The sequence below is a fragment of the Delphinus delphis genome, chromosome 3, assembly GCF_949987515.2.
Source record: "Delphinus delphis chromosome 3, mDelDel1.2, whole genome shotgun sequence".
NCBI classification, from domain to species: Eukaryota; Metazoa; Chordata; class Mammalia; order Artiodactyla; family Delphinidae; genus Delphinus; species Delphinus delphis.
The window spans coordinates 17582953-17713249 of record NC_082685.1 but is presented as its reverse complement, the minus strand read 5'-3'; the positions used below and the strand labels follow the sequence as shown (position 1 = coordinate 17713249).

General features: G+C 44.5%; 2 protein-coding genes across 7 annotated transcripts; one reads left to right on the top strand and one right to left on the bottom strand.

Annotated features, from left to right (window-relative positions):
• Positions 1-14936: 14936 nt before the first annotated feature.
• JMJD4 (jumonji domain containing 4) lies at positions 14937-20391 on the bottom strand. Of its 3 annotated transcripts, none has more exons than XM_060008208.1 (6): positions 19767-20391; positions 19345-19510; positions 17149-17274; positions 16532-16799; positions 15808-15954; positions 14937-15357 (listed from the first exon to the last, which is right to left on the bottom strand). In XM_060008208.1, the coding sequence occupies exons 1-6, from the start codon at positions 20386-20388 to the stop codon at positions 15055-15057; spliced, it is 1632 nt and encodes a 543-aa protein (XP_059864191.1). In that variant the 5' UTR covers positions 20389-20391; the 3' UTR covers positions 14937-15054. The 3 variants fall into 3 exon arrangements, with proteins under 3 accessions (XP_059864191.1, XP_059864192.1, XP_059864193.1); XM_060008209.1 differs by having other exon boundaries at positions 14937-15300; XM_060008210.1 differs by lacking the exon at positions 15808-15954.
• Positions 20392-20526: 135 nt separating this feature from the next.
• SNAP47 (synaptosome associated protein 47) lies at positions 20527-93383 on the top strand. Of its 4 annotated transcripts, none has more exons than XM_060008213.1 (5): positions 20527-20644; positions 31061-31605; positions 55190-55680; positions 63145-63269; positions 80638-85276. In XM_060008213.1, exons 2-5 carry the CDS (start codon positions 31106-31108, stop codon positions 80782-80784), a joined length of 1263 nt encoding a protein of 420 aa, XP_059864196.1. In that variant the 5' UTR covers positions 20527-20644; positions 31061-31105; the 3' UTR covers positions 80785-85276. The 4 variants fall into 4 exon arrangements, with proteins under 4 accessions (XP_059864196.1, XP_059864198.1, XP_059864199.1 ...); XM_060008211.1 differs by lacking the exon at positions 20527-20644 and adding an exon at positions 93159-93383 and having other exon boundaries at positions 80638-80804; XM_060008215.1 differs by lacking the exons at positions 20527-20644; positions 80638-85276 and adding an exon at positions 72533-73577 and having other exon boundaries at positions 30734-31605.
• Positions 93384-130297: the final 36914 nt, after the last annotated feature.

The window sequence follows — 130297 nt, the reverse complement described above, 5'->3', positions numbered from 1 at the left end:
GAAAATTACAGGTCAAACATAAATATAAAAATCCTCGACAAAATATTAACGATCTGAATTCAACAATATATTAAATGGATCTTACATCATGATTAAGTGGGATTTATTTCAGGATGCAAGGAAGGTGCAGTATCCTCAAATCAATCAATGTGATACACCACATTAGCACCCTGAAGCATGAAAATCATATCATCATCTAAATAGAAGCAGAAAACTATTTGATAAAGTTCAATATCCATTTATGGTAAAACCTATCAACAAAATGGGTATAGAGGGAACATAATAAGGGCCATTTGTGGCAAACCCAGAGCCAACATTATACTCAATAGTGAAAATCTGAAAAATATCCTGTAATGTCAGGAACAAGACAAGGATGTCCACTCCTATTTAACATAGTATTGGAAGACCTAGCCACAGCAATTAGACAAGAAAAAGAAATAAAAGGCATCCAAGTAGGAAGGGAAGAAGTAAAAATGTTACTGTTTGCAGATGCATAGGAAAAGAATAAAATGCATAGGAATAAATTTAACCAAGGAGGTGAAAGTACTGTTCTCTGAAAAATATAAGACACTGAAGCAAATTGAAGATGATACAAATAAATGGAAAGATATCTGTGTTCATGGATTGTAGGAATTAACATAGTTAAAATGTCCATACTATCCAAAGCAATCTACAAATTTAATGCATTTCCTATCAAAATACCCATGACATTTTTCTCAGAACTAGAACGAACAATCCAAAAATTTGTACCTAAATACAAAAGACCCCAGATAACCAAAGCAATCTTGAAAAAAGAATGCTCTCTGGCTTCAAACTATACTACAAAGCTAAGTAATCAAAATAGTATGGTACTGGCACACACACACACACACACACACACACACACCACACACAGATCAGTGAAACAAAATAAACAACCTAGAAATAAACCCATGCATATATTGTCAGTTAATCTATGACAAAGGAGGCAAAAATATATAGTGAGGAAGAGACAGCCTCTTCAATAAATGTTGTTGGGAAAACCAGACAGCTACATGTAAAAGAATCAAACTGGACTACTTTCTCACATCATACACAAAAATAAACTCAAAATGAATGGAAGACTTAAATGTATGACCTGAAGCTCCAAGAAAAAAACATGGGCAATAATCTCTTTGACACTGGTCTTAGCAACATTTTTTGGATATGTCTCCTCAGGCTAGGACAACAAAAGCAAAAAAACAGGTGGGACCAAATCTAACTAAAAATGTTTTGCACAGTGAAGAAAACCATCAACAATTTGAAAAGTCAACCTATTGAATGGGAGAAGATATTTGCAAATGATATGTCAGATGAGGAATTAATCCCAAAATATATAAAGAACTCATACAACTCAATATAAAAAAATCTGATTAAAAAATTGGGAAGATGACCTGAATAGGCATATTTTCAAAGAAGACCTACAGATGACCAACAGGCACATGAAAAGATGATCAACATTTTACTGAACTTAGATTGGGTCTGCTCACCAAATGCACAGCAAAGCCAGTCTGCTGACACTGAGTTGTATTAAAGGAAGGTACAGCTTTTATTGTAAGGTGCCAAGCAAGGAGTTCAGGTCTTTTTTGAGCATGAGCTGCTGATTCTCCTTGCTTGGTTCCCTGCAATAAATGCTTTACTTTCCTTAACCACAACCCAGTGTCATAAGACTGACTTTGCTGAGTGTCAGGTGAGTGGACCCAAGTCCAGGTTCAGTAACAAATATCACTACTCATTAGGGAAATGCAAATCAAAACCACGGGATAGCACCTCATACCTGGTAGAATGTTATTGTCAAAAAAACTACAAGGGCTTCCCTGGTGGCGCAGTGGTTGAGAGTCCGCCTGCCGATGCAGGGGACATGGGTTCGTGCCCCGGTCCGGGAGGATCCCACATGCTGCAGAGTGGCTGGACCCGTGAGTCATGGCCGCTGAGCCTGTGCATCCGGAGCCTGTGCTCCACAACGGGAGAGGCCACAACAGTGAGAGGCCCACGTACTGCAAAACAACAACAACAACAACAAAAACAAAACAAAACAAAAACTACAAATAACAAGTGTTGAAGTGGATGTGGAGAAAAGGCACCCTAGTACACTGCGATGGGAATGTAAATTGGTACAGCCAATATGGAAAACTTCATGGCAGTTCCTCAAAAAATTAAAAATAGAACTACCATACAATCCAGCAATTACACTCCTGGGTATTTATTTGAAGAAAATGAAAACACTATTTCAAAAAGATATATGCACCTGAATGTTTACAGCAGTACAATACTCAAGATGTGGAAGCATCCTAAGTGTTCATCAACAGATAAATGGATAAAGAAAATGTGGTATGTATACACAATGGAATATTACTCAGCCTTAAAAAAGAATGAAATCTTGCCGTTTGTGACAACATGGATGAACCTGGAGGGTATAAGTCTTAGCGAAATAAATCAAAGACAAATACTGTATATTTTCACTTATATGTGGAATTTTAAAAAACCAAAGCAAATGAACAAATATAACAAGAGAGAAAATTACTCAGATACAGATAATAAACTACTGGTTGCCAGAGAGGAGGAGTGGGGGAAGAGGTAAAGTAGGTGAAGGGAATTAAGAAGTACAAACTACAAGTTATAAAGTAAATAAGTCAGTGGAATGTAATGTACAGCACAGGGACTATAGTCAATATTTTATAATAATTTTGTATGGTTCATAATCTATAAAAATATTGAATCACTGTGTTGTACACCTGAAACTAATATAATATTTTCGTGAACTACACTTCAATTTTAAAAAATTAAGTGAAATGGTAAGATACTTGTAATAAAAGGTGTTTCTAACAACCTGCTTGCCAGATGCATTCAGTAGAGTATTCTTTCAGTGAATGGAAATGATTCCTGTTCACTAAGGCATGTAGTGATATGGTTAGAATCTTGTAATAAAGGTATTTCTAACAAGCTACTTTGCATTATGCATTAAGTACAGAGTTCTTTCAGTGAAAGAAAGTGAAACCCACTATATAATGACTGTAAAGAATTGTGTCAAAAATTGAACTAAAGATTTTTCTATAGAGGTGTTCACAGGTGTGTTAACCATGGTACTCTTTCAGTATATGCAAGTGAAATCCATTCTTTAATTCATGTAGTATAGTGTTACCAAGACTTGTCATAGTTTCTAACAAGTTAATTGCAAGATGTGTTTGATACAGTGTTCTTTCCGTGATTGGAAGTGATAGTCATTCTGTAACGCATATACTGAATTGTTTACAATACTTGAAGTAAAGATGGTTATAACAAGCCACTTGCAAGCTGCACCACAAGCACAATTTGTTTTTCAGTTCATGGAAGTGATACTCATTCTGTAATGCATATCATGATTATTTAAGAGACATAATAAAAGTGTTCCTAAAAAGGTATTTGCATGCGATATTCAGCACAGTATTCATTCATTGAATAAATTGATATTCTTCCATAATGCATGGAGTGAAGTGTTTAAGAAACTTGTAGTCAAGGAGTTTCTAACAAGCTGCTTGCAAAATGCATTTGCTACGGTGTTTTTTCAGTGAATGAAACTGATACCTGTTGTGTATTGCATTTGAGAACTGTTTAGAGGACGTATAATAAAACTGTTTCTGAAAACACTTGCAAGCTGTGTTCAGTGCAGTTTCTTTCACTGAATGGACGTGATACTTATTCTGTAACGCATGTAGTAATGTGTTTATTTTTAAAAGTAATAAAGATGTTCCTTTCAGCCTACTAGCAAGCTTTGTTCAGCAGTTTCTTTCAGTGAATGGAAGTGATACCCATTCACTAAGGCATGCTGTGTGTGTTTTAAGTTCTTGTAAGAAAGGTGTTTCTAACAAGACACTTGCAAACCATGTTTATCACAGAGTTTATTCATTGGATAGGAGTGATATTTATTCTGTGATGCATTTAGTGAGGTGTTTAAGCGACTAGTAATGAAAGTTTTTCTAACAAACTATTTGCAAGCTGCTTTCAGCATGGTATTCTTTCAGGAATGGAAATAGATCCTGTAGTGCATGTAGTGAAGTATTTATGTGACTTGTAATAAAATTGTTTCTAACAAGGACTTGTAACAACAGTGTTTCTTAAAAGCCACTTGCAGTATGTGTTCTGCATAATGTTCTCTCAATGAATGGAAATGATGTCCTTTCTGTAATGCATGTACTAAAGTGTTTAATAAACCGTAATAAACGTGTTTCTAGCAAACTACTTGCAAGATGTGTTCAGTTTAGTTTTCTTTCAGTGAATGGAAGGGAATCCCATTCTTTACTGCATATTGTAAAGTGTTTAAGAGACTAATAACAGTGTTTCTAATAAGCCACTTGAAAACTGCATTCAGCAAGTGATACTATTCTGTAATGCATGTAGCAAAGTGTTTAAGAAATTTGTGGTTTCTAACAAGCTTCATGCAAGCTATATTTAGCACATTATTCAGTGAATTGATGTGATACCCATTCTGTAATGCATGTAATGAAATGTTTAAAGTCTTGTATAAAGGCATTTTTCTAACAGCAAGATATTTTCAGTAGTGTTCTTCAGTGAATGAAAGTGATACCCCATGTGTAATGCATGTTGTAATATGTATAAGAGACTTGTAAGAAATTATTTTCTAAAACAACACTTACAAGCTGCATACTGCACATTGTTCTTTCAGTGAATAAGACTGATAACCATTCTGTAATACATGTAGTAAAGTTTTTAACTTTACAGGCATGGGCTGTTTGGTTAACCAGCTCTTTGCCCTAGGCATTTGGACTTTCCCTCAGCACTGGACTGGTAAACCAGTTGTCCATCTGAAGCTTCCAGATCACCAAATTATTTGCCTTGAGTGCCAGGCTGCCTGGGTGACCAGCTTTTCTTCCAAGCCATCCCAAAGTTGACCATGGACTCCAGGGTGCCAGATGACCAGCAGTTCTTCCCAAGCATCCCAGACTTAGAGTTGACCAGCTGTCTGTCCCTGGTGTCATGTACTTGGCCTCAGATGCTATGCTTTTGAGTCGACCAATTGTCCATCCCAGTCTTGGCCTTCAATGTGGGATCACCAATTCAACCAGATGTCAATCTTGGGCATCCCTGAGTTGGCCTCAGTTGCCAGGCTGCTGTGTTGACGAGCCTACCATTTGGGGTGTCCTGGATTTGGCCTCAGAGAGTGCTGCTGGATTGACCAAGTGTCCATCCCTAGCATCCTGGACTTGAGCTGTGGCACCACGCTGCCGAGTAGACCACTTGTCCATCTTGGACTTGACCTCCAGTGTTGGGCTGCCAGGTCAACAGGGTGTCCTAGACTTGGCCTCTAGATTCAGGCTAATGAGTTGACCAACTGTCTATCTGAGGCATCCTGAACTTGGCCTCAGAAGCCAGGAAGTCAGGCCAACCAGCTGTCCATCTTAGGTGTCCTGGAATTGGCCTCCAGTGTCAGGCTGCAATGTCAAATAGCTGTCTTTCCCAGGCTTCCCAGGCATCCAACACTTGGTCTTGAGCTCTGGACTTTTGGATCAACCAGCTGTCCATCCTGGAATCCTGGACTTGGTCTTAGGTGCCTGTTTCCAGGTTGACCAGCTGTCATTCTGGTACATCCTAGACTTGGCCTAATGTGCTAGGCTGCTGGATTGTCCATCTTGGATGTCCCAAACTTGGTTTCAGGTGTTGGGCTGGTAAGTCAACCAACTGTCTATCCCAAGTGTCCTGGTTTTGGCCATGTAAGCCAAGCTTCCAGGTCAACCAACTCTTTGTCTGATGCATTCTAATTTGGCCTTGTGCACTGGCTTTCTGGGTTAATGAGCTGTCCTTCCTCTCTGCCCCAGAATTGGCCTTCCTTAAGTGCCAAGCTGCTGGGTTGACCAGCTATCCATCCTGTTTCCTGGTCTTGGCCTCAGGAACCATGCTTCTGGGTTAACAAGCTGTTTGTCCCAGCTGTCAAAATCCTGGCCTCAGACATCATGCTTCCAAGTCAACCAGCTTTTTGTTCATCTCACATCTGGTCTCAGTGTTGGGATGCTGGGTTGACCTGGTGTCAATCTCAGGTGTCCTGGGCATCCCAGACTTGGCCTTGGGTGCCAGGATACTGGGACAACTTTGGGCACCAAGCTGCTGGGTAGTTCAGCTTTTTTTCAGGCATCCTGAACTTGGCCTCAGGCGGCAGGTCTGAGGTTGCCCAGCTTGGGCATTCCATAGTTGACCTCACCACCAGGTTACCAGGTAAACCAACTGTCTGTCCCAGCCTTCCTGGAAGTCTTGGACTTGGTCTATAGTGCCAGGCAGCTAAGCTCTCCAGCTCTGTGTCTCAAACATCCCCGGCTTGGCCTTTGGTGACAAGCTTGGGTTGACCAGCAGTTTGTCTCATGCATTTTGGAAATCCCAAACTTTGCCTAGGCACCAGGCTGCCAGGCCAATGAGCTGTCCATTCTGGTGGTCCTACACTTGGCCTCTGCCTTCAGGCTGCTGGGTTGGACAGCTGTCTATCCTGGGCATCCTGGACAACTCTGAGTGGGCCTTAGGTGCCAGAGTGCCAGCATGACCAGATATCTTTCCTGGGCCTCCGAGACGTGGCCTCTGGCACTGAGCTACTGGGTCAGCAAGCACACAATACTGGGTATCCTGTACGTCTGAGACTTGGCATCAGGTCAGGCTACTGGATTGACCAGCTGTCCTTTCAGGATGTCCTGGACTGTTTGAGAGTCCCAGACTTGGCCTTGAATGCTGAGCTGCCAGGTTGATCATCTGTGCATCCCATGGCATTCCAGACTTGGCCTCAGACCCTGGGCTGCCAAGTTGACCAGCTGTCCCTCAGAAGCATCACAGTCTTGGACTCCTGTATCGAGCTGCATTGACCAGTAGTCTGAGGTGCCCCGGACTGGGCCTCTGGTGCTGTTCTGTGGGGTTGATGAACTGTGAATTCTGTGGCATAGGGAACTTGGTCTCAGACACCCAGCTACCAGGTGAAACCCGTTGTTTGTCCCAAGCATCACACACGTGGTACAGTGTTGGGCTGCTGGGTCAACCCGGTATCTATCTGGGGTGTCTCAGACGTGGCCTCAGATGTTGTGAAGAGTTGACCAGCTGTCAATTTGAAGTATCCCAGACTTGGCCTCCAGTGTTAGGCTGCCAGGTCGACAAGCTGTCCTTCCTGAGCACCCTAGTGTCCTGGATTTGGTTGGCAGTTTCACCAGCTCTTTGACCTGGGCATCCCAAACTTGGCCTCAGGTGCTGGTCTGCCAGGTGACTAGCTGTCCTGTTTGGGCATACTGGATTTGGCTTTAAGTGTCAAGTTTCTGGATCAACCACATGTCAATCCTGGGCATCCCTTGTATCCCTGACTTGGCGTTGGGTGCTAGACTGTCAGGTAAACCAGCTGACAATCCTAGGAGTCCTAGACTTGGCATCAGGCACTGGGCTGCTGGGTTGACTTGGGTGTCCTGTGTGTCTTGGAGGGTCCCAGACTTGGCCTTGGGCACTGAGCTGCCAGATCGAGTTATCACTGGCATCTCAGGCTTCCTGAACTTGGCCTTGGATACTGTACTACTGGGTCAACCAGCCGTCCATCCCAAGTGTCCTGGACTTGGCCTCTAGTGCCTGACTTTAGTTGACCACCTGTATGTCCTGGGCCTCCCAGACTTAATCTTGGGTGCTAGGATACTGAATCATCCAGCTCTTTGTCCCATATGTCCTAGACTTGGCCTTGGCCACTGAGCTGCTGTGTCTACCAGCTGTTTTCCCTAGGCCTCCCAGACTTGGACTTGGGCGTTGGTCTTCTGGGTTGAAGAGCTGTTTGTCCTGGGCATCCCAGACTTGGCCTTGGTCACCACATTGCTGGGTCGGCCAGCTGTCTTTCCAGGGTGTCCCAGACTTGGCCTTTTGTGCCAGGCTGCCATGTCAACCAGCTGTCTGTCCCAGGCATCCTGGACTTGACCTCTAGTGCCAATGTGTGAGGAGACCACTGTCCTTTCTGGGAATCCTGGAGTTGGCCTCAGGCTTTAAGCTGTCGTGTTGACTTGTCTGACCCAATCATCCTAGATTTGGCCTCTAGCACCTGGCTGCCAGGTCAATCACCCATCTTTCCAAGGTGTCCCAGCCTTGGCCTTGGCCCTGGGCTGCCTGCTCAACCAACTTTTTGTCCCAGACTTGCCCTCTGGAATCAGGCTGCTGTTTTGACCAGTAGTTTGTCCCAGGCATCCCATATCTGGCATCAGGTGATGAGCATCCAGGTCAACCAGCTGCCTGGCACCCTGAACTTGCCTTAGGTAACAGGCTGCTGAATCAAACAGCTGTCTGTCCCAGGCATTCTGGATGTCTTGGACTTAGCCTCAGGCATGGGGCTGCCCAGTCAAACAGATATGTATCCTGGTCATTCAAAACTTTCCTTGGGTGACTGTCTGCTGGGTAGACCACCTTTCTGGTCCCAGGAGTCACGAACTGGCCTCAGGCACTGAGATACCAGATGGACCAGCCATTCATTCTGATCTTGGACTTGGCCTCGGGCACTGGGTTGGCCAGTTGCCTGTTCTGAGTGTCCCTGTCTTGGCACTGGCACCAGACTGGGGGGCCAACAGTCATCCTGGAATTGGCCTCACAAGACAGGTTGCTGGTTTAACCAGCTGCTCATCCTGGGCATCCTAAAATTGACCTCAGGTGCTGGACTGCCGGGTTGAACACCTGTCCATTTGGGCATCCTGGACTTGGCCTTGGGCACCAGGATACCGGCCTGTCTAACCATCAATCTTGGGCATCCCAAACTTAGCCTCTGGATTCAGGTTGCCATGTCAACTAGTAGTTTGCTTTAGACATTCCATACTTGGCCTGGGGCTCTAGGTAACCAAGTCAACCAGCTGTCCATCCTGGGCCTTCTGAACTTTATGTCAAGTGCCAGGCTGCCAGGTCTACCAGCTGTTTGTTCTGGGTATCCTGGACTTGGCCAGAGTTTCCAGGCTGCTGAATAGACTGGGCTATTCATTCTGAGCCTCCTGGGTGTCCAAGACTTGGCCTTAGACTTCAGAGTCCTGGGTCAGCCAGCTGTCCACCCAGAGGATCCCACCTAGGGTGCTGGGCTGCTGGGTCAATCAGTTGTTTGTACCAGTTTTCCCAGACTTGGTCTTGGGCACTAGGCTGCTGGGTTGGCGAGTTATCCATCCTGAGCTCGGCCCTGGGTGCCAGGTTCCAAGTGACCAGCAGTCTGACGTGGGCTCCTGAGCATCCAAGACTTGGCCTCAGGCACTGGGCTGCCAGGTCAATCAGCTGTTTGTCTTGGACATCCTGGACTTGGCCTTGGGCACTGGTCTGCTGGGTTGACTAGCTGTATATCAGTCCAATTGCCTTCCAATTCTGATGAAGTCCATTTGTTTTATATTTTGTTGCTTGTACCTTTGGTGTCATGTTTAAGAAACCATTGCTAAATCAAAGGGCATAAAGATTGGCCTCTATGTTTGTTTGTTTGTTTTCTTTCCCCTAAGGGTTTTGGAATTTTAGCTCTTGGATCCATTTTGAGTTAATTTTTGCATATGGTGTGAGATAAGGTTCCAACTCCACTTGTTTGCATGTTGAAAACTGGGATATCCAGTTTTCCCAATGCTATTTGTAGAAAGACTGTTTTTCCTTCATTGGATGGTCTTAATGCCTTTGTTGAAAAATCCACTGGCATGGGTTTAATTTTTAAGTCTCAATTTCTATTCCATTGATCCTGCAGCTTGACTGAATTCATTTGCTAGCTCTAACAGTTGTGTGTATGTGTGTGAATTTTTTAGGATTTTCTACATATAAACTTTTGTCATCTGTAAATAATTTTACCTCCTACTTTCCAATTTGGATGCTTTTTGCTTTGCTTGCCTAATTGCTCTGGCCAGAGCCTCCAATGAAACGAATGTTGAATAGAAGTGGTAAAGGTGGATGTCTTTGTCTTGTTTCTGATTTTAGGAAGAAAGCTTTCAGTCTTCCAAAACTGAACATGATGCTAGTTGTGGGGTTTTATACATGTCCTCTATCATGTTGAGGATGTTCCCTTTTATTTCTACTTATTGAGTTCTCTTATTCTGAAAGCGTGTTGGCTTTTGTCAAATGCCTTTTCTTCATCAGTTGAGATGATCGTGTGGATTTTTCCCCCCTTCATTTTACTAATGTGGTATAGATTGCATTTCATATATCGAGCAGTACTTTAACCCCTGGGATAAATCCCACTTGACCATGATGCATAATCCTTTAATATGCTGCTGGATTCTGTTTGCTAGTATTTATCAAGGATTTTTGCATCTATACTCAAGGGGGATATTGGTCTCTAGATTTTTCTTGTGAGATCTTTGTCTAGCTTTTGTATTAGTGTAATGTTGCTCTCACAGAAATCCTAAGTGTTCCCTCCTCTTTTACTTATTGGAAGAGTTTAAGAATTGGTGTTAGTTTTTAAATGTTTGGTAGGATTCACCGGTTTTGTAATTTGTGTGCTTGTTAGAATTTTCCCATTTCATCTAGAGTATGCAATTTGTAGGTGTATAATTGTTCACAGTTTCTTATAAACCCTTTTATTCCTGTGGGGTTGGTAGTGTTGTCCCAACTTTGTTTCTGACTTTAGTTACTTGAGTCTTCTCTACTTTTTTCTTAATCAATCTAGCTAAAGGTTCATCAATTTTTTCATTTTTTCAGAGAAAAAACTTTTAGTTTGTTGATTTTCTCTATTGCTGTGTTGTTCCCTATTCTATTCATCTCGGCTCTAATATTTATTTTTTAGGTTTACTTTGCTCTTTTTCTGGTTCACAAAGGGCATCTTCTAACTGACTCCTGGCACTAGCTAGCCTCAGGATCACCCTCTCCAGGGTGAGCTAAAAACTTACAGACTGGAGTGGCCCAGGCCAGACAGGCACCGTGTTCCCAACGTGACAGCCCAGGCCACCTCCAGGCTTGTTTCACCACTGAACCTCTTCTGGCTGCGTATGACACCTAACAGTTGACAGGCTGACCTGGACTCCTGTGGACCTTCTTACTGCCTTAGTTGCCTTCTGCTCTCTGGGAACCAGAAGGCTAGTTAAGTTTAGCTGAGGAGCACTACCAATGGGCACAGTGCCCTGCCTGCTGCCAGATATTGCCCTCTGTACACTTCTCTCATTGCTTCACAGGTACCAGTCGTTGTCATCTGTGCCCACAGGCATCCCAGAGCACTCACCCACCCAATGGGTCTGACAACTTCAGTTCTATCTTCATGACTTACAGCACCTGCCTGTTACCCTCCCAGGGGTCCTGGCCCTGCCTCCCACCGCGTTCTCAGGCTAGATTCCATCAAGGCCAACTGAGAGTGATGGACTTACCTACCCCCCTCCCCCAGTAGAGACCCCACTTCACATACCTTGCTCTTCACCAGGTGAGGGGCAGCTGAGTCCCACTGATGTTGTCTGGTGCCACTGCAAGTGCCAGACACCAAGGACTTTATGAGACCACAGGAGATGGGGTCAGTGGGAAGGGAATAGTTCAGAGGAGGTGAGAAGGTGATTGATTTTTTTGTATAAAAGGTAAAAAAAAGGTTTACTATAGTTGTAAATAGCAAAAGCTGTACTGGAATATTATATTAAAATCCCATTTCTACTATAGCCTGGGAGTTGTGGTTTTGTTCTTTCATTTCTTGTGTTTCAAAAGAGATAGATACTCTCACTCTTCATTCAATAAGTCTTTAGGGCCATCAGTTTATTGTATGTGGGAGAAGTAGGAAGGGCCAGCTACCCTTCTCTGAAGGACATGCCCAAGTCCATCTTTCACAGAGATGTTTGTTTCAGTATCATTAAACTGGGCAAGGAGCTGAGAAAGCCCCTCAGAACTCAGGGGGCTTGGAGGGAGGTTGAAGGTACTTTCACAGGCATAGCAACAACCACTGAAAACTGGGCATCTTTAAAAGTAACTCTTGCCAGGACCATTTCCTGTCCCAGGACAATGGCTGCTTTTCTACACTCTGGCGAGAGCTTTTTGCTTCTCTCGCTGAGGTATCTTTTGACCACCAATTAGGAAACTGTAGGTCAAACTCTGGAATTCTATAAGCCCTAAGTGGGGAAAATGGTAAAAAAAAAAAAAAAAAAAATACAACATGGAAAGGAAAAAGCCAGAGGAAGATTATTTGCAAACAGACTGAGGGCAGGCAGGATTTTTCATCATCCCTCCCCACCAAGGTCAGCACTTTACCTAAATTTGAATACTCCTCTGACTTCAGAATTCCTTTTCCTGCTTATTTCTTATCCAGGGGAAAGATTTGTGATGCAGAGTTTAGGCCTATAGCTGGGTGTCATTCTATAAGCATCCCTGCAATGAATGCCCTGTATAATTGTTTTAACCCAGAAATGCCCTAGATGGCCCCCAGTCCACCATCAGGTACACTGATCAGGTACATCAGGTCACTCCTCTCTGGCTGGGGCCTGATGAATGTACTTTGGTTATGTCAAGGGGATGTCAACCTTTCATGTCGGAAGGGCTAAGAAGATGCAGCCTGATAAGCAGGGGAGGAGGTGTACCACCAGGACCAACAATCCATGGGCAGCACAGACACAGCTCTACCAATTAAACACTAGAGTGCTTCCAATCTGGGTGGGAAACACACACTGCCCTGCACTCACCTGAGTGCCCTCCTGGGGCTTCTCCCAGGATTGGAAGCTAAAGGGCTAATGCCAGGCACAGGGAGGGAGCCCCTGAGACCCTATACAGCCTTCAGCCTGCACCCTGTCACCTATTTTCAGTAACATCCCCTAAATATACAGCCTATAAAGGCAAGAGACAGATGAAATGCAGGGCAATTCTGAGTTACCTTTTCCTCCGTGATGGCTCTGTCACTCAGACACAGAGCAGGGCTCACCTCTGCCAGGCCCTAAGTGATTTGTGCAAGTGACTGTTGAATGCAAGTGGGAGTGCAAGAAGTGGACACAGAATAGAGCAAAATGGAGCAAATGGTTGTTGAACTACAGATAGCAATTGCAAAGTTGATTATTGATGGCTTAGTGGAATTAGGATGGCGCAGAATGTGCAAGGAAAGATTGATAAGTTGACAGAAACGTGCAAAAGAGTAGTTGTTTTGCAGTGAGTGCGCAAGCACTGACTTAAATGGCACACAGTGGCTGTATAGGAGGGGAAGCTGGAAGAATAGTGAAGAGTAGTTGATAACATGGCCCCAGGGAGTATTCAGTGACTCTTGCAGTGGGTGCAACAAGACTTTGTTGAATAGCACACAGTGGGTGTGTGAGAATAGAAAATTTGATGGTGAGCATGGGAGGAGCAATTGTTAAATGCTGCAAGAGTGTGCTGGAGTGAAAGTGGGATGCACATGCATAGATTGGCTGTTGAACTGCACATGGTGAGTGTGTAAACACTGAATGGCAGAGGTGTGCAAAGTGTGAAGTCAAATGGAAATGACAGTCATTGGCTTTTGAATTGCACAGTGAGTGAGCAAGGAGACACTGGTCAATATCATAAGAAGTGGGCACTGGATGAAGCAGAGTGACCAGTGAATACGCGGGGAGTGATTACAATGGTGCATTTTATGTGCCAGTGTGGTCAGGTCATGGTGCACAGTTGTTTGGCTAAATGCCAGTGTCTGGATGTTGCTGTGAACTCAACAGACTTTAAGCAGATTACCTTCCATAATGTGGGTGGGCCTCATCGAATCAGTTGAAGATCTTAAGAGCAAAGGACCTAGGTTTCCCAAAGAAGCATTTCTGCCTCTAGACTGCAACACAGAAACCATGCCTGAGTTTCCAGCCTTCAGACTCAAGATCGCAAGGTCAACTCTTCCCTGGGTCTCCAGCCTATCCTGCAGATTTAACAATCAACAGCCCTTAACACCTCTCTTTCTACACATACTCTATTGGTTCCATTTCTCTGGAGAATCCTGAAACTCTGACTATTTGGTGTAATATAGGTGTGCAAGAAGTGGAAACTGGATAGTACATACAAGTGTAAAGAGTCTGCAATGACAAAAAATTCTGGACGGGGCAGAATGAGTGCACAAAGAGTCGTTGTTGAATCAAACACTGTTTGCAAAGTGACTTTAGATGGCGGATAGTGGGTGTTCAATGAGTTGAAGTAGTATGGTGCAGAACAGGTGTATGAAGTGTGGAAGAGGCCCAGGTTCCAGCTGGCCTTTTGGGCCCTACCTGGCCTGCAGGGAGACCTTGGGCAAGGCCCTCTCCCTCACTGGGTATGCAGCTGCTAGGGTTGGCTTAGTCTCTGAAGGGGAAAGGTGGTGCTGTAGCAAGCAGGAGGGGGATGAACTCACTGGTGCTTTGCCTTGCCCTACTGGCAGCACGGCCCAAGCGGCACGTCAATGATGTACCTATGACACTTGCGGGGCTTGCATGAAGGACAGCACACGAGGCCTAGAGCCCTGACCAACAGACATCCTTGGCTTAGGATCCTGCTGGGGAGGAGGTGGGCACAGGTGGTTCTAGTGTGGGATAGAGACACAGGCCTTTGGTCTTGGGGCTGCCTTGGGGCCCAGACCCTCCCACTGATGGTCTTGCTCCAGTGGGAGATGTGTGGACTCATGCAGGGATGTGGTGCTACTGCAGAGGGGGCCCTGCCAGACGAGCCAGCTGCCCTGCACTGCTGAGGATGGGAGGCCTGTCAGCTTGGATGCTGGCCTTTGCTGAGGGAAGGCTGGGGGGTGGGGGAGAAGAAAACCTAGCCACATGCCACCCCCACTCCTGAGTCCCCAGCACATTTCCAGCCTCCTTGCTGTGGGTCCAAATGACCAACACCTCCCCATGCACCCCCCCTCACCGGATCCAGTTCCCAGTCCTGGCTGGGCCTCACGAGGACAAGGAGCCTGGACCCTCTGGACAGGCATCGGGGCCCCAGGGATGCCAAGAGACAGCCAGGACATATCAGACCCCAAAGAGCAGGAATTGTGCCTGGGACGCCGAGGTGACAGTTCAACAGGGAGGTGACACATCCCAGGCCACAAAGGAGGACAGAGCTTTATTTCCAGAAGGGACCCTTGCACAGGGTGACTGCCTTCCACACTGGTGCCTCCAGGGTCCCCCAAGGATGTGCTGCACCCGATCCTTGCAGCATGCACTAAAGGGATGTGGTGGTGGCCACAGCCTCCTCCAGCTGCTGTAGGAGCTCCTCTGGCCGTGGTGAGAATGCACTGGTGTCCACTCTCTGGAAGTCAGGGTGGGCCACGACGGACTCCAGCACCTCAGCTATGCGGCAAATGTCAAAAGCGGCCTGCTGGGGGCCCAGCCTGGTGCCCTTGCCGCCCTCCACCTTGCCAGGACCCATCCCCTTCGCCAGGAGGAGAAGCCTCCTTTCAGCAACGACCTTGAGGAAGTGATAAAATTCCTCGAAATTAATCCCGGAGCAGGACTTCATGATGACCTGGGCCAGAAAGAACAACCAGTGAGCTGCTGCTCACTCACAGCTCTAGGCAAGTTCTGCTGACCCTGCATCGAGTCTAGGCTACAAAGGGCCCTGAGACACAGTCCAGTCCTCGAGGATGGAGACACCTGGGGGCCAACCAGTGATCAAATGGGTCTGAGTCCTGCAGCCTGAAAGCCCCAGAACCCTCACTCAAATAGGTAGGCCTGGTTGCCACCAGGCCCCCAAGACTACAGATCTGACCTTAGAGACCACACCCTCCCTTAAGACTGCAGGCTGTCCTGGGGCTTTTCCATACCCTCCCCACACTGACGCCCTGGGCCAGGTGAGCACCCTCTTGCCCTTGACTGTGGTCCTGGTTCAGGTGAGCCCCCTACCAATCCTCCCACTATAGATAGCCCTGGTGAGCCTCATCCTGTGCCCCCCTCCTGCTCAGACCAGTTGTCCCACCTGGCAGTGGTGGTGCCAGTCGGGCATGCTGTCCCTCCACTCAATGATCTCCTGCTGCACAGCACAGAGCTCCTGCTGCAGGAAGTGCCACATGTTGGCCAGGTTACAGCCGTTGACCCAGTTGTGGTTGATGGAGATGGTGTCCTCCTGGAAGGGGTAGGGCACAGGCTGTCCCCGTGAGCCCACAGGGGGCACCATCCCCTCCCCGTCCTGAGGTCCTCTCAGCTTTCCTCCGCTGGGAGGAGTTGCTTCCATCTCCCAATGGGAGCCAGCAGAGAAGAGGGAGCTGGGATCATTTGAATCCACAATTAGCCCAGAATGGGGCTCCGTAAGGGCTGGGACACCACAGTGTGTGGACCCCTTGCCCACTGTTGCCCAGGAAAGCAACATGGGAGGGAGGGAAAGAGGCTGGGGGCCCTCAGCAGTGCTGCGTGCAGGGAACCAATATAGCCACACGCAGTACCAGCCTTGCCCATGGCCTGCCCCATCCCATACCCAGGCTCTCCCAGAGGGACAGCCTGCCCACTCTATGGGATCAGGGCGGGTGGGCTCAGCCCTCTCTCTGCAGGAACGCATTTAGGAAGGTGCCGAGGGCAAGAAGAGCTGCTGAGCAGGCCAAGGGGCACAGGTGAACGGGGGTAAGAGTCAGCTCAGTGGAGCCCTGTGGCCTGTCTCCCTGACCCATCTGGGCCACAGCACATGGGGTAGGGAGTGCCCAGCATACCAGGTTGTGGACTTGATGGTGCCACCCACTGGGCACAAACACCATCTCGCCTGCCTCCTGTGTGACCTCCAGTGGGGGGCTACAGTGATCTCGCATGGGGTGTAGGCGGCTATCCAGGAGTGTGGGGGAGGTCACGTCGTAGGGCAGGCTACCGTGGCAATCCCGCAGGGCTTCTTCTTGCCCCGGTGGGAAGAAGAACCACTTTTTCCTCCCGCAGATGTTGACGGACCAGCTGAAGGAGCGGAAAATGTCAGCATGGAACGGCGACCTGTGCGAGAGCTTCTGTTGGTGCTGTGTGGCTTGGATGTGGGCTTTGCTTCTTCTGAGTAGACTGGCCAGGCTCAGTGGTCCCCAGCTCTCACACCTGGCCTGTGAGCCAGGTGGGAGGGCCAAGCCTCCCCCACCCCAGCACATCACACAGGAGGTGCACGAGCTCTTTTCACAGAGGAAAGAGGTAAGTGGGCTTAGAAATGCCAGACCTGGCAGCCGACTCCATTACGTGGCTAACAGGAATCTCTGAGAGGCTCTGGGCAAGAGCTGACACACCAGCAGGAAGGTTCAGGAGAGTGACCAGGGACGGGGTGTAGGATGGTGGGTGGGAGCAGACAGGCGGTTACCAGGTGCCGGTGGGCCCCATGTAGATGAAGCGGTAGTCATCCACGTCCAGGGCATCCCAGTACTCGTTGAGCCAGTCAGATGAGAAGTATATGGGCAGGGTAAACACGCCGTCCGCCGAGGAGTCCCTTTAGAAAGTGGCATGAAACTACAGAAGTGGCTACAAGCCAACCTCCCGGCACCCACGTCCTGAGTGCATGAAATATCATGAGAGCTTTGAAATTATGTGAATGACCCCTGACCTGCCTTCTGGAGTCAGCACCAACCACCAGAAGTGAGGCCACCTCAGACCACCCAGCCATAGACCCGCCACCAGATGACCACAGCCCCAAGTAGCCCTAGCTGATCCCTGCCCAAATGACTGAACCAGAGTTGTAAGCAGATGAAATGGTTTTGGAGGTGCTGTGACACAGCCTAGACAACTTGTACAGGCAGTGACCTAGATGTTCCTGGCCACTCCCACACCCATTCCAGGATTTCAGCTTCGGGCTGAGCTGGGGTTTAAATGCATCATCTGCATCATGCTGGTTTCCAGAATTTGGGGGCCTCCTCCACTTTTTTAACCACACCAGTGACCTTGATTCTGCCAAGAAGATTCAAAGCCACAGGCCCAGGCGTGAGGACAGCCCAGGTACACGGAGGTCCTTTTCAACCCCTCACTTCCCTGGATCCATCCCCACAACCCAACCAATGGGGTCCCAAACAGAGGAGCATTCTAAACCAGCCCAAGGGAGAGTGCAGTTCTACCAACAACATGGTCACACAACACTCTCGGTCAGAGCCCATGACAGGGGAGAGCCTTAGTAGTACCAAACCACCAGTAGTTCCCCAGAACACCATGCAGGTCCCTCCGCTGCCATGCCTTTGTACAGTGACAGTCTCCTGCTTATCGTTCAAAACCCTGCTCAGATATCACCTCCCATGTGGCTACCCCTGCGTGCCTGATCCAGGCCTTCCTTTGTTCTTTTTATTTTTGGGTTGCCAAGGAAAACGCAAGACACTTCCTCAAGACTGAATTTCAAATAAACAGTGAACAAGTTTCTAGGATAAGTATGCCCCTTGTAATACCTGGGACATACTTATACCCAAAAAACTACTCGTTGCTTATCTGAAGCACAAATTCACAGTGCACGAGTGTCTGAATCTATGAGTCCATCTGTGCTGTTGGAATATGAGTCCGTGAAGTCTAGGACCAGAGTCTGGTTGCATCTTAGTGACTGTCTGCCGGACCAGGTCTCTCTGACAAGTAAGAAGCTGTGTGGCAGACAGTACCAAGGGCAAACTTTGAGCAGGATGCTCGTGCCCTTCATGTACTCTTGGATTGCTCTTGGGAATCACAAGGGCCTGAATTTTTTTTTTTTTTTTTGAGTCTTAGTTCCTGCATCAGCAAAACAAGAATTCCACTGTTCACTCATTCATTAAATGAGCACCTGATCGGTGCCAGGGCCCTGTGCTAGATGGCGGGGGTCTGACTAGGACCTCCTCTCTGCTTGTGAAAAGCACACCCCTGGCAGGGGAAATGGCTACAAAACCTAAGGACCACCTCAGAGAGTGGGAAGGCCAGCAGAAGGGGTGGGGCTGCCTTCAAGAGCGAGGCGTTTCTCAGAGCACATCCTTTGAGCTCCCCAGGTGGAAGAAGCATATGGTAGTGGCAACAGATCTCGGAAGGCCTTGTTAAAGAGTTGGCATTGCTTGTTAGTGATGGAGATTTTAAATGGTTGGGGCACAGTCCTGCTTGAAAGCTCACTTGGACTTTAGCAGTGGGGTGCAGGACTTGAGGCGGGTCAGCTAGTCTGGAGACTGGCAACAGCCAAGGTGGATGATAACAGGCCTGACTTGGAGAAGTAGGTCTGGACAGGGGAGGCTGGTCCCAGGGGCATCTGAGAGAACAGGCAAAGGCTGGATGCTGCCAGTTAGATGGAGGTGAAGCTGACAAGCATGGTTCTGGGCAAATGTGACAAAGAAGAGGTGAGTAACCATAGCCCATCTGTGCCTCTGCCAGGCCCACATTCCTCATAGCAACCAAGCCTGTGCAGGCATGGTGAGATGGCCATGATTGGAGAGAATGACACTTCCAACCAGGCCGAGGAAAGTGGGTTAAATTCCTAACTGGGGAAAAGATGAGTTCCTCCGTGTGCAGCCAGGGCTCACTCAGAACTGAAAAGCAGTGCTGTGGCCAGTGCTCCAGGCTCCTTTACCTGCACAGATGCCAGTCTTTGAGATAGAGACAGCCCCGTGAAGAGGAGTAGTTTCCCTGAATGTACTCTTTCCAGTAGCTGATGTAGTCCCTGAGGGTCATGTGTTCTTTGGGGTTGGAGTTGTATTCCCGGACCCCACAATTTGCAACAGGTACAACCACGTCTCCTGAAAGGAAAGGGTCAGGGACAAGACTTTTCTGAGTCCTCCAGCCTGTCAATCCTCCCTGACCCTGTCTGCCCTCCAACTCATTGCTACACCGTCTCCAGGTGAATTCTTCTGGGGAGTGACTCATGCCTTGCCTCCCTCAAGCCCTCTGTGGCTGTCCTCATTTGCGCCCTCCCTCACAGTCCGACCTAAGAGTCTAGTCCTGTGTTTGCACTCCATGCTGTTCTTGCCCGGGGCACTCGCGCTCAGTCCTTACCATAGTTCTGAAGCAGATAATCGAAGTTGGGCTTTCCACTGGGTGTCACCCAGAGCCTCCTGCTGCCCCAGCCCTCGGTGAAGGCGCTGGAGAAAACACAGGGTAAGTTAGGGAGCAGGTAACCCTTGAAAAAGTCGGCGTAGGAAAAGGAGTCCGGCTTCTCGATGAAGTCCACGCGGTCCAGTTTCGGGCAGACCCTGCGGGGGAGACACCCCTCAAGGCCTCGGAAGTGGCTCTCGGCGAACACGCGCGCCTCCCTGTCCATCCCGGGCCAGGTTCGCCGTCCCTGGCGTGCGGGATGAGTGGGGTGGGAGTCTGCCGGGGGGATCTGGAGGGCTGCCGGGAACAGGGCGGGGCTCGGGGGGGTGTCGGAGGAGCTGCAGGGCACAAGGAGGGCTGCGGGCCGGTCACAGAGGCTGCGCGGAGTCGGAGGAGCTGCTGGGGACGGAGTGCTCCTGGAGGCCCAGAATCCGGCTTCCGGCTTCCCACTTCTCTGCTCTTTAAACAGGGAGGTGAAAAAGGAAGTATTTGTTAAACCTGCTTCCGGAGTACACGCTCTGAGCACCCGCGCCTCACAGCCCCGCGCCGGCCAGAGCGAAAGCGGCGAGGTACAGACACTCATAGGCCGCGGTCGTCCCGGAGCACTCGAGCGGAACCTAGAGCCCGCGGTCTAAGTTCCTGGCCGAGCCTGAAACACGGCGAGCCAGTTCTTGGGCGCATGCTCGCTGCATTCTACGGCCCTCACCCGGCGCAGGCACAGGAGCGGCCCACAGCACGATCCTCCCAGCTCCAGGTTCCCCCGCCCCCCGCGGCTTCAGAGATTGTTGAACGGTGTCGGCCCCCAGTCTTGTCGACTTCGCGCCTCCCCCGCGACTCAGGTAAGGCGTGTCTCCAGTCTGCAGCTGGGCCTGTGCTCTTCCGTCAGGGTCCCTCCTAACGCTACCGCCGAAGTGAGGACTCCTCCTCTTTTCAATGCTCCAAGGACTACGGAAGGTGGTGGGATGTGGGCTGGGCTACCAGAGAGGCACAAGGGCCAAAGGTAGTGTCCTGAGGGATGCTGGGTGTCTAAGGGGATGCTGGGGACCTGGAGGGGATGCTGGGGGACTAGGGCGATGATGGAGGCCTAGGGGGCTGATGGGGACTTGGAAGGAATGCTGTAACTTTCCGGTGATGGTGGGACCTGGTGGGGATGCTGGGAGACTAGGGAGGTTCTGAGGGCCTAGGGCGATGCTGGGGACCCGGAGGAAATGCTGTGGACCCGGAAGAAATGCTGTGGACTAGGAGAGGATGGTGGGACCTGAAGGGCATGGTGGGGACCTGGAGGCATGCTGGGGGACTAGGGCAATGGTGGGGACCCGGAGGGGTTGCTGGGGGAATAGGGTGGGTCTGAAGTGAAGGTGTGGGGGCATCAAGGGTGGGGATATGAGGCTGTGCACACCAGCAGACCTGAAATGGGGGACATCAAAGAGGAACTTGGGTGGGGGTGACAAGTCAGGGTCTCAGCATGTTGGAGAAATAGATGTCCTTCCTACCCATATCAATATGGAAAGGAAGAAAACAGTTTCATTACTGTATGAGCAGATTACATGCATGTAAGGCATCTTCAAGAGAGTACAGAGCTGGGCAGAACGTCACACATTTTATACACAAGGAAGTAGAAGAATGAACTGTTAAGACCTCTCTCATCTCCTTGAGGGAAAAATAGATGCACCAGTGTAGTCTGCAGCTGGTGAGTGACTCCTGCCTCAGTTCTGGAGGTCCGTGTTTACTGCTCTGAGTCAGCAGGTGGTGACTGTGCCCTGTAAAATCTGAACACTGAGTTTGTTTCATTCTTGACTAAAGGAAACACTCAAAGGACAGGGAAGGGGCAACTTCTTCCCCTTTGTTAAACAGTGAAGATGTAATCTTGTTTATTTACCCTTATAGATGGCATAAGTGAGATTCTGGGGATATGAGGGCTCTGAGCTTTGGAGTGGGGCTTGAGGGGGGACTCTTTCCAAGGGGTATGAAGCTTATGCAGAAGGTGAACAGCGAGGACCAGAAGTGGGGAAAGGCAGAGAAGGGGAGGACTAGGAAAAAGTGAGTTAGGGAGAGTCTGAAGTCCAGGTATAGGAGGGGTCTAAAGTGGGAGCTGAGAACATGGGCAAGATGTTGAAGTGGAGAGTTTGTTGCAACCAGAGCATTGTGAGAGGTTGTGTGATTCTGTGTGCACTGTGCTCCCTTCCCAGTCTGTCTCATTGTACCTCACATGGTCAAGCTGTGGAATTCTTCATTCGGCCAGTGTTGGGCAGAAAGTTAGAATGCACTGGGAAGTTAAAATGGAGAAAAAGAGTCACCCTTAATTCCATCCAGAGATGAGCAGCTTTTGTTTCTTGATATAGAGTTATCCTTCCAGGCATGCACTCATTCATTCATTTTTTTTCTCTTTGTCCCTCCCTGTACACACACACACACACACACACACACACACGCGCACGGGCATGCGCACGCGCGCGCACATACACAAAGACACAGTCTCTCTTTCTATTTTATATGTATGTAAGTTTATATATATAAGCTTTTGCTGCTTTTAACTTTTTTAAAAAGATTAACAGATGTCAATTTCTTGCCACATATTGACCAGATGTTCCTTAATTATTTGGTTTTAGTTGTGGTGAGTGCAGATCATGGAAGGCAAATAGAAAAAGTGTGGGAAGCAGAATGTTCATAATTGTCTAAAGAACTGAGAAATATGGCTCAAAGTTTGCCTCACAGGGGAAATATGAAATTCAGATAGACATTGCCTGGGAAGAATCCCAGGATTCTAGCTTCTGAAGCTCTGTGGTTGAGACTAAGTTTCATAAGAAAGGGGACGCTTTAGGCCAGCAGGTCCACATGCTCCCCAGGATTGTTGGGGTAACTGAACCAGTAACTCAGGGTAGGAAAGAAGGTCTCCTTTCTTGAGCATTTGCCCTGGGCCAGGCATTTTGTCCTGTATTTCCCCTAGTTCACATGATGGCTCGCTGGTGTTGACAGTATTATCACAACTGTACGCATGAGGCCCTGACATAACTAGTGAGAACAGGGGACTGGAACACAGGTCTGTGTCCCTCCAAGGCCACTAGACGGCAGCCCTGGCATCACCTGGGAACTGGTGGGAAATGCACATTCTTGGGCCCCACCCAGACCTGACTCAGAATCTGGGAGCAGGGTACTGCTCTAAGCCTTGTCACATCTCAGTGACACACCCCACAGAGGGCCAGAAAGAAAAATGGCAGGAGTGGAGTTTAAAAGTTAGCATTTTGTAGGAGATGCAGTGGGAATAACATAAAATCCTAGTTGTCTGCTCTGAGAGGTTAGAAAGATAGCACGTACCATGTGAATAGGCTATGTTATTGTAATGAAACGAACACCTGCAAACCTCCCCGGTTGAAAGTGAGAGCCTCTGAGGAGCAGGAGGTGAAGGTAATGGAAAAGACTGGCCACTGGTGCCTGGAGACACTGCTCCCAGTGTTCTGACTCTAAGCCTTCTTGTGGTCAGGAGTTATTGGAAGGTGTATAAAATGTTGCTTAGTCTGTTACTTTGGAAATTAACTAAAAATAGGATGTTTACTTGATACTGAGTCTACTCCAGAACACAGGTCTGATGGAAGTGCTAAGAGAGATCCATTATACTAATTGCAGTGTGTTAATTAGTTCAGTCCCTGTGACCATTCATTTCTTCCCCAGGAGCATCACTGTGTGGATTAGTCTCAAAGACTCTTGAGGTACCTTGCCATGACCTCTTCTCCCTAATTCAGCAGGCATGTTGTGTTTTCACTGGAAGATGTGGGTTCCAGTTTACAGCAGGTGAGGACCAAATAAGGACTCTGTGAACTTAGCATAGAGTGAAGACCTAGTTCAGCAGATAGATGGAAGAAAACTGTCCACAGTGGACACAGTTAATGTTTTCACATCATATGATTTGTGGTTCACTCAACACGTGTTTAATGGGTTCCTATGATGCACCAGCATTGTGCACAAGGCACCCTCCTTGTAATGTTTGCCTTCTCCATTGTTTTGACTGAGTTGGTCAACGTGTAAGCACATTCACAGGCTTTTTGGAATTATGGTGAGTACTGTGGTTGGTGAGTGCTGTGGTTGGTGAAGGGGCAAGGATGCCACTGGAGCAGAGGCCTGGAGAGTGAGGTAGAGTTGGCTGTTCAGAGTCCCAGGAGCAGCAGGTGGGGAGCCTGAGACAGGAACAGAGCAGAGCAGAGAGAGGGTACGGGCTGGTCGGTGAGGCTGTAGTTAGTAAAGCCTACATGACTTGGGTGGCGACTTTGGACTTTACTCGAGGTACATGGGGAAGGGTTTCAGCAGAAGAATGATATTTTCTAATTTTGTTTTATGACGGTCACATTGGCTGCTGGCTAGAGAACGGGTAGTGGGAGGCAGAGTGAAACAAGGAGGTCAGGTGGGAAGTTGTCCAGGAGGGTAATGACAGTGTTGCATAGTCGTGTGGCTGTGGGGATGGGGGGCGGTGCAGACGGCAGATGTGAGATACAACTGCCAAAACTTGCTGACAGATTGAGAGGGATGAGGAAGAGGGGATCCAGGAGAAGTCACCTGGCAGTGCCTTCACTGAAATGCAGGAGCAGAAGGAGGGGCTTGCTAAATTGCAGATGCCTGTTAGATGGTCATGTGGAGACGCCCAGGCAATACTCAAGTCTCAGAGAGTCTGGGCTGGAGAGGAAAGTTTGGCAGGCCAGGCAACAGCTGGAAGGTGATATTTAATGCTATGAAACTGTGTTGACTTACTTAGAGAGTATTGATTAAGAGGACCAAGGTTGTGACCTGGTCATTCCAGCATTTAGCAGTCAGGTGGAAGAGGAAGAATCAGCAGAGGAGACTGAAGACAGGCCCCAGGGAGTGGGAGACCAGGGGAGCATGGTATCCGGGAAACCAAGACGTGATGTGTCTCAGGAGATGGGCAGGTGTGTTGGACAGAGGTTAGAACAGATGTGGGCATTGGATTTGGCCACCTGGAGGCCTGGACAGAGAAGTGTCAGCGAGTGGCGGGGACAGGAGCCTGTCTGGAGGGGGAGATTCCTGGCTGGTGGTTGGGGGGCAAGCACAGGGAAGCATTTGGAGTCTCTTGGAGGAGCAGTAAGTGGAGAGGACTGCGGGGATGTGGGGAGGGTGTCTGTTTTAAGATGGTCTTAGAGCGTGAGTGTAAACTGATGAGATGATCTAGGACGGGTTGGTAAACTATGGCCCGTGGGCCAAGTCTGGCTGCCACCTGTTTTATAAGTGAAGTTTTATTGGAACAGCCACACCCCTTTGTTTCTGTATTGTCGCTGGCTGCTTCTACTCTACAATGGCAGAATAGTTTAAGGGAGACCATGTGCTCACAAAGCCTAAAATATTTACTACCTGGCCCTTAGGGGAAAAAAAGCATGCCCTTTCCTAGTGTCGAAGGGATGGAGACCAGACTAGAATCTGGTCTTTGAGGGAGGGAGCGGGGACACTGCTTCCCGCAAACTGTGCATGGAGACCAGAGGAAAGGCAGGACACCCAGGAACAGGTGTGGTATCAGAGTCCTCAGCTGAGGGAGAGGGAGGGTGTGGGTGGGGTCATTCTAATGCACACGGGAATGTTGTTCTCACTTTGGCCCTTCCACTTAAACCTCATTTATTTTGGTCTGTTGGGAAAGCTGCCATGGAAATCTGTGGTAGGAAAAGTTGTGGCCACAGGTTTTTCCTTTTGCTTTTTCCTTGGTATTTGTCAAACCTGAGTACTTTTCTCATATTTCTTGTATTAGTACAATCATGAGAAGTGTTTTCGTTCTTCTCTTAAATTTTCTTTCCTCTAACTTTTCTCTCTTTTTGAATTTTAGAATAATTTAGAGCTGATATTGCCCTTAGGTCTTTTAGTTATTTTCATGGTTAAACAGAGGCCCAGAAGATGAAATAGCTTTTCCACAGTCATAAAGTTTGTGGCAGGGCTGGAGTTGGAACTACAGCATGGTTCCTTGGATGCTGCAATGCCAGACTCAGTAATTCTTTGGGGAATTTGTGCATAATCTCACTCAGTACTTAGGGAATACCTCTCAGAGTACACGCTCAGGAATGACAGCTCGGGTCAGGCAATTGTTAATATAAATTCAATTTTCATGCTAAATCAAAGTCTCAAAGTATGGGGAATAGCGGTAAACAAGATATGGCCCCTCCTCGACTCTCTTGGGGGTGGTTTATGGCAGACAGGGGGTGGCCAAGTGGCAGGAGGCTCTTTTCAGCCAGGAGGACCAGAGTCTAGCTGGTTTCAGGGGCTGACGCGAGCTGTGAGCACATTGCAGTGACTGAGGCCAGAGGTACCTTGCCTCTGACATTTGTTTTGGACGTGGAAACACTGAAAACCATGGTTGATGGGGTTAGTAGTCCCTAATGCTGAGAGTAAGAACTTTTCTATTATTCACATCTGAATAACTGCCGAGTGGCCTCATGGCAGGACAGTGCTAGCAGGTTGTGCCGGTGGCTCGCCGGGGACCTCACAGCTCATGGGGGACTGTAGGTGTGTCAGTCATAAAAGCTGAAGGTCTACACACCCTTGCTTCCCTGTCCTGTGAGAAGCCCTAGTCCAGCGACACTCTGTAGTCTGTTTTATGTCTGTTTCAGAGTGCTCAGGTGAGTATCCTTCTTACTAGGGAGAAAGGTCTGATGAAGACACTTTGGCTTTACAGTTCTTTTTGTCCAGAGTGAACCACTGTTAAAGAGGAAAGGCACCCTCCCAGCTGCTCTGCCCCACGCAGGGAGCTTCCACACAGTCCCACTGTGTGCAGGGAGCTCACACATAAAGCCCCTAAAGAAGACACCAGTCTTCTGTACAGGAGGTCAGGAGTGTTAAACACCTGAGATCTTCGTTAGCTTTCCAGCGACATAAGAGCATGGGTTTCCTGGATCCTTTACAGAGCCCTGCTGAGTTGGGAGTATGAGATTGTTTGTTTGTAGTGTGGAGATTCCCCTTGGTCTGGCATTCATCATCATGTTGCCTAAGAAGATGGATTCTTGGGTTTGTGTCTCCTTGGGGAAGTTTCTGACCCCATAAGCCTCAGGCTCCTCTGTGACTCAGAATGGTCATTCCTACTGACGCACAAGAAGGTGGCACCAGACCTGAGAGTGGAAAGTCTCTGCTTCTTCCTGCTCCAGCCCTGCTACATTCTTCAAGTAGGAGGCTTGCCTTCCTTATAGTCTTAATCTGCAGTAGTCTCTTCTAGAATGTTCTTTACCACTTACTGTTTTTGCAGTTCAGTGCAAGTATCTGCAGTCTAATTGTTGCTTATCTTTAACTGTATATGTTCTGTCTCCTTACCCCTGTACCCTCTGGTCCCTGCACTGTATTGTATCTCCTTAAATATGTAGGTCCTAAGGCTATTGCTTTTTCAGAATTGACACTCAGAGAAGACACTTGAAGATGCTAATACTCCTGAAAGAGTATTAGCCAAGCTATCAGTGGACTTTTAGAGCTTCTGCCATGATAGAGTTGTGCTCATTCATTTGTTGAATGAAGTGAGTTGGAGATGATCTCTGTGGTCCCTCCAGCCCTGACATCATTTTGTCGTGATGACAAAATTCTCATGCTTAATATGGCAGCTTTCTTTTAGGTTTGTCCTAATTTCAGGTATTAGTAATTAGCAGAGCTGTTAGACTGGACTGATTTGTAGTACTGAGTAACAGGGGTTGATTGGCACATACGCATATCTGGGAAGTTTGGATCAGCCCTTGCTACTGTGATTAAGAGAAGTTCTAGAGTGTACTTGGGAAGTACTTCAATCTGATTAACATAGGAGTTAAATTTATTTCTCTTTTAATGGAATCAAGTTGTTTGGCACTTTAATTTTGTGTACACTAGGCACATTCTTCCTTCTTTCTTTCTCCTCTTTTTCACTGTCGTGTTTGTTTTTGTGGCCAGGTGCTGTCTATAGCCAACTCTGATCAGGTGGTGAAAACTAATGAGACCAAATAACAGATTCTGGGTATGGTGATGTTTTAGCAGTCGTTAAAGAAATGGAATCAAGAGTAGACTCTTCACATTCCTAATAGATGAGCTGAGTTAGTTCTGTAGATACTTTGTAGTATTCACAATGATTGTAATAACACCTATAGCATATATTAGGTGCCAAGTACTCTTCTAAGCACCTTTCACATTATCAGTTCAGTTAAGCCTTACAGCTGCAGTGTGGGATAGGTACAATTATTATCCCATTGACAGATCAGGAAGTGGAGGCAGTGGGGCTGAGTAGCCAGGGGTCACACACAGATGAGTGGGAATACCTGCCATTGTCCATATGAAAGGTTTGTGCTGTAGTCTTCCAGCTGTGCTGCTACCTAAGGCAGTGATTTCAGATGTTTTTGAAATTGTAATGCCCAGCTGAAATATAGTTTTGGTATACCTTTCATATGTACATTTATTATTAATTTTTAATAAAATTTTATATTATTACTAAATATTTAGTAAATCCTTCATTGAAGTATTAATGAAGAAAAGTGAACAAATCGTAAGAACCGAAAATGCACAAATCTTGAATTATCAGAAAATTAATACACCCAGGGCAAGAAATAGAACATTACCAGCACCACAGAGTCAAGGCCTCCTTTCTCCCCAGTTATAACCACCATTCTGACTCCTGTTTCTGAACTTTTCATGTACTAATTTTTAAAATGAATTAAAGTTTGGGGAAAGTTTTAATTCCCATAAGTCAAATAAAAACATCCTAGGGTGTTATGAATCGATAGAGTCGATTTGTAGAGTTTGCTTCCTAAATATTTAGCTTAATAGAGATTCTCGTATGAAGAACCCATACCCAAAGTAGAATGATCTTTGTGTTGCACATCACTTTTGGGGATTGTGAAGGGTCTGAGACTTTATTGCGGGTTGAAGAGTGAGCCTGCCATAGTTTTGTAGATGTGGCAGAAGAGAGGAGGCCCTCTGTCAGAAAGGGCCTGTTATGCATGGCACAGCAGGATTCATGTGTGCATCTGTTCCCCTTGCCCCCTACATTCTGAGGGCACAGGTGGATGCTGCATATACCATGGGTTTGTGTCACAGCTTATGAGGGGGCTGCTAGCAAATCTGCCCAACACTTGCCTCCAAGGGGACACTGACCTATTATCCTGGTCAGGAAACAGATCCTCTTTCAACCAGGAGGGAGACACTGTCCACAGTTACAAGGAAGATAGCCTGGGACAGTTTTTGGTACATAAAATTTTATGTCAGTTTTTGACATAAAATGTGGAGAAGCACCGTGAAGAATTGCCTCCATAATGTCCATACCTTGTATGTGCAGTATTTAATTAAGCAGTAGGATGAGACCAGCCTGAGCATTGACCTCAGCTATGCTGAGAGTCACAGATGGACAGATACCATAAACCACGAGTGTCTGTTCCATTTATTCAGTCACAAAGTGTTTCCTGAGTTAGGATTATGAATAAAATATGGTCATTGCCCTTTGAGAGCTTGCAGTCAAATAACAAGTGGTCATCCTACCATTTAACACAGTAAGTGTGCATAAGTTCCATACAGCCCCACAAGGGAGAGAGAGGGTGGGAGAGGCCGAGGGCTGGATGGGGCCTCTCTTACTGTGGAAAGAAAATTGCAGTGGCAGTGGGGGGGTATTTTGGAGTACCAAAGGCAGGAGACCAATTAGACTGCCACTGTAGTCCACTTAAGACTTCCTTACATTCCGTATCATGCCTACAACCCTATGAGCTTTGGGGTTTTGTTTACATTAACGTATTTCATATTTGATAATACATTGCCTAATCTCAAATCACTTTGTTTCTTCATAATTAGGAATCTCAATTCAATTCAGGTTCTTCAGGTGCAGGTACTGCCTTTTTCTTTTGCTGTCCAGGCTTGTGCTGCTTGATGTGGCGTCTAGTACAGTAATTACATTGAAGAGTCTGAGTCTTTAGAATATAACTCAATGAGGAAGTTTATAGAATTCCAGGGGACTCTAAGCTCCATGAACCAAGGACTATGTCATTGTTGTTTCTTTTGTACTTGCAGCCCAGCGTGGCATGGTGGGGGCTTAAAACTTGTTAACGAAATGCAGAGAATCCCTGTACCATTCTGTAAAAGTCCACACGTTTCAACATTTTTAGGGATAATATTATGTCTTCTCCTGTTTTTATAAGTGAAATCATGTCATAATTAAACTCATGTGTGTGTGTGTGTGTGTGTGTGCGCGCACGTGCGCGTGCGTGCGTGCACGTGCGCGTGCGTGCGTGCATGCAAGAGAGAGAGAACGAGGATTTGAGGAAGGAGGGAAGGAAGGAAAGAAAGAAGGAAAGAAGGAGGAGAAAGGAAAGAAGAAACGCCATATTACAGGTGGACCTCTAATTGGAAGAGCATTGGACTAGGCATTACCCTGCCTAGTTCTAGCCATGTTAATATCATGAACTTGTGGTTTGACCTTGTACAAAGTCCTCATCTTTTCTTGGCCTTATATTCTTTATCTGTACAATGAGAAGGTTGGACTAAGTGTTCTACAAGGGTTGTTTCAAATCTGTCATTCATGACTTTAAAATGCATCCACAGGGAATTCCACGGCAGTCCAGTGGTTAGGACTCCACACTCTCACTGCCGAGGGCCTGGGTTCAGTCCCTGGTTGGGGAACTAAGATCACACAAGCCGTGCAGCGTGTCAAAAAAAAAAAAATGCATTGATAAGTGCAAATGGTGAATAGTACACCTTTGTTATGTATAACTATATATAAAATATATACATAAAATTATATAATTATGTAGAACCCTATAAAATTAGTTGGGATTACAAGAATGGAAAAGGTTGTCTGTAAGATTATTTTCTATATGAAACTAAGTAAATTTATAAAAATTTCAAAAGGTGAATGTTAGTTTGGAAACTTGTAGAGTGTGTAGTTGATAGGGGTCATCACAGCTGATGGTGTTCCTATGAAGAATCCTTGGGTGGTCTTTTCCAGTGATTTTCTTCTTTTGGTCACATCAGCTGTGAACCCTGGTCCCAATGTGGGTGCTCTGGTGAGTGAAGAGCCCCTGGGGACCTTGATGCTTTGGGTCAAGCACAAGTCTGGCCCCAGCCCGTACCTCTCTGCTGAGTAGGGCAAGGTCTTCATCCTGCCTATCACAGGTGGTGTGAGAGTCCTTGCTAGGTGAGGACTTGGCCATGTGCTGGAGTCTCCAGTGTGCTTGGAATCCAGACCATATCCTTGCTGTCAGTGTCCTAGTATCTCTAGTCCAAGTGTGATGTCCTATTTTAGGCTCATCTATCCACTAATTTGTCCCCCTCTCCTTCAGAGGCAGAGTGACCTTGGCCGTAGTACAAACCGACCTAGGAACCAGATGAGCAGAGACATCTGCGTCCACACCTGGCCATGCTCCTATTATTTAGAACTTGAGAAGCAATGGGTCCCTGGAAAACTTTCATTAACTTCTCTCTCACTAAAATTTATGACTGATAAAACTAGAGAAATTCTTGTCAACTTTCCTCTTTCTAGTATAGTTGAGATCAAGAAAGAAGCTTCTTATTTTATCTTCAGTTCTATTACCATCCTGGAAAAGGACCACAACAAGCACTGGTTCAGTTCCTTGCAGCCTAGTCGAAATGTTGTTTTCAGCATCATCGAGCATTTCTGGAGAGAGATGCTATTGTCCCAGTCAGGAGCTGCTGTTGAGGAATCATCCTCCCCCATGACCAAGGGGAAGGAGTTGACTGGTCTGATGGCCTGTACCCAGAAGCGTCTGGAAGACACAGCCAGAGTCCTTCACCATCAGGGCGAGCAGCTTGACAGTATCTCGAGAGGCCTGGACAAGATGGAATCTGACCTGGATGTGGCTGACAGGTAAACAAACACTGTAATCATAACCTGACCTTTGGATGGCTGAGGTATGGTATCTTTTCCATCATCCCGTATTTATTACACATTCAGCCTTCTGAAAACACATGCTGTGCCCCTGTTGTGGACAGTTACACTGGGCTGACTGCTGTGGGCGTGCAAGTAATGAGGGACAGCGTTCGCTAAGTGTGCAGTATGTGCCAAGGACAGTTTTAAGTGTTGAAGGGGGATTACCTCACTGAATCAGCAGACAAGTCAAGAAGAGTGTGTTGTTCTTCATTTTACCCATGGGGAAACTGAGGCTGAGAGGCCGGGTAATTTGTTCAAGATCACACACACTAAGTTCGTTAGCGTAGTTTATCTTAATTTCTTTTCCATAGTTGTAGAGCAGCAAGGTTTGAGCCAAAGCATTTTGGCTTCAGAAGCTGCCATCTTAGCCACTGCACTAGCCACTCTCAAACCTTCAGTCTTGGGGGCCACTCCACCCACCTTAAAAACTGAGGACCCAAAGAACTTTCGTTGATGTGGGTTATATATACCGATATGTACCATATTTTTTTAAAACTAAGAAATTAAATAATTATTTATTTAAAAAGTACAATGATAAATCCATGACCTAGTAACATAAATAACATTTTTTTAATGAAAAATAACTTTTATAAAGCAAAACGTGTAGTGAGAAGAGTGGCACTGTTTGAGATTTTTGTACCTCTATTTAAAGTAAAGCTTAGCAGAAAACAGCTGGATTCTCATGCCTGCTTCTGCAGTCAGTCTGCTGTGATTATCACAGGTCACATGGTCTCTGGAAACTCCACTCTACACTCATGAAAGAATGAGAGTAAAAAGCCAAATAGCCAAATAGTGTTGTGGTATTGTATGAGGTGACTTTGACCTCCCAGACTCCTTTGGAGGGTCTCAAAGACCACACTTTGAGAAGCGCTGCACTGACTATAAGACATACAAGGTAAGTCAGCGATCTTAGAGTCTAGTAGGAATAACCTCTCCCCCATGTCTGGAATGGTTGCTTGAGAGCTCAGGATGAGGTGGCAGCCTCTCAGTGATGGGCCCTGAATGTGGGCCCCCTGTCTCAGACCAGGGCTGCATGGCTGCTGTTTGTGAGACCCCTTGCCTCTGAGTGACCCCACTCTGCAGTTACCACCTGTTGCTATTTCTAAGCACTATGTGGTAAAGGGCATCGTGCTAGAGCTACAGGGAACAGGGCCCTGCATCTTATTCTTAGAGGGGGTGCTTATGGTGGTTGAGATGTAAGATCACCAGACCTTTGTGAGTTTTCCTCATGGGAACATGGCTAGACATTTTTCCACCCTCCCTTGCAGTTTGGGGTTTATATGACTGAGTTGTGGCAGAAGTGATGTAGGTCACTTGCAGGCCTAGTCTCTAAAAGCCCTGCTACCCAATCTCTAGTACTGTCTTCCCCTTTACCTGCTGGAATCCTCCAGGACTCGAAGGCCCTAGGACAGAAACATTAGTTAGACAGAGTTTAGGGCCTCAAATGGCTTCCCAGAGCAGAACGCTGACCCCAGCCCTCAACTGGACTACAGTGTGAACAGGAAATAATCCTCTATTGGGGCTAGGCCCTTAAGATTTCGGGAGTTGTTATAGCAGTCAGCCCTCGCAGAATAACACAACATTCCTGTAGGAAATTGAGACACCTATTAAATATCTTCAATACATAACAGGACATAGAGACCAGAGATTTAGAAGAATGTTCATTTGCACTGGAAATCAAAGAAATGCACACTAAAATAATGGAAATCTAGGTTTTAATGATCAAATTAGTAACAATTAAAAGTAAGAATACACAATACCAACTGAGGATAGTGAATAAGCATTTTCATACACTGCTTATTAGGAATGACAATTGGTATAATCCTTTTGGAGAACAATTGGGTGGTTTGTAAATCTTCTTTTGACAAACAACCAAGTGAAAGGATGAACCTGAGGCTGGGAGAAAGTATTTGTGATACCTACCCACATCCCAACAAAGGATTAATACCCAGCTAGTTAAAGGCAAAATGAGAAAAAGGCAATTCAGCAGAAAAGTTAGTAAAGGCCGTTGACTGGAGTTCAGGCTAAGAAGCTACTATAACAGAGATCCAAAAATATTGTGGTTGAAATAAGCTAGACCTCCATATAATGATCCAGAGGAAGGTAGTTATCCCAGGCAGATAGAAAGCTCTGCTTTAGGCCTTCACCTCTGGCTGCATGTTGGCTAGAAGGTCTCCTATCTTATCACATGGCACCATCACTACATCAAAAGTTGCTGGTATCACTCATTCGCAGCCAATGGGAAAGGGGAACAAAGAGGGAGGCCAGGGAACACAGCCTTGTCTTTAAGAAGGTGACCCCAAAGTTGCACATATTACTTCTGCTCATATCCTACTGGTAGGACTTAATCTCATAGTTACACCGAGGAACAAAGAAGCGGGGTAGTTGTGAGAGATTACTCAGGTATCCCATTATGGAAGGAAGAACAGGAAAATGGGTACTAGGGATCATTAGTTGTCTCTGCCACAGTGTCTCACCAATGAGAAATCCCAGAAGACCAATGAAAAGGGAGTTTAGCATCCCTAGTGATTAGGGAAAGGTAAATTAAACCAACACATGTATTAGTTGGGTAGCACCAGCTGTTGGTTAAGATGTGGGGTGATAAGAACTCTAATGTTTTTGTCAATAATATGAAATGGTTCAGCCACTTAGGAGAGCAGTTGTCAATACCTAGTGAAGCCAGAGGTGCACAGACCCCATGACTGTGACCTTGCTCTTTCAGATGTGTATCTTAGGGAAACATTGGCACTTGTGCACAGCATGTGTGGACATGAACTTTCATTAAAGGGTTGTGGATGGAAGCGAGCGATTGCAGTCAGTTGCTTCTCAAGGGGGATTGGGTATATAAGCTATGTTTTAGTCACAAAATAGACTAATTCTTTCATGGTAACTGTTATATGTTAGATCTATACATATCAGCTTGAATAAATCCCAAAGCAGTATTAAAAAAACAAAGCAAGTTGCAGAAAGATGTGTACAGCAGGATACCATTTATAAGGCTTTTTTTTTTTTTTTTTTTGCGGTACGCGGGCCTCGCACTTTTGTGGCCTCTCCCACTGCGGAGCACAGGCTCCGGACGCACAGGCTCAGCAGCCATGGCTCACGGGCCCAGCCGCTCCGCGGCATGTGGGATCTTCCCGGACCGGGGCACGAACCCGTGTCCCCTGCATCGGCAGGTGGACTCTCAACCACTGCGCCGCCAGGGAAGCCCTATAAGGTTTTTTTTTTTTAATATGCCAAATAATACTATAGGAAAAACATTGAGTTAAAATATGAAAACCTGAACAGGAAGGGTGCATGCAGGGCACCATACTGTGTAGCTCTGTGGTTAGTTATCCAGAGAGCAGCTGACTGGTGTTCCTGGAGTGGTCTTGGGGTTCACGATGCTCTTTGGCGTGGGTCCTTTCAAGCCGATTGTGGTAGGCCCTCAGTGAGCTCTCTAATTTGTCCATCAGAGCTGGGGAAATTTCCTGTATTATTTCTTTGATAATTTTTCCCCCTCAGTTTTTAAAATGTGGAACTTCTCCTTTTTTTGTTATCTGACTTCCTGAACTGATCTTCTAATATTGTTCTCATTTTTCATTCTCCTCATCCTTTTGTTCTGCTTTTATTTCTTGAATTTTATCTTCCTACCTTCTATTTCTGTTATCATGTTTGTAATTTCCAAGACTTACTTTTTGTTTTCCAATGTTCCTTTTGAATAACAGCCTATTATTGTTTCATGGACGCCCTATTCTCTTATCTCTTGGGTTGTTATGGATAGCCTTGTCTTAGTATGTTATGTCTTGTATGGGAAGGCCTGGGTGGACTGTGAAATTTTTGGTTCTGCTGAAAAGGGCTGTGGTCACAGTGTTTGAGAGCAGTGCTCTGTGGTCTGAGAATATCTGGTCTCTCTTCCCATGACAGTCCTAGATTTATGCAGTTTACAGTGTTTTCAGTAGTCTTCACAAAATGTGGTCTCTTCTCTTTCTCTCTCTCTCTCTCTCTCTCTGTTTCTCTGTCCCTACGTCCCTCCTTCCCTCTCTGTCTCCCTTTCTATCTCCCTGGCCCCCTCCCTCTTTCTCTTTCTGTACTGAAGGGTGAGTTTTATGAATTCTAAGGTTTTTGGAATCTAATCTGATTAGATTTAAAGCGACTAATAACTCTTACTTCAAGTGGTATAGAAGGCACTGATGATGTGGCAATGGTGATATGTAAAATAATCATCATGGGATACTCGTAATCAAATATTTTAAAAAGGCTCTGAGTGACCATGTATTTGATACCTAATAACATTTTTGTCAAGCTAATGAGTAATGAGATTGGCTGGCTGCTCTAACTCTACTGGACAAAGTGTGGAAAGGAAAGGATGAGTTCAGAGTAACCAATAATGACCTGAACATTTCTATATCTGCCTTGAAAGAAAACCTTAGGTCCCGTAGCTGCAGCACTGAGATTTCTGAAATTCAGATCCGGAGTGTCATCCTGTGAGTGACTAAATTACAATGTAAATTGAAATCTCAACTTTGCATGGTGTCTGCTGTTAAACTGAGGGTATTGATAGGGGAGAAATGGGATCCTGAAAATTGGAATGTAGACATATGGGAAGATCCTGATGAAACTGAGAAAATAGAACCCCTAAATTCTGATGAGTCTTCTTTGCCAGTAGAAGCAGCCCTTCCTGCCCTATCTGAGGTGATTAACCACACTTTGCCTGAGGAAGCTGTAATGGCCTCCCCCGAGATAATTGCTTTGCAAGACGGTGCAGATTTCTTTCAAGACCCACCCCCACCACCCCCCTTTGCTTCCAGGTATATTGTTAGAGTTAAGTCTCAGCACAGCCCAGAAGATGAGGCATAAAGTGTGGCCCATGAAGAGGTGCACTGCACTCTGAAAGAACTGCATGATTTTTCCAATTTATACAGACAGAAATCCTGTGGGAATGGATATCTTGGGTGTGGGGTGATGGTGAGAGGAATATGAAGTTGGATGGCGCTGACTTTACTGAAATGGACCCACTAAGCAGAGATCCTGGATTTGGTACCATGGCTCGAGGAGTTAGAAAGGCTCTAACAGTTTGGTTGGTTGGCTGAGATGTGGACTAAAAGGTGGCTTACTCTAAATGGACTCTGAAATGTCAGAACTGCCTTGGTATACTCCAGAGGAAGGATCCAAGACTGAGGAAGATTGGAATGGTAGAATAGATTTATTATGTGAGATCTCCTCGCCCATCCTGGCAGGCTCCAAGAAGACATACTTTTTACCATGACTGTGAGAAATAAATTTTTAAGGGGAGCCCCAGCATCCTTGAGCTGTGTGGTTGCTCTTCTCTGTAGGCCAGAACTTACAGTGGGAAGTGGCTGGGATCTGAGCTGGGAAGCCACTGAGCTGGGATCCTTAAATGCAGCAGGGATAATTGGATCCTGGGGTGGCAGGGCTAAGTGGTAGCACTTAATCACCAAAGACAATTGGGGTTGGTTACCATAATGGACAACAGAGTCAAAGCAGCAATCAGAATAGTCTGACTCCCAGAGACCTATGGCATTAGCTAGTTGGTCATGTGCCCCTAGAAGAGAAATAGTTGGGCAGTCTGCTCAATTCTTACTTGATCTGTTAAGCAGAAGAGTTCTAGGTCATGTGAACAAGCATCTAACCTGAATTTAAAAAAAAAAAAGTCACGGCTCCTTAATTGATTTCTAGATTTGACCCGGTTTACACACCCAGAACACCTTGAATGACGGGGAGGGTGGGTCCCCTTGTGGAAGGACCTCAGTATGCTACCAAATTTTGTACTGTTAATCTTTCTCCCAGCCTTTCCCAGAGAGACATACGGCATTTTACCAGGGTGACTGTGCATTGGGGAAAAGGAAATCAGATTTTTCAGGGACTACTGGACACTGGCTCCAAACTGACACTGATTCTAGGAGACCCAAAACATCACTGTGGCTCACCTAGGGGCTTATGGAGGTCGTGATCAGTAGAGTTTTAGCTCAGGTTCATCTCAGTGAGATGGCCCCTGAACCCATCCTATGGTAATTTTTCCTAGTTCTGGAGTATATAATTGGAATAGACATACTCAGTAACTGGCAGAATCCCCACACTGGTTCCCTGACCTCTGGAATGAGAGAGATTCTGGTGGGAAAGACCAAGTAAAAGTCACTAGAACTGCTTCTACCTAGAAAAATAGTATACCAAAAGCAATTTTGCATTCCTGGAGGGATTATAGAGATTAGTACCACCTTCAAGGACTTGAAGGATGCATGGATAGTGAGTCCTACCCCATCTCCATTCAGCTCACCTATTTGTGCAGAAAAAAGATGGATCTTTCAGGACAGTGGATTATCTTAAACTTAACCAGGTGGTGACTATAATTGCAGTTGCTATTCCAGATGTAGTTTTACTGCTTGAGCAAATTAACACATCCTCTGGTACCTGGTCTGCAGCACCTGCTCTGGTAAATGCTTTTTTTCCATCCCTGTTAGTAAAGACCACCAGAAGCAGTTTCTATCAGCTGACAAGGCCAGCAATACACCTTCACTGTCCTACTTCAGGGGTATACCAACTTTTCAGCCCTATGTCATAATATAGTTCACAAAGATCTTGATGCCTTTCTCTTCCACAAGATAGCATGCTATTAATGCTGATTGGACTGAGTAAGAAGTAGCAACTACTCTAGACTCATAAGACATTTGCATGTCAGAGGATGGGAAATCTGACAAATTCAAGGGCCTTCTACTTCAGTGAAATTTTTAGAAGTCCAATGGTGTATGGCTCATTGGAGTATCTCTTCTATGGTGAAGGTTAAGTTGTTGCATCTGGCTCTTCCTACAACCAGAAAGGAGGCACAATGCTTCTTAGTGTTTTGGAAGCAACATATTCCTCATTTGGGTGTGTTACTCTGGCACATTTACCAAGTGACTCGAAAGCTGCCAGTTTTGAGTAGGGCCTAGAGCAAGAGAAGGCTCTGAAACAGGTCCAGATTGCCACAGAGCTGCTCTGTCACTTGGGCCATATGATCCAGTGGTATATGATGGGTCAGTGGCAGATAGGGGTGCTCTTTGGAGCCTTTTGCAGACCTCTATAGAGAATCACAGTGCTCACCCTTAGGATTTTGGAGCAAAGCCCTGCTATCCTCTGCAGATAACTACTTTCCTTTTGAGAAACAGTTCTTGGCCTGCTACTAGGCCTTAGTAGAGACTGAACACTTTGGACTTTTCAGCTTCCAGAACTGTAAGAAATAAATATTTGTTGCTTAAGCTACCCAGTCTGTGGCAGCCCAAGCTGACTGATAATACTCTGGAAATCTAATTCTCCTATGCCTCAGGGGTTGCTGGGTTTTGCTTGCTGAGGGTTGGAACTGACTTTTTGTGACTTTTCCAAATTATTTTTTCAAAGCGTGTATTCCTTGTTAAGTGTGGTCACTGAATTTCCGAAGAAGGAAAAAGTAAATAGGTCTTGTTTCTCTCAATTCCCTCCTGGCTGGGAAGCCACTTCAGCTCATGGTGGTAGGAAACTCTGTGCCAACCTCTCAGCAATCAGAAGCCCCAATCAGACTCACAGTCCCAGTTTTTGGAGGTAAGGTCTTTATTGCCCACCCTGGCTTCAACAGGCCATACTAGGAATACTTGTGGCTGTCCCACAGCTGCCAGTTATGGATTTGTGGGATGGGGGTTGGTAGCTGCTACTGCTTGAAAGCAGAAGTTGATTGAAATTTATTGGTCTCTCCATCAAACTCACTGCTGGATGCTGCAGATGTTCTCCTTGACCTAGAGTTCCAAAATAGTTGCTTCAGACAGTTCTGCCAGTTCCTTCATTTTGCTGGAGGGACAGATTCCTGCAGCTTCCTATTCCACCATCTTCCCTGCTGCCACTAACTATATGGCTTTCATGAATAGATGCTGCCCTTCATGTACCATTTCATTCTGGGGCAGATTTCATGGAGGTTTGCTGTTTTTCTGTATTTAGCAGTTTTCAAGGTAATGACTTTGTTCTTTATCCTCAAAAGATGTTCAGTTATTATTTTTAAAATCCTTTTGAATCCCTGGATTTAAAAATATTTGAGTTTCAATCCGTTGCAATTAGTATCTTATTGAACTTTAAACTTCCATCTTTGAGCATGTTGTGACATTTTTAATCCAATAATTTCGCAAGGAGTAATGTCTAGGATTGTAAACCTTAAATTATATAATATCATGGGTTCTTGGACAGTTCCTGTGACCATTTTTTACACTTTAAATATAACTATGTTGGGTGAATGGGCAGACAAATACCAGGTAAAGTCCACATTACAGAGCAGAAGCAAGAGGTGGCGCAGAACATCAGAGTGACTGGAGCAGGTCTTGTCAGTGAGGTTGGCATCCAGAGGCTTTATTTGCAGCTGCCTCTTGGGAGGGAGTTAAGAGCCCTGGTTCCCTAATGCTCATTCAACAGCCATGCCATTCTTTAATCAGATCTTCACCACTTCCTCACATTCTGTGGTAAAATAAGGACTACATAGTGAATTTTTAGAAAACAAAGTTTATTTACATATGTTAAAATTCTGGATTAGACACTTCCTACTTTTTGGTATTATGTATGTCAACCGAGAAAAGAGGCACAGCTAAAATAAAAGAATTTATTTGGTGTCTTAGAACCATCACCTCAGTTGTTTGTCAAGAATTGTGACTGGAAGATATAATTACAATTTACGTTTCATTGGGTTTCTAAGCACTTTGCATAGGATACTAGGAAATCTATTGTTGGAGTGTCCAGATTTTATCTTGGAAATGTGGCCATAGCAGTCATGTGGTCAGCCATCTGCCTTTGCCCAGTACAAGAGTAAAATTTGGTTCATGCTATATCAGCATAAGGTGGAGGTCAAATCCAAAATGCAGTCTGTTCTGTTCAGTTAAGCACACAGGTTCACACATGTCTCTTTAAATGAAACGAGGACGTGTTAGTAACGCAGACTTGATCGCAGTTTTCTGGAATCTACTTGGTGAAATAATTGGTCTGATTCTGTTTTCACTGGGGTTTGTGAGTAAGTAGTATTGTCTCAGTCTTTATATGTTGGAAAATGCCTTTATTTTACTGACACTCTGAATGATAATTTGGCTCTTCACAGTTGAGCCAAATTTAGCTCAACGTTTTGAAGATGTTTTTCCATTGTCCTCTTTGCGTATGTTATTGCTAAAGAGAATTTACTGTTTCTTTGTGGCTAATTTTTTTTTCCCCTATTTTAGATGTTTTTTTACTCCATTGTGTCTGTGTAGATATTTTAGAACAGCTTTCTAATTTACATACCACAAAATTCATTCATTTTATATGAACAATGATTTTTAATAAATATACAAAGTTGGACAAACATCACTATAGTTCAATTTTAGGACATTTCCATCACCCCCAAAAGTTGCCTCAAGCCCATTTGCTGTCACTCTCTGTTCTCACCCTAGTCCAGGTCACCACTAATCTATCTATTCTCTTTTCTCTATTGTATAGGGTATTATCTTATGGGACTCTGGACATTATATTCTGTTTTAGCAGATCTTTCTTTGACACATTGCCCCGGGGAGCAAGAAGCTGATTCTTCTTACTGCCATGTGGGGATGAGAGTCCAGATTCTTCTCTTGGCCCTAGTTTATGCCTTAGGATGGAAAAGGACACCTGTTGCTACTGACTGGGAGTGGAATTTCAGGTTTCCCCATAGGCCTCTGCTAATACCACCCTGATTGGGAGAATGAGGGCTGTCTTGTTACCCCGTCCTGGCCTATGTTGACCTGTAAGGTTTCCCTCATTACTGCTGGCTCCTCACATGGCCTTCTCTGACACTACCCCAGTTAGGAAGAAGTACCCCCTCAGTGCAGGTAGGAGAGGGTCCATGTCTAGGCTCCTCATGTGGTGTTTGCTAATGAGGGTGGGAGTGGGCTGCACTTCTTTCTGGGGAGTTTGGCTGGAGTAGAGCTGTTATTGACTAAAAGTTCTCTGTCTTGTCAGCTTCCCCTTTTCTATAGGGTAGGGAGAGTAGGCTTTCTTTTATTTATTTATTTATTGTCTGTTTATCCAGGTTTCTGGCTTCTTCAGGACTCAGTTCAGAATATAGTAAATAAAAAGAGAACTCGCTTCCTCAGAGTTTCTGAAGTCCTGAGACCTACCAGCCTGACTTTTTCTCTCCACTCTCCATAATCTTATGTGTGTTTCATATATAATATCCAGGGTTTTAAGCTGTATTTAGTGGGGAGAACAGGGAGAAGCGTATCTACTCTATCTAGTCCTCGAATTGGAAGGCCTTCAATAGATCTTGTCTTGTATCCAGCCAACTTTCTGAATTCGTTTATTAGTCCTAGTGGCTTCTGTGTGGATCTGTAGGATTTTCCACCTGCAGAATCATGTCTTCTGTGAATAAAGATTGTTTTACTTTTTTGCTTCTAATCTTGATGCCCTTTATTTCTATTTCTTACCTAATTGTACTATCTAGAATTTGTAATACAGTGTTGGCTGGAAGTGGTGAGTGCAGACATCCTTTACTTGTTCCCAGTATTAGGGGAGAAAGCATTCAGTCTTTTACTGTTAAGTTTGATGTTGCCTGTAGGTTTCTGATATCAGATTGAGGAAGTTCACTTCTATATCTGGTTCATTTAGTGTTTTTATTAAGAATGAATATTGGGTTTTATCAAAAGCATTTTCACCATCTATTGAGATGGTCATGTGGTTTTTGTCCTTGATTCTGTTAATACAGTGTAGTATCTTAATTGATTTTCAGATACTAAACATTTCAGATATTTTTGTTCTTGTGATAAGTCCCACTTGGTCATGGTACATAGTCCTTTTGGGTTTGGTTTGGTAACTTTGTTGGGGATTTTGTGTCTATAGTCATGAGGTTTATTGGTCTGTAGTTCTCTTTCTTGTGATGTGTTTATCTAAATTTGGTTTGGGTAATACTGTCCCTCATCTGTAGTTTCTGGAGAAATTTGTGAAGGATTGGTATTATTTCTTCTTTAAATCTTAATAGAATTTACCACTGATGCCAACTGGGCCTGAGTTTTTTATGTGAGTGGAATATAATTACCAATTCATTTCTTTACTTGAATAGGTATATTCAAATTTTCCTTTTCTTCTTGAGTCAGTTTAGTAGTTTGTGTTGTTCTAGGAATTTTAAAATGTTATCTAAATTGTCTAATGTTGTAGCATAAAGTTGCTTGTGGCTTCCTTTATAATCCTTTTCATTTATGTAAGGTCTGTATTAATGTTCTGCTTTCATTCCCAATTTTAGTAATTTTTTAAAAGATTATTTATTTATTTTGGCTGTGCTGGGTCTTAGTTGTGGCACGCAGGATCTTCATTGTGGCGTGTGGGATCTTTTAGTTGCGGCGTGAGGGCTTCTTGTTGCCACATGTGAACTCTTAGTTGTGGCATGCATGTGGGATCTAGTCCTCCAACCAGGAGTCAAACCTGGGGCCTCTGCATTGGGAGCGTGGAGTCTTACCTACGGGACCACCAGGGAAGTCCTGATTTTAGTAATTTTTGTGTTCTTTCTTCTTGGTTGGTCCAACTGAACAGTTTGTCAATTTTGTTGATATTTTCTAATAATTAATTTTTGTTTAAAATGATTTTTCTTTTATATTTCTCTTTTCCATTTCATTGATTTCCTCCCCCCTTTAATTTGCTCTTCTATTTTCTTGTTTCTTAATGTGAAAGCTTATGTTTTTGATTTGAGATCTTCTTTTGTAATACAGGTTTTATGGTTATAAATTTCCCTCTAATTACTGCTTTAGCTGCATCCCATAAACTTTGGTATGCAGTATTTTTATTTTTATGTAGCTCAGACCATTTTCTAATTGTCCTCAGGATTCTTTCTTTAACCTATTGGTTATTTGGAAGTGGGTTAATTTCCAAATATTTGTGGTCTTCTGAAATTCTGTTCTGTTGATTTCTATTTCATTCCATCATGGTCAGGGAACAAAGATACTTTGCATTATCTAAATCTCTTTGAATTTATTGAGACCTGTTTTATGACTTAGCAAGGAGCTGGCAAATGACAGCGGACTAAATTCATCCCACCTCCTGTTTTTACAAATGACGTTTTATTGGGACACAGCCATGCCCATTCATTTGTGGTTGTTTTCCTGGTCTAATGGAAGAATTGAATATTTGTAACAGAGACGGTTGGTCCTCAAAGCCTAAAATATTTATTGTTTGGCCCTTTGTATAAAAAGTTTTCTGACCCATGGTCTAGCATAGCATCTATGTGGGAGAATGTTCCATTTATACTTGAGAAGAGTGTACATCCTAGTGTTGTCGGATGAAGCGTTATTTAGATACCAGTTAGATGGAATTGGTTGATAATGTTCAAGTGTTCTGTATCTTTGATGGTTTTTTCAGTCCATTTTGAGAGTAGGGCATTGAAGTCTCCAACTATTATTGTTGAATTGTCTATTTCTCCTTCAATTCTGTCAATGTTTTCATAATGTATTTTGTGATTCTATTGTTAGGTGTGTATATATTCATAATTATTGTTTCTTCATAATGAATTGACCCTTTTATCATTATAAAATGACTCTCTTCGTCTGTGTTAATTTTTAAAAATTTTTTATTTTGTCTAATAACAATAGTATAACTCTATACCTCCCTTAGTATCACTGTTTGTGTGGTGTATCTTTTCTCTTTTTACTTGCAGTCTATATCTTTGAATTTAAAATGTGTCACTTATGAACAACATATAGTCTAATCTTTTTTTTTTAATCCAGAGTGACAACTTCTGCCTTTTGATTACAGTGTTATTCATTTACATTTATTCTAATTATTGGTATGGTTGGATTTACTTCTGTGACTTTGCTGTGTGTTTTCTATATGTCTGTAGCTTTTTTCTTTCTGTTTCTCCTTTACCACCTCTGTGTGTGCATTAGATTTTTTTCTAGTGTACTATTTAAATTATTTCATTAGTATTTTAAAAATTATTTTCTTAATTGTTAGATATTACAATGTACATCTTATGATCTATTTCAGATTAATGCCAATTTAATGTACTCCATTATAGCTTCATTCCCTCCCCTACCTTTGTGCCATTGTCATATACAGTACATCTATATATATTTTAAACGCAATAAAACAGTACTATAATTATTACTTTGTACAGTCTTGTATATTTTAAAGAAATTAAGAGAAGAAAGAAAAATATAGAATATTTTATTCTAATCCAAAAACTGCTTTCAGTACACATCATTTCTACCTGTGGACCTGAGTTACAATCTGTTGTCACACTCCTAACCCCCTTTTATGCCATTATTTTTCATATATATTATATCTTTATATGTTATAAGCCTCAGTATAATTTAAAATTATTATTTTATGCAATTATCTTTTAAATCAGTTAGGAAAAGTAAACAAAATACTTATATTCTCTAATTACCTGCATGATCTCATTACCAGTGCTTTTTGTTTCTTTGTGTGGATTTGAGTTTCCTTCTGGGGGTGTCTTTTATTTTCAGCCCAAGGAACATCCTTTAGTCTTTTTTTCAGGAAACAGGCTTGCTAGCAGTGAAGTTTCTCAGCATTTATGTGTTTGGTAATGTATTTTCCCTGATAGTTTTGCTGGTGTAGAATTCTCTACTGGCAGTTTTATTTCTCTCAGAACTTGGCTTTTGTCATCCCATTACCTTCTGGTGCGCATTGTTTATGATAGAGGTCAACCGTTAATATTATTATGATTCCCTTATTCATGATAAATCATTTTTCTGTTGCTGCTTTCACAGTTTTCTCTCTGTCTTTGGCTTTCAGTGGTTTAACTAGGATGTATCTTACTATTGTTTTAATTTAAGAAATTCCATTTGGTTCTTTTTTATATAATTTCTCTCTCTGATTTGATAGTCTCTGATGAATCATTGTCACTATACTTTTCTTTACTCTTCTTAACATGGTTTTCTTTAACTCTTGAACATTTATAATTACTTCTTTGACATCTTCACCTCTTAAGTCCAGTATATGAGTGCTCTCAGAAATGGATTCTGTTGACTTTTTTTTCTACTCCTGTGTATGAGTCACATTTTTCTGTTTCCTTGCATATCTAATACTTATTTGTAGAAAACTTGGCATTTTAAATAATACATTGTTGCAACTCTGGATTCTGATCTCCCTCCTTGCCACAGGATGGTGGTGTTTGTGGTTGTTTTTATTTGTTTACTCATTTTAGTAATTTGCCTGAACTAACTCTGTGGAGTGTGTTTCCACTGTCATGTGTAGCTTTTTTATTTTTGTTTTTTTTTATGTTTTAATTTTTAAGCATGGCTTGGTTCCTGGTGGTTGTCCCTGCATCAGCATAGCTTAGTGGTCAGCCATTGATTAGTCAGAGGTTATGTTTAAGTGCCTTGTGCTGACAAGGCTCTACCCTTTGCCATTGGATCTCTGTGTAGATTTGGAGAATACTTTCAATATTCAGATACTTTAGAAGTCTGCCCATTTTTTAAAATTTGTTTCTGATCTTAAACAGAAGACACTGACTTTTTCAACATGAGGCATACAGTTACATGTATGTTTTTTTATAGATACATACATGTATGCTTTTATAGATGTCCTTTATCAGATTGAAGAAATTTCCTTCTAGCTTGCTGGGGTTTTAACATGAATGAGTACTGAATTTCATCAGAATCTGTTTTTGCATCTTTTGTGATGATTATACAGTTTTCCTTTTGTTTTTCTACCAATGAAATAAGTTGCGGTGATTAATTTTCAAATGTTAAACCAACTTCAGTTTCCTGGGATTAATATCACTTAATCATGATATTATATTCTTTTTTTATATATTATTAGATTTGACTTAATATTTTCACGGAACTCTATCTGTGTTATTGAAGGATATTGTTATGTACGTATTTCCTTGTAATGTCCTCATCAGGTTTACGTATAGGAGTTATATTGGTCTTGTGAACTAAATGGGCAAAACATTCACTCTTGTTCTATGCTTTGAAAGAGTTGGTATACAGTTATGATGATTTCCTCTCTATATATTTGGCAGAATTCATCAGTGAAGCCACTTGGACCACAGTTTTCTCTATGGCAAGATTTTAAATTACAGATTCAATTTCCTTGTGAGGCTATTCTTATTATTAAACTATTTCTTGCCTCAGTTTTGAAATTTTGGGTTTTTCAAGTGTTTTGTGTATTTCATGTAAGTTGTCCCATTTATAGGTATAGAGTTGAGTATAAAATTCCCCATAAACCTTTCAAAGGCTAAATGATCTGTGGTGATGCCCCTTTTTTTATTCCTGATATTGGTAATTTGCATTTTCTTTATTTTTTTCTTTATTATTTCTTGCTAGGTGTTTAATTTTTAAAATTACTTCAAAGAAGCAACTTCTGGCTTTGTTAATATTTTGTATTTTTTTCTGTTTTCCATTTCATTGAGTTTAAAAAAATAAATTTATTTATTTATTTATTTTTGGCTGCATTGGGTCTTTGTTGCTGCACACGGGCTTTCTCTAGTTGCAGCGAATGGGAGCTACTCTTCATTGTGGTGTGTGGGCTTCTCATTGTGGTGGCTTGTCTTGTTGCGGAGCATGGGCTCTAGGTGCGTGGGCTTCAGTAGTTGTGGCACATGGGCTCAGTAGTTGTGGCTCATGGGCTCCAGAGCGCAGGCTCAGTAGTTGTGGCGCACGCAGGCATAGTTGCTCCGCGGCATGTGGGATCTTCCCAGACCAGGGTTCAAACCCATGTCCCCTGCCTTGGCAGGCAGATTCTTAACCACTGTGCTACCAGGGAAGCCCCCATTTCATTGATTCCTACTTTTCCTTTCTTCTACTTACTCTGGGTATAATCTGTAACTTTTTGAGGTAGAGACTTAGATCACTGATTTTAAACCTTCCTAAGAAGTTTTCAAATATATACATTGAGAGATATGAATTTCCCTCTTATGACTGCTCTATTTGCATCCCCCTGTTTTTTTGTGTATCATGTTTTTAGTTTCATTCACTTCAAATATTTTCTAATTTCCTTTATTTTAGAATTGTGTTTAGTTTCCAAATATTTGAGGATTTTCTAGTTAACTTTTTGTTATTGATTTCTAGTTTCATTTCTTTGAGGACAAAGGATGTGCTCTATATAATTTCAATACTTGAAATTTATTGAGATTTATTATACTTTTTTTTTCTTACAGTGTTATTGAGATATAACTGCCCTACCATACTGTGTAAGTTTGATGTCCAGTATAATGATTTGACTTACATACATTATGAAATGATTACCACAGTAAGTTTAGTGAACATCCATTGTCTCTGATAGATACAAAATAGAACAGAAATTTTTTTTTTCCCTTGGGATAAGAACTTACAGGATTTACTCTCTTCAACGTTCATGTATAACATACATCAGTGTTAATTAAATTAATCATGTTGTATACATTACATCCCTAGTACTTAATCTTATTATTGGAAGTTTGTACCTTTTGACTACCTTCATCCAGTTTCCCCTTCCCCCAGTCTCCACCTCCAGTAACCACAAAACTGATCTCCTTTTTTATTAGTTTGTTTCTTTGTTTTTTTTCTTTTTAAAGATTTTTATTTATTTTAATTGAAGTATAATTGATTTACAATGTTTCAGGTGTATAGCAAAGTGATTCAGTTATACATATATATGTGTATGTATATTCTTTTTCAGATTCTTTTCCATTACAGATTATTACAAGATACTGAATATAGTTCCCTGTGCTATACAGTAGGTCCTTGTTGGTTATCTGTTTTATATATGGTAGTGTGTATCTTTTAATCCCAAATTCCTAATCTTTCCGCTCCACCTTCCCCTTAGGTAACCATAAATTTGTTCTCTTTTGTCTGTGATGCTGTTTCTGTTTTGTAAATAAGTTCATCTGTATCATTTTTTGAAGTGTAATTTACCTACAGCACTATATTAGTTCCAGGTGCACAACATAAGTGTTTTGAAATTTCTGTACATTACAAAACAATCACCATGATAAGTCTAGTTACTGTCTGTCACCATTCAAAGATATTACATTGTTATTGACTATATTCCCCATGCTGAATTCATCCCTTTGACTCATTTATTTTGTGCCTGGAACTTTGTACCTCTTAATCTTCCTCACCTGTTTACTCATCCTCCTCTCCCTTCTGGCAACCACCTGCTTGTTCTCTGTATCTTTGACTCTGTTTCTGATTTGTTATGTTTGTTCATTTGTTTTGTTTTAGATTCCACATATAAGTGAAATCATACAGTATTTGTCTTTCTCTGACTTATTTCACATTGCATAGTACCCTTCAAGTCCATCCATGTTGTTGCAAATGGCAAGATTTCAATCTTTTTTTATGGTTTCCATTCTATATATATACCACATATTTATGCATTCATCTGTCAATGGGCACTTAGGTTGCTTCTGTAATTTGGCTATTGTGATTAATGCTTCATTGAAAATAGAGGTGCATATATCTTTTTGAATTAGTGGTTTTGTTTTCCTCAGAAAAATACCCTGGAGTGGAATTGCTGGAACGCATGGTATTTCTAGTTTTAATTTTTTGAGGAATTTCCATAATGTTTTCCATAGTTTTCTGTAGCTGTACCAATTTACATTCCTGCCAACAGTGTTCCAGAGTTCCCCTTTATCCATTTCTTTGCCAGCATTTCTTATTTGTTGTCTTTTTGATAACAGCCAACTGACAGATGTGAAGTGATATCTCATAGTAATTTTGATTTGCATTTCCCTGATAATTAGTGATATTGAGCATCTTTTCATGTGTACGTTGGCCATCTGTATGTCTTCTTTGGAAAAAATGCCTGTTCAGGTCCTCTGCCCATTTTTTTAATTGGGTTGTTTAGTTTTTTTGATGTTGAGTTGTATGAGGTCTTTGTATATTTTAGATAGTAACCCCATACATGTATATTGTTTGCAAGTGTCTTATTTTTCTTATGTTTCCCTTGCCTGCGGAGACATATCCAAAAAATATTGCTAAGACTGATGTCAAAGGATGTACTGCCTATGTTTTCTTATAGGAGTTTTATGGTTTCAGATCTTAAATTTAACTCTTTAATCCATTTTGTGTCTATTTTTGTGTATGGTGTGAGAAAGTAGTCCAGTTTGATTCTTTTGCATGTAGCTGTCCAGTTTTCCCAACATTATTTATTGAAGAGGCTGTCTTTTCTGGGTTGTATATTCTTGCCTTCTTTATTGTAGATTAATGGACCATATAAGTGTGACTTCATTTCTGGGCTATCTGTTCTGTTCCATTGATCTTTGTGTCTGTTTTTGTGCCAATACCTTACTTTTTTGATTACTGTAGCTTTGTAGTATAGTTTGAAATCAGAGCATGATACCTCCCACTTTGTTCTTCTTTCTCAGGATTGCTTTAGCTATTTCTGCGTCTTTTGTGTTTCCATACAAATTTTAGGATTTTTTTTCTAGTTTTGTGAAAAATGCCATTGGTATTTTGATAAGAATTGCTTTGAATCTGTAGATTGCCTTGGATAGTATGGTCATTTTAATAATATTAATTCTTCCAATCCATAAGCATGGTATCTTTCCATTTGTTTTTGTCACCTTTGATTTCTTTCATCAGTGTCTTATAGTTTTCCAAATATAGGTCTTTAACTGCCTTAGTTAGATTTATTCCTAGGTATTTCATTCTTTTTGATGTAATTGTTAATGGGATTATTTTTTAATTTCTCTGATAGTTTGTTATTAGTGTATAGAAATGCAACATTTCTATACACTAATAACAAACTATCAGAGAAATTAAAAAATAATCCCATTAACAATTAATGCAATGTATCCTGAAATTTTACTGAATTCATTGATGAGTTCTAGTAGTTTTTTGGTGGCATCTTTTGGATTTTCTACATATAGTATCGTGACATTTACAAACAGTGGCAGTTTTAATTTTTCCTTTCCAATCTGGATTCCTTTTATTTCTCTTTCTTGTCTAATTGCTATGAGTTGGACTTCCAATACTATGTTGCATAAAAGTGGTAAGAGTGGGCATTTTTGTCTTATTCCTGATTTTAAAGAAAATGCTTTCAGCTTTTCACTGTTGAGTATGATGTTGGCTGTAGGTTTGTCATATGTGGTGTTTATTATGTTGAGGTATGTTCCCTCTAGACCCAGTGTTGAACATTTTTATCATAAATCGATGTTGAATTTTATCAGAAGCTTTTTCTGCATCTTTTGAGATCATATAATTCTTATTCTTCAGTTTGTTAATGTGGTGTATCACATTGATTGCTATGCAGATATTGAGCCATTCTTGCATCCCTGGGGTAGATCCCACCTGATCATGGTGTGTGGTCCTTTTAATGTATTGTTGAATTTGCTTTGCAGATATTTTGTGGAGGATTTTTGCTTCTATGTTCATCAGTGATGTTTGCCTGTAATTTTCTTTTTTTGTAGTGTCTGTCTGGTTTGGTATCAAGGTGATGCTGGCCTTGTAGAATGAGTTGGGAAGCATTCTTTCCTGTTTAATTTTTTGGAATACTTTTAGAAGGATAGGCATTAGTTCCTTTTTAAATGTTTTGTGGAATTCACCTGTGAAGCCCACTGGTCCTGGAATTTTGTTTGTTGGGAGTTTTTAAATTAATAATTATAATTAGTCTGTTCGTATTTCTTCCTGACTCAATCTTGGAAGATTGTACATTTCTAGGAATTTATCCATTTCTTCTAGATTGTCCGTCTTATTGGCATGTAATTGTTTGTAGTAATCTCTTACAGTCCTCTGTATTTCTGAGGTTTCATTTGTAACTTCCTTTTCATTTCTGATTTTGTGTATTTGGGTCCTCTCTCTTTTTTAACTTGATGAGTCTGGCTAAAGATTTATCTTTTCAAAGAACCAGCTCTAAGTTTCATTGATCTTTTCTATTGTTTTTTTAGTCTCTATTTCATTAATTTCCACTCTGATCTTTATGACTTCTTTCCTTCTAACTTTGGGTTTTGTTTGTTTTTCATTTTCTACTTCCTTCAGGTGTAAGGTTAGGTTGTTTATTTGAGATTTTTCTTGTTTCCTGAGGTAGGCATATATCACTATAAATTTCTTTCTTAGCACTGCTTTTGCTGTGTCTTACAGATTTTGGATTGTATGTTTCCATTTTCTTTTGTCTCCAAGTATTTTTTTATTTCCTCTTTGATTTCTTCTATGACCCCATTGGGTTTTACTAGCATATTGTTTAGCCTCCATGTGTTTGTGTTTTTTGCAGTTTTTTTCTTATAGTTGATTTCTTGTCTCATAGTACTGTGATATGAGACTAGAGTTATCTTAAACTGTCCTCATTTTTAAAAATTTCTCTTTCTTTTTTCTGTTCAACTTGGGTGATTTCAACTACTCTGTCTTCCAGATCACCTGTCTGTTCCTCTGTATCATCAAGGAATCTATTGATTCCTTCTAGTGTATTTTTTAGTTTCAGTTACTATTTGGTTCTTCTTTATATTTTCTATCTCTTCTTAAACTTCTCACTGTGGCCATTCATTCTTTCCCTGAGTTTGTTGAGCTTCTTTATGATCATTACCTTGAACTCTACTGGGTACGTTGCTTATCTCCACTTCACTTAGTTCTCCTGGGATTTTATCTTTTCCTTCGTTTGGAACATGCTCCTTTGTCACCTCCTTTTGTTTACCTAATTTTCTGTGTTTATTTCTATGAATTAGGTAGGTTGGTTATGTTTTTGATCTTGGAGAAGTAGGCTTGTGTAGGAGACATCCTATGGTGCCCAGCAGCACCAGAGGTATATGATCTAGGGATGCCCCTGTGGGCATGTTGGTAGGCAGGGCTGTCCCTGTCCCAGTTGGCTACCAGGCCTTGCCTAATGCAGAGGCTGTTGGCCACTGGTGGGCAAGGGTAGGTCCCAGAGCGGCCAACTGAGTGGCCCTGGGGTTTCCTGAGGCTTATCTCAGCCTGCTGGTGGGTGGTGCCTGGTCCCAGTGCAGTTGAGTTTGGGGCCTGGGGGGCCTTGGACTGCTGTCTGCAGGTGCTGACAAGTCCCAGTACTGGTACCAGCTTGCTAGTATGTGGAGCAAGGGCCTTGAAACTCCTGGGGCTGGTGCCAGCCTGCTTGTGGGCAGAGCTGTGTCCCAGTATGGTCGGCTATAGGGCCTGAGGTCCTGGGGCTGGCTCCAGTCCATTGGTGGGTGGTGCCAGGTCCTTGTGTGGCTGACTACAGAGCCGTGGGTCCAGGACTGGTCTCAGCCTGCTGGTAGTCAGGGTCATTTCCTCATGTAACTGGCTTGTCAGTGTGGGAGGTCCCAGGACTGTGGCCAACCTGCTGGTGGGTGGGACCATGTCCTGGTGCAGATAGTCTAGACACCAAAATGGCCCTTGCCAGCACCAGTGTCCTCGTGGTAGAACCTAAATGGCCCCCATAAATGGCTGCCACCAGCATCTGTGTCCCCAGGGGGAGTTCTGGTGGCCTCCTCCCTCTCTGGCAGCCTTCTCCAGGTTCAACAAGTGGGACTGACCTAGGCTTCTTTCAGATTACTCCCTCTGTGGTGGGTCTAAGAGCATGTGAGATTTTGCTTGTGGTTTTTTTTTTTTGGTTTTTTTTTTTTTTGCAGTACGCGGACCCCTCACTGTTGTGGCCTCTCCCATTGTGGAGCACAGGCCCCGGACACGCAGGCTCAGCGGCCATGTCTCACGGGCCCAGGCGCTCCGCGGCATGTGGGATCTTCCTGGACTGGGGCACGAACCCGCGTCCCCTGCATTGGCAGGCGGACACTCAACCCCTGCGCCACCAGGGAAGCCTGCTTGTGTTGTTTAAGAGCAGAGTTTCTGTTTTCTACAGCCCTCTAGCTCTGTCTTATGTAAGTCCCACTGGCCTTCAAAGTCAGATGTTATGGGGGCTTATCTTCTGTGTAATACTGGGCTGGGGAGCCCAGTGTGAGGCTTGGACCCATCACTCCTTGGGGAGAACCTCTGCAATTGTGATTGTCCTCCCTTTTGTATGTCACCTACCTGGGGATGTGGGTCTTAACTATACTGTGTCTCTGCCCCTTCTACCCATCTCGTTGTAGTTCCTTCTTGATAACTTCAGTTGTGGAAAATTTTTTCTTTCTAGTCTTCGGGTCCTTCTCATCGTTAGTTCCTCTGTAAGTAGTTGTAAGTTTGGTATACCTGTGGGAGGAGGTGAGCTCCAGGTGTTTCTTCTCTGCCATGTTGACCACTCTGTTATATATAATCTTTTTGTTATTATTGTTTATATTCTGAATATACTTAACAGAGTGCATTCAGCATTTGGATGATGTTTCTGTAAATATCAGTCAGGTTTGAGATGGTTGAATAGTGTTGTTCAAAATGTCTATATTCTTATTAATTACTTTTGTCTTCTTGCTGTATCAGTTGTGGAGAGCAGTTTGTTAAAATCTACAACTACAGGTATGTTGTCTATTTCTTCTTTTAGTTTTGCCAGTTTTTGCTTAATGAATTTTGAAGTTCTGTTATTAGATGCACGCATATTTACTATCATTAAGTCTCTCTTTTGGATTGATCCTCTTATTATTATGCATTGTCCCTCTTTTTCCCCAGTAACACTCCTTGTCTTAAAGTTTACTTTTGACATGATTCTTTTTACTTTACTTTTCCAATCCCTTTACTTTCAGTGTATCTGTATCTTTATATTTCACATTGCTTCTCGTCGACAAGATATAACTGTGTCTTGTTATAGACTGACCATCTGCCTTTAAAGGCTGACAATCTGCCTTTTAATTAGAGAATTTAGTCCACTTACATTTAGTATGATTACTAATATGGTTGTGATAATTCCACCATCTTGTTATTTGTTTTCTGTTTATTCCATTTGATCTTTGTTCCTTTGCTTTTCCTTTCCTGCTTCCACCGTTTTCCTCTCTTATTGTCTTTTTAGATATATCTCTGGATATTATTAGTGGTTAATTTAGAGTTGTCCAATATGGTAGCCACTAGCCACATTAAAATTAAGTTTAGGGCTTCCCTGGTGTCTCAGTGGTTGAGAGTCCGCCTGCCGATGCAGGGGACACAGGTTTGTGCCCCGGTCTGGGAAGATCCCACATGCCGCGGAGCGGCTGGGCCCGTAAGCCATGGCTGCTGAGTCTGTGCGTCCGGACCCTGTGATCTGCAATGGGAGAGGCCACAACAGTGAGAGGCCCACGTACTGCAAAAAAAAAAAAAAAAAAAAAAAAAAAAGTTTAAAATTCAATTCATCATTGCATTAGCTGCATTTCAGGTGCCCAGTAGCCACATGTCCCCATTACTGGATTAGGCAATACAGATTACTGAAGAAAGTTCTATTAGACAGCTCTCTAGAGATTATGATCAGGATTTATTTTGGTCAAAATTACACCAGGTCAAGTGTGAAAAGAGCAATATTCTAGTCACAAGATGTGTGTTTTTGTTGTGTGTCTACTTCTGGTTAGTTTTGTATCTGTAGGCAAATGTCCCACTGCTCTTAGCCTCAGTTTTCTTTTCTAAAATGTGGGGATAATAATGCCTGCTTTATGGAGTGCTTGTGGAAAAGAAAACTATAAAATGGTAACATTCTTTATAAAAGTCAAAACAGTTTTCAAAAAAAAAAATTAACTCATTGACTACTTTCTGTGTTGTGTTTGCTTTTTTAGGCTGCTGACAGAACTGGAGTCTCCTTCTTGGTGGCCCTTTAGCTTCAAGCTTTGGAAGATGCCATCAGAAACAAAGCCCAAGTGGGACGCCTCAATGGCTAGTTCCAAAGCTTTTGGAAAAGAAGGGATAGTGATCAAAATTCCTGCTGTTATTTCCCAAAAAACAGAATCTCATGTTAAACCAGGAAGGCTCACCGTCTTTGTTTCTGGGTTGGAAATCCACAACTCAGATTCTTTGCTCATGCACAGATTTGAAAGAGAAGAAGTAGATGACATCAAGGTTCATACACCTTATGAAATTAGCATCCGCCAGCGGTTCATTGGGAAGCCAGATATAGCTTATCGTTTGATATCTGCCAAGATGCCAGAGGTTATCCCCATTTTGGAAGTGCAGTTCAGCAAGAAGATCGAGTTTTTAGAAGATGCCTTGATGCTCAGAAGCACTAGAACCTCTCCCCTAGCAGAGAAGGGCTACTCAGTCTGGCATGCAGGTGAGTGATCATCAAAACAATCCGTGCGCAAGACCTCTAAAGTCACAGTCAAACTCAACACACCCATGGTGCGTTGCTGTGATGCATCACATAGAGCAACTGCCAGTTTCAGCTCACTAGTGACTGCCTATTTGTTTGTAAATAAAAATAATTTCAGACCATTTTCCTTAGTACTTGCCACCTGAGTCTCAAATCACTCAGGTTTATCATGTACTTGAGAGCTGTGCCTTTTCAAATAGGTCGGAAATGGTTTTGGTGATGCTTTCAGAACAAAGGAAAGCTCCAAGTTAGATGTTTTCACCTCTTTCCTCTGCTTGATTTGAGAACCAACACTTTAGGGCCTTAACTAGCATCATCCCCACCTGCTCTGGTGTGTCTCCAGTCCCTTCCCCTGACCCAGCATCACACTCGGTTTTCTTGGCACTTAATTGAGGTATTCCCAGCCCACCTTCCAGATGGGCATTTGGATATCAGAATTTTTGAAAATTACGCAGTGTAGTTTCTGTGTGTTTTTTTTTTTTTTTAGCATCCCAGAAGTATTGTGAAACCCTTGCTTTTCTTGGCATTATGGCTGCAGTATCCTCTTTTAGGTCTCTGTGGGGCATAGAGGGTATAGCTGAGTTTGGCCTGAGGTTCTAGTGTGGGTGGCAGGACATGTGGATATGTCCCCAGGTCCCAGCCTCCTCCCTAGCATAGAATAACTTGGTGGTATCTGACTTCTCGGTTTTGCCATTCTGACTGATGTCAAGTGGTATCTCAAAGGTATTTTTATTTTTTTGATTGGAGCATCTGACGCCTTTTAGTTGCTTTTTGGTCCCACAGATTTTGCTCTGTGGGTTGCTTGTTCTGGTTTTTTTTTTTTTTTTTCCCCTACTGGGCTTTTTTTTTTTCCTCTCTGATTTGCAGTAGTTCATTATTCATTCTAGATATTCATCCCTTGTTGACTTTAGAAGCTACCAATACTTCTCCTAGATTGTCAGCTTCCATTACAGAAATCTTTAATTTGCTATGGTCAGATTTACCATTTTTCCCCTTAAGTTTATTTTTGAGCCCTGCTTAAGGAATCCCAAAGTCATAAAATATTCTAATACTAGCATTATAGGTGACATTTCTTCTATGTTATAGTGATTTTTCTAACAAGTAATAGTCTTTTCTTATTAACTTCGATTGCTAGAGTTTGTTTAAAGTAAGAGATATGGGCTTCCCTGGTGGCGCAGTGGTTGAGAGTCCGCCTGCCAATGCAGGGGACATGGGTTCGTGCCCCAGTCTGGGAAGATCCCACATGCCGCGGAGCGCCTGGGCCCGTGCGTCCGGAGCCTGTGCTCTGCAGCGGGAGAGGCCACAACAGTGAGAGGCCCGCCTACCGCAAAGAAAAACCAAAACCAAAAACAAAAAATAAAGTAAGAGATATGTTTGTTACTATTCCAGTTCCTTTTCTTTTTTCCTCTTAAGTGATTGATTTCAATTCCAATATGTAATCTGTTTCCCTAACATATGAATATTTTGATGTTATTCTAGATGACTTCAAGTTTCAAAAAGAAATTGCTTGATAATAGATCTGGTCCCATAGGTATCAAAATGTTGGAAATGTTAATGTAAAAACTTAATTTAGAAACTTACTTTCTTAATTTAGAAACTTACATTTCCAGATTTTTCTTTGGCCCCTCATTCAAGGCAGGGCTCAGAAGCTGGCCCATAAAAGGGCCAAGAATGTACACTGTACCAGCCAACATAAGATCCTGACCAGAAGGGCCCTTCAGGAAAGGCCATTTGCAAGCTCAGCTGGGTAGCCTCTCTGATACCCCAAATCTCTGAGTCCCCCTCACTGCTGTTTTCCTCTGGGAGGAGCCTCAGCAGTGAGAGGAGGGAGGAGGCCCTGGCTGGTGGGACCAGATGCAGAGCACCGTGGGCTGTTGGTTCTGACAGTGCTGTTGGAGAATCCCTCTGTGCCAGGCATGGTGCCAGGTACCTACAGTCCTGAAAACAATCCTCCTTCTTATGGAGCTCTACCATATTCGTGGGTTTTATGTTAGGCATGGTGGTTTCAGAGAGAGAACACGACACAGAATGTTACAAATGAGATGGCAGATGTGAGCATGTCATGTGTGTCACAGAAAGTCACACTGTACAAGTGAGAAGGGTGCAAGCTTGCTGTGCCTTGCTGTCAGGGAGGGTGGGTCCCGAGGAAGATGGGATGGTAAGCTCTGACTCCAAGCATACAGGTGGCAGATGGGCCTAGAGAGGAGGGAGTGAGTGTCAGGGCCTCTGCAGCCATAATCAGACTGCAGGAAGCTGAGTGAGTGCAAATTCTGCAGGGCCACCCATCAGCAAGGGGAAAATGAACCTCTTGTGCACAAGCTGAGGCTGCTGACCAGAGGCTGAACGTCTTTCTCCTCAAGGAAGCTGCAGATATACTTTTAAGGTTTTTCAGCTGATTGAACCAGGCCCACCAGATTGTCTAGGACAGGCTCCCTTCACTAAAGTCAACTGACTGAGAGCCTTCACCACGTCTACAAATACCTTCCCAGTAACACCTAGATTAGGGTTGGATTGAATAACTGGGGACTATGGCCTCACCCATCACAGTAACGGATTATATATGTATGGAATGAGCTGAGCCACATCCACGGTGACAGATGGGTTTTCATCTCAGTGCTAACTTTAGCCTGTGGGTAGGATCCCTACAGTGTGTCTGAGTCTGGACTGAGCATGAAGTGCCATCCTCCCCTGGTGAAGCCTCCCTGCGTAGGCGAGGCAGGTGTACCTTACAGCTGTGGATTTGGAGAGGTACAGGTGACAAGGAGTTATGTTTGCAAGAAGCCGGCATGCTGAGTTCAGTAAGCAAGATGGTATCTCATTTGCTTGGAACTTCACAGTAATCCTGCACAAGCCCAGCAATGAGAACTTACTTCTCATTGTTACCTCTCTTGTTGTTGCATCTGTCAGCACCTCTGTTTTTACTGTTCTGCACTGGAAACTACAGAAACAGTGGAGGTAGAAACCATGACTTTGACCTCTCAGTAACAATTTCTCTCCTCAATGAGCTATTTTGGTAAATTGTGTGTGGCCAGAAGGTGGCGGTCTAGTAACAGGGGACCAGTGTCCTAGAAGAACTTTCCAGAGACCTCTGTAGTAATGTATAGAGTAGACAGGTTGAGGGCCTGGGGTGGCCAGGCCAGGACTGGGGGAGGAAGAGAGTCTCCTGGGCTTCAAGGGCTGGAAATGATACAGGTGGGCAGATCCCACCTTAAGGAAGAGCAGTTGCAAATTGCTGTTTTTCTGCATAGTATCTTTAAAATAATCTTTTAAATTTTAGAATAGTTTCAGACTTGAGAAAAAGTTGTGAGGATAGTACAGAGAGTTCCCATGTCTCCCACACCCAGTTTTCCCTATTCTTGTCATCTTACATTAGTATCGTTCATTGTCACAACTAATGAGCCTGTACTGATACACCTTTATTCACTAAAGTCCATATTTTATTCAGATTTCCTTATGTTTTACTGTTCCAGAATCCCATCCAGGATCCCACATGATATTTCGGCATTTCATCTCCTTGGACTCTTCTTGACTGTTACAGTTTCTCAGACTCTCTTTGCTTTGATGATCTTGATGGTCTTTAGGAGTGGTGGTCAGGTTTTTGTAGACTCCCCTAGTTGGACTTTGTGTCATGTTGTCTCATGATCCACTGGGGTGATGGGTTTTGGGAGGAAGCCCACAAAGCTCTTATCATATAAGAGCAAGGTCCGTGCATTTAAAGAGTTTTTTTGGTACTGATTTTTGTTTTCACTGTTTGCGAACTGTCGCCTTCTGAGAGGGGCCTTCTCTGACCACCTAATTTAAGAGGACTAGTTTCCCATTCACTGATCCTATAGAAATCTTGCTTAGCACTTGCCCTCTGGTGCTGGTACCCTCTGGTTTGCTTTTCAACTTCCCACACTGGGATGTGTGCTCCAGAATCAGACACAAGTCTGTCTTTTCTCACCCCATCTCCAGCACCCAGGACAGGCCCAGGTAACCAGAAGGCAGGCGCATCTCTGTGTAATGATAAATAAACTTCTGAGGCATTGAAGTCTCTGCATAGGGTCATTAATTTAAGATCATCTTTTGAAATAGTAAAGTTCTGACCCTGGGACACAGCACCATGCTGACCACCAACAGACTTCATGTGGTCACTAGATATGGGTATCAGGTTGACCACCAACAGACCCCTCCATGTGTTCACTAGGACACAAGCACTGCACTGACTTCAGACAAGCCCCATGTTATTAGTTTATTAGGACATGGTGACCCCCTGACTATCGACAGACCCCCAGAGAGCTGCTTGGCCCTCACCCACTTGATCCCTTCCAAGGACCCATGAGTCAGTTGAGACTGCTGTCTCTCTCCATTTCAGTTTTCTCTCTGTTACACTTCCTGTTGTATTGAGGACATGGGGCGTTTTGTGTTTTTTTTCTGAAAGGGCTTCCCACCCCAGTTATATAAGCTGCTGTATCCATCCCTGGGTAGAGTAGGCATTTTCCTGTGTCATCAGTGAGGCGTACGGGGCCCAGAGACAGGGAGAAAGATTTGCTCAAGGCTGGACAGGCTTGGAGCGGTTTTTCTGCTTCCAGATCAGGCCCTGGTAGTCTTTGGTCTGAACTTGCAATGATGTCAGGAGTCTATGTCTGATGCACAAAGGAGACTGGCGTCCCAGTGCTGCCCCTGCCAGCGCAGTCCTTACTCAGGGTTTCCCTCGATGCCTCCTTGTACTTGGAAAGTGGAATCATCTGTAAGGTAGCATGTAGCTTGAACAATTTGTGATTATTTTGTTTAACTGAGATAACTAATGACTTTTGAGACAAAAACCATCTTATACTGAACTAAATTAATTTTTTCAGAAGATATTTCAAAGCATTGAAGTAACTGAGTCAGCAACCCAAGTCTCAACACAAAGTTCACGGGGGTGGCCAAGTTTTGTATTAGGCAGGATCCTGCTGATCCCCCAGCTCGTTGTGAAAAACATCTCTTATTAGTATGTTCCAGGAAGAAAAATCCTCAGTTTTGGTTTTCTGGTTGTTTAAGTAATCCCATTTGTTAAACATTCAAAAATAGTATGTCTCTAACTGTAATACAGCTGTAGGTGTTGAAATGGAAACCAGAGTGACAGTGCAGGAGCACAGTGCTGGGCACAAGTGTGAATTAGACATGGGCCGTGCTCTCAGAGAAGTTAGCTGGGGAGATCCCAGTTTGAAAAGATGCTGAAAAAGGTAAATAGCAGTGCAGTACCAAGCAAGTGACTGTCAAAGGTGTGTAAACTGAATGGTACCAGGACAGATGAGGGAAGATTGCTGCTAATGGAAGGGCTGAGTGGAGAACATGTCTCCAAACTTGGACTAGGGGACATCTGTCTGCATGACATGTGCAGAGCAGGGGCAAGGTGGGCAGGAATAGCATGCTGGGGCCAGGGTGCCGGGGTGGCTGGAACAGGAGTCTGCAGGATCAGGAGCAGACTAGGAAGGAGGAGGGTGTAGGCTGAATGGGGAGTTTGCTTCCACCCATTAGGCCATAGAACCACTGTTAACATAGACAAGTGAAGTGTGCTTTGCCATCATGTTATCACTGATAATGTTTTAACGTCAGGTGTGTTAGTTGGCCTTTCCTTTAGGCTAATAATATCTAGTAAAACATGTCCTCTGTTGTCTAGTTTAGCTCTGATGGTGTTCTATTGCTGTTTTAGAAAAGTGCTTTTCATTATGTAACATGTTAGTGACATTTAGATCATGTAAGACCAACCGACAGTGAGTTGTATGCTATGGAAAGTTCTGTGCTAATTAATAAGCCCTTAGGATGTTGAAGTAGTGGCACTTTGGAGATTCCAGGACACAGGTTGTGAAATCAATTTGGTTGGTTGCAACCAGCTTTTATATAAATAATAGAATAGAAAAGCACATCTGAGTACATGGTGTGTACTAAGGTTTTTGTCTTGTGAAACTTTTTCAGACCTCCAAGGTGCTTGTACGGGTGTAGCAGTTCTGTGTAGGAAGCACTTCGCATAGTGGTGCACAGTTAAAGGGCACGAAGACTCTCACAGAGGGCCTCCTTCCCAGTGGAGATGGGCCTGGGGAGGGCTCAGGCACACAGTGTGGAACCCTCGGGTCTTGCCTTCATGCAGGTTTTGCTTCGCATCAACTGGTTCCTGAACTCACTCCATCTGGCCAAGACCCTTTTCCTCTCTAGGATCCCAAGGAACATGCTTTCTTGTCATCACGTCTTCTTTGCTCAGCTAGGTAATCTCAGGGAGTGTTAATTTGTAAGAAATTTTTTGAGAAATAAGAATAAGGGGATGTTTGTGTACCTGTTGGAGGTGGCTGGTCTCTCCCTGGGGAGGAGGGGCTTGTGCAGTTGGTGTGTCCTGGATTCACCACCTGGGTTCCTGCTGTTCAGGCCCAGCAAGACCTTTACCCCAAGATGGATTTCCTTTCCTAACAATGCATTTATCAGTTGCTCCAGGCTGCTCGGATGAAAGGCAGCTCTGCTGACTGCCACTAGGGTCCTAGGAAGGAAGTGGGGTGTCCTGCTTTTGCCCTCCCATTTTGCTGAAACAGAGAAATCTGCTCAAAGGAGTTGGTGCTGGAATCCACACTGCTGGTTCTCACCCCAGAATGCTTTCCAGCATCCTAATAAATAAACATGGCTATACTGACACATCTGAGGTGGGCTGTATTATGGAGAAAAGCAGGTGACAGACTCTAAGCTATGCTCTTATCTGGGCCTTACAGTGCCAGGGTTGCAGATGGAGGCAGCTCTTTAAATAAAGGATTTACACTGTTCCTTGCCAAGCTGCTCTTCTGCTTCTTAGCAAGACTACCCAGGCATAGATGTGTGAATGGAAACACCCCTGAGCAACGCCTTGCCACGTGCAGCAGTCTGGCTCACCCCTACCTCAGTACAGCTCCACATTCAACTTTGCTTGACCTGACTAGCTGACCATTTCATGTGCTCTCTAGAACCACAGTGTTTTGTGGGGTAATCAGATGGTAATGCAGTTCCTAGTAGTGTATTTCATGTACATTTCACCAGGGCTCAACAAGTATTATGTTTCATACTCCAATCTGTTGTCCTCTCAAAAAGAAAAAAATCACTCCTGGATAAAGCATCTTTCTTCTAAAAGCCAGTTATAGAACTAGATCCTGAGTATTTACAGTGTTGCACACTCTGATCAGTGTGGGGTAAGGAAGCAGCCCTGGATTGGGGTAGAAGGCAAGGCTCAGGTGGGTCCCACATGCAGTCAGCTCAGCAGAGGTTCAGAGAGGTGGACTCACCGCTCCCGCAAACACAGAAGCTCTAAACCAGTAAATGCCTGGGAAAACACTTCGTCAACCCAAAGAGCTCTGACGGTCTTAAACACTTTTTGTAAAGTTCTGAATGCCCTTGCGTTGTTCACACCTTCTAGAAGATGCCACTCTGTTTGACTTTCCATTTCAGCATCTGGGCTTTTGGACCGAGCCATGCACTGTGAGCCCTCCTCAGGGAACCAGGAAGGGAGGCCACTTCAGCTACAGATGAGCGAACCGTTAATTTCCGAGGGGGACAGCCAGGAACTGAGACAGGTAACATGCATTCGTAGTGTCATGTCCTCCCCTGCAGGCAACTCACTTCTCTTTCTTGTCTAAAAACAACTCTCCACTGATTTATGCTTGTCTGTCACCTGCACGGAAATGCTGGGACATCCACCTGATTTGCTCGGCTCCCTATAGCTTGAGGAAGGGCGGTGCCCATTCTGAGTCCTTGCGTTTTGTGGCATGCAGACACACATAGCATTCCTGTGCACACACAGTGGTCTTGGCAGCTGCCTATGTCTGTTATATGTGTGTGTATGTCTGTATATATGGGCTCAGATGCACATGTAGGCTGTGTATGTGCACGATGTGTGTGTCCAGGTGGGCTCTGTACACGTACATGTATGCATGTGTGGCGTGTGTACTGTGTGCACACGTGTGCAGCACCTGTATGTGTGTGCCATCTGTGTGTGCACTACCTGGGCATGTACAGTTGAGGGCACTTGCTCTCAAGTGCTCAACACAGGTTCTTGCGGAGGCTTGCCACTTTTTGTCCAGGAAGTTGAAATTTAAACAATGTTTGATAGAAATACTTGCAACTTATCTTCCTGTGTTAATGCTGGACAACACAGTGGCCTTTTCTTTTTCCTTTTTTAATAATTATGTAGCAAATACCTAGACGTTATATCATTTCATTCATAAATATTTCAGTATGTAGCTTTAAAAGATAAGAACTGTTTTAAAAAATCAGCACAATACCATACTCACCTTAAAAAAGTAAAAAGTAAATTCCTTGGTATCATCAGACATCAAGCCAGTGCTCACATTTCCCTAGTTACCTCATTTAGGAAAATGTGTTACATGTTTATTCAGATCAGGATCCTCATGAGGCCCGTGTGTTGCATTTAGTGAAGTGCCTTTAATGCATAGCTTTCTTTCCTCTGTCATCTTTTTCCTTTGAAGTTTATTTGATGAAAAACCTAAATTGTTCCTCTGTCAAGATTTTGCAGCTTGTATCTTCCTGACTTGGTTTCCCCAGCTCCCAGCAGGTGGTGAACTGCCTGCTCTCTGCCCTGGTACTCTTGTAGGTCAGTTTGTACCTCTAGAGGCTCCATCAGATTCAGGCTCCATTTTGGAGAGACTGTTTCATTGGTGGCATCCCACACTTAACATCAAGGCATACAAGAGACTGTATGTCTTTTAAACCTGTTTTTAAATAATTTTGTTCTGTGTGTCTACATAGGCATAGACTCCTTTAAGCTCAGCCTTTTCCATTTTGGGAAAAAAGTGTTCATCTTTTGCTATGGGATATTTTAAATATACATGATTTGTCACTTTTTCCTTCTGGTCTAACTTTTAATCACTTTAAGTAATGACACAGAGACATGCCACTTTCTAGCTGCAACTAGGAAATTCTGCAGGTTACTAATCACTTCTTTTGATAGGCTTAGTGACTCCAGAACACTGCAGATCTTGTCTGCCTTGGGGCTTGAGAAACCCTCATACTATAAAGGCAAACTTAACCTGTTCTCATGAAAGTGGGTAAGATTGCATATAGGCCTCAGGCTGGTAGGATCTGAGACCCTCCTCTCCCATCCTCCAATGAAGGTGTCTGTGGCTGAGATGATCTTCTATGTCCCACAGTTGTGTTGAGGCTGAAGCAAGAACATGGGTTTTGTAGGACATGGGAAATGTAGGAATTTTATCTGTTAATTCTAGTGGTGGCCATGTAGTTTGAGAGGGCCCTTGCAATTTCAAATAACCAATCGCTACTACCATGTATATACAATGTGCCCTTCCCCTAAGAGCTGTGATAGAATGGGAGAGGTCAGGATGAATGCACCAACAGCTGTGAGTAGAATAAAATTCCTCAGTGACCACTGAGGTCACCATTCTTTCCCATGAAAGTGTGTTTCTTATGTGGTTGGTCCTGACTGTCATCAACAAGTCTTAGTGAGCCCTGTGGCGTCCATGCTGGGAACAGCAGATGCCATGGTCATGAATCAGGAGGCTGGCTTGGGGGCAGAGGACACGGTGATCCCTGAGCAGTTAGGCTGGGAAGACCCACCCACAGGAGGGGCAGGGCTTTGTGCTAGTTAGCTGCCTCATTCTCCTTCCCTGCAGGGAGAACCTAATTTCATAAGAGATTGTCCTTTTGAGGTAAAACACATGTTTCATATTTAGAGAAGAATTCTGAGCTGTGTAGTTGAAGCTCAAGCATAGGTAGGAATGAGTTAAATTTCTGGGGAAAACGAAAATGCAAGAAAATCTCCCTCCATTCATCTGTGGTTTCTGTTGCAGATGCTATTAAAGTCATTACGTGGAAATGGGTTTTGGTGACTTAAACTGCAGTTGGGGTGCTAGAGAGAGGATTTGCCGTGATTTCCTCAGGGAGCAGCCGTGCTTAGTGCAGTGTGCCAGCTCCCTCTGTGCTGGGCCCCTGGAGCGGGCATGTGGGCTGTGGTTAGGCCCCATCTGCTGCGTAGCTGTGGCCGTCCACCATCCGCTGTGGGAGGGCACGTGGTGGAGGAGGCTGGGAGAGGAATCAGAGTCCCTCAGATGGGTTTGGCAGAGTCCCTCAAATCATTTCCAGTGTCTGATGTGCTAACCTTTCCTGCCTCAGAACTCCTGCTCTTTCGTTACTAAGTCTGTGGCTACCATATATTTGATACAACATTTGGAAGTGATAAAAAAAAAAGCAGCATGGCTCTGTCCTGAGGACATTGCAGTTTTACATAAAGTTTCTTCATAACTTCTTAATCTGCACTTCTCTGTCTTGTCCTGCGTTTGGTGTTTTTTCATCCCACCTCCCTCTTTCACCAAGAAGGAATCAGAATGAAAAGCTGACCCAGGTCTGGTCTCATGGTTTATCAGGCTCTGCAACAGCCCTGGCACTGGGAACAGCAATGAAGGAAGACCTGCACTGGATGTTCTCATCATTTCCAATAAAGAGGGATGCACAGAGTGTGGATTCATGGCAAGCTTTTAGGTCATAGTTTTGAACTTTCTGTTTGATTATATTCGGCATTTAGTCTGCCTACTGTATGTGGTATCTTTATAAACAGTAAATGCAAAACACAAAAATTAAAAACTGAGGTGATTAATTCAGTTCAGTCAGAAAGTTCGTTTACTGGAAAACCTAGCTAGTCAGCTGGCGTGAGGAGAAGAGTTTATTGAAAAGGCAGCCCTGCGGATGCCTGTGCTGGGGAGATGAGTGAGGCCCAGGGCTTTTGTCTCTGTGTTGCTTAGCAGAGCCAAGTTCCACATGTATCTGCACTGGCAATTCACTGGATCTTTCCTGAAATAATTCTAGGCCGGAAAGGATGCTGTGGTTCTCTACTTGCTGTGAAACTATCTTAAGAAATTAATGTCCTTCTTTTCTTTTTTTTTTTTTAACAGATACATATATTCATTTTCACATTCTTTTCCATTATGGTTTATTATAAAATAATCTTATTTTCTTGTTTTAGAAATTATAGAATACATTTCATCTTCAGTAACTCCACCATTCTGGTCTTTTCCTCTGTACTTTGTTCCCAGTTATTTAAATTTGTCCCAATTCATCTGTCTCCTCTCCTACTAGTCAGGGAAAAAAAAAAAAAAATCTGTCATTTCTTGCATACCTAATCTATGTAAAAGAATTGTGTTTAGCAAGTGTTCTTCAGCCTAAACTAAATGTCTGAATCAGTGAATTATTTAGCTGTGGCTTCAGTGAGTTATTTGGAGAAGACAACAGATCTGGGTTTCCTTGGATAATTGTCAGGACAAAGTCATGAGATAATGAGCAAGGGGTGATATCCATGATGCTTCTCATCAGTTGTGGCAATGGACTAGACCACACTTCTGGAATGCAGATTCCAGAACTGATACTGCTTAGGAAGGAGGGGATGGCTAAACTGGTGGGCCCTCAAAAGTAGAAAGGCAAGGGCAATGCACTCCAGCTATAGGACCACCGAACAGTGCTGGGACGGTGTGCAGACACCTTGTTGGAGTGAGCTCTGTGGAGGGGTCTGGGGACAGAGAGCTGGACATGTCCACTTATCAATACCTTCATTTAGTCTGGGCTTTGTCCTGTAAGCAGTTTGGAATCATTGAAGTTTTTAAGCAAGGAGTCATGAGATAATTTCAGATTTTTACCCATTCTCCTCAGGTTCTCCTGTTGTCCTCTGCTGCCTTCTGAATCTTTCAGGCTGTATCATTTCATTCGTTAATTATGGGGCACAGTTAGATGGTTAGTGTTTTTATTTGTGGCTTTGATACCAGCCTGGATATTAGCAATGAGCTAGGCCGTTTATTTAAATATGTGTTACTCTAATTGTGAATTATTAATAAATGTTTCTGACATCATATCCTATGTCACTTCTAAACGTTAAACCATAAGAAGAACCTTGGTAACCAGGAAAACATACCTAGTAACTTTTGATGTCCACACACAGTGGACATTTCAATAAGAGGTCATGTGTCTTAGGATGAGCCCTGGCCTAGGAACCTGGCATCCTGGCGCTGGTCCCAGCCCCTCCCTGTCAGCTCTGTAGTCCTGGGAAGGCTGGTTTGCTTCCCTGTCCTCAGTCTCCAGCTCTGAAAAGGGCACTGACTTGTAGCGTATTCCAGTATCTACCGTCTAATGTAGAATCCACCGCAATGAAATGAAAGCTGAGTTACAGAAAAATGTCACGCCTTACTTTTAAATATTCGTTCATGGTTTTCCTGTCTGCTCTGTTGGTTAACTAGGTCACTGGTAACGATGAGCATTACTTTGACAGACAGGAGACAGACACGCGGTGCCCCCACCGCTAGCCCAGCCCTGCCTGCTGTGGTTTCATGTGCCTCCCACTGCTGCCTTCTGTAATTGCCTGGGACAACCAGCTCTTCTCCACAGCAGCCTTCAGAACTCCCATTATGTTGGATGTGGTCACCACTCTAGCAGAGGCCCATGTTGTCTGTGGCAGTGGTTGTTCGGAGTGGGAGGACCTGTCAAAGCGTGTGGCTGTGTGTCCTCTGCAGTTGACAGAGAAGGCTATGTGGGCACACCGGACCTCCCTCACATAGAGGCCATGGTGTAAACATGAGTTGCATGGAGGTGGCATCTGCCCTTCAGGTCCAAATACCCATGCAGCTGAATCTTGGGGGTGTATTCTGTCCCTTCCACTGCCCCTGGGAACTGTGGACAGGGAGGAAGCTGCCAAATAAGGAACTCTAAGATACTGTGCCAAGGGCAGGATTCCAGAATGTACCAGCATCTCAGCGAACAAATTCTAGAGCAGCTGCTTGGCTGTGCAGAAGGTAGAATGCCAAGGAGCAAGAAACAGATGCTCAGGCATTTAGACTGGGAGGATGACTTGTTCCCCCTTTGGAACATTTTCCTGTGCTCTTGGTCAGCTTTCAAATGAACCTCAAGTCTTAAAATCAAGTGTTTGATTATATTGTTATTGAGTGCTTGGCTATGGAAGGTTTCATATATTATAACCATGTTTTTTATTGTGGTAAAATATATAGAATAAAATCTTGCCATTTTAACTATTTTAAGTGTATAATTTAATATCATTAATTACATTCAAAATATTGTGCAACCATCACTATCTATTTTATTTTCAAAGCTCGTTTACAACAGAAACTCTGTTACCATGAAGCAGTAACTCCACATTTTGCCTCCCCCCAGTCCCTGGTAACCTCTAATCTTCTCTCTGTCTCTATGAATTTGCCTATTCTGGGAACCTCCTATAAGTGTAATCCTTTTGCATCTGGCTTTTTTCACTTAGCATAATGTTTTCAAGGCTGATCCATCTTGTAGCATGAATTGGTACTTCTTTCCTTTTTATAGGTGAATAATATTCTGTTGTATGGTTAAAACATACTTGGTTTATCCATTCATCACCGATGGACACTTGGATTATTTCCACCTTTCAGTTCTTTTGGACATATACCTAAGAGTAGAATTGCTTGGTTATAGGATAATTCTGTGTTTAACTTTTTGATGAGCTGCCAAATTATCTCCTTAGCAGCTACACCATTTTACACTCTCACCAGCAATGTATGAGGATTCCAGTTTTTCCACATCCCTGCCAACACTTATTTTCTTTTTTGAAAATTTTAAAATTATTCTAACTATCAAATAGAATAGATAAGGAGGTAAGTGTTGGAGGTAAGGGTCCAACTTCATTCTTTTGCATGTGGCTGTCTAGTTGTCCCAGCACCACTTGTTGAACAGACTATCCTTTCTCCATTGAGTAGACTTGGCACCCTTGTCAAAAATCTGTTGATCTGAGGACTCTTTATTCCATTAGTCTATTCTTATGCCAGTACCAAGCTGTTTTTATTACTATAACTTTGGGTAACGTTTAAAATTGGGAAGTATGAATTTAATTTCATTCTTCTTTTTCAACTTGTTTTTACTATTCAGGGTCCCTTGCAATTCTATATGAATTTGAGGATTAGCTTTTCCATTTCCGAGTAGGGGGGCTGTTGGAAATTTGATAGGGATTACATTGAATCTGTATATCACTTTGAGGAGTATTGCCCTCTTGCCAATATTGTCTTCCAGTCTAGGAACACAAGATGTCTTTTATTTATTTAGGTAGTCTTTATTCCAGCATGATTTTATAATTTTTAGTCTTTCACCTGCATGGTTCTTTTTTCCTAGGTATTTTATTCTTTTGGATGCTATTATAAATGGGATTATTTTCTTAATTTCTTTTTCTGATTCTTCATTGCTGCTGTATAGAAACACAACTGATTTTTGTGTGTTGCTCTTGTATACCGTAACTTTGCTAAATTTGTTAATTAGTTCTTCTAGTTTTCTTGTGGATTCTTTGGGATATTCTATATATATAGGGTCATGTCATATGAAAATAGAGATAGTTTTACTTCTTCTTTTCCAGTTTGGATACCTTTTATTTCTTTTTCTTGCCTACTTGCTCTGTCTAGGACTTCCAGTGCATAACGGTACTGTGTAGCAGTGGTGAAAGTAGGCATTCTTGTCTTTTTCTGATCTTAGGGCTTTCAGTCTTTCCCCATTGAGTATCCTATTAGCTGAATTTTTCATAAGCCCCCCCTTTATTTTAAAAGTGTTTTAAGTTTTTACTTTATTACAGGCTTTTCTATTTCTAATCATTACAAATGTTTTCAACATTTCATTTATCTGCTCCATTGTATTCCATTTATATTTCATTATGATTCCCATCTGTCTATCATATATTCAAGTTATGTCTACTATTTTCTTTTTTTAATTTTTATTTTATACTGGAGTATAGTTGATTAATAATATTGTATTAGTCTCAGGTGTACAGCAAAGTGATTCAGTTATACATATACATGTATCTATTCTTTTATAAATTCTTTTCCCATTTAGATTATTAGAGAATTTTGAGCAGAGTTCCCTGTGCTATATAGTAGGGGTTTGTTGGTTATCTATTTTAAATATAGTAGTGTGTACATGTCAATCCCAAACTCCCAGTCTATCTCTCCCTCCCACCCTTCCCCTCTGGTAACTATAAGTTCATTCTCTAAGTGTGTGAGTCTGTTTCTGTTTTGTAAATAAGTTCCTTTTATCATTTTGGGGGGGGGGGTTCTGCATATAAGCGATATCGAATGATATTTGTCTTTCTCTGTCTGACTTACTTCACTTAGTATAATAATCTCCAGGTTCATCCATGTTGCTGCAAATGGCATTATTTCATTCTTTGCAATGGCTGAGTAATATTTCATTGTATTATTTCATAGTAATATTTCATTTCATTGTACCACATCTTCTTTATCCATTCCTCTGTCGATGGACATTTAGGTTGCTTCCACATCCTGACTATTGTAAATAGTTCTGCAATGAATGGTGTGCATGTATCTTTTAAATTATGGTTTTCTCCAGATATATGCCCAGGAGTGAGATTGCTGGATCATATGGTAGCTCTATTTTTAGTTTTTTAAGGAACCTCCATACTGTTCTCCATAGTGGTTGTAGCAATTTACGTTCCCACTAACAGTGTAGGAGGGTTCCCTTTTCTCCACACACTCTCCAGCATTATTGTTTGTAGATTTTTTAATGATGGCCATTCTGACCAGTGTGAGGTGATACCTCACTGTAGTTTTGATTTACATTTCTCTAATAATTAGTGATGTTGAGCATCTTTTCATGTGCCTCTTGGCCATCTGTATGTCTTCTTTGGGAAATGTCTATTTAGATCTTCCGTCCATTTTTGGATTGGGTTTTTGATTTTTTTTTTGATATTGAGCCACATGAGCTGTTGTTTGTAAATTTTGGAGACTAATTCCTTGTCAGTCACATTGTTTGCAAATATTTTCTCCCATTCTGTGGGTTTTTTTTGTTTTGTCTATGGTTTCCTTTGTTGTGCAAAAACTTTTGAGTTTCATTAGGTCCCATTTGTTTATTTTTGGTTTTTTTCCCATTATTCTAGGAGACGGCTCAAAAAAGATATTGCTGCAATTTATGTCAAACAGTGTTCTGCCTATGTTTTCTGAGTTATTTTTGTGTATGGTGTTAAATAATGTTCTGATTTCACATGTAGCTGACCAGTTTTCCCAGCACCATTTACTGAAGAGACTCTCTTCTCTGCATTGTAGAGTCTTGTTTCCTTTGTCATAGATTAATTGACCATAGGTGTGTGGGTTTAGTTCTGGGTTTTCTGTCCTGTTCACGCATCGGTCTATATTTCTCTTTTTGTGCCAGTACCATACTGTTTTGATGACTGTAGCTTTGTAGTATAGTCTGAAGTCAGGGAGCCTGATTCCTCCAGCTCCATTTTTCTTTCTCAGGATTGCTTTGGCTATTTGGGGTCTTTTGTGTTTCCATACAAATTGTAAAATATTTTGTTCTAGTTCTGTGAAAAATGCCGTTGGTAATTTGATAGGGATTGCATTGAATCTGCAGGTTGCCTAGGGTAGTATAGTCATTTTGACAATATTGATTCTTCCAATCCAAGAACATGGTATATCTTTCTGTTTGTATCATCTTTGATTTCTTTCATCAGTGTCATATAGTTTTCAGAGTACAGGTCTTTTGTCTCCTTAGGTAGGTTTATTCCTAGGTATTTTATTCTTTTTGATATGATGATAAATGGGATTGTTTCCTTAATTTCTCTTTCTGATCTTTCGTTGTTAGTGTATAGGAATGCAAGAGATTTTTGTGTATTTTGTAACCTGAAACTTTACCAAATTCATTGATGAGCACTAGTAATTTTCTGGTAGCTGTTTAGGATTTGTTATGTATAGTATTATCTGATCTGCAAACAGTGACAGTTTTACTTATTCTTTTCTAATTTGGATTCCTTCTATTTCTTTTTTTTTTTCTTTGCGGTACGCAGGCCTCTCACTGATGTGACCTCTCCTCTTGCGGAGCACAGGCTCCGGACACGCAGGCTCAGCGGCCATGGCTCACGGGCCCAGCCGCTCCGCGGCACACGGGATCCTCCTGGACCGGGGCATGAACCCACATCCCCTGCATTGGCAGGCGGACTCTCAACCACTGCGCCACCAGGGAAGCCCGATTCCTTCTATTTCTTTTTCTTCTTTGATTGCTATGGCTAGGACTTCCAAAACTATGTTCAGTAAGAGTGGCGAGAGTGGACATCTTTGTCTTTTTCCTGATCTTAGAGAAAATGCTTTCAGCTTTTCACTGTGTGTATGATGTTAGCTGTAGGTTTGTCATATATAGCCTCTATTATGTTGAGGTTTGTTCCCTCTATGCCCACTTCCTGGAGAGTTTTATCATGAATGCGTGTTGAATTTTGTCAAAAACTTTTTCTGCATCTATTGAGATGATCATATGGTTTTTATTCTTCAATTTGTTGATTTGGTGTATCACACTGATTGATTTGAGGCAGTGAAAAATCCTTGCATCCCTGGGATAAATTCCACTTGATCATGGTGCATGATCCCTTTAATGTATTGTTGGATTCAGTTTGCTAGTATTTTGTTGAGGATTTTTGCGTCTATGTTCATCAGTGATATTGGTCTGTAATTTTCTTTTGTGGTATCTTTGTCTGGTTTTGGTATCAGGGTGATGGTGGCCTCATAGAATTAGTTTGGGGATATTCCTTCCTCTGCAGTTTTTTGGAATAGTTTCAGAAGGATAGGTTAGGTGCCTTTTATCATGTTGAAGTTCTCTTCTAGTCCCAGTTTTCTGAATTTTTATCGTGAAAGGGTGTTGGGTTTGTCGTGGCCATTTCTTCATCAATTGAGTTGATTGTGTTTTTTTCCTCTCTGTTCTAATAATGTGGTATATTGCATTAATTGATTTTCTAAGGGTGAACCACCCTTGTATTCTGAGATAAATCCTACTTGGATTCAGTTTGCTAGTATTTTAGTATGTTGTGGTTTTGTTTTCATTTGTCTCAAAGAATTTACTAATTTCCCTCTTTGACCCACTGGTTGTTTAAGTGTGTTGTTTGATTTCTACATACTTGTGACTTTTTTAGTTGTCCAGATTTCCAGTTTCATTTCACTGTGAAGGTACTTTCTATTACTTCAATCTTAAGTTTGAGGTTTATTTTGAGGCCTACCATGTGGTCTGTCCTGGAGGATGTTCTGTGTGCACTTGAGAAGAATGTGGGTTCTGCTGATTCGGATGGAGTATTTCGTTTATGTCTGTTGGGTCCAGATGGTCTATAGTGTTGTTCAAGTCTTCTGTTTCCTTATTGATCTACTATCTGGGTGCCTTATACATTACCAACATCTTTTTATTAACTTTTAAAAATAGTTAACAAGTATTAGACGGTTTTTGGGTTCAGGCTGGGAAGTTGGTTTTGTGCAGTTTTTAAATGTGAAATTGGACTGTATGCATGAACACAGTGTTGAGTAGGCTGTGTGGCCTTGGGCAGCATATGTCTGTCCATCCCATCTGTGGCATAGGGCTGGGGACTGATTGTTGGAAACATGGTTTCTCGTAGCCAATAAGTACCTTTGCCATGTTAGCCATGTGGCCTTCAGCAGGCTTCACATTTCCCTGAAAAAGTACTATTATCACTTTTTACACAACAGGGTCCTGCCTTAAGGCTTGCATGGGTTTGAAGTGAGGATGAGGCCTGTACTATATGGAGCAGAATTCTAGCACACATTGAGTTCTAAATAAATGTATCAGTGGGACCCCAACTGTCTTTGACCTAGTCAACTCTGAAGAGCCCCAAACTTAATGCATTTTCTGTCTGTTTCATATTCTGAGAATGTCCCTGCTGAGGCATTTACTTCCGCATGTAAGATGAATCTTCAGTTTATTGAGCATTTCACTTGGTAGGGATTCCATTGCTCTCTTAAAAACGTGGTTCTTATCATGGGAAGCTCTGATAGCAGCTTGGCTCTCAGGACCCCTCTCTAGTCCTGGGAGGTGCTTTCCCTGCCCAGACCTTGAGTTACAGGGGCCATCTTTGCTGTGGGCCATTGGGGCCATTTGTAACTGGAGGCCAGTCAGCAGACTTCAAGTGAGGGCTAATAGATCCCTGAAGACTCAGCTGTGAGTCTTGCTATACAGACACAGCCATGGTGCCTAGGCAGGTTTGTGCTCATCCACCCTCTGCCCTGAGAGGGGGTCGTGAGGAAGGGAGCACCGTGGTGGGGGAACTCCTTAAAAGAGAACCCTGTGCTGCCCCTGTTCACCCACAGAGCATCCTCAGGTCCTCAAGGAATGCAGCGCAGAGGACAGGGTGGGATGTGGGGGGTGGTCTGTGAGTGCTGAATGTGACAGGTTGCAGCTTAGGATATTCTTTACAGCCTCCAGAGCTTTGGCTGAGAGGGAGCCAATTTTTCCCTCTTTACCTTCTTTACAGCATGTTCTACCCCAACTGGTAGAATTGCAGACAACTTGATTTATCCCAGCTCTATTCTTAAATGGTTGCTAGTTTCTCACTGCAAGAAAATTCAGTTTTTCAGTGGTCAGTTTAATAACAAGATCAAGGCAAACAGTCTAGCCAATACTAACTCACTTTAGGTGCTTAATATTAATATACTAATACTCTAAATCCTGGAGTTCTGTCATGAGGTAGAGCAAAACATTTTTTTCAGACTATAAGTTGAGGCAACAACTAGCATACTGTAGACATTTTAGAAATATTAAGGCCCGTACTTGTATGTACCATGTCCTTACACAGTGAAAGCACAAGCTTGGTTGTTTCAGGACCCCCTTGGGGGCACAGCTTACAGCAGAGCTTGGGGCCTCTGATTCCCAGACTTGCACACCTTGATAGCTGGCATGAGGCATACAGTTAAATACATCTGTTTTGATAAGTGAACCTCCTCTACTGGATGAGCTATTTTTCCATAATTTATTTTCTGTTTTTATAAACAAAATGGAAATGGTTGGAAGGCTAAAATGTCTCCATATCAGCTCTTATATCAACCCAGACGGTGTCTGTGCCACCTTTCTGAGGTCTGTGGTATTGCAGAGATGGAGGTCACTGTAGCATGTGACCAAAGCAGAAGGTCTTCCTCTTCCAGAGAGGACAATAACTTCTTCTCTGCCCTGGGGACCACGTGGTGCCTCCCACTTCCTGCCTGAGTCATCTCGGCTATCCCCCTTGCCGGTTACTGACGCTGTGAGTGAGCCCAGCATCCTGCCTATGGGGAACCAAGCCTCCTGCTCTGGCTTTGTTGAGCGCCTGTGACCCCTGAGCTGAAGAGCACTGAGTGTTTCTGTGGGTTTTATTTCCAAGATACTGCTCCCAGAGGTATTGGCATGTATGTTTCTATGTCTTAACTTGTGGTTATGTGCATTATATATTTCTTTGGAGTTAGTTTCTCCTACAACTCAATGTACTGTTAATCAGGTAATTTCTGTGTAGGTACAAATGTGGCTGGAAAGATGGCTGGCTGCTGGGTTTATTTATTAGTGGAGCAGAAACTTGGGGAAAAGTCCATTTTGACCCTGGTCTTTGACTCAGAGCCCAGTGAAGTCTCATCTGAGAGGCCAGTTGATATTCCAGAGGCTGGCAACATCATACATTGATGACTAGACAGCTTGTCATCCTGGGCCACAGAAGTAACAACTGTTTTTAAGGTTTGGCCAGACTTCATATTCTCCATTCTTTCCATCCCATGTTATATGGAATGCACACGATGCCATTTAATTACTTCAGTCCCTTTCTTAAAGGAAAAAGACACTGGACCAATATTCCAGTGGTACTAGTAGTTTGAAAGTTTACTCAGTAATTTTCTTTGCAGACTTAGTAGCTGTAAAGATCTCGTTTATATTTTTGTGGTATTAATTAATTTCAAGTGCAGTTTTGGCAGACCAACCAAGGTTCTCAACAAGCTGCATAGAATGGGTGCTATTTTTAAGGCCATCATCTCAGTGAAGCTTTTTCCAAATGAAATTCAACAGGAACCAGCCTTTATTTGGACTGTACACTCAGTAAAATGCTCAACTTTTGTAGGCATGTCAGCAGTTCTTACAAAATAAGTTGTATGTGCCTTTTATTACTGTGCTTATTAAGTGTAGACTCAGGAATGTTGGTGTTCTTGCTTTTGCCACTGTTTCATTTTGGAAAGAGGCAGTTGATTCATTCTCTAGAGAAAGATGGCCATGGAAACGTAGGACACATAAGGTCAGTCACACAAAGTGGCCCTTGGTGGAAGTGCTATCATGTGGTGATGTGGTCCTGTGCTACCTGGCACAGTAGCCACTGGCTACTGAGCACTTAAAAAGCAGTTGGTCTGTGACTTCCCTGGTGGCACAGTGGTTAAGAATCTGCCTGCTAATGCAGGGGACACAGGTTCGAGCCCTGGTCCGGGAGGATCCCACATGCTGCAGAGCAACTAAGCCCGTGCACCACAACTACTGAGCCTGTACTCTAGAGCCCGTGAGCCACAACTACTGAGCCTGCCTGCCACAACTACTGAAGCCCGCGCACCTAGAACCTGTGCTCTGCAACGAGAGAAGCGACCGCAGTGAGAAGCCCGCACACCACAATGAAGAGTAGTCCCCGCTTGCCACAACTAGAGAAAGCCTGTATGCAGCAATGACGACCCAACACAGCCAAAAATAAATAAATAAAAAAAATAAATTTATTAAAAAAAAGCAGTTGGTCCAAGTTCATACTAGCTTGCTAGGACTTCATATAAAAAAAGAATATAGAATATCTCATTAATAATTGTTTCTATTGACTTCATGTTGAAATGCTAATGTTTTGGGTTGATGGGTTTAAATAAAATACATTATTAAAATTAATTATACTATTTACTTTTTATTAGAAAATTTGAAATTACAGGTATGGCTCTCCCCTAACTGGACATCTTGCCACAGTTGCTCAGGGCTCTAAGAGCTGGCACAGGTTCTGGGGTGTGTGAATGGACTGCCTATTCCTGGTGGGAGCCCTTCTGCCATTTTTTAAGGGTCTTAGGCAATTTCTTTCAGTGTCTCAGTGATGTGACCTCTGAGTCATGGCCATGACATCTATTGTCCACGCAACGGTCATGTCAGGGCTGCTCTGGGAGCTGGACCCCAAGAGCTTGAGCAAGTCACTCACCCTTCTCAACCTCATCTGTGAAACAGAGTTAGATCGAGGATCAACAGGGAATAGTTAGGGCACATTGCAGGGGTCTCATAACTCCTATCCTTATTTAGGATACTGGAGGATGAGAAAACAGAAAACAAAACCATGTGTGTATATATATATATATATATATATATATATGTATATATATATATACTTTAATCCGCAGTTTTTCTTTTCTCTGAAAGTGTACAGATGTTGGGATGAGAAAGCAAGATGAAAAGGCCACACAATATTATCAGCAGTGCTTATCTGATAGGCAGTAATTTGCATTTGAATTTTGGAGGAATTTTATTTTCTCCTCTAAGTTCTGTTTCCTGGTTTTCTATGTGCACTGTAATTATCGGAACAGAACAGGACAGTTGACTATCTGTGTGCACTAAAGGGAATACATGGCTGCCTTGCTGAAAGCCCATCTCCTGCCATCAGTGCACGTGCAAACACTGATTGTTTACAGTTCAGAATCTGGTGGTCCTGAAAGACAGTTCAATTGAAAATAAACTTGACCACATTTTGATATGATTGACAAGGATGTAGAGGTAGCAAAGAGAGCCGCAAGGTCTGTGCGGGCTGATCACTCAACATAGGAGAGAGATTTGACACCCTCCTCGAGGGTGTCAAATCAGATGCAGGTGTGTGACAAAGGGGACATTTTATGCAAGTTCCTGGTAGAACGGCCTTATTATCACACTAAAATGGAGGTAATGAGGAAGGAATAGTTGACCAGAGAGAACAGCATGGAAGGACCTGCCTAACATAGTGATGAGTGGTGACTTTTTTATTATGCTCTCTGGGCCTCAGCCATATGAGATCATAGAAATGAGAGATGGAAAAGACCTCCTGTATTAGGTCATCCAGCCCATCCCCTCCAGAGCTGACTGACCCCACAGTGTACTTTCCAGAGCTCCGTCCAGTTTTTCAAGTGACTCAACTGATGGAGTTTCCACCAGCTCCCAGAAGGTGCAGAAAGGTGGTGTCTGAGACAGCTAACTTGGATCTAGATTTATTCTTTCTCATGACGAAGATCCCAGCGATGATGCTTTGTTCAAAGAGAGATGTGGGGGTGAATCCCACCTCTGTCACTAACTTGCGGATGACTGCGGATGACCCCAGCTCACCTCATCTCCACATCCCCCTCCAAAAGTGGGGGTGCTTTGCTGGGCTCCTTCAGTCTGAGTGTTCTAAGACTTGGCGGCGGCACCTTACATAGCACTTTATGGTTTTCACAGCTTGTTCACATTTGTGATCTCATTTGAGCCTCACCATTCTTAGGGCAGGAGTTGATCTTATTATCCTCCTGGCCATCTCCCTGCCTTTACTGTTTCTTGTTAATCAGATGAAGCAGTTCTCCCGGGCAGTGGGTGCTGGGCCAGGTGGTCAGGCATTCCTTTTGATTCTAAGCACAGAGCTGCTTCCATTTGACCTCACGGGTACTATTATACCTTCTGAGACACCACACGGGTACAGTTTACTCTCCTTGAGGTGTGGCCTCCTTTCCCGGCAGTAGCACTGCTCAGGATTGTCCCAGGCCTCCTGTGGAACCTAGAGCTTTCTTGCCTGTGTCACCTGGTGGGACCTCTGGGAGCAGGGGGCAGGATTTCAGTGTGGAGTATGATATATTATCAGTAGATTGCACTTGGGGTCCTCTGAGGTGGTCACCCAGGCTCTTCACTAGTAACATCCATCCCTGTGTGATAAAGGACTTTGAATGGATCTGTAGGCAGGTTCATCCACTGGGAGTTAGTAAGCAGGGCACCAAGGGCTCATCTTAATAATTCAGATTCTGCAGTTCCTTTTTATTGACCTAACCAATGATCTGAAACTTTCCCTAAAAGAAAAGAGGTATTAACATTTATTGCAAGTAGTTGGTCATTAAGATTTCTCTTAAAAATCATTACTTTTTGTTTCGGCTTGGGGATATTAAATTTTTAAACCAAGGTTCAGTAAGTATGTAATTAAAGTACATTTCACAATGCAACTAGTCCCAATAGAATTGTAATACAGTGCTGCTCTTAACTAGTTAATGAAACTGTATGAAGTATGACATGAGTCACAGAAATGGGGACGAGGAGCTGCCATCCAGCCTGGTCGGCTCCCTTGGTCTAGCCATGCTGGAGCAGCCCTCCACGCTGTGGGCGCCATCCTCCCCTGTGGCATCACTGTGTGTTTATGGCATTTCTGAGTGTCCTCCACGTGTCTGCGCCCACAGATATCCTTTTTGCCTCTCCACAGAACCCTGCCGTCTCCCAGTTTTTCTCAGTAGGCCCACGGGGTTATGTTGTGTAACTGCTTCATCACCTTGGGTTATTTGTGCTGTGTTTTGTTCTGCCTTTTGTATTTGTATGTGAAATATTTCAAACATACAGACAAAAAAGTGTTTTGCCTTTCTTCTTAAATTTTGTTTTTCCAGCTTCAGTCTGCAGTTAGGCACTTGGATGCAGAAAGGTAATGAAAACAATGATTGGGTGAGAGCTGGAACTCAGATCTGAGTTGTAGGATCCAGATCCCTGGTTCTGCCCTGTGCTGCTACTGTTTGCAGGAATTCCACGTGGATGTGGTAACATTCCCAGCAAGGCTGTCAGGGTTGGTGAAACAGCAAACCGTGGGTTGGAAACAGCAGTGCCGCAGGGGTGCATCTCCTGGGGCTGTGTGGTCAGTCTCCTTGCTTATGGCTTGGAGCAGGGCCAGAGAGCAAATACATCATCTTCCAACAGCTCTACCTCGCTGAAGGTCAGTGCCAGAAAGTGGCAGAGCTGAGACCCAAACCCAGGGTCAGAGCTGCAAGCTCTGGCTCTGCTCAGAGTGTTCATCATTCCCATTGACTTACAAATTTTCTTAAGTACTGTAAAAATAACGGAAAGAAATATTGTCTGTTTTTGAGAGTATAAGAAAAGGCACCCCTCTTATCATTTGTGCTTCCCTTGCAGATCCTGAGGAAACTAAAAGATCTCGCGTTGGATGCCGAATCAGAGCTAGAGAGACAGGATGAGGCCTTGGATGGCATCACTGCAGCTGTGGACCGGACAACCTTAACCATTGACAAGCATAATCGACGAGTGAAAAAACTGACCTAGAAGGACAAGAAAGCATAGAGGTGACTGCTTTTGTTGAGAATCACTTCTCTGAGTACGTTGTTCTCAACTCCTGCATGCTTCCTTTGAGATGAAGACCCCAGGAAGTCATTCCAAGCGCCCTGCCCCAGGAGGTGCACAGCTGCCTCAGGGTGAAGGGCTGGTGTTGACAGCTGTGAGCAGCTTAGCTTGGGGTGATTGTGGCTTCCACCAAGGGATTCCCTTGCAGGGAGCTGAAAGTGCAGCTGAAGGAGAGGAGTTCTGCCTGCAAATACAGCGAGCCGCTTCCTCCCAAGGCCCTCTCGGGCTGCTTGTGGAGTCAGGAGCACACACGCATTCAAACATGGGCTGAGCCCTATTGAGGTGGCCACGACAGCAAGGCGGCTCTTCATTCTGAGGGTGGGCTGCACCCAGCACTCAGGGACCACTTTGCTTGGCCACAATCCCAGGTCTCCAGTGGCACAACTAGCTGCATTTTCATCCTTTTTCCATTCTTGATAAGCATAAAAAGGTTGGTTTAAGTCTCTGTGAAAGAAATCTACTTATTTCTAACCCTCTGCCTATCTGAACACTCTAGGCATATCCTATGTCAGCAAAATCTCTTCTCCAGGATCACATTCAGGTCTGAGCCTGCCTTTCCTACATGGGCTGCTCAGCACAGACCCCACTGCCTTCACTTTGTTCCAATTTTCTTTGGTGAACAGGTCAGTTTCTTTTTGGTTGTATTATAATTTCGAACCAAAGCTGAGTCTAGTATACCTCAAGGTCATCCTATAAGCACCTGAAATATTTTCACTGCTCAGTTTTTAGTCAAACATGAAAATAGTACATACTGCACCTATTTTAAAAAGTGTTAATTTTTGCTTTTTTGCCCCATTTCTACCCGGAAACAAAAGAGAAATGCTAGCTTTAGAATATTTTTTGAAGCTATGCATTGATGCTGCTTTTTGCTTGGTTTTGGGTATCTTAGTGTGTCCCTGGGAGAGCCCCTCATGGGGAGACAAGAGGAAAGTAGAGAAGTGGGTGACCTCCCCCGATTCTCACAACAAGCCACCTCCAGACTGCTTTGAAATAGCATCCCAAAGAACCTTGCACAGAGAGGCTCATTTAGACCTTGTAGAGATGTTACTTTGAAGCACCTTTCCTACAGCCCTCCTGGGATGGCGCTCGCAAGCCCTGTGCTGCCTTGCTGCACCACTCCACTTGCATACTAAGTCCTGGATCGTTTTAAGAATTAATTCACAGATGCAGTGTAAGTTTCCTGGGGCTGCCCCAACAAAGTACCACGAACAAGAGGCTTACAACAATAGGAATGCACTTCCGGAGGCCAGAAGTCCAGGATCGAGGTGTAGGCAGGCTGTGCTCCTTCTGGAGATTCTAGGAGAGGATCATTCCTGCCACTTCTAGTTGCTGGTACCTCTATGTATCCCTGAGCTTATGGCCACATCACCCCAATCTCTGCCTCCATCGTCATGTGGCCATCTTCCTGTGTTTCTGTGTCTCAAATCTCCCTCTCCTCTCTCTTATAAGGATCCATCCTAATCCAAGGTCATCTTATCTTGAGATCCTTACCTTGATGACATCTACAGAGACCCCATTTCCAGATAAGGTCACATTCAGAGGTTCCCAGTGAGTATGAATTTTGGGTCACCTAGGGATGCCCAGCCTTGTCATAGCTGACCCATTCCAAAAAGACATGGAAAGTAGCACTTTTAGAAAGTAATGTTCATAGGGGTCTTTCAGTTCTTTCCTGTTTTGCAATTTGGTATATTATATTCCTAGTCTCTGTTTGTCTTACTTGGTTCGTACTTACTAACCTCCAAAATGACAGGTGGATCTGTTCTGTCAAGGTTTCTCACGCTAATGCAGCATGTGAGCAGTTTGCTCTTGACCTTTCCTGGCACATCAAGTGATGGAGCTCTTGGAGCTCATGGTCATTCCAGGGGGTCTGAGCCCCATGCAGCCCCTTCTAGTGCTTGATGACAGGGAGGTCGGGGAGGACACGGCAGGTGTGAAGATGTGTCAACAAGGACAGTTATTGAGAGCTCATGCCTAGAGGCAGCGGCAGCTGGATCACATCCCTAGGGAACTTGGAGGAATGCTGGAGGAAAGGCAGCTCGTGCCCTGGGCACAGGGCAAGTGCAGGTGGGCAGGCTGCGCCCAAATACTGTAGCTTCTCACAGCAGCCCATGAAGAGTGAGTTCCCCTGAGGTAGAGTATGTGGTTCTCACCGTGGCCACACACTGGGCTCATGCCAGGAACTCAGAAGATACAAACACACACGCACACACGCGTGCACTGACCCCAGACCCCTCAGTCAGAATCTCTGAGGGTATATACATTACCCAGATGTTTCTAATGAGCAGAAGGGGAAGATCCACAGGCCAGGTGACTTACTGCCACTAGACCTGCTCTCTCTCTACATCTAGCTCTAGAGAGCCCTGAACAGCTGAAATGAAAACGAATCTGTCCCATTCATCATGCTCTTCTGAATCCAGGTGGGCACTGCTCAAGAGTTCCCAGTGCAGCCTCCAGCAGCCAGCCAGCCTCTGCTTGTCCTGAAAACAGATACCACCCAGCACTCATGTGGCATCAGGGCTATACACACCTCGGCTGCTAACAGGCCTCTGGAAAGCAGGGGGCCAGGACTCTTGGTGATCCCTCGCCAGGAGCAAGCCCTGGGCTCTCTGGGCCTCACGCTCTCCTAATCCATCACCTAGGGATGCATAAAGCCCAGACACTCTGGGCATGAAGGTGTGTGGTACAGAAGACATTGTACTGTTAGAGGATTATTCTCCAGGCCTTTTCTCTCCCATGAATAGTTAAATTGATAGAGACTATGGTCTGTCTATGTGGAGACTTACAGTGTAAAAAAAAAAAAAAGGCCATTAAGGGCCATTTTATGCTATTTTTTTTAACCTTGGCCCTAGAGTTAACTTTTTTAACCTTAACCCCTTCCAGTAGCAGAAAATCCATGTGCCAAACTGTTAGTCACCAAGGCTGAAACAAAATTGCCAGGAACCGTATAACACCAGGCATTGATTCCCACGGCACACTGATTCCCCACCCCACGTGCACTAATTCCACCTCCCATTGCTCCCTCAACTTATGGTGCACTGACTCTGTCTCCACACTTCAGACGTGGGAAGGACACGAGGGGGAACAGATATCATGATGCTCCTAGAAGCAGTACCAGGGGAAGGAGATGAGCAGGTAGGCTGGTGATCTCTCCTGCCATCCTCAGGCAGCCCAGGTGGTAAGTGCCATGATGGTTAGAACCAAGTGGATCCCATCAGGTGAGTAGACCCTCTGGAGAGTGGCAGAAAGGGCACACTGAGCCTGTTGGCATCATCATCGCTGGTGTTTGGATCAGGACCCATTGTGTCTCCTGTTTTGTTTTTTACTTTCCTGATGTGGAGTATGTCCTCTAACATTGACATTGGGTTTATGTGTGGGGTCAGGCTCACCCACATGAGTACCAAACTCTATTTGCCGCTGTTTAGCCTGTGACTGAGGGAATTATGAGGGGATTATGTTAGTTTGTTGTCACCCCCTAAGGTGTTTGTACTTCCTAAAACATGTAACACTTCGAGCTCAGTTTTACACTCTGTAGAGGTGGGCAGAATACAAGACCCACGTCTGATGCAGCTGTGAGACCAATATTGAGCTGAAATGAAACTGCTTTGACATTTCATCAAAAATGGCTGATCCTTTTGTTTGTTTTGTTTCTATATAAGGGTCAGGTAGAAAATACTTCATCTTTCAAGCCATATGGTGTCTGTTGTGAACAAATGGCCATGCTGTGTTCCAGTAAAACTACCTGTGAGATTAGAATTTCATATATGTCATGTGTCCTGAAATGTTATTCTTGTTTTGATTTTCTTCGTTCAACCATTTGAAAATTCAGACATGTCCTTAGCTTGCAGACCATAGGAGAACAGACTGCAGGGCTTTGTAGTCACCTGCCCAGGTGGGTGTGTTCCCTTTGAGGTTTCACATAAAGTTGTCCAGCATTGTCTGTCCTGGAGGGCAACTTACTTCCCTCCTCAGCCCCAAACTCAAGCATGGCCTGAGCTCTTCACATGCCACTGCTGCTGGTGGCCAAAACTGAGCCTAGGGTTGTGGCTGGGAGGGTTCTGGGTATTTTTGCCATAAAAAATAAAAAGGGCATAATGAAAAAGACAAAAATGGCATAATGAAACATGAAAAATTAATGACAAAATCTTTAAAAGATTTTATTGTGGAAAAATCAAAATACTAAAAATATTTTAATACAATTAAAATGTGTGTAGATTCATGGTTATAGTTGTATTTGGGTATAACTTAGAGGAAGTGATGATACTTCCTTTCTCAAAGTCAGTCATTAGGGATTCAGGATCTAATGTCAGTTGTAAGTTCTTTATGATATAAAATAATCTGTTGTCTCTTAAGGTTTTTCTGGAAGTAAAATAACAGATGAAGGATGCTATTTCTTATCAATATATTTCTTGTGTATAACTGGTAGTACATATCTGGACTACATTTAAATGTTCCATCACATGTCCAGTTCTTATATTTAACCAGATCATCTAAGCAAGATCTGTGCCAAATGCCAAAATTCTGGTTACATCATGTACTCCGCTATCAAACAGCAAGAACGTTTCACCATTTTCAAGAAACTTATGCTCATCAGGAATCACGTAACCATTTATTTTTGTGAGGGATAGGAGGTCCTAGATTCTTCTTTTCCCTCCGACTTCTAATATTGCATAAGTTTGGTAAAGAAAGCATTAGAGAACAAGCTGCCATATCTAAATTAGCTAAAGAATCGATAATGCTCTCAAAGACTGCTGTGAATTAGTTACTTTATCTTTTATGGCACAATTGCCATACAGCCAATTAGTTGTGTGACTGAAATGCTTGCAGCAAAGATGCTTACAGCAAACATACTGGTCATAGGCTGGGAGACCCCTACCATCTTGTTTCTTACTGTGCTCAGCTGTTCAGAGCCTCAAAGCCTGCACTGATGGCACAAAGTCAGTCCTGTTCCTTTTAAAGGCAGAAACAGGAAACTGTAGAGAGAGGGGAGTGAGATGGGAAGTGGCAGGTACTGGTTTCCACAAGTGATCTTCTCTGGAGGCCCCAAATTAGCACACACACAAATTTTAGGAGAGAGGAAAAAACAAAAGTCAATCCTTGAGGGCTTCCCTGGTGGCGCAGTGGTTGAGAGTCCGCCTGCCGATGCAGGGGACACGGGTTCGTACGCGGTCTGGGAAGATCCCACATGCTGCGGAGCGGCTGGGCCTGTGAGCCATGGCCGCTGAGCCTGCGCGTCCGGAGCCTGTGCTCTGCAACGGGAGAGGCCACAACAGTGAGAGGCCCGCGTACCGCAAAAAAAAAAAAAAAAAAATCCTTGAGACATTTTCAAATAACACAGGAAACTCAACTATATGCAGTCAGTTGGGGTGGGGGCTTTGGTTTTGGGTTTGATGAAATGGCCTCTTGGAGACACTTGTATTGATTGGCGCCTCAACCCTGGCATGAGACCACATGACAAGCAGGTGCCTCCAAGGCCCCACTGGCCTCACCTGTGAGGAGCCCTCTCCCCTTTCACTGCTCCCAGTTTAATTATTAGCTATGGGTTTGAATAAAACTTGAAACACTTGCAAATTGTAATCAGTTTTCACATTTGCAACTGATTTCCACAGCCACATAATATCTCAAGCTTTTGGCACCCATCTGGAAACTAAGAACAGCAGTGGGTTTGCTCAGGAGGTAATTTTCCCTGATTCATTTTGAAAGTGAAAAGTCACAGGGTTGGTCCTTCAGCTAGGGTGGTCCTGCTTCCCAAAAGGACTGCTCAGTCTCATCCCTCAGCTTCCTCAGTGAGAAGTAGACTGGCATGGGCAGAGTGGGGAAGGCATAGATTCAGAGACAGCAGGAGCTGCTCGCCAGCCCAGGAGAGCCATTCAGGGGCCACATGCAGTGTCCAGGTGAGGAGACCCAGGCTACAGGGGTGGGGAGCTATGAGCAGGACCATGGTCAAGGCTGTGTTCTGTGGGCCTGACTCATGTCCTGCGCTCTCGCTGGTTAGGCAACGAAGTCCAGGCCATCCCATCATGAGTGGCTACTGTCCTGGGGGGCACTGGTGCCGCACTAACTGTCCAACATGTTCTCCCACCAGGTCTGAAGCAGCACTTGTTCCTCAGAGCCCTCTGGATTTTACTCTTATCACCTATCACAACCTCTGCCCCTTTGTCTCACCCTGGGGAGGCAAGTGTGAGCTAGGGAATGGGCAACTCACTTCCCCCATCTATCCCTTCTGGAGGTCGGAGGGTTAGGGAGATCTAGGGCATGTTTCCTAGAATGAGTAAAGGGCAGGGTGCAGAAACCCAGCTGTACATGAAGGAGGGTCAGGGCCTCACAGGTGTCCCAGGATGCCTCTTCCTCCACACTCTTAGGCTGCTTCCACCCATCAGCAGTGGCTGTTCTGTTCCCACGCCTGGCCCATGGAGCTGGTGCTGAGAGATTAATGAGGCTGGCCGTTTTTTAGAGGCTCAGGGCAGATGCCTTGGAAAGGGGTGGGAGGTGAGGTGCAGCCATTGGGCTCCCACACCATGGAAGGTGAGGAAAAACAGAGAATGCACAGCCTTGTGAAGTCCCTTGGGTGTAGTTGTTTGGACCTTGCGCTGCATTTTCCAATGGAAATGACGCTCTAGAGGGCAGTCTGTTTCCTAATGTGATGGCAGCATTGAGATGCGCAGCATGGGAATGAAGATGATAGGGATGGGTCAGAGGGCAAGGCCAGGGATCCCATTCCCAAGTGCCCAGTAAGTGGGTCATCTGTGAATCAAACACTCAAGTCTGCTCATGTGTGCTTGCCTTGCTCTGAGTGCTTACCTTGCTCTGAGTGCTTACAGAAGCTCCCCAGAGGGGAGCTCTGTTTACCTTTCTTATGGGCAAGGAAACAAACACCTAACTCCCACCCAGGGTCGGCACTCAAGCCTCTGGGGGCTGCTGAGATCCTGACTGCCCAACAGGAGCAAACCCACAGGAGGGACTGTGGGGAGAAGGGAAAGTGTCCCAGGTCGTGGGTGTGGTCTGGATGAGCCAGGGTTACTTACAGATCCAAACCCACCCATTTATGCCCCATCTCATAGAAAACTGGTTTCTTTTCAGAAGCAGTAACTGCCTGCTAAACTTTCAGACCACCTTTCTTACTAATTGGCTTGTTCATGTAGGACATTGCCTTGGTGCAGGAGGGTCACAGAGAGGGGTTGAAGCAGTAGCTGGGGAGGCGGTGAGATGCCCTCTGGGACACTCACTGTCCTGATCCCTCCAGCTTAACCCCAAATCAGGAGGTGCCTGAACCTGGAGCCTCACTCGCTCTGTGTGCTTGCTGGAGTGTGCGGTCATGAGGAAAGACACCATTGCATCTTGTTCAAGCCCACTCTGACCTCTGGGTCCTATGAAGTAAGCACTCTGCCCTCTTGGCATCATAAGCTAGCCTGAGGCTGCTCACAGCTCCACCCACTCTTGCTTGCTTAGCTCTCCCTTGTCACACTGCCCAGCACAGGAACATCATCATGGGTGGGGTCTCCGTGTTACTCTGCCCTCAGGGTCCACAGACTTCAGCATGGGTGGGTTCTCCCCATCACCCAGCCCTTCACTCTTACCAGACCTTACAGCATGGAGTAGGGTCTCCCCCTCACCTGGCCTGGCTGCAAACTGTACAAAAGAGCAGATGGAGGTGTATGATCTTCCTGGGGCTGCTATAACAAAATACCATGAACTGGGTGTCTTGAAACACCAGAATTTAAGCTCTCACAATTCTGGAGGTCAGAATTCTGAAATCAAGGTGTCGGCAGGGCCCTGCTCTCCTCAGAGGCTCTAGGGGAGAATTCTTTCACCTTTCCACTTTCTGAGGCTACGTCTCTCCATTTCCACTGCATCTTCGCATTACCTCTTCCTCTTCTTTGTGTCTGTCTCAAAATTCCCACTGCCTCTTTCCTATAAGGACACTTGTCAGTGGATTTAGCATCCACCGGGCAATCCCGCATGATCTGCTCATCTTAAGATTCTTAACCTAACTGCATATGTAGAGACACATTTTCCAAGTAGGTCATATTTACAGGTTCCTGGAATTAGGATTGGACATATCTTTTGAGGGCAACAGTTCAGCCTATTATAGTCTGCCTGCTGTTCCTCCTAAATTCACATTCATCCCGCATACAAAATACATTCACTCCATCCCAACATCTCCAAAAGTCTCAACCCATTATATAACAGCTCTTCATCCAAAATCTCATCTAAATATCATCAGCTCTGATCTCATCATCTGAATCATCTAAATCCAGTATTGGTGAGACTCTTGGTATGGTCCATCTGGGGCAAAATTCCTCTCCATCTCTGATCTGTGAAACCAGAAAACAAATTATCTGCTTCCAAAATACAGTGGTGGGACAAGCATGTGATACATGACAGACTGTTCCTACTCCAAAAGGTTGGGGGAGGAGAGGGGGAGTAGAAGTTAGGAAGGGTCACCAGAGTTGCTTGTTTCCTGTCTGGCATGTGAGGAGCTGGGAAGTCGCCACTCCATCTTAACAACAATTTAAAAACTGAACAGACTGAAAATGAACAACCCTTCTTGGATCCATTAAAGAAGTGAGTTCACAGGGCAAACCTCCTAACTCATTCTAGGAGGCCAGCATTTCCTTAATACAAAATCAGACAAAGGCATTACAAGAAAACTACAGACCAATATTTCTCATGACCATAGATGCAAAAACCCTCAACAAAATATTAGCAAACCAAATCAACAATGCATAAAATGATTACACACAATGACCAAGTGGGATTTATCCCATGTTTGCAAGGCTAGTTTAACATTCAAAAAACAATCAATATAGTCCATCACATCAACAGACTAAAGAAGGAAAATCACATGATCATATCAATAGATATAGAAAAAGCATATGATAAAATCCAATACTCATTCATGATAAAAACAGCAAACTAGGAACAGAGGGGAGATTGCTCAACTTCATAAGGAACATCTACAAAAAAATCTACAGCAAATATCATAATGGTGAAAAACTAGATGTTTTCCTGCTAGAATCAGGAACAAGACAAAGGTGTTCCTTCTCACCCTTCCTTTTCAACATTGTACTGAAAGCTAATGCAATAAAATAATAAAAAAAGAAAAGTATACTGATTGGGAAGGAAAAAATAAAACTTTATGCTTGCAGAGAATATGATTGTCTATGTAGAAAATCTGATAGAGTTGACCAAAAAAACCCAAACAACCTGCTGGAACTAATAAACCGTTATAGCAAATTTGCAGGATACAATGTTAATATACAAAAGTCACTTTCCTATATACTGTTGATGAACATGTGTAATTTGAAATTAAAAACAATGTCATTTGCATTAGCACCCCTCCAAATGAAATACTTAGGTAGAAATCTAACAAAATATGTACAAGATCTCTATGAGAAAAACTACAAAATACTAATGAAAGAAATCAAAGAAGAGCTAAATAGATATTCTATGTTCATGGATAGGAAGACTCAATATTGTCAAGATGTCAGTATTTCCCAACTAGATCTATAAATTCAATGCAATTCCAATCAAAATCCCAGTAAATCATTGTGTGGATGTCAACAAACTGATTCTAAAGTTTATCTGGAGAGGCAAAAGACTCAGAATAGGTGACTTAATATTGAATGAGAAGAACAGAGTCAGAGCATAACCTGACTTCAAGACTACTATAATGCTATAGTAATCAAGACAGTGTGGTATTGGTGAAAAAATAGACAAGTGAAACAGAATAGAGAGCCCAGAAGTAGACTCACATGAATATAGTCAATGGATCTTTGATAAAAGGGCAAAGGCAATACAATGGAGCAAATATAGTCTTTTCAACAAATGGTGCTGGAACAACTGGACATCCACATGCAAAAAATAAAAAATATGAATCTAGGCACATACCTTACATCCTTCACAAAAATTAACTCAAAATGGATCATAGGCCTAAATGTAAAACATGAAACTATACCTAGAAGATAACATAGGAGAAAACCTAGATGACCTTGGGTATAGTGTTGCCTTTTAGATACAACACCAAAGTCATGATCCATGGAAGAAATAACTGATAAGTTGGACTTCATTAAAATTTAAATTGTCTGCTCTGTGAAAGATAACTGTCAAGAGAATGACAAGTCAAGCCACAGAATGGGAGAAAATATTTGCAAAAGACATACCTGATATCCAAAGGACTGAATGAACAAACTGTGGAGCATCTAGACAATGGAATGTTAGCACTAAAAAGAAATGAGCTATTGAGTCATGAAAAGACATGGAAGACCCTTAAATGTGTATTACTAAGTGAAAGAAAACAATATGAGAAGGCTACATACTATACGATTCCAACAATATGATGTTCTGGAAAAGTCAAGACTGTGGAGACAGTAAGAAGACCAATGGTTTCCAGGGATTTCAGGGAGAAAGGGATGGATAGGCAGAGCACAGAGGGTTTTTAGGGCAGTGAAACTACTCTGTATGATACAAACATAATAATGGTTATATTTGTCAAAACCCATAGAATATAACACCAAGAGTGAACCCTAATGTAAACTATGGTCTTTGGGTGATAATGATGTGTCAGTGTAAGCTTATCGATTATAACATATGTACCCTTCTGTTGTGGGATTTTGGTAGTGGGAGACACTCTGTGTATGTAGGGACAGGGAGTACCATCTCTATACCTTGCACTCAATTTTGCTGCATAAATCTGCTCTAAGAAAGAAAGACTACTTAAAAAAAAAAAAACAGGGAAAGGAGGGAAGGAGAGGGGGAGGTAAAGGAAGGAATGAAAGCAGTCTCCAGTCCCAAGCAATACTAAAATCCAGCAAAGTCCTTTCAGTTTCAAGACCTGAGAATAATCCTCTGTGATTCAAGGCTTTGCCCTCTGGGCCCAACTCCATTCTTGGAGTCATTCTTCCTTTTTCTTGAAGGATAGAACATGTCAACAGCTCAGTATTTCTATCAGCCTGTTTGCTGCCTGTAGAATTTCAGAAGTCCAACAGCCCTTTTTTCGCTCCATCCCTTTCAGTTTAAGCTGTCAGTGTTTCTGCTGATTAACATTCTCAAAAAACTTGTGGGTTGCCTGTGTTTGTCATGGGGATCCACACCACAGACAAGAAGATCCTCCATAGATCCTTCCTTGGTAACACCATCTCTATTCCTGGCTTCTGCTGAGATGGTTGAGTGCATCCATGAGGTCACACCCTTAATCTCTTCAGCCACACTGTTGGCTTTCTCACCAGTGCACACTTTCCCAACCATGAATCTCCTAATTTTAGCCTCTTTTGCTATCTGAACAGGCTGAGAATTTCCCAAACCATCAGGTGCTCATCATTTCTGTTAGTTCCTTCCTCAATTTATCTCTTCCCTCTAAAATGTTACTACAAACAGCCAGGAGGTACCAGGCTACACCTTCAAAACTTTGCTTAGAAATCTATCTCTTCATGTTCATTTACAAGTTGTGCTTTCCACCCAACAGTAGAATACAGTTCAGCTGAGTTCTCTGCCACTTTATAATAAGTTTCCTCCAGTTTCCAATAACATGTTACTCATTTCCTTCTGAGCACTCACTGGCAGAGTTTTTAACATCCATATTTCTACTAATAGTCTATTCAAGGCAGTTTAGGCTTTTTCTATCACGTGTCTCAAAACTTTTCAAGGCATTACCTAATTCTAAAGCCACTTCCTTATTTTTAGGTATTTGTTGCAGTGGCACCCCACTCCTGGGTAATAGAATCTGTATTTGTTTCCCGGGACCATAACAAAGTGTTACGAACTGGGTGGCTTGAAACAACAGAAAGTTACTCTCATAGTTTCGGAGGCCAGAATTCTGAAATCAGGGTGTTGGCTGGGCTGCGTCCTCATCTGGGCTCATCTGGGGCTCCAAGCTCATCCAGGTTGTTGGCAGAATTCAGCTCCTTGCAGCAGTGAGACTGAGGTCCTCATTTCCTTTCTGGCTGTCAGCTGGGCCGCTCTGAGCCCTTGGAGGTCACCCATGTTCCTTGCCACATGGCCCCTCCATCTTCACACTAGCAGCAGAGGCCAAATCCTTCTCATGCTGTGAGCCTAGGACTCTCCCTTTGCAACCAGCTGGAGAAAACTACTTTTAAAGGAAGTCATGTGATTAGGTCAGGCCCACCTGGATACCTTCCTATCTTAAGGTCCACTGATCTGGGACTTTGATTCTATATATCTGCAAAATCCCTTTGCAACAGCACCTTTTTAGTGTTTGATCAAATAACTGGGAGAGGCTGTGTGTACACCAGGGCAGGAATTTTGAGGGTATCTTAGGATCTGCCCCTCTCTGTTTCCAGTATCCAGGAAAGCTGTGGCCCGGCCCTCATTCCTCACCCACAAGGAGTAGACGCATCGACCCACAGTGCTGGCTCTCCTTGCTGACTGTAGGACTTCAGTAAGTTACCTCCCACCTTTGAAGATTCATTTCTGCACCTATAACAGGTGGATTCTGAAGATTCACTGTCACAACTAGGCAGAGCCCCTGGCCCAGGCTTACTTCCTCTCTGCTTCTCTGTGAGACGCCCCCACCCCTGACGGCTGTGAGATGTCCTCACACTGGCTTCAGGAGCTAGGAGAGAGTGAAGAAAGGGCTTTATGAAGCCACTCCTGTTCCAGGAGGCTGTTAGTGCCGAGGGCCTGGGAGAAGTCCCCTTCCTCTCCTTCACGCGTTTGAGGAGACGGAAGGAGCACAATGAAGCCAATCATGAGGGCTGCAGCTGTGGGGAAGAAACCCCCTCACCCTCTTGGCCTGGAGGGCGACGTGACCAGGTGCCTTTGTCGTCTCAAAAGGAACCTCTTGCTATGGTTCTAGCAGGCTGTTTTCGGGGTGACAGCCAGACCAGAACCTGCAGCGGGCCAGGGAGGTACAGCTGGGGACTTCCAATGAAAATGGCCAGCTGGACACCTGCCCCATCCACAGAAATGTTCCTATTTGTTCCACATGTTCGGCATGTTTTTAGTTTAATGGTTTCTATTGTGGTGCACAGTGTTTCCAGCAATAAAGTCAGGACAGACAGGAGGTAACTGTGGGCCCAGGATCCCCATATAGCGAGTAGGGCACTGCCCAGTTGCCAGTGACCAGGGGTGTTAGTAAGGGTCTGAGAGGGGACATCGTGGTTTGCTGCTGTTTGTGGGTACAGCTCACACCAAGAGAAGGGCAGTGCAAAGGGAGAGCAGGAAGAGATGCAGGCCTGAGGGGTGAGGCCTCTACGGAGCTCACTCTGCTCCATGTGGGGTCCCTCAGCGCTCTGCGTGCTGTGGATGGATTGGCGAGACAGTGTTTCTGATGGGAAACTGGCTGTGCCTGATTGGAGAGCAAGTCCAGAGCCCCCTGCCCTCTGGGGCTTGAACCTTGTCTGTTTGAAAGCGGGATCCCCTTGAATTTAGTTCCTTCCCACAGCATTTCAGTGCAGTAGACATCAAGCATTTCTGACAGTCATCGAGCACAGGTGGTGAGCTCCTATCACTGGAGGTGTTCCAGGAACCAGGGCACTCTCGAACAGTGACTGTACTTCTTTTGGAGAAACTGCCACAGGGACTGTCCATCATGTAACATCATGTAATGCTGTGGTTCAAAAACCCGCCTTCCTACCTGCTTGTTACAAGAGGGTCACTAACTCAAATTGCTCGTGTTTGGGCCTGAGACAAGTCTGGCCCTCCTGGTCAGCACTGAGATCAGCACTTTGTTCAACATCCTCAACAAACACCCCTCAGCTTCTGGGAGGGAAGAGAGGCAGTCCCTGCCTTGGAAGGGCTCAGCATCCATGGAGAGAGGGGCCGAGGCCCAAAGTGGGGCAGGGATCTTCTGATAGCACCCAGGGCACTAGGAGGCTCCCTCTGATTGAAACAGAATGGGGAGAACTAGCCAGGGCGTCTGAAGTTCTGGGTGAAGTTCTCAGTGCTGTTGACAGATCTTGTGATGAATTGACTGACTGCACGGAACAGAGCTCACCTGTCCAGTGCCTGGGAACCTTTCTGGAAATTGCCATGGAGTGATTCTCTGGGAGACAGAGATGCAGATTCTCCAGGTGGCAGCCCCTTGGGACTACCGTCTTTGCTCTCCTCTTTGCACCAGGGCTGCAGGAACCCCGTGGGGAGGGACCCACCTGTAGGAGGGTGCTTGGCAGAGGAAGCAGAGACAAGGCCCCAGTCTGTGCTCTCTGGCTTTGGCCCCCACTCCCCCTGGGGAGATAAGGCAGGTGGCTGCAGCATGCTGGCATTCAGGGTGAGCCCTAAGCAGGCCCAGAGGTGATACTGCAGCCCCCATTAGGGTCTAGGTGCATCACCTATACCCACGTGCAGCTGGGTTCCTCCACCCTTCCAGTGGGGCCTGCCAGGGGTCAAGTGGGCACATTTATACCCATAAGGGCATTCCTGGCACACAGTTGGCATCAAACCCCATTTAGGGTCATGGCTACATGAAGTCCAGTTGGATGGCATAGGGGAGGGCTCCTGATGTGTATGCCGCTGAGAAAAGCTATTTTTATTGCCCTAAACCTCAGCCTCCAGCTTGGGTGTGTCTCTGAGCAGGGGAGTGGTGAGCATGGGTGGTGGGAGTGAGGAAGCAGAAAGCAGAGGGCCTGGGCAGCGTCCTGGGGAGAGGGAGGGGTGGGCGTTCCTAAGGCCCCTTCCTGTAAAGAAGAAGGCCCCATTGCTTGGGACAAGCACAGTCCTGCAGGAGGGTGTCGGCGGTCCCTGTGGAAGGACTCCACACTTGGCATCCGCCTCTGACCAGTCTCTTATTTTAGAAAGAGGGCCGGACATTTTGTGCATTTGTATGACTGAAGTTGCTGTGTGCTTGGCATGACTAAATCGCAGACTCTCACCAAAAGCAGATGTTTATCTCCAGATGCCATCCCAGCGAGCACATGGCCTGAATAAATAAATAAATTACTCTGCAATTTCAGAAGTAAAGCATGCCTGTCAGTATTGGCTTTCAGTAATTTTCAAGGGAGAAAGTTCCAAAACAAAAGTCTGCTTGGATTTGGAAATGATACCTCCTTCAAAGCTTAATTCTTTCCTTATGTTCAGAGTCTGATAAAAATGAGATACAGATTGAGGCCTATTTTAATACAGTCCTGCTATCTGTACAGTGCTAAAGGATCAAGATAAAATTTTGTGCGGGAAGTATTTTGCTCATTCATTTGTTGAGCACACTCACCTCTGAGTGTGGGCTTGCCTGGACCCCCGCTTCAGGACCCCTGGGAAGATGTGAGAGTGAGCTTATAGCCACAGCGAGGCAGAAGTGGGCTGGGCAATGGTCAGATGGCAGGGAATTTGGACACGGGCAGGGGGAGGGCATCCAAGTGGAGGGGACAGGCGATGGAAGGGGCAGGGTGCAGCTGGTGCAGAGCTCAGGTGGCATCTCCCAGCAGCTGGAATCTGGGGTGTATGGAAGGTGGGAAGGGGTGGACTGTGATGAGCTGCTTGTCTTTGGTAAAGCGTCAGGGTGGGGGGAGCAAAGGACCCACACCCTCCAGGCACCAAGCCTAGAGAGGGAGACGGTGAAACCCTGATGGGTGTTCTGAAAACAATAACTGAGCTGATACAGTGGTACCTGCACACACCGTGGAGCCTTCCGGACAAGTGTTTCTGCACGTAGGCTGCCCTCAGCTTGGGCAGACATCAGCAGACCACGGGAGGCTCCCTGCTCCTTGATGAGCGTCCCACCTGTTTTTTTTAAAACTTTTAATTTTACATTGGAATATTGCCGATTAACAGCGTTGTGATAGTTTCAGGTGCACAGCCAGGCAGCTCAGCCATATGTATACATGTATCCATTCTCCCCCAAACTCCCCTCCCATCCAGGCTGCTACATAACATTGAGCAGAGTTTCCTGTGCTGTACGATAGATCCTTAGGATCTCACTTTCTGACCAGACCCCTGGCCTCCTCAATCCCTAACCTTCAGCTCCTCAGGCCTTGGTCACCAGGGTTTGCACAGGATACTAACCAGGAGCCCTGCCCAGGGCTGGCCTCTCTCCCTCCCGATTCCAGAGCTGGGTTTGGTCAGGGGATGCATGCCTGGGGTGTCCAAGGGTGCAGCAGGAACAGCCTTGTGGGGTGGAAGAGAGAGGGCTAGCCTGGCTCTAGGGCAGAGGAGCCAGTGGGAGAGAGTATTCTGACTTGTAGCCCACCAGGCTTCCTTGGTGCTGTTGCTGTCAGTGTTCCTGAGCCTGGGTGAAGACACATCACGGGACAATGGTGTGTGTACGTGAGTGTGTGTGTGTGTGTGTGTGTGTGTGTGTATTGGGTGTGGGGTCAGGTGTGTGTGATGGAGGGTATGTGGGTGGATTTAGAGGTGTGTGTGTATGGCTATGTGTGTAGGTTTCAGTGTGCATGAGTGTGTATGTGCATGGGTGTGTGTATATGTGTGTGCGCATGTGGTTTTAGGATTTGTGTGAGTGTGTGGATGTGAATGAATGTGTGCATGAGTATGTATATGGATTTGGGTGTGGGACCTATGTGCACGTGAAGGGGTTGGGGTGTGAGTGTGTGTGCATGGGTGTGTGAGAGGATCTGGGTGGGTTGGGAGCCTGGACCAGGGTGCCCTGTGGCAGGACAAGGAATTCTGCTTCCTAATAGCCGAGGTCAGCCATGTTCTGTTCTGTCGTCGGGCAGTAGCTGCCAAAGAAGCTGTGCAGCCCTGGGCAAGGGTGGATCTGAGGCTGTCTGCTCCAGACTTTCCCCTCTACCGCCCACAGTACGTTAGTTGCAACATCTGAAGTAGGAAATGTGAGTATTCTCAGCCACGGCGGTTGAGGGAATGGTGCTCGTTTGGGTGGTGTGCCAAAGATACTTAGCAGCCACTACTGTCAGCTGCACGTTGGTGTCCCTTAGGGAGATGGAAACCTGTGTCTGGGGCAGAAGTGTTGTCGTCTCAGAGGGACTTGAGTTTGGTCTCCACGTGTCTGGTCAACCCTTGCTCCTTGCCCACTCCAGATCCAGCGTGTGATACCTGTGCTCTGTGTGGGCTCTGGCTTCCCATCCAGGTGTGTGGTCCTTCCATCTGATGTTGAAGCCTTCCTATTGGTGACAGCCAGGTTGTACTGGTACTAGTTTTTCATACTCTGTGCACTCCCCATGCAACAGTTAACTAGTACCACCTCAGCACAGAGCACAGCAGTCCTTGGACTACATCACTCCATCTGAGTGGCCCACCAGTGTGAGTCACAGGTCACAGCACCCAGTAACTATGGAAGACCAGCAATCTGTGCCCTATCCAGTGGACACCAAACAGTACTGCTTTCATCAAGTTTTGGGGCCACCATATGAACTTTTTACTCTTCTCCCAGTCTTCTGCTTCAGTCACAGACCCTGGACCTTTCACACCCCAGGGAGGAGTTTCCCAGGATGTGGGACTTTGGCATGAACACTAGGATGTCACTTCCCTGTCCTGGGACCTGAGGAACCCTAGTGAATGCAGGGTCCACATGGTCCCTCTGAAAAGGCACAGCGGTAAAGAAATTCATTAGCCAAAGTGGCTTCACAGCGCTAAAACCTCCCACCTGTGTTTCTCAAATAAGCAAGGCACACACATCCTTTGTGGGGGCATACTACACTAGTTTCCTGTGCTCTCCCATCTCCACCTCCACTGCTTCCTCCCTCCATGCGAGAGGGACCACATGCTCATCAGAGCACTCCAAGGACTAGCTGGGAAGGGCACAGGATGTGCACAGCCACGGGGCTCCCTTCGGCCCATCTGCTGCTGGCTTTGAGTGGCCCAACGCCCCACCGGACACCAAGGGCCCTGTTCTTAATGCACCACCCAGGGAAACTTGGGTCCAGCTCTGGACTCTGGGAAGGCTGAGGAAGCTGGGTCAGACACAGAATTTCTCTTGGAAGGACAGGAGTTGTGGCACCCCAAGTTCTCTGCAGACCAGCAGAGAATGGTATCACCATCTTCCCTGGTATCACCCCACCCTCCTGCCCCCCTGGGCGGGGTGCCACTCCTAGCTGGCCAGGCTTTGGCTCCTGGCCAGCTGAGAGCCAAGGATGGGAGAAGGAAATGTGCATGAGACAGCTACGCCAGCTCACCTAGGCCCAGGCTCCAGACAGGGATGGTGACCCCTGCGGGTGGGCCCACACCCAGCTTCTCACTCCAAGGGGAAGTAGGACCCTCATGGCCTCATCTCTTGGACCCCATCCTCCCTGAGTGCTGTCAGTTCCTCCCCAGTTGCTGTTGGTCCCACTCCCCACTGCAGTGTACGCAGTGCCTTGTTACAGCCAAAGGAAGCCTTTGGGCCAACTTTCCACTGAGGAAAGGGAGGCTGCTGTCCAACCTCCCTTCCTAAGCTTGGCTCATCTTCTCCTTAAGTGACGGACAATACTGCACAGAGCTCAAGGAGAGGCAGCTGAGGAGGGTTTAGGAGGAAGAGAGGCTCCTGGTTTAATCTCCACCCCCTGACAAAGGGAAGGGAAGCTGAGGCTCTGCAGAAGGAGAGTGGACCATCCCCTAGGCAGCTCAGGGCCCCGCTGTGGTGAGAGCCAAAAACAGTATTACCCTGAGAAGGAGCATAGGGCAGACAACCTCTGAGTCCACCCTCTGGGCCAAACCATCCTGCCCAGGAGGTCAGGTGTTTCTCCCCAATTCTAGTCCTGTATTTTCAGATCTTCACTGAAAGAGGCCAAATGAGTTTCAGAAGTTTTAAGGAAATCAAAATTAAAAAGTGGAAAAATTCACAAATACAGAATCTGCAAATAATGAGGGTCAACTAATTAATGGTTTGTGTTTACTTTCTCTCAGAAAGGATCATGCTGGCTTAAAATAAAAACATGTATATGGAATGCTTAAAACTGGAAAAAAGCTTAGGAAACTCTGGCTTGTGGAGGAGGAAACAAACCAGGATACTGGGTGGAGTCACCTCGGGAGGCTAGGCCAAGGCCAAACGGGCATGTAAATACCTACTTTTGTCATATCTCTGGATGAATGTGGGCAAGCTGAAGAGTTCACGGCAAAAATAGGTTTTTCCCACACGCCACCTTCCATGCAGAGCCGTCTGGGGTCCTTCTTTAAGGTACTAACTGCATGCTGCAGTTCTGGAACCCTCCTGGTTCTTCCGTGACCCACAGACATTGGAACTAAATGTCTGCATAGATGAGGGATGGCTCCAGCGTCCTTGCAAGTGTTGGGTGCTTCTTACTGACTTTTCTAATTTATGATTAAAAATGCAAGCATCTGTGTGGAGCTTTGCAACACAAGTTTGCCTTCCCTGGAGCTTCTGGATCAGTGTCTTGACATTGCAAGGCAAACTTAAAAACAAAACATTAAATTTCCTGTAAAACCAACAAAATAAATTGTAGCTGAGACTGCCCATAAAACAGCCTCTTCCTTGACTACCGTGGTAAAAGTCACAGTTTAAACACATAGTAGTAAGTGTATCATTAGACTGATTTGAAATCAAGCTTTAAATCCATGATCTTCTCTCTGGGATTGTTCTTCAATTGCAATTCTCATCTTATTTATGGATTGACCATTAAACATTAATTCCTATGATAATAACTGGTCCTGAAGAACTGTTTGCAGTAGTAACTGTGCAGACACATTTTCACCAGGTGCCCTGCAGGGTGGGAGCCTGTGCACCTCCCCTCCAGACTGATGGTTGCTTTTTAGTACACCTTGTGGTGATATTCTCAAAACTATTTTAGCAGATATTCTTTGTGAGAGGAAAGAAGAGGGGAAATTTATGCTGGAAAAATAGTTTTCTTCCCTAGTTACTTTTTAATCTACATAAGGAAAAGGAGGTTATTTTCAGGTAAAACTCTGACTTGCAGACACAGCTAGAGTGTTTGACTCTGGAAGCCCATGCTCCAAGGGCCATCAGAAGAACTTTCTGGCCACGCATGCCCTGAGGAGCAATGCCAACCATGAGCTGCTGTCAAGTTTCGTGTCTTCCTATGATGTCAGGTACATTTGTAATGTTATGCAATGTTTCTATACATTCAAGATTTTGTCACACAAACTTCTTTCCCATGGAACTGGGCCCAGAAGGAGGAGGTTGTATCTCCATCACCTTTGGGGGCCACTCCATGGAAGCAAGCCTTCCATCACATGGGCTCCTGGAGCATGTGCTAATCCACTAAAACCAACGTGGGGGAGCTGTTCTGGGACTTCATCCCCCACCAACTCAGAGGTAATTATGCAGTTATTTATTCATATGTCCCTGTGTGTGCACACACAGAGGCATACACACGCACAGACACATATGTGCAGACAGACTCAGGCACATGATGCTCATGGAGACACACAGGCATGAGGAGACCTGCAGTCCCACACAGAAACATGCAGACACACAGACACATGGAAACGTGCAGGCACATGCAGACAGGCACACACACAGCATATACTCAATGTACCTTGTTCCAAAAGTTTTTAGAGCAGCTTCTAAAGGATGCATAAAATATCTCAGAAAATAGATTAGTTACAAAAAAGAAACTTTGGGAAAAGGATAGTGACTTCAGATGGAGGTAGGAATAAAAGCTAACAGAAAGCATAACGATGCTGATGCAGTGACAGCTAGCTCTCCTACATCACTTACCACGTGCCTGGGCTGAGGCATGTGTTATTATCCTGCATCTCCCAGGTGAGAAGCTGCATGTCCAGCCACCTCTTCTGGCATCTTTTGATGGTGTCATCATGTGAAGCACAGAACCATCCATCAGGAGCCCCTCTGAGCCACGTTTGTGACCAGCGCCAGGCAATGCCTCGCACAGGTCGGTGCCTCTTGGTGACAGAACGGGAGTCCCTCCTGAGGTCTCTGTGTGTGTGCTCTGCTCCCGCAGCCTGTGTCTGGCACCTCTCATGCCCCAGATGGATGCTGTGGCTTTGGCATTTACAAAGGCCATTGCTGGAGCATTGTGGGCTGTTCTCTTGGGCCCAAATATGGTTTGGAGTCAGAGAAGATATTTTAAGGAGGGGTGGGGGGGCTCATGTTTGGACAACCCCTGTGTCATCATCTCTGTCCTTTTTGTTCAGAGGAATGATTGGCAGCCAAGAGACCTGTCCCAGCCGTACGGCCATGTGGTCCCAGGCATTTCCTTCCCTCTCCAGGCCTTTCCAGCTTGGCCACCTGGTCAGTAAGGGCCTGCTGCTTCTTGGGCCCTTTATTTATTTATTTTTTGAGGCAAGGAATACGACTTTATTCGGAAAGCTGGTAGATCAAGAAATGGCAGACTAGTGTCTCTGAAAAACCATCTTCGGGCCCTTTAAATGAGCTTGTTTTTCTGGTAAGACTAGACTCTGCACTCACATGATGGGAATAGAAACCACAGGCGGGACCTCAGAACAGAACAGGTGCAAATCCTCAACTGATAGATACCACCTGGCAGCCTGGAAAAGCTAGAGTGGAAGAGAAGCAAAAACTCAGGTAAAACCCCATCAAGTGAACAGGAGCCTCATGGGGCAGGTGCATGGTCAGGATCCTGCCAGAGTCTTTGTAGCACTCATACTGTCTGAAGCTCTCCTGTGTGTTTAAATCCTTATCTGTCCCCACCCAACAACTGCGGTGTAAGACCCATAAGACCTGGGACTTTATCCAAAATTATTGATGAGTTGGAGGTTCCATCTCAGGTGCACATCAGGCCTCATTTGCAGCCTGAGTGAGGTGGAGCAGCCCAGGCGAAGGAGAGCAGGTATTGAGACAGAGGCCTCAAGAGAGGAGAAGGTCCAAGGCCTGCACATGTGTACTTCACTCTCTGAGCAACAGCATGCTGGAGTTGAGTCACAGCTATAGCCCCCCAGGGGACAATTTGAAGGGTGCTCAGCTGTCATACTTGGTTGTTTCTGTCCAAGCCTCATCAACCATGCAGTTTCCTTTAATGAGGACAGGAGCACATCGTGTAAATCTTTCCCATCCTCCCCAGTGGTCCCCGGTGGCTTTAATCTAGCTGATTATGGTCTCTGTTACAGCTAGGTACTTAACTCTGCCATTGTAGAGTAGAAGCAGCCAGCGACAATATAGAAACAAAGGGGTGTGGCTGTTCCAATAAAACTTCATTTATGAAACAGGTGGCAGTCAGACTTGGCCCACGGGCCATAGTTTACCAACCCGTCCTAGATCATCTCATCAGTTTACACTCACGCTCTAAGACCATCTTAAAACAGACACCCTCCCCACATCCCTGCAGTCCTCTCCACTTACTGCTCCTCCAAGAGACTCCAAATGCTTCCCTATGCTTGCCCCCCAGCCAACAGCTGGGAATCTCCCCCTCCAGACAGGCTCCTGTCCCCACCACTCATTGATACTTAACATCTACCTGTGAGGTGCTTGGAGGGTACCACCTATGAATTCTATCTGTGATGTCCTGGGAGGGGACTGAGCAATGGGATACAGGGTGGCCTCACCACTGTAGAGAGGCCCACAGTGAGTGGGAGCTCCATGCACACTCACAGTCAGGTTTTTTGGAGTGAGGAAAGGGAGACCTGGGGTCTCCTGACCAGAGTGGGACTCTGGGTGCTGACCAAGGGATGCTCTGATTCACAAACCATGCAGCCCTGGATGCCCATGGATTGTTGACGAACTGTTGGGATGTAACGGGGTTTGCAGGGGGTGGCAGAGGGGCCTTGGCTCAGGAGGACATGCTGGAACTTCCCTAGTCAGAGACAGCAGGGGAGGCCAGGCCCAGGGTCCAGGAAGCCGCTCTGAATCCCAGTTCCTCTTGGCAGAATCTAGACTCAGGTCCCCAGATGCTGGAGAGACACTCGGTGGGCTCTGTGGGGCAAAGCAGTAGGGGTGGGATGTCTGGGCTGCAGTCTGGAGGAGAGAGGGAAGGGACCAGCTCCTGGCCTGTCCCTCAAGGCTGCCTCTGACCCATGTGATGGACCGGAAACGTAATTTAGATAATCCTCATGGCATCACGGGAACTAGACTGGTCTGCTGCTTCCAGGAAGGGTGGAACCGCCCTCTTGTTCCCTGGGGTGGGCCAGGACCAGTGGGGCCACCAAGATGACTCACAGGAGGGCCAAAGGCCCACAGCCAATCCCAGCCTTGAGTTTCTGGTGTCTTAGGCCCACAGGTATATGCTCTCTCCTGGGCAATCAGGCCTGGGCTCTGCAGTCAGGGTTTTCCTTGTGCTTAGGCAACCCCTGGGTTGGCTGGGACTGACGTACACATCACCTCCTTTAACCTGCCCCCTATTGCCCTTGGAGGGGTCCCTATACCCCGGGCTGGCTGCACTCTCTGAGTAGGGATGGACCTCCTGAATGAATGAGAGGGTGATGCATGAAAGAGAGCTGTACAGGCAGGAGAGAGGCCCGAACTTGCCCTGGGTGGCTAAGAGCTGGGATCTCCCAGGTAACCCCAGCATCTGATCCTCAGGCCAAGTGGGTCTTGCAGCCCCAGCTTGGCCACCATGTCCCACCCAGGCCCCGCCCCACTCTTGCCTGGGCTCCCCACCCCAAGGACGCTAAGCTCATCAGTCCCCTCCTGGCCCTGCCCCAACTCCCCAGAGACCCCTCCCAGGCAGGGGCTTTACCTCTCTCTGCCAGCAGTTCCCGGCACCCTGCTCCTGCTCTCTCCTGCTGCACAAGCTTGGCCAAGACCCCAGCTTACCGGGATAGTATAGTTCCTTCTCTCAGAGCTCAGCACAGGCTGTTCCTCCACATAGCATCCTGGCCCGCTGGACCCCAGAGCGTCATCCCTCAGAAGGGCTAAAAGAGGTGGGCTGCTGCCCAGGGTCTCACCCACTGCTGCTGCCTCTGGCCCTGCATTGTCTCCTGAAAGTTTTGGAAAGTCCTGAATGGTGAGATACTCAGAATATCTGATTTCACACATACTCGACAGACTTCAAGAACAGGAGTGGGGCTTCCCTGGTGGCGCAGTGGTTGAGAATCTGCCTGCCAATGCAGGGGACATGGGTTCGAGCCCTGGTCTGGGAAGATCCCACATGCCGCGGAGAAACTAGGCCCGTGAACCACAACTACTGAGCCTGCGCATCTGGAGCCTGTGCTCTGCAACAAGAGGGGCCGCGATAGTGAGGGGCCCGCGCACCGCGATGAAGAGTGGCCCCCGCTCGCTGCAACTAGAGAAAGCCCTCGCACAGAAACGAAGACCCAACACAGCCATAAATAAATAAATAAATAAACAATAAAAATGAAGGAATTCCTTAAAAAAAAAAAGGAGTGGCTGGGATCTCTGCTTCCTTCTCTGGAGTTAGCCTGTCTTAGCATCTGGAGTGTGGGCTTCTTGAGGGCCGTGTTGGTTTTCTGGGTGTCCTCCCCTCAGAGAGCCAGTTGAAGGAGGAGCCTCAGCTGTAGCACCCAGCACATCAGTGGAGTTGCTGGGTCACCGAGGGAAGGGGCTTCAGGGATGCAGCTGAGTTGGGCAGGGGAAGGGGTGACACCCTCCAGCACATGAGGCTCACTCCTTCAGGGTCTGTAGGGCTCTGACCCCTCCCTGCCTCACCTGGGTTTCAAGGTACAAATACAAATTCCTGAGCCCCACAACAGGCCAGGACCAGAACCCTAGGGAGCCCAGAGATCTGCATTTGTAGCCTAATGACTCTGAAGCCTGTGGCGTGTGAACCCCTTTCTCCAGAAGCGATAGTACCCAGTTAGTAAGACCCCTCCCCTGAAAAAAGTCTGACGGAAGTACTCCTTGTTCCACATGACCCACACAGCCAGGGAGTGGTCACCCATCATGGCAGTGTGCCCTGGCCGTGGGCTCCATGACTGGGGTTAGGGTAGAGTAGGCTAGAGGACTCACCTGTGGTAGGGTCTGGAGGGTGTGGCCCAGGGCCTGGGGGTGCAGTAGAGGGGCCAAGGGAGACTGCTGAGAAGGCCGCAGGGTGGCCAGGGCCCTGGGAGGGGAGGGAGCCTCAGTGTGGACACCTCTGAGCTTTCCCTGAGGGGTGGCCCAGAGGCACTAAGACAGGTATCACTGAACTTGTATGGACCAGCTGGCCTGCCTGTGGTGGGAGATGGCTCCCTGCAGGCCCAGGGTGGGCTATGATGCTAGGTACATGGGCCAGCGGCTTCCAAGTCCTGGGCCCCACCCTCAGGAAGCAGTCTGGTGTCCACTGGGGGAAGCCAACACTACAGGCATGTTTGCTGACCCCCCATGGCCATCTACCCTAGGCAGATGTGGCTTGGCCCTGTCTGACTCTCCTTTTCCTTGCCTGTCTTGAGTCAGCACAGGGGCCTGGGGTGCAGAGGTGTTGATGAGGCTGAGGTGCTATGGGAGAGGTCCCACCTTTCCTGGGACTCCCCAGGCCACTGAGTGGGCTGTCAACAGTCTCTGAGAAGACACCACTGGTGGTCCCCTCATCCCTACAGGACAGAGTCTCTGCTCCTGTCCTACTGCACTCTCTCTCTGTGCACCATGTCCTGGTCACCCCCAACTACCCCACCTGCCCTTATACTTTTTATTGAGGTGAAATTTGCATAACATGCAAGTAACCATTTTTAAGTAACCTTTTTTTTTTTTTTTTTTTTTTTTTTTTTGTGATACACGGGCCTTTCACTGCTGCAGCCTCTCCCGCTGAGGAGCACAGGCTCCGGTCGCACAGGCTCAGCGGCCATGGCTCACGGGCCCAGCCGCTCCATGGCATGTGGGATCTTCCCGGACCAGGGCACGAACCCGTGTCCCCTGCATCGGCAGGCGGACTCCCAACCAGTGCGCCACCAGGGAAGCCCTCTAAGTAACCATTTTAAGTTCAGTGGTATTTGGTGCATTCACAATGTTGTGAAACCACCATCTTTATCTAGTTCCAGAACATTTTGTTACCCCCAAATAAAATGCCAATAAACAGTTTCTCCCCATTCCTTTCCCCCTGACCCCTAGCAACCGCCAACTTGCTTTCTGTCTCTGTGAATTTGCCTGCTCTGGACATTTCATATAAATGGAATCAAATAAAATGTGGCCTTTTGTGTCTGGCTTCTTTAACTTAGCACAATATTCTTGAGGTTCATCCATGTTGTGGCATGTGTCAGTACTTCATTCCTTTTTATGGCTGAATGATCCATTGGTGAATATTGGGCTGTTTTCATTTTTTTGACTATTGTGAATAGTGCTGCTGTGAATATGGATGTACATGTATTTGCTCGACTCCCTGTTTTCGGTCCTAGGGACTCCGTTACCTAGGAGTGAAGTTGCTGGGTCATATGGTAATTCTATATTTGATTAACCATCATTCTGTTTTCCACAGTGGATGTACCACTTTACATTCTCACCAGCAGTGTACACAGATTCCAATTTCTACACATCCTTGCTGACAGTTGTTATTCCCCCCCCCACACACCCTTTTTCTTGTATCTCAGCATGTGTAAAGTAGTATTTTGTTGTGGTTTTAATTTGCATGACCCTAATGACTGATAATAATGAACATCTTATCATGTGCTTGCTGACCGTTTGTATATTGTCTTTAAAATGTCTATTAGTCCTTTGCCCATTTTAACTGGGTTGTTTGTCCTTTTGTTGGTGAGTTGAAAGAATTCTTTATATATTCTATATACTAAACTCTTTTCAGATATATGATTTGCAAAATTTTTCTCCTGTACATTGTCTTTCACTTTATTAATAATGTCCTCTGATACACAAAAGTTTTTAATTTTGATGAAGTCTGTTTTTCTTTTATTGCTTGTAGTGTCATATCTAAGAATTCATTGCCAAATCCCAGATCATGATTTGTCCCTGTGTTTTCTTCTATGAGTTTAATAGTTTTACATCTAGGACCCATTTTGATTAATTGACGTGGGGGGTTAATTTGAGCTAGGGGTCCAACTCCATCTTTTGTGTGTGGCTATCCAATTGTCCCAGCATCATTTGTTGATGAGATTCGTCTTTCCCCAAATGGTATTTGTACTCCTGGTGAAATCCACTGGCCATAGATGCTTGATGTGTCCCTGTACTCCCAGCTCCATCCCATTGGTCCTATGTCTATCCCTGCGCAACAACCTGCCTTGCATTTGAACCATCACTGTTCCCTCAGCTTCACCAGGACTCACATTCTTCCTGGGTACCTGGGTCCTGAGCCTCTTCCCAGCTTTACCTCTGATTTACTGTCCCTGCCTGAAGGGGGGTTAGACATGCTTCACACTAAGTCTACTCCAGCTGTGGCCTGTGGGTAGCTGTGCTGGCCCTTCTCCACCACTGTTACCTGTGTCCATCCTGGGTAGTGCCCCACTAATGAGGAGGGCAGTGGGTCCTTCTCACCCAATTCTCACCCTCCTCCCCTCCTTCCACCTCCATGCAGTTGGCCCTTTCCTGAGCGGGGCTGGACCTGGGTCCCTGCTCCATGTTCAAGTCTCAGAGCAGAGGTCCAGCACCCCTCATCCATGAGCCATCCTGGTCGGGAGTGTGGCCCCATCAAAACCCTAGGGCTATGGGGAAGCCCCAGATCTGGGAATTCAGGACTTGTTGGTGATCCTGTGTATGTACATGTAAAGGCCCAGTTCTGACACGCACGCCCATGGGCTCAGCTCCCAGCTCGACCACGTCCATGGTCTGAGCCTGGACTGGCTGCCCACCCTGTAGTAGACAGTGACCTAGTGCCGTGAGGGGCTGAGCCCATCTTTTCTACCTCTGCTTGGGCCTGAGCCTTCAGAGCCCCTGGGAAGACTGCAGCCAGGGTGAGTCACTGCTGATTAAACCAGGCAGGAATTTCCTGGGTGGGGTTATGTTCCTGGAACAGTCCTGCCCTCAAGAAGCATGTGGGAACAGATTACCACTGCTCAGGTATAGGATTATAGACAACCATCTGAGAGGCTTGGCATTGCAGAGTGGAAGCCTGTAGGAACTGGACCCTGAGGGCGGACCACAAGCTGACCAGATAGAGGGAACAGGGAGGGTGTGGGGGGCAACTGAAACTCAAAGTCCAGAGAAGAAAAGAGGATGGCTTGTATGGGTGAAAGTGGGCACAGCTGGTGTGACCAGAGCACATGTGAACCTGAATTCTTATGAGTTCTTATGAGTGTCATCACATGTGTGCAAGTGTACCTGTGCATGTGCAAATGTGTGCATATACGTACAAGTGTGCATACATGCAAGTGTTTGTGTGTGTGACTGCATGGGTGTGGGTGTAATGTATACATGTGATTGCATGTGTGCAAGCATGCCAGAGTGTGTGCAATGTGTTCATGTATGTGAATGCATGTGTGAAATTGCTCATGTGTGTACGTGTATATTGTGTTCATGTGACTGCATGTATGCCAGTGTGCTCGTGCATGCAAGTATACTAGTGTGAGTGTATGCATGTGTGAATACAAGTGTGTGAGTGTGTTATGCAAGTGCACCTACAAGTGCATGTGTGTGCATATGCAAGTATTCATTTGTATGTTTGCCCATGTGAGTACAAATGTGTGTGTGTGTGCACAGTGCATATGTACGAGTATGTGTGTGCACGTGTGCATTCCAGAGTACCTGTTTGTGTGTCCAGTATGGACCAATGCCCTAGATGGTTGATAAAGGGCAGGGGCTCCAGCAACACCCTCCAGGTGGACATCCTGCAGCATCAGTGAGGCCTCCTAGGGTGTGGAGCAGAATTGCTATAGATTGGTGCAGACAGCCTCCTAGAACCCAGGTGGTGAGGACCAGGGTCAGATGGAGGCTGAGAGCTATGGTCCAAACAGTAAGAGGGACAAGCCCAGAGCACAAGTGAAATGGACAGATAGGTGGGTACCCAAGGGAAGTGGTGATCCTCAGTTGAGAGTAAAGAGGTCTCAGGACTTGGGAGCAAGAGACCCTGTCCTGCCAGATTCCAGGTAATCTGGAATCACAGACCCCCATAGCCGGGTTGGACATGGGCCTGAAGGGTCGCACTCAAGGACGGGTCTGGCTGGCTCCCAGACTGTGGAGCAGGGTCAGCTCCACCTCCTGAGTCCCTGTTGGTCTCAGCTAAGGTTTGGACCACTCCTCCAGCACAGCCTGGCTGGCACTTGTCCCCAGGGTCCTGAGCCCCATGACCAGGATCTCCCAGGGCCATCAGCTACCCAACCTGTGCTGCCTCAGGGCCTCCCCTACAGCTGCAAGAGCCCTGGTACCTGAAGGCAAAGGGTCCCAGGACCTAGAACAGTCTCTAGCTTTCCCCTCAGTGAGACACAGTGAAACCCCAGGAGGCCCCTGGGGTCAAGAAGCCCTAGGGGAACATGCCCCAGGGCAGGTGGGGAATAAGAAGAAGTGGACACTGGGCATGAGACCCAGCCTAGAACAGGAGCTCAGTGCCCCCTGCCCCACCTGCCCTTCTCCCAGCAGGCCCCACCAAGAGGCCACAGGGTCAGGAATAAGACCAGGTCTGAGAAGAAGGGCAGCATGTTTGGCCAGGGGCAAGCCTCATTTCCTGTTCTAGAGAATGAAGACTCATGGCAGCTTCCCTCGTGGGCCTCAGGGACAGTGGCTGAGGCCTCTGCTCTCCGGAGGGACATGCCAGTGTGAATCTCCCCTGTCACCAGGGCCAGGCTGGGGGCTAAGAACCAGGGGCACCAATGGCCCCTTCATGATGCCCCCAAGAAAAGTGCACAGGACACAACCCCTGTACCCACACATGGCACCCACACACAGCTCCACACGTGTGCACAGCCAGGCCACAATCCCTGCTGTGCATGCATGGCATGTCCTAAGGATCAGCTTCCCTGGGGTCAGGGTTTCCCCATCCCTTTAACCTTCATCTGTACAATGCCAAGGAGCCCCCACAGTGGTGTGGGGAGGACGTAGCAACCTCCAGGCAGGTGGGGCAGGGAACTCAGCAGCAAGCAAGGACACTGGACCCTGGTCATTCCAGCTTGGGTCTCCTGGACAAGGGATGATGCCCTATGGCTTGGCCTGTCTGGGGGCAGACACAGGCCAGGCGGACAGAATGGGGAAAGAAGACAGGCTGGGGCAGGTGGAGATGTGGGCCCACAGCACAACTTATGCAGTGCTCAGAGTTTTGACTCCACAGGCACAAGCAGGGTGGGCTTCTGGGGGTCCTGGGGCAGCTTCTTTCCTTCCTTCTCACTGGGTAGGCCCTCGCAGGGTAAGGGGATCTCTCTCACATCAGAGGACAAGGGTGGTGTTTGGTCCTGGAAGTGGGGCAAGCAGCCCAGCCTCCCTCAGGGATGTAAAAAAAAAATTAATGAACAGAAACCCCAATTAAATGGAGTCAGGAGACCAGAAGGGGGAGCTCTCACACCCTGCAACTCCTCTTCTTTCCTGGCAAGGACTCAGCCAATGAAAGGTCATAGACTCTTTGTTTACTGTAGCCCTCCCAACTTCCTTTTCCCCTCTATAAAAGTGTTCTCCTACCCTAGCCACACAAGGACTTGCCTGTGGCTCACCATGGTTGCAGACCCCAAAATGCAATTCTCTGCTGGAGTAATAACTGGCAGTCTGTTTTAGGTCAACATTTTGGTGGCCCATATGGGGGGTCAGAGAAGGTTCCAGAGCTGGTAATCAAACAGGTGTGAGACCCCACTGTCACTCACTGCTTTTCTTGCTGACCCTGGGATTTGAAGGTACATCTTTCTCCTGGATCTGAGCTCATGTTCTCTTTGCATTTTGAAGCTCTCCAGGTTTTACTTGGGATCAATTTAAAGTTTCATCCTTTCTGGTTAAGGCCTTGTTTTGTATGTGAGTACTCATTTGGCATTCTGTGTTAACCTTCAGCAAATTCCCTTTGGAACAGGAGCTGTTTCTCCTGGAAGTGGCTAGTCTTCAACCCATTCCTTTGGAAATGGGGTAGGGGGTGAGGGGGAGGCTGGTTTATTGGAGCTGTGCCAGTTCAGCCTTTGGCCCATTCCTTTGAAATAGGGGTTGTCCTATGGGAACTGGGCTGAGCCTTCAGCCTGGCTCCTCCAGGACCAAGCTGTTTCCTTAGAACTGGCTGGTATTAGGCCTGCAGGCTGTTTGAGTTTCAAGCCTCCAGAGCTATCTGAGCTCTTTAAACTGTTTGAACTGTAAACTGTTTGAGCTGTAAGCTGTTTAGGCCATTTGAAAATTATTCTTCCACTCTAGAGAAGAAACCCTGATAAACGGGATCCTAGTTACCTAAATATTTTGAGGTTACCCCCCGACACAGGGACTTTGCGCTGACTTTATGTTTAAAAACCACAGCCCTTCCTCATGCACAATTCTAACTAAATGGACCAACCTAACCAAAGGCAATTTAGAAAGTTAATGACCATTATGGGAAAGTTTGAAATCCCCAAATTTAATTTTCTTAAAACCAAATTAGACTACCATAGCTCTAAAATTTCCCAAACTGAATGGAATGCCTATTTTGATTGGTATTTTGAGGCTATACTCTCAATTCCCCTATCTTATTTCTGTCACCAAATTTCCCTTTTCTCTGAAACTCTCTCCACTCCCCTTTCCTCTGAATTTGTTAGAATCTGTTCCTTTAAAATTAAGTCTTCTAAGGATCCAGAGGCTAAATCTTTAATTTCTTATATGTCCTACACTAAAGCTGAACTGTGAGTCATAGTCAAGGAATTTCCCAAAATAACCAAAGATCCTCAGATATTTTCTGAGGAATTTAATACAGTCATTCAAACTTATCAACCTGGTTTCTCTGACTTACATCAGCTAGTTCATATGCTTGTCACTGAAGGCCAGGCTCAGCATTGGATGAAAACCGATAACTGGGAAAACTTTGAAAGGTCTCTAGTATTACAACCAGGAGATCAGCCTGCTAACTTATTATATGATTAGGTTCAGGCAATCACTACACAACTTCATTGGACAATTCCTAGGGCTTTTCCAAAGGTTGTTGATTGGGACAAAAGTCAGACTTGCACACAAAAATCTGAAGAACATGTTCATCACTATTATAATTGACTTCGGATTATTTTTAAAGAAAATTCTTGTCTTCCTTCAGATATTGATTCCACCAAGGTAGCTTTTAACTCTATGTTTATTAATGGACTGAATCAGGGCCTTACCTTTCTAGTAAAAAGGACCAGGATGGAATGGGAAACTGTGTCTACTCCACATTTAGTTAATCTGGCAAACAAACTTTCTAAATGAGTCACCTAAAAGGAAGACTGCTAAAATGCTTAATCTTCAACTCCAGCAAGTGAGGGCCCCTAAGGGAAACCAAAACTCTTCTTGTTTCTGCTGTTACTGCAAAACAATGATATTGGAAAAGAGATTGTTACAAATTTAAGTGCTTTAGGCACTTGCAGCCCTTTGACCAACTTTTCCAATGTCCATCCAGTTCTCAATGATGAGGCTCAAAGGAACAACAGAGGCTCTTCCCAATATTCCCTCTTAATCATCTTGGAGAAACACTTCTCCAGATTAGGGTTGGGTCTCTTCCAGTACTAACTGACAAGAGAGCCATACTCTAGTACCAGAATGTTTAAATAGTGGGGATCTCTAATGAACCTCAACAGATTCCTGTTTCTGAACCTATTCTGTTTTTCTTAGGCTCTCTGAGAGATCCACACCCTTTTCTCTTTAGTTCCTCTGCCCCTATCCATTTATTAGGCCAAGATTTCTTAAAGAAGTATTATGCTGGAATTTTCTCCAAAAAGAGTAAATAATTCTAGAATTTGACAGTAGTCATCAAAGTAACCAATCAGGTGAATTAAATGACCTTTCGACACCTTTTATTTGCTCTGTCTCTGATAGCAGAGCTGATTCTGGAAACACTGATAATTTGTCCATATTGAATTAGCTACCATCCTCCTTTGGGCAAAATCTCCAACTGATTTTGGCAAAATTCACATGTACCTCTCATCAAGATTCAAATATATCCTTCAAAGCCTCTTCCCAGAATGTATATATATAGTAATATAAGTAAAGAAGCCCTTTAAGGCACAAGGCCCATAATAGAAGATTACAAAGTTCAAGATCTTATTATCCCTCGGACTAGCCCCTGTAGCACTCCCATTTTATCAATGATAAAACCTAAGGGCCAAGGGTGGAGGTTTGTCCAGGACCCCCAAGCAATAAACAACATTGTTATCCCTCGACATCCTGTTGTTCCTAACCCTTGTACTAACATCCATTCCTACCAGAATTGCTTTGTGCAGTGCATTCTTCATACTCCAGTTGATAGAGCTAGCTGATACCTTTTGCCCTCACTTGGGAAGAAAAACAATTCACCTGGACAGTATTGCCTCAGGGTTTTACTGGTAGTCTCACAAATCCTGAAGGCTGATACGGATGACATTAGGTTCCCTAGAGGGTCTACTCTGTTGCAGTATGTGGATAATTTGCTTCTTTGCTCTCCTTCTCAAGCCTCCTCACGGAAAGGCACCTTCCACTTGCTAAAACTTTTAGCCTTAAAGGAATATAAGGTCACTAAAGAAAAACTGCAGTTTGACCAGACCCAGGTTTGATATTTAGGGCATCTGATATCAGAACAAGGGCTATATCTAGATCCAGATATGCTTCATTGTGACCTAAGTTTCCCCAAACCCAAGAATAAGTGCCAACTGCAAGGTTTTCTTAGGTTAGTCAGTTATTGGTGAAATTGGATTCCAAATTTATCTCTTATGGCCAAATCTCTGTATTTATTTATTTTTTTTAACTAAAGAATAACAACCCCAACCCAATTTTATCGGCAGAACCGAATAATATAACTTTTAAGGCCTTAAAGGAGAGTGTGAGGAACCCACCTGCCCTTGGGCATCATAATTATCAGATTCCATTTTTCTTTTTTGTATGTGAAAAGAAAGGGAATGCCCTTGGGGTACTCACCCAAAAACAAGGGAACCGACATCAACCCACAGAGTATTATAACCAGAAGCTGGGCCCTGTGGCATGTGGATGACTCACTTTGCCTTAGGACCATTACTGCCACTGTCTTTTTGGTGAAGGTCACCGAGAAAATCACTGTGGGATCTTCTTTAACTATTTTTGTACCTTGTACAGTAGAAGCTCTCCTGAATTTTCATCCCACCCAATATTTCTCAGCCAGCTGCCTCACCTCCTGTGAAGTCCTTTTGTTAACTGTTCCTCATGTAATGCTTTTGCATTGTGGTAACTTTAACCCTGTTACTCTTCTTCAACTGCTTAATGCTGATGGACCACCTCCTGACTCCTTGTGATGAAGCTCCTCTGCGTAATGCTGAGTTTCATGGTTCACTGATGGTTCTTATTTAAAAGGTAACAATGGTCACCACAGAGCATTGAGTAGAGTTCCCTGTGCTATAGAGTAGGTTCTCATTAGTTATCTATTTTATACATAGTAGTGTATATATGCCAATCCCAATCGCCCAATTCATTCCACCACCCCCTTCTCCCCTTGGTATACATATGTTTGTTTTCTACATCTGTGTCTCTATTTCTGCTTTGCAAATAAGTTCACCTGTACCATTTTTCTAGATTCCACATATAAGCAATATTATACAATATTTGCTTTTCTCTTTCTGATTTACTTCACTCTGTATGACAGTCTCTAGGTCCATCCGCATCTCTGCAAATGGCACAATTTCTTTCCTTTATATGGCTGAGTAATATACCATTGTATATATGTACCACATCTTCTTTATCCATTCCTCTGGACACTTAGGTTGCTTCCATGTCCTGGCTATTGTAAATAGTGCTGCAATGAACATTGGGGTACATGTATCTTTCTGAATTATGGTTTTCTCCTGGTATATGTCCAGGAGTGAGATTGAAGGAAATTCAGAAAAGAGGGGATATATGTTTATGTATAGCTGATTCACTTTGCTGTACAGCAGAAACTAACACAACATTGTAAAGCAACTATACACCAATAAAAATTAATAAAAAAAGAAATTAAAAAATGAGGTTTAATATCATCTTAGAAGTAATATCACCATATTATAATCCAGATAGTCATCATGTTTATGTATTTTTCTTTTACCTTTCTAGGGATAATCACATAATTCAGGATTAAAATGTAGTAGCCATTTATAAGAAAATAAATAAAAGGTAACAATGGTAAATATTGTGCTGGGAATGATGTTGCAACCCCTTTTGATGCTGTTGAGGCAGCATCTTTACCTGTGGCTACCTCAGCCCGATACATTCTTACATAGGCTTACCCTTTAGCCAAGGACAAAACGGACAATATTTATGTTGATAGTAAATATGCTTTCAGATAGCCCACGATTTTGGGATATGGTGGAAGCAATGTGTCTTCCTTACTTCCAGCAGAAATAAAGTTTAAAATGACCCCTATGTTCAGGAATTATTGGATACGATATTTTACCTGATGCTTTAGCTATTAGTAAGATTCTGGGGTATCCTATACTTGACTTTCTGGAAGCTAAGGGAAATCACCTTGCTGAAATTTCTGCAAGGAATGCTGCCTTTAAAGGAACCAACAGCAGCCAAACCTCTGTCGTGGTCCAAAGGAATATTTCCCCCAAAGGATAACTTAGAAAAACTGGCTAGAGAAGCCCAACAACTGGCCTCAGAAAAGGAAAAATAAGATCGGAAATCCAAGAATTGTTGGTTCCATAAAAAGAGAAAGCTCTGGTTCAGACCAAATAATTTGGTTCAGACCAAATAACAGCCCAGTCCTACTGGAGACTCTAAAATTCCCACTCCTCACCACGGTACATGCCTCAATCCAGTGGTCCACTGAAAAAAGATAGCCTTCATGAATCAATATTGATGGGGAAACATTAACAAGGCTACAAAAAGTTCCTACCTCACTTGCCCTGCTGGTCCAAATCACAGCCCAAGGAGGCCTACTTGTACTGCTCCTGGACGTTTTAAACTGCCTAATGGACCATTTGAGTTCTGGCAAATGGATTTCATACAACTTTCTCTGTCTAGTGGATATAAATATGTTTTAGTCATGGTATGCATGTTTTCACACTGGACTGAAGCTTTCCCTTGCAGACAGGCTACTGCCTCTTTTGCGGCTAAAGCCCTTTTGGAAAAAATTATCCCTATCTGCAGCATTCCTCTTGAATTCATAGTGATCAAGGAACCCATTTTATTGGTCAGGTACTTCAACACGTCTCTACAGGTTGGCTGATTTTACGACTCTTTTATTGCACTTACCACCCGCAATACTCTGGTTAGTCGAAGGCACTAATGGCACTATTAACACTCAATTGGCAAAATTCATAGAGACTCTCCAAATACCTTGACCAAAAGCATATCAGAACTCATAAACTCTCACCCGCTGAGATAGTCAGAGGATGCCCAACATACTTACCTCCTGTCTCTTTTTACCCACTACTGATAAAAGGAGAGAGACTCCAATATTGCAAAGATCTAATTGCTTCTATTTAAAATTACCATGTTTTGGTTGAACAATCTTTTCACAGTGCACTCTCAAGAGATGAAGACCTTAAGCATCATACCTTGAAACCTGGATACTTTGTCTATTGGAAAAGGTACCTCCAGAAAGACTCTCTTCAACCTCACTAAAAAGTGTCCATCAAATACTTCTAACCAACTGTTGTGCCACCAATCTCCAGGGAATAAACCTTTGAATTCACATGACACACCTAAAGAAAGCACCAAACTCTGACAGGACCTGCACATCATCTGGTGACCTGAAAGTAAAGATTTCCTAGAATTAAAGCAGATGACATCTGATGAGACAACTTTCCTAAGATATCCAGACCAAGCCTTGGTATGATCTTGATAACATATGGACTTTAGATAAAAAGTGCCTGAGAGTTCTCCCTCCTACCCCTCCTTGTTACTGAAATGTAACTTCAATAGGTTTCCAATCTGTGTACTTACCCTCCAACATAGGACACTACACCCAGGAAAGGTCCTTCTTGGCTCTGAGAGAAAAAAAGCTGCTGAAACCGGAAAACCTGACTCTTGATCTGCAATGCTTTCAGAGATCAAAAAGAGAGAAATGTAAAAAACTAATAAACAGAAACCTCAATTAAATAGAGTTGGGACACTAGAAAGGGGAGCTCTCACTCCCTGTGTCAATAACACAGCCCAATAGGAAGAAGAACGACTCCTCTTTTTTTCTGGCAAGGACTCAGCCAATGAAAAGCCATAGACTCCTTGTTTACTGTAGCCCTCCCAACTTTCTTTTCCCCTCTATAAAAGAGTTCTCCTTTCCTTGCTGTGCAAGAGCTTGCACATGGCTTGCCATGGTGGCTGACCCTGAATTTCGATCCTCTGCTGATCCCGAATAAACCCATAGTCGCTGGAGAAATAGCTGGCAGTCTATTTGTTTTAGGTCAACAGGACTCAAGCCAAAAGCCAGTGGCCCCAGAAGCTAGGCCACAAGAAGGCGGCTCTCCAAATAGCTCTCTTGTTGGAATGGGCCACATCCAGGGCTCCTCTTCCTGGGAGTCCCTGCCTGCCCTCTGTAGCCAGTTGAGAATAAAGGTCCAGGAGGGCAGGGTTGAGGAGACAGGAGCATGCTGCTCCGCCTGCTCCCAAGGCTGGAATGTGGAATGAGAGAAGGATCAGGTTTCCTCATTTGCTTGACAAGTTCACTTAACCAGTGGGATCTGAGCCCTGTTCTAATGGGAACCAGCTGTGGGAGGGGGAAGCTGTGTCTGGAAGGAGCACAGGCCACGTACTCCCTGCTCAAGTCATCTCCCAGGGAAGACTTGGTATAACACTTCTTTTGCAGCTGGGGAAACTGAGGCCCAGGGAGGTGGGCCACAATAGACCCATGTCCAGGGCTCCTCCACACAGACTGCAGCTGGCGATCCTTGAGCCAGGCCTCCATATGGCTTCTCCTTGAGGTCACTGCCCAGGGGGACTGTCCTCAGGCCCAGGCAAAGCTCCCCAACAGGGTTGGCCCAGCTCCTGGTCTGTGTGCCTCCCACCCAGCCCTCCTTGACCAGAACCTGCCTGTCTGGTTTCCATGCTCCCCAGGGTGAGACTTGCATGTTCTGGCTTGCTCTTGTTTGCTTTGCTTCCCTTTAGTACCCTCACAGCTTCCCCTCAGGTTAGGGCACTCAGGAGTGAGGAGCGTTTCTTCCCACACCAGGTCTTGGGGGCACACAGGCTTCGTACATTGGGAATAATTCACAGATCCGTCAGCTTAGGGTTGTTTCTGGGAAGGGTAATAGCCATGGTGTGGGGAGTGTAACCCCAGCAGCCTGCCACTGGCAGTAGGAGAATCCAGGCTTATCCCAGCTGCCTGATCTTACCCCACCACATGATCTTCAGCCCTAGACATCCTCAGATTCAGCTCTTACTACCTCTTACTAACTATGTATCAGTTAGTTTTTGCTGCATAACAGACCATTCCCAAACTTGATGGCTTAGGACGACAGATATGTCTCATTTCTCATGATTCTATGGGCTTCCCCAGTGGCTGGCTGGAGCTGAGTGTTATGATGTCTTCACACAGGTGTCTGGAGGGCCACAGGGTTCAGAGGCTGGATGGCACTGGAGTTACAGCTCATTGGGGCTTCCAGTTTGGTTGAGCCCTCCTGGAAAGGGCTAGGGACAGGGGTGGGGAACTGCAGTGGGGTGAGAGGTAGAGTGAGGATGCCCATGGCCTGGTTTAGGCCTGGCAGAGGCTCCCAGGCAGGAGGCAGGTGGGAGCTACTTGGCCCAGCCCCTGGGTCTAGGCTCTGAGCAGAGGGACATGGATCAGACCTATGTCAGGCCTGAGGATAAATGATGACCACACCTGGGGTTGATGCCTGGACCCAGGACCCCATGCCACTTGCAGTCACTCAGGACCTATTGCAGGGCCAGGCCTCTCCTTCCTGGCCTCCTAGGTATGTCCTGGGTCTGTCTGGCATGGAGTTCATGGGGGTGAATAGTGGGTAGAGAACACTGAGGGCATGAACCAAGGTGTGGGTGGGCTGGTCCCCGGGCAGGAGCCCAGTATTGTTCCTGATATTTTCCTGCTATGCTGGCCTCAGATAGCGACTCCAGGGAATCAGAGGCAGCCTGGTCTGAGCCCATCTTGCAGCTCATCCACCCCACTGACCCTGACTAAGGCCCATGAGGCCCAACATGTGGGGTGTGGAATCCTCAGAATTGATCCTGGGAGAGGTTGCCCCGCAGAAAGCCCCCACAAGGGCAGGTTCCCAGGGATAGCCTGAGTCCTCCCACCCAGGGGCCTCATCCATGCCAGCTGGAGGGCAGCATGGCTCTGCAGAAACAGGCCCATGAAGTGGAAAGCGCAGTCAGGAGGGACTGTGGGGCCACAGTGGACTCCTGGGTCAAGATGAACAGAGGAAGAGCCATATCGCAGGGGTGGGAAGTACTAGTAGCGGACAGCCTGGGGTGGAGGGAGCAGGTCTATGGGGGACACATGGGTGGGGCAGGAGGGAACATGGAGGATGGAAGGAGCAGGACTGTGGGGGACAGTCGGAGGTATAGAGGGGGGCATGAGCGTAGAAGGAGCAGGTCTGTGGGAGGACAGGCCCAGGAGGACAGAAGGAGACATGAAGGATGCAGGAGGGGACTTGGGATGGTGGGGAGGAATAGGCCTGTGGGGAACAGTTAGTGGGAAGGGAAAGAGAAGACATGAGGGGTGGAAAAGTAGGCCTGTGGTAAGGACAGTCAGGAGCTGCAGTAGGGGACATGGGGGATGGCAGGAGCAGCCTTTACACGGGGACCCACACTCACAAACAACAGTGAATTCCCATGGTTTTCATGAGCTGTGTCAGGGGTCAGCAAACTTTTTCTCTGAAGGGCCAGAGGCCTGGGCCCTACAGTCACATCCCTTACCTCTGTGGCTGTCTCAGAAAAGCAGCCAGGATGACCCATAAATGATTGAGCATGACTAGGTTTCAATAAGACCTTATTCATGCACACTGAAATTTGAATTTCATATAATTTTCACGTTATGATATATTTTACTTCTTTTTTCCATTCATTTAAAAACATAAAATCACTCTTAGATGGCAGGCAATCCCAAAGCAGGTATAAACCAGAGTGTTAAGTTGAGCTAGAATGGCAAAGCTTTTAAGAATTATAACATGAAAATACAATAATATGCAATACTCAGCTGGCCGTGGAGATGGGCAACTGTGTGTACTGCTGGTAAATGCTGTCAAGCAGCCCAGATTCTCCTAGGAAACTCCTTGGCAGGGTATTGGTGGGAGTTTAAGCTAGTACAGTCTTTTCAGGGGAATTTGACAGTGCCCACCAACTTTTAAATATGCTGACCTTCCAACCAGCAATTGCATTGAAAAGAAAATCCATCCCACAGGAATACATGTTGAGAGTGCAAGAATGTGGCATTATCTGTAAGACTGGAAAACTGTGATTTTTACTAGGGGGTTATTGAGATAGTTAACATCTGTGAAAGGATGTGTTGGTTACATGGAACATACTTCTGTATGTTAAGTGGGTTCACATCCATTTCCACCTGTGATGGTCGTGAGGATTGGGGCCTCTCCCTGGTCGCGGAGGAGCTGGGACAGTCTTCGTTGAGAGGCGGTGGAGCTGGAGCAGCAGAGGGGAGGGGGCCTCACCCGTGGCTGCCCTAGCTGGGGCGGGAGGCGGATTAGAGAACATTCCGCAGATGCCGCTGCCGGGCCTTCCTCGCCTGCCTGGCGGCAGCCTTTTGAGGCCTCTGGCTGACCCGGCTCCTGGCTCCTCCTCGGAAGGCAGCCCGAAGTTCCTGTCAACGTGCACCTGGCCAGGCCCCTCCTCATGATGCGATGCTCATCTCTGAACGCCTTCGGGGAGGAACCCTGCCAGGTGAGGGAACCCTGCCAGGTGAGGGGTCAGAGAGGGGAGGGGGAGGAACCTCTTCGGGTCATGGGCGGCTGGATAGCATATATCTGTGCGGCCCCTGGGGACAGTGGTCACTGACAGCTCCCTGAACAGCTGTCGGGTGTCCTGGGTGAGGGCACAGGCCAGCACAGCGCGCAGAACCCAACCTTAAGGCCCTAGCAAGTGCAACAGCCTCTCAGCTCCCTCTGCCAGCCCCCAAAGTAGGAGATGCCCTTGCAATCACACTGGTCATGGTTTTTTTTCATCACTGCAGCTCAGTCCCAACCCCCAGGGCTCATGGAAGCTCCAAACACTGGTGGTGAAAGTGCCAGGAAGAGGTCAGCGTGGCCAGCCACCAGCCCTCACTATCCCACCATCAGATGCTTTTCTGACTGTAGGAATCTGCCTCCCGTTTTCCCAAGTTCAAAGGCAGATGGCTGATCTGGGTGTGTCTGTCCCTGCTGCTTCCAGCTCCCAGGTCTTGTCGCATTAGCCGGGGAGGCAGGGGCTCTGCTCTGATTGAAGACCTCTGACCCACAGAAGTGCTGCAGGAGCCCTCTGACTGGGGCCCCAGCAGCAGACTTGATTTAGGTGCTGGGCTGGTTGGAGCAGCACTGGCTCAGCTGGTCGCCAGTACATGGTGCTCTGTACTGACTCAGCTCCTGGCTGACCCACATTTAGGGCCTCTGAGCTCTCAGAGCTTCTCAGCAGATTCTCCCATAACCTCTGTGCTAACCTAAAGTTCAGAGTGCAGGCCTCCACAGTCCTGCTCACACATGGTCCCCTCACCAGTAAAAGGATATTTACGAGGTGTCCCCACATGGCAGGTACAAGGAGGACCTACCAGTCTGTGAGCTTGGGTGGTCTGCACTTCTCCCACCTCTTACCTTAGCTCTGAGTTTGAGCCTAATAAAAGCCCTTGCTGCCTCCCAGGCAAGTTCAGAGCTCCTGCCACCCCCAGGCCTGTGCTAGGACTCCCTGCCTCTCCCAAGCTATCCTAGAACTCTTGGCCTCAATCAGGCCAAAAGGTGGAAACAACCTAAGTGCCCGTCAATGGATGAATGGATAAACATAATGTGGTATATCCATACGATGGAATATTACTCAGCCTTAAATAGAGATAAAATTCTGATACATGCTACAGCGTGGAAAGTCCTTGAAAAAGGACTAAGCTAAATTAAGCTAAATGAAATAAGCCAGACAAAAAGGACAAATATTGTATTATCCCACTTACATGAAGTTTCTAGAAGAGGCAAATTCATAGACATGAAAGGAGAAGAGAGGTTACCAGGGATTGGGAGGAGGAGGGTAACAGGAAATGATTTAATGTGTACACAGTTTCTATTTGGTGGGATGAAAAAGTTTTGGAAATAAATGACGGTGATAGTTGCACAGCATTGCGAATGTGCAACTTAATGCCACTGAATTGTACGCTCATAAATTGTTAAAATGATAAATATTATGTTATGTATATTTTACTATAATAAGAAGACATATGATAAGAAAATTCACTAAAACATTATTTGCAGTAGCGAAATAGCAAACTAAATATCAATCAATAAACTATGGAAAAACATGCAGTGGGACATTGAACATTAAAGAGGAAGGAAAGCTAAAAACATTTGCCATCTCTGATGACATTTATGGCTCAACATTCTTTATACCCCAACATGTCATGATTTCTGTTATTATTGGCACTTCAGTCCTAATAATTTTTTCCAATTTTATGGATTAATTTAGTTCTTGAAATTAAGCACAAGTTTTTACACACACTTCAGGTTAATCTTTTCCCCCTATGTGTTTATGAACCAAAGTCAAAACTGCTCATTTTATGTACTGCTTGCACGTATGTAGGTAACATGCAGGTTTGAGTAATGGCACGGCAGATTAGTTTTCTATTTTTATTTTTTGCAGTACGCGGACCACTCACTGTTGTGGCCTCTCCCGTTGCGGAGCACAGGCTCCAGACGTGCAGGCCCAACGGCCATGGCTTACGGGCCCAGCCGCTCCGTGGCACGTGGCACCCTCCCGGACTGGGGCACGAACCCGTGTCCACTGCACCGGCAGGCGGACTCTCAACCACTGCGCCCCCAGGGAAGCCCCAGATTATTTTTTTACTCTGAAGTCCATCCAAATCCTATTATAATCCCATGAATAGTATGAGCTTTAATTTACGCCACTTTATGAGCTTTAAATATTTTGGAAATTTTTAAATTACCCTTTTTACTTACTTTTTTACTTTCTTGCTTTCTGATAATACAGGCATTTTAAAAGTGCTTCTTTGGGAAAGATATTTGTTTCTTTCCTTAACTTTTTATTGTGAAATGATTATAGATTTATAGGAAGCTGCAGTTATAGTACAAAGTGACCCAGGTAACTTTCATCCAAGACTGACATCTTTTACAAGTGTAGCATAATGTCAAAACCAGAAAATTGACATTGATACAATACAGGGAACTAGACTACAGACCTTAGTCAATTTTCACCTTTTTAAAAACCTGCGTTCATGTGTGTGTGCATGCATGTGTGCACGTGTCTAGTTCCTTGCAATTGGATCTCATTAATAACCACCATCAAGGTACAGAACTGCTCTGTCACCACAGAGGAGCTCTAATACTGCCCCTTTAGACTTACACTGCCCCGAAAACCCACTTCTCCATAAAGCAGCATCAAAAGTTGTCAAAACCAACTTTCTCAGTACTCTGGAAACTAATCAAAAATTTGCCACAACCCGAGGAGCATTTAATAAAGAAAAATATATAAAAAGGATTATATACCATGACGAGGTGTGATTTATATCACATTTAAGAAAACATTGGCTAACCCAAAGTCATGAAGATTTACTTTATGTTCTCATCTAAAAGTTTTAGCTCTTACATTTAGGTTTTTATGATCATTTTGAGCTAATTTTTATGTGTAATATCCTTATGCCAACACCACACTGTCTTTGTGTAATTTTGCAGCTTTAAAATCAGGAAGTATGAGTCTTCCAACTTTGGGTTTTGGGTTGTTTTTTTTTTTCAGAATTGTTTTGGCAATTCTGAATCCTTGAATTTTCATATAAATTTTAGGATCAGTTCGCTGAATTATGAAAAAACTAGGCACCTGGAATTTTGATAGGAATTTTATTGACTCTGTAGATCAATCTGGGGAATATTGCCATCTTAACAATATTAAGTCTTCTGATCCATGAACATTGAATGTCTTTCTGTTTACTTAGATATTCTTTAAACTCTTTCTAGAAGGCTTTATGGTTTTCAATGTACATAGCTTCTGCTTCTTCTATTTAAGTATTTTATTCTTTTTGATGCTATTGTAAATGGAATTGTTTTATTAATTTCATTTCAATTGTTCAGTACTTCTTATTTTCCAATCTGGATACTTTTTATTTCTTTTCTTGTCTAATTTCCTTGGCTCCAGCAAAATGCTGAATAGAAGTAGTGAGAACAGACATCTTTGTCTTGTTCCTCATCTTATGGAGAAAGCATCCAGTCATTCACTATTAAGTATGATGTTAGCCATGGAGGTTTTGCAGACACTCTTGATCACACTAAGGAAGTCCTTTATATTCCCAGTTTGTTGAGTGTTTTATTGTGAAAGGGTGTTGAATTTTTTCAAATGCTTTTACTGCATCTATTGAGATTATCAGTAGATAATGTAGATATGTAGACTTTGTTCTTACTCTATTAATGTAGTTTATTACATTAATTGATTTTGGGGTGTTAATCCAACCTTGCATTTCTGGCATGAATCCCACTTAGTCATGGTGTACAATTCCTTTCATTTGTTGCTAGATTCGGTTTGATAGTATTTTACTGAGAATATTTATGTCTACATTATATGAGATAATAGTCTGTAGTTTTCTTATGATGGTGTTGTTTGTCTTTGGATCAGGGAAACACTGGCCTCAGAGAATGAGTTGAGAAGTGTTCCCTCTTCCATTTTCAGAGGAGTTTGTGAATGAATGACATTAATTCTTTAAATTATTGGTAGAATTCACCATTGAAGTCATCTAGTCCAAGGCTTTTCTTTGTGGAAAGTCTTAAAAATTACTAATCCAATCTTTGTAATAGCTCTATTCAGATACTCTCTTTCTACTTGAGTCTAGGTTGTTTGTGCTTTTTTAGGAACCTCTCCATTTCATCTAAATTATCTCATTTGTTGGCATACAGTTGTTCATAGTATTTCCTCATAAAACTTTTTTTTTTGGTAAATCATTCCTGATTATAGTAATTTGAGTCCTTTTTTTCGTTGTCAGTCTAATTAAGATGTTGATCAATTTTGTTGCTCTTTACAAAGAAATTTTTGGTTTTGTTGATTTTCTCTATTTTGTATTCTATTTTTTTATTTCATTGATTCACTCTAATCTTTATCAACTCCTTCCTTTTGTTTGCTTTGGGTTTAGTTTCTGCTCCTTCTTATTACTTAAGGTCGTTATTGATTTGAGAACTTTCTTTTCTTCATGTAGGCATTTGAAGCTATAAAGTTACTCTTAAGACTTGGTTTAGCTACATCTGATGTTTTGATGTGTTATGATGCTGTGCTTTATTTTCATTTATCTAATAGTATTTTCTAACTTACCTTGTCATATTTTCTTTGACCCATTGGTTATTTAGGGGTGTGTTATTTACTTCCCATATATTCGTGAATTTCTCAGATATTATTCTATTATTCATTTCAGACAATTCCATTTTGGCTAAAGGACATAAGTGGTATGATTTTAATCCTTTAAATTTATTGAGGTTATTTTTTCTTGACCTCGCATGCAGTCTATTCTAGAGAACATCCCATGTGTTCCAGAGAAGAATTCGTATCTTGCTGTTGTTGGGTGAAGCATTCTATAGATCTTAGGTCTAGTTGGTTTATGGTATTGTTCCAGTACTGTTCATCATTGTTTATCTTCAACTTTTGTTTTATCTATTATTGAAATGTGTTATTAAAGTATTCATCTTGACATTGTTTAATTGTCTATTTCTCCCTTCAATTCTGTCAATTCTTGCCACATGAATTTTGGACTCTGTTTTAGATGCATATATGTTTATAATTATGGTATCTTCATGATGAATTGATCCTTTTATAATTTTTTATATCTTTATTGAAGTATAATTGCTTTACAATGTTGTGTTAGTTTCTGCTGTATAACAAAGTGTATCAGCTATATGTACACATATATCCTCGCTCTTGAGTCTCCCCCCCACCCTCCCTATCCCACCCCTCTAGGTCGTCACAAAGCATCGAGCTGATCTCTAGCAGCTTCCCACTAGCCATCCATTTTACGTTTGGTAGTATATATATGTCAGTGCTACTCTCTCACTTAGTCCCAGCTTCCCCTTCCCCCACTGTGTCCTCAAGTCCGTTCTCTATATCTGCGACTTTGTTCCTGCCCTGCCACTAGGTTCATCAGTACCGTTTTTTTAGATTCCATATATGTGCATTAGCACCCAGTATTTGTTTTTCTCTTTCTGACTTACTTCACTCTGTATGACAGACTCTAGGTCCATCCACCTCATTACAAATAACTCAATTTTATTCCTTTTTATGGCTGAGTAATATTCCATTGTATATATGTGCCATATCTTCTTTATCTGCTCATCTGTTGATGGACACTTAGGTTGCTTCCATGTCCTGGCTATTGTAAGTAGACCTGCAATGAACACTGTGGTACATGTATCTTTTTGTTTTTTTAACATCTTTATTGGAGTATAATTGCTTTACAATGGTGTGTTAGTTTCTGCTTTATAACAAAATGACTCAGCTATACATATATCCCCATATCTCCTCCCTCTTGCATCTCCCTCCCACCCTCCCTATCCCACCCCTTAAGGTGGTCACAAAGCAGTGAGCTGATCTCCCTGTGCTATGCGGCTGCTTCCCACTAGTTATCTATTTTACATTTGGTAGTGTATATATGTCCATGCCACTCCCTGATTTTGTCCTAGCTTACCCTTCCCCCTCCCTGTGTCCTCAAGTCCATTATCTACAACTGCATCTTTATTTCTGTCCTGCCCCTAGGCTCTTCAGACAATTTTCTTTTTTTTTTTAGATTCCATATATATGTGTTAGCATACAGTATTTGTTTTTCTCTTTCTGACTTACTTCACTCTGTATGACAGACTCTAGGTCCATCCACCTCACTACAAATAACTCAATTTCGTTTCTTTTTATGGCTGAGTAATATTCCATTGTATATATGTGCCACAACTTTTTTTTTTTACATCTTTATTGGAGTATAATTGCTTTACAATGGTGTGTTAGCTTTTGCTTTATAACAAAGTGATTCAGTTATACATATACATATGTTCCCATATCTCTTCCTTCTTGCATCTCCATCCCTCCCACCCTCCCTATCCCACCCCTCCAGGCGGTCACAAAGCACCAAGCTGATCTCCCTGTGCTATGCGGCTGCTTCCTACTAGCTATCTACTTTACGTTTGGTAGTGTATATATGTCCATGCCTCTCTCTTGCTTTGTCACAGCTTACCCTTCCCCCTCCCCATATCCTCAAGTCCATTCTCTAGTAGGTCTGTGTCTTTATTCCTGTCTTACCCCTAGGTTCTTCATGACATTTTTTTTCTTAAATTCCATACATATGTGTTAGCATACGGTATTTGTCTTTCTCTTTCTGACTTACTTCACTCTGTATGACAGACTGTAGGTCTATCCACCTCATTACAAATAGCTCAATTTCGTTTCTTTTTATGGCTGAGTAATATTCCATTGTATATATGTGCCACATCTTCTTTATGCATTCATCTGTCGATGGACACTTTGGTTGCTTCTATGTCCTGGCTATTGTAAATAGAGCTGCAATGAACATTGTGGGACATGACTTTTTGAATTATGGTTTTCTCAGGGTATATGTCCAGCAGTGGAATTGCTGAGTCATCTGGTAGTTCTATTTTTAGTTTTTTAAGGAACCTCCATACTGTTCTCCATAGTGGCTGTATCAATTTACATTCCCAACAACAGTGCAAGAGGGTTCCCTTTTCTCCACACCCTCTCCAGCATTTATTGTTTGTAGATTTTTTTTGATGATGGCCATTCTGACTGGTGTGAGGTAATACCTCATTGTAGTTTTGATTTGCATTTCTATGATGATTAGTGATGTTGAGCATCTTTTCATGTGTTTGTTGGCAATCTGTATGTTTACTTTGGAGAAATGTCTAGTTCGGTCTTCCACCCATTCTTGGAATGGGATCTTTGTTTTTTTGATATTGAGCTGCATGATCTGTTTGTATATTTTGGAGATTAATCCTTTGTCAGTTGCTTTGTTGGCAAATATTTTCTCCCATTCTGAGGATTGTTTTTTTGTCTTATTTATAGTTTCCTTTGCTGTGCAAAAGCTTTTAAGTTTCATAAGGTCCCATTTGTTTATTTTTTATTTTATTTCCATTATTCTAGGAGGTGGTTCAAATAGGATCTTCCTCTGATTTATGTCATAGAGTGTTCTGCCTATATTTTCCTGTAAGAGTTTTATAGTGTCTGGCCTTACATTTAGGTCTTTGATCCATTTGGAGTTTATTTTTGTGTATGGTGTTAGGAAGTATTCTAATTTCATTCTTTTACATGTAGCTGTCCAGTTTTCCCAGCACCACTTATTGAAGAGGCTATCTTTTCTCCATTGTATATTCTTGCCTCCTTTGTCAAAAATAAGGTGACCATATGTGTGTGGGTTTATCTATGGACTCTCTATCTTGTTCCATTGATCTGTATTTCTATTTTTGTGCCAGTTCCATACTGTCTTGATTACCATAGCTTTGTAGTATAGTCTGAAGTCAGGGAACCTGATTCCTCCAGCTCCCTTTTTCTTTCTCAAGATTGCTTTGGTTATTCGAGGTCTTTTGTGTTTCCATACAAATTTTAAAATTGTTTGTTTTAGTTCTGTGAAAAATGCCATTGGTAAATTTGATAGGGATTGCATTGAATCTGTAGAATGCTTTGGGTAGTATAGTCATTTTCACAGTGTTGATTCTTCCAATCCAAGAACATGGCATATCTTTCCATCTGTTTGTACTTTTATAATTTTTAAATGTCCTTCTTTATCTCTAGTAATATTTTTGTTTTAACATCCATTTTGTCTGGTATTGGTATAGCTACTTCAGTTCTTCTGTGGTGTTCATGGTATATTTTTTTACAACCTTTTCTTTTGGCCTATTTGTATCTTTGTGTCATTTGTGGACAACAAATAGTAGGATCTTTGTTTTATTTTGTTTTATCCAGTCTCATATTTTCTACATTTTGATTGGATATTTTAATCCATTCATAGTTAATGTTCTTGTTGCTATTGTTGCATACATGTCTACCTTTTGATCTTTGTTTTCTATATGTCTCATACCTATTTTGTTCTGCTTTTTGTTTTCTATATATCTCATACTTATTTTGTTTCCCCTTACTGCTTTCTTTTGCATTATTTTTAACATTTTCTGGTGTAACATTTTAATTAATTTAATAATATTTATCTGTATGTTTTGTGTGATTTTCTTAGTGATTGCTAAGGCTTACAATACAGCCATACCTTGAAGATATTGCAGATTTGGTTCCACACCATTGCCATAAAACAAATATTGCAATAAAGCAAGTCACATAAATTTTTTTTGTTTCCTAGTGTGTATGAAAGGTATGTTTACACTATATTGTAGTCTGTTAAGTGTGCAATAGCATTATGTCTAAAAATACAATGTACAGACCTTAATTTAAAAATATTTTATTGCTAAAACATGCTAAGCATCATCTGAGCCTTCAGCAAGTCATAATCTTTTTGCTGGTGAAGGGGTTGAAATATTGCAAAAATTACCGTGACACAGAGACGTGAAATGAGCAAATGCTGCTGGAAAAATGGCATCAATAGATTTGCTTGATACAGGGTTGCTGCAAACCTTCAATTTGTAAAAAAGTGCAGTATCTGCAAAACATAATAAAGTGAAGCAC

Coding starts and splice junctions, on each gene's coding strand:
- JMJD4 (XM_060008208.1), bottom strand. CDS start 20,388: ATGAGTGTCTGTACCTCGCCGCTTTCGCTCTGGCCGGCGCGGGGCTGT. Junction 19,511..19,766: donor TTATCTGCTTCAGAACTATG/GTAAGGACTGAG, acceptor CTTTCCTTTCAG/GAGACGTGGTTGTACCTGTT. Junction 15,358..15,807: donor ACTGGCACCACCACTGCCAG/GTGGGACAACTG, acceptor TTTCTGGCCCAG/GTCATCATGAAGTCCTGCTC.
- SNAP47 (XM_060008211.1), top strand. CDS start 31,106: ATGAGCAGAGACATCTGCGTCCACACCTGGCCATGCTCCTATTATTTA. Junction 31,606..55,189: donor GACCTGGATGTGGCTGACAG/GTAAACAAACAC, acceptor TTGCTTTTTTAG/GCTGCTGACAGAACTGGAGT. Junction 55,681..63,144: donor CTACTCAGTCTGGCATGCAG/GTGAGTGATCAT, acceptor TTTCCATTTCAG/CATCTGGGCTTTTGGACCGA.